The 117,336-nt window shown below is 31.2% G+C and overlaps 1 protein-coding gene across 1 annotated transcript; it reads right to left on the reverse strand.

Annotated features, from left to right (window-relative positions):
- Positions 1-1,353: 1,353 nt before the first annotated feature.
- Positions 1,354-79,189, reverse strand: LOC148284474 (extracellular serine/threonine protein CG31145-like). Its single transcript, XM_088239620.1, has 9 exons — positions 79,098-79,189; positions 75,466-75,590; positions 65,645-65,723; positions 14,876-14,968; positions 8,669-8,912; positions 6,467-6,547; positions 5,415-5,527; positions 4,628-4,768; positions 1,354-3,312 (listed from the first exon to the last, which is right to left on the reverse strand). Exons 1-9 carry the CDS (start codon positions 79,187-79,189, stop codon positions 3,123-3,125), a joined length of 1,158 nt encoding a protein of 385 aa, XP_088095746.1. The 3' UTR covers positions 1,354-3,122.
- Positions 79,190-117,336: the final 38,147 nt, after the last annotated feature.

Here is a 117,336-nt window from a genome sequence, read left to right on the forward strand (position 1 = left end):
ATAAAAAGCTCCGTACATTTCGGCCAATCTCCTTTCTGTAGAGTTTACATTAATATGTATATTAAATGATAACGCAAAAAAAATTTGGAAAGTTTAAATATACTATTTAAAATGCCATGTCTTATAAATGCCTGAACCTTCATATTCTCTTCTCAAAGAAGTTGTTCGTCTCTGTTTAAATAGCTGTCAATCTTGAAAAATTCCCTACATAGTTTAATCCAGTACTTTGTCTACAAAACCTTGGACACACTCAAAAATTCATAAAAACTAAAAAATATTTTTATAATTATAATTATTTTTATTATAAATACATTATTATGTATTTGGAATGTAATGAGCTATTGCAAAATCATAAAAAAATAAGCAAACACTTTAATATACAATATTTTAGCAATCATCACAAATTGAATAATATATCAATTATTTATTTATTACATATTAGCTGACTTTTTATTTTAGTTTTACTAATTAATCTGTATTCGATGACTAGTTTGATTATATACAAACTCAACATGTTTAATAAAATAAATGAATACAAGATAATTAATGAAATCTTTGGACACAATATATAATGTATGTAGTTATGTACAATTATTTTAAAACAAAACAAAAACAAATGAATGCCCAATTAAAAAAAAGTTTTTGAATTCATAAGATGTTTTATATTTTTATGCATTTATTTTCATTTGCTTGAAATAAATTACATGCTGCATTTTTCGTGGATCGAATGGATGAATAAAGGGTTACTAAACAAATATATTGACGAGAGTTGATGGTAACGTAGGCAGAAAATGACCAAAAAAGACTTGTTTTGATCAAAATCAAAATCTGGTGGTGTCAAAAAAAGACAATCGCTGGATATGACGCTGGGAATGTATGTCAAGATAGACGCATGAGGTGCTCCATTCTCTTTGCCCACAATTGCGTTGATAGTAGCCAAAGCATTTTTTCATTATTTTTCGCATACTATTTAAACACACGTTTTTAAAAATATTATTAAAATTTCAATAAATAACAATTTACTTAAATCCTTAGAGCAGTTTTATTAAATGATAGAATTTTATTTTTATAAAATTAATCATTCAAATGTCCAAATAGGAAAAACATCTGTAGAAAATTAACATTTCAAGATTGTTTCAGCACTGCAACAATGATATTAAAAAAAAGAAAGAAACATCATGTTTTCATACAATTTCAAAAGTAAAAAATTCATTAAAAAAGCATAAAATATTTTTAAAATTTGGAAAAAGGCACTTCTCATTTTTTTTTCAAAATATCTGCTGATAGTTTTACGAGTATTGATTTTATTTAGATGTTCATGTATTTTTTTAAATGTTTTTTTTCTGAGATTCATTTGGCTAAAGTTACATAAATAGATACTTATTCAAAAATTTTGACTACCCTTATTTACAAGAAATGCAAATGAACTAGCAATGGCATATAAAATATACGTACCTAACATAATATATAATTTCAAATCGGTGTTCTTACCTGGGATTACACCTTTTATAATCAAATTATGTTATTTAGTATCTGATGCAAAGAAATTTAAGAACCTCCTTGAACTCACTACCAGTGCGTAGCGAAATATATAAAAATAGCAAAAGCAGATCGTTCGAACATTTGCTACTTGCGTTTTAGATGGGGCATTATAAAATATTGCAAAGAAAAATATTAATAGAATAAATACTGCATGATTGACCTCGCTGAGGTCATATTCCCGAGAATCGAACCACATGCATGGTAGGCAAACCTGTTAAACACTACGCCACGAGACAAGTATTTAATAAATGTGATTTATTTTTATTGTTTATGATGCAAAAATAAAACTTCTGGGGTTTTTTTATGCTTCTACAATCAATCTAAAGCTTGGTTTGTTGAAAAATATGTCTATTCAGAATAAGAAATCCCAAGTAAAAACGCGCTCTGCTAGGTACACATAAAAAAAACGCACAAACAAAATGGCAAAACAAATTCATGACATGACATTAAGTCTAAAAATAATAGTAAACAGTAAATTATGTTCAATTTATCTTCACAATAAATGTCTAGTTTGATTAAACTTCATAATTTTTTAATGTTGTCCTTTATAACACGAACCCTAGAGTTTTTTTACACGTAATCAGATCACTTCAAGTACGGAGCGCACCTGTCAACAACGCACGTGGCTATTAAATATTTACAAACATGAACTATTTGTTTACTTTTACCGAAAAGTACCGAAAAACTTGCAGGAAAAAAACAGCATTTTGCTTTGCAATGTACGAACATATCACAATCTGTTTGTAAACATTTCTCTGTTGCATAAAAAATATCCTTGAAGGCGATCAAAATGATTCATTGTTACGGTTGATCTGCTGATGAATATCAGCCCAGATGAAAGACGCAGCTATTCTTCCTAAGAACCGAGATAAACGTTACCAGTACGCTTTGATACCATCATAACCGATGATATTCTTCTTCTGCAGCCTTATTCTCTCCACTGCTGGATAAAGGCCTCTTCCAAACGTCTCCATTCCTTCCTATCACCCGCTTTCATCATCCACGTTTTACCGGCAATTGAGGCAATGTCGTCGACCCATCTTTTCTGTGACCTTCCAACACTTCTTTTGTTTGCCCATGGTCTCCACTTTATTATTCTGGGTGTCCACCTGCCATTATTTTGCCTCGCCAAGTGCCCTGCCCACTGCCATTTCAATTTCGCTGCACGATCCATGATATCTACGACTCGGGTTTGGCGCCTATTTTCTTCACCGATGGTATTATTTTTCTGGAAATCCGAAGATTTCAAAAAAAATATGAAGTACAATATTTTGGGAGTTTTGCCAGTGCCCAGTTGTTAAAATCGTATGTACACAATAAAAAAGTAAAAAGGAAGATTCATTGATGATTTTGGTAAAAAATCAAAAAATTGGGTTTGCAAGTTAGTTGGGAAAAAAATACGAGAATAATTTTAAGACAGTAGACAAGGAATATGTAGTTTCAAATGAACTCCAAAATGCCTGTTCAAGTTTTTCGGATTATTTCAAATAACTAAAGTATAAACTATTGTTTCTGATATGATTCTATTTCTCAAGTCTCGTGCGTTATTGCCAGTGGAACTAGTACTAAATCTTCCTCCATCACACGAGTTCGTGTTCAAACTCCTCGCTCTCCTCTGCCCTAAGAAGGCACTGGCGAATACCCTCCAGGATGATCTTGACTCTTCTGTCCAAGGCCAAGAGATGAGGCTCCCACATTACTGGGCTAATGGGATCAGTAGCCATGGCGTCTCTGAGGGCCTCAGATAATTTTACTTTACCATTGTGGAATCTGAAATACAAAAGAATATCAGTTATAGGCATTTTTCTAGCAACTACACAACGAAGGGGTTGTTGAGGTCCAAAGCAATGGAAAAGAGGATACCGAGTGTTTGTTGTAAACAAATCCAAATTATTAAGACTAGAAAAAACTACAAAATCTATTTCTGGGATTCAAATTTTAGGTCAGTGGGAGTCACGGGGATTTTCAAGAGTTTTATGTGCTTCAGCTGCATTTTTTTCGAAAAAAGTAATTCCGAAAAATTCCCCGCAAACACTCTTTTTTGGCACGAAATTTAACGTGTTTAACAATTTGAAAAAACATGTTCTTTACGCTTAGGCGGAATAACATATACTGTCATTTCAAGTCTAATGGTGAGCTTTGCGATGAAGTTAGCAGTGGTATTTCCCGATGTAAAAAGGCATCACCATATGTTGGGAAACAACTAGAACTTATTCAAGTCCTTGTTACTAAATCTCCAACTGTAACTAACGAATCGCTTCGGGTTCAAACATAATATCACAAAAGGTATCTTCACTAATTCGAGTCAACATTATATTCGAAGAAACGAATAATCAACTTTGAAATATGATTCTCTTTTCCTGTTTCAATTGTCCCAGAATTTTTGGCCGTAGGCTGAGGCAGCATTTAAATGGCAAACCTTTAGAAATGGAAAATACGAGTGCATTATGAGAAAAATAATATGGATTAATATTTTTTTATTTTAAACTAACTTATTCAAGCAATTTTATACATGTAACACCCCAGGAACAACAGTGGCACAACTCAGAAAACGCATTTTTACCCACACCGGCGCTATCAGTAAACTAACATTTATTCGCAAAAACAAAGGCATAACTTAAAGTTTACTCGTGCCATCTTTATACCAATTTTGAATAACAATAGCGTATTCATCATTGTGCACCTATATTACAATAATAATTATGCGAACGGGGAATATGTTTAGGGATTTATTTATTAACGCCCAAAAGCAGTTCAAGGACATTTTTGCAAACTTAACTTAAAAACGTAAATTTTTGACTTGTACCATTATTATTGCTTAAATGCGATATATGACAACTATTTGATTAATTTTAGTTCAATTGTGAAAAAATACTTAAAAATGTTATTTATTTAACAGTAGTTTACATTAATGAAAAATAACAATCTTCTGTTGATGTGCAGCTTTTATCCTATTGATAACTATCAATTATTTGTAAAAAATAATTATCTTTTTTAATTTCGCTAAGATGCTCGAGTTTCGAAATTATTAAAAATAATATTGACTTTTTTGTAAGATAGTGAATTGTTTGATTTTTATACTGACTTCATGAGCGTAGTAAGAGTGGTTTGTCGCACGACACAACACTGCAATAACGGCGCCAAAATGGAGATCTCATCGTGGAAGGCTTTACCAAATGCTCTTCCCTGATCCAAATGGATGGGGAACGTCTCGTTACCGAACATTCTGAAAAAAAAAACAGTGAAATAAAAATGTAGAATTAAGGAAAACCCGCCTTAAAATCTACGATTACATTTTTATCTTGTACTTGTTGACCTACGACAATAATTTAAACTTAGAGTGATGTTATAAATTAAGATTACAACGATTTTTTTATATTTTTTTTAAATGGATAATGATAATGAGGGGTATGATGAATACGAATGCCGAACTTTGAAATGACTTAGTTTACTGGAAACAGATTTTTGTTTCATATGTATTTTTTCAAAGATCGAGTGTTGTGTGAAAAAGCAATTGAACTTATATTGTGTAGAGCTTATAGTGATCAAACTTATTAAGTATAGAGCTTATAGTGCTAAAATCAAACAATTTTTTAAAGATTGAACTGTTTGAAGCACAGTGGTATAAAAAACGTACCACATATTAAATGTATTTTTTATACTAGAACCGTGGTAAATATACAATTAGTAATACAATTCAGATATCATTACCGACAAAATAAGTCACTAGTCTCTGACTGATTTTAAGAGTTGTTTGCTTCCTTACTAGCATGGTGGTAGTCAAATTCATACCACCTGGAAAAGCGTTTTGAATTTTAAAATACATTTAAAATTAAATAATTAGTTTATTGCGAATTAAGAAATAAATATACCTGAAGGTTTCATAGTGATGGCGATCCATATTTCCGATTAAGAAATCGTAGATTGCCATATCCATAATATCCAGCAATCTTCTTCCCTCGTCATACGGAGGAACTTCTTTAATCTAAACAAAAAGATAATCATTTACAGTGTAAAAAATACAATGAAATGCATCCTTTAAACATTGTATGTACAGGTGTGATGAGTATTTGAATAGATACACAGATCCAATTAATTTAAGATGGTAGAAATTTGCTATTTTCTAAATAACTAGGAGTCAAACTTATTTTAATTTGCACATCAATCAAAAACGTATAAAAAACTACAGAGTTTTATGAATCTGTATGATCTATTTTGCTAATAATATTTACAAATTAAAATACACAAAACAGTGTAGCAACTTCTTCTCTAGTTTTGCAATGTACGCACAATTTTTTCACTGAAAAATTCCAAGATGTTCGTTCGTTTAATGCAAAATTTACTTCTAACGAAATATGATGAACCACAATACCTTTATAAGGGAAGGGATGCGAGCAATATAAAGTATGTACATCGATCCTTGGTAGTCGTTACACTGTGTCAATTTCCGCCTTATACCTACACGTACGAGATCCTTAAGTTATAATACGCAGTATACGTAATTGTTATAGTACGCAGTGAATTTGTTTCGTAAACTTAACTGATCAAAACAATTTTCAAAGCCACAACTTTTACAAACACTATTATAATTTCATATAATCATCGATGATCATACTAATATCTTAAAAACTGTATACTGGCGTATTTTTTTCTTTCTTTACCACAAGAAAATTTATTGTAAAAATTCCTAGGGAATGATCAAAATCTTAATTCTATTTCATTCATTGCTGTACAGTCATCAGTTCAGCTACCATCACTCACAAATAACGTAACTGGCATCATAGAAATCTTACCTTCAAATAAACTCAAACTAAGAGACAAATTCATTATCTGGTTCATCTTTGTTCTCTTTCATTGTAGGTACCTTATTTTTTGCATCATCAGCCATCACTATTTTTAAAAAATAACTGGAAACAAAACTTACCAGAGTGCAATAATCGTCTTGTGTTTCCCACTGTGCCTTCTTCCTTTTGTGGTATGATCTTCTCCACGGATGCCTCCATATCTACATAAAAAATTAATAATTTTCTTAAGGAAACATTACTATGTATAAATTTATTCATTTTTTGTACATAATGTAAATTGTATACTGGCGAGCTTGTTATTAAATGGCAGTTTTTTTTTATCCAACCAATAAAATTAAAGTTTCATTTTTAATTATATCATTTAAGTTACAGAACAAATTCAATAGAAAATAAAATAAAAAGCTAAAGATTTACAAAAATAAAAATGTCATTTTTTAAATATAAATTACGTTAAATCAATATATGCTATTACTCAGTGGGAAAAATAATAAAAAGGAAAGAGGAAAGGAGGAGAGAGTAAGGAAAAGAAAAGAGATGTTTCTTCAGATGTGATTTAAACAGAGATACTGTAGTAACATCTTTGATAGTGGATGAGAGATGATTCCACAGCAAGCCGCATAGACATTATGTGAGTTAGAGGAGAAAGAGGAATTGTGGATGGGTATTACGTACTCGTAAAGGCTTACTTAAACTTGATGTTAGCATTTCACTAAAAGAAACTGATCATTTATTTGAAAATAGCTTCTAAAAAAGCTGCATAAATTATTTATTATTTGATTTAACACTCAGTAGGCATTTATTTTTTTAGTAATCCGTTTATTTTTCCAATATTTTTCTTGAATACTATGATCTTTTGCAAAAATTGATCATATAAATTTTCAATATCGATTAAAAGAAATTACACATATGAGAATTTAAACAAAAATACTAGAGCGGAGTAATTTTTCCAACACAAATGTATTTTTTTTCAAAAAGGTTATTAAAAAACATATCACTAACAAAGGAAATTTACTAGGAACCTACAATCTAGGGGATAAATTTGCCTCTCAGAGTTACCTCTATAACGCGAAGCGTTCATACTCAATAACCTACATTATTCCTGGCTTTTAAAAAAGTAAAATAGATAACATACCCTCGAACAAAAAAGCCCCATTCACAAAGCAAACAAGACTTGGATTTCGCGTAACCTCTTTTTATATTTGAAATTAAAAATGTGTTTGCTAAGGCTCTTTTCAGAGCGAATGGTCGGTTAATAATGAAGATTTGCATGGAAAAAGTGAGAGGCACAGCATATGTTCGGCGAGTAAAATGATTGTAAGAAATTCGAAACACAAAGAATGGGTCCCTTTATTTTATGACAGGTATAGAGCATTGCGTTGCGATTGTTTTAAATATTAAAAAAAAAAAACAAATTTGCAGGAGTAACAGTTTTTGGATAGGATTGACTCGTTTATATTATATTCATGGGGGTTTTAATTTCCGTAATTGGATTGCAGTGTAATACCAGGCGGCCTCCGTGGTGAAGTGATTATGACGCTTGGATTACGTTTGGTTCCGAGCTCGATTACCGATGAGAATACACAAATGTTGTGTTGGTTTTTTTTTAATCTCCGTGTTTTTTGGTCTATTGTGTCTTTAGTATGGGTCTATGACCGTTAAAATTAAAGAAACCAGTTAAAATTAAAGAAACCAGTTCTTTTATTGCTTATCGATTACTGTAGTCTTATTATGTCATAATAGGTAAATATCACCATACTGCGATTACCGATAAAAAATATATGAAATGGATTTTTTTAAATAAATTGTATTTTCAAAATCAATATGGATATTGTGGAGAATTTTTTTTATGCATAAATTTAAAAAAGAACTTTAAAAAAATACGTCGCTAGAAAAACGCAACTTGTTTGGCCTTGACAATTATGACGACAAGATTCGTGATAATGTTCTAAACAAATTTGAATGGCAGGAACAAATAAACATAGATCGTGACGTGTTAGGGGAGTGGCAAATAGAATGACCGTTTTTGCGGGAATTAAAAAAATACAAATTTAAAAATATTATTTATGCTTCAAATATCAATAGTAAAAAAAAAATAAAAAAATATAAATAAATATATTTTTAAATTTATATATTAATTTTTTTAATTGAAAAAAATTTTTTTTAATGACATATGACACGCTTTTCTCGTACAATTAATAGTCACCATCATAGCCTTATGATGAAATTTAAAAAAAAAAATGGCGTTTTTCTCAAAAGTGGATTTTTCGAGTTTCGGCGGTTTAGGGATCGCACGGCGGAATACTTGAAATAATGTAATTTACCCTTCGTTCGGCCACGTCGCTGGGCGGCAAGTAGGCGGCGAAGCTTCCCTCCAGCTTGTCCGGGTTGCCGCAAATGGCGTGGCCGGTGTCGCAGTAGTAGGAGCACTTGCCGTGGAAGCACAGGTTGTTGGCCGGCGACACGAAGAACGTGCGCAGGATGTCGCCCTCCGCCACGTTGTAGATCTCGGTGGTCACGTTGAGCACTCGTCCCACTACGGGCATGGCGCGACGGAATCCTAGCACCCTGGGAACAAATACCAAGTTACGTTTAAATTACAGATGTTATATCGCCAAGTTCTATGTTTGATACCCCTGCAGTTTTATCACTCATTAATTTCAATGCACCGAAAAGGACAACTCGGCGAACCTATCAATACTGTGGCAACAATACTTCGACTTCATATGGTAAAAATGCAGTCATCAATAGACTTCACGCTTTAGGCAATAAGTACCAAGACGTTGGTGACTCATTGCATGTGAAGTTTAGTACAGACAGAACGGCCCTTCTCCGGTTTTTCATGGATAGGATAAGCTAGTACCTAATAGTTCTAGATAAGAATTATTTTGTTATTATTCGGTATTGTTCAAAATTGTTTAAATTTCTTTAATAAGTTTGTTTTTTTTTTTTTGGATTTTATTTATAAGTATCTACAAAATATTTATATTTATCATTTTTTTTATATCGGTAAGTATTTATGAATATTTTTAAATGAGTATGTATTTTAATGTATATTTATACAAGTTACCTAAGCAGTAGTTATAAATAATAATACACATAATTAAAAAAAATATCGTTTAGTGTTATTCAAAATTGTTTTATTTTTTTATTGATGTGTATTTATTTATTTATTTATACAAATACAAACATATTACAAAAAAAATAAAATGGATTGCTTTCTTAGTTTTTTTACAGATAGAGCAAGATCTGGTACTATCCTTGGGGGGAGGACCTTAATTTTCTTTAAATGTGACATTACTTAGATCTAAGATCCTTCCCTAAGTCAGGGAAAATAAACCTGCGCAGGGAGGGGGAGATTGCCAGACATTACCCTACCCGCAAGAGGGTCGTGAATTAAAAAAGGGTTGAAAATCACTTCTGTACGACTAGGGCTCAAATGATTATACCATACTACGTATTTGGACGTATATATCAAACCATTTCCCTATAAATTATATAGTCGCGATATTGTGATGACTGTCAAAATTTTGTAACGAAATCATATTTAACATTTACATGACACGTCATAATATGTTCGAAATACTTGATTATGAAATATTCATAAAGAGTAATAACGGAATCGCGTGAGTGATTGCTAATTTATAATTCAAATCCCTGTCTCCAGGGGTGAAGGGATCAAGCCGGGACAAGGGTAGCTACCCTCAGCCCTGTACCAGCCCGCACTCCGCCCTGAGTGTTTGCTATAAAGATACACTTTGTAATTAAATATTTACGTATTGCTAAATGTCACTTTTTGGCGTTTTGCCATCACACCAACAGGTGAGTTCGACCGCTTATTTACGCCATATGCTGATAATCTAAATGATTCGATAGAATTTATTTTCATTAAAAATATTTAACATATTTATAGACTCGCTAGCTTTTACCTGCAGATTTGCTCACGCGGTATTAGAGAGAAATTATTAATGCAATGAATTAGTTTTATCGTCCATCAATAAGAATTTTCACGATGGAATGATATATATTATCGGGATTTAAAGTAGCTTGGTCTTCCTACTATCGCTATAAAAGAAAAACTATTATCCATCAATCTATGGTGAAGTAGCATTGTTATTATGTTTACAAATCCCAAATCCTACGACAAAACCAAAACGAAAAGTAAACCACTCACAATGGATAAATTAAGTCAATTATATGGAAATTTCAATATTATTTATGTTCAAAGCATTAAATTTGTGGTCAAACACTTTAATGAATGTAAGTAAATATTTGTATTTAACCACTTACCGACTTTTATGTCTACCGGTTTCGGTTTGACGAAGAGAAGGGCACGTCTCGAAACCGGTAGACATGAAAAGTCGGTAAGTGGTTAAATATAAATATTTACTAGCATTAATTAGTTTCAAATTGACCTCCCACTTTACCGCCTTCTCGTTTTCAAATAATATTGCTCAATGTGGACAAATTTTTTTTTTTTTTTAATTTCAGTTTCAGTGCTGCAGAGCAGCGTTTATTTTATAATTAAAAAATACATATACGAATTTGTTACCAACTAAGTCTAAAGACTTTTCGGTGGGACACATTTTTTATTTTTATGACAGGTTTGTATTACATTTATTTTATTTATATTTTACAAATTTATTTATAAACATGCACTATAAAGTAACTTGAAGATATTTCTTTAGTTCTTTTTTTTTCATTTGAAGATCTTTCATGTAAATGATGGTTTGTGGGTGATCATTAAACAATCTTGGAATAACGCAATTTAATGTTCACTCTCCGAAGTAATTTGTAATTTGGGGAACAAACAGGGAGCCCTTAGTTTTTAATCAAATTTATTTTATTCAGGATTAAAATTATGTATCCTATTTTACATCTCACCTCTCCGGCTATCTCTATGCAAGAAATTATGTCAATCGATCGCCCCGCTGAGACGTGAAGGAAACTCAAATAAACAAAAAATACACTTTAGCATTTATAATAATATGAGTATGTCTATATAGATGGACATGTCTAGTTTAGCAGAAAGAATGTCAAATATTTATTTTCTTAAATGAAGACCCGTAATTTTAGTTTCTCGGATTGCATATGCATCAGAACCTAGTTTTACATGGTTTTGAAATAACACGGAACAAGAATAAAATAAAATGAAATTAATTTAATTAATCACTAAGATGGACCAGCTCTTGTCTTCGAGTAATAATTATTTTTGTTTTTTTTTCTAGTTTTAATTTTCTTTATTTGTATTGGTTTCAATTGTGCCAGTATATGTTATAAGGAAATGTGTTTGCATTAATTTAACAATGTGTAATAGAAATATATATAAATTATACTAATTGTCTTTGTACCTACCCTACCCTACATGAAGGTAAGGTGATCAGTATTATGCGATACGTACAAGTCCTGCGACAATAATATATTGTAGTTATAAATTACCTTTAAAACAACATTTTATCTGTTCAGATGCGTGAAAAATTCAGTTATGTAAAATACAAAATAAAGCAAATAAAATATTAAAGCTAATATATTTATATAGACAAAAAGATTTTGAGTATAAGTCAATTAAAATCTATAGCCTACTTCCACTATATATTAAAACAATTAGTAACGAGAAAATGTTTAAAAGGGCTATAAAAAATGGATAGCGGAGCTAGGTAGAAGTAAAACGGATTGTCTCATTCGCCCAAACCAATATTGAATTAACCGCTCCACAAGTGTACAGCTCATGTAAGGTTTTTGTTATTTTCATTGTGCGTTTTGTAATATAAATAATAAAGATGTACATATATACCTAGTTTTTAAACAGTCTAAATATTTTGTTTATTATCTCTGTTTATTAAGTTAGTCTTCTTTGTTTATTATTTTTAATTAATTTAAAAAAAGTTTATTGTTAAGTGTCCTCGGCACGGGTAACCCCAGTTAGGTCACATTATTTTTATTATTGTTTATAGTTTGTAAGAGTAAAATATGAATAAATAAATAAAAAAATATATATAAAAAATATGACTTCCCTTTTCTAACACTAACTGAAGAACTCAAAAAAAAAACTAAACGATTGAGATATCTGAATGTTAATGAACTTTTTCAACTAAAATCATAAAAAAAATATTCATAAGTTAGCCACTGATATTATTGTAGACAAATAACTAAAACTTTGAATTGATTGAAATTGGAATAAATATGGACATACTACAAGAATATCAGAACAGTACCTCATACAATATTTCAAAACGAGACAACGACAATCGAGACTAATAATAATCATAATCAGGAACTGAAATTATAAAATAAACTACCTAACTAAACTAAACAAAAGACTCAGACAAACTTTTTAAATATTATTATTAACAACAGAGTATGAATAAAAAAATAACTATTTTTTTTTGTAAAATGAACGTAATAATCCATAAAGGTTAATAAATAAATTAAAAAAAAAAAAAAACAGAACCCTGTAAGTTTTCGACTCGATTTTTCAGGATTTTTACCTGAGAAGCCATTAAGTTAAAAAAAACTCCTCCGAAGTTCTGGTGGTTTCATTTCAAAAAGAAATAAAAAATAAATATTCAAATCAACACTTTCAAAGCTCAATAGCTGTATAACAATTACACCCGCTAAGCTTTTCCTAATGTGGGTAATACTTTGAGCTCTTTTCTTCGTAAGGAATTATTTAGAAAGAGGATAATCTTAGATAATCCCCGTCTAGTACAGATTTATAAGGCGGAATATAAAGTCTTCTTAAAAAAAGAGGCACGGGAAAACAAAACACAAGAAGAATCATTAACTTAATACTAGAAAGTGAAATTAGTTCAGTTCTTTTGAGTTGTTGCCTCGATAGTGTTGTTCCATTTTGGATTAAGTCGTGATGTGAGTAGAGTTTCTAGAAGTTATCGGGGACTTTGTGTTAAGCGGCTAATCCTTTTCTAGGATTAAAACGAATAAAGAAAAATCGAACAGAAATGTGAGTGCTCAAAAGCTAAAAAGTTACATTCTATAAATACTTGCAGATTTGTATTGTTTGAAATATCTTCAAAATAGGATTCTATGTTGGCGGAAATTATATAAAGCTGTAGAGCGTAGGTACTAAACAATAACGTTAATATGTTTTTTTAAAGATTTATATATTTAGGCTTAGTAGGCTATTCCTTGTTTTAATAAGAAACTTTGAGAGTGAAGTGATGTTCCGAAAAAACTTTAAACAGACCTGGGCCCGAATTACAATGGAAATATAAAATTTATCCTCAATTTTATCTACAAACTAAAACTGAGTTTTCTGAATGAAAAATATGATATGTATACAATTTTTATTTCACACGTGTTACCGATTATTATATTTAACTTAAAATATGCATTCTCCTTCATAAATGTCGATTTTACTTTATACCGTCTCAATATGTCCTCAATAGCGTTTGTAATCACGGCCCAGATCATTTTAATAAATCCGTAGCTGAAGACAAAGTAAATTATTGTATTATAAAGCCTTATTTGGATTTCACGTCAAATGAAAATGAATACTAAGATTATCACTCTGTAAAGCGCCATTAAATTAAGAAAACGGCGCTGTATAAGTTATCCAAAATAATTTTAAAAAGCCGTAATTTGTATAATATGAAAACATATTTCGGTAGTCAGAAGGGACTATCAGTAATTTTCAAAAATGTTCAGGAGAGCTGAAATAATGCTCAATTTCAAGACTTCAATCCACAAAGTAAAATATTTTAGACTTATTTTTAAATAACAAATTACCATTCTAAATGATGCTGTTTTTATTATTTTATTTTTATGTGTATTTACCGAATTATTTACTAAAACTTTTGAAAACTAAAACACAGAAAAAAATACATATGGTCCCTTCTGCCATCTGACTACCGATTTGTATTCAAATTGTTTCAGAAAATCGAAGAAATTAAGAAATTTTATAAAATTATGATTCTTGAACAAATTTCGTGTTGTAACCAAATGGTTTGAAGGAATGTAAAAGTAACGAAAAGGTTGAACGTCGCTCAACCTCTTTCATTTTAATACAACAATACTAATTGTTTATTTTTTTATTTATATCATTCAGTGATTTGTGTAGTTACTTATCCTTAACTTTAATGATTACTTTAAGTAAAAAAACTTTTTAAAGTTTTTTAAGTTTTTTGTTATAAAACCTAACCCAATCGAGCATAACCTAACCCGGCGGCTTTTGGTTTGGCCGTTTCTAAAGGGATAGCTTTCAACCAGCCAACACGTTGAACGTTCTACTAACTTAATTCATTCAACGAGCGGTCTAACCATTATGTTGAATCCTGGTATTTATTGAACTGCCTAGCCAGTCAATTCAGTTGCTGATTTATCTTTTTTCCAGCGACATATATACTTCACTTAAAGTGATATAAATAATAAGGCTTTGCAAATTAATTATTTTGATGTGCCAAAACTTTGGTCAGCCATTTCTCAAAACGAGTAATTTCCAATAGCTTTATGGAACTAGCCATCGATACTATAAGTAAATTTATGAATAACAAATTATAAAAAAATATTTTTACCTGTCCAAGTGGAAAGCTGCAATTTCTGCGTTGTGTCTCTCATAATCTGAGAAGTAGAAATGATTTGGAAGAGTCTCCTGTTCTCGGGGGAATCTGAAAAAAAAGAAATTACAATTAATTTTAATAACAATTTGAAGCACAGACATTGAAGTTTCCGTTGTGGAATAATTTAAATGCGTAGTATAATTTTGGGTAAAATCACTAAATAATTAGTAAAATAAATACACAGTTAAACGTTTAATTATTTTGTATCTGATAATGCGGATTCTCACAGAACTAAAGAGTACACTAGAGATTTGAAAATAAACCGATTATCGAAACGCCATTTATCAGTCCGATCCAACACACTTTTCTGAACACACTGTTCCACCAAGGTGATCACTTAAAAGAGTCACAATCCGCGTAGATGCTCCGACATTCATATTTCCTTCTTGAAAAGGTTCGTTAACTCTTTTGTGGTTGTGATGTCACACTAGTCTACATACAATTCAAGACTTGATCTATCACTTTTATTTTTTTGAATGATACAGTTGTAATTTTTGGGAAATTAAAATTTGTAAAGTTTTCTGGATTTAATACGAACAATATTATTTGTCCTTGCATGAACATTACGCCACTACAGCAATAACTCTGTGTAAGAGAGAGCACGAAGATAGAACTCATTACAAGGAAGACAAAGACGCTGCTCTGTGGCCGATGCTTGTGTTAAAGAGATTCAGTCGGTTATTGACAATGATGGGGGACGCACGCATGTAAGATAACCGGCGTATTTATTATTTTTAATTTATTTTGTTATAATAAGGCTAAATCATATGTTTATTTTTATAAATTATTAAAAAGGCGTTATTAAACAGTAAATCTCCATATTTTTTTTAAATGTCTGATCTTTAGAATATTCCGTACTTTGCTTGTAGTAACACAATGTTAAATCACTGCGTGCAAAGGAATTATTTACCACAGTCTTTTAAGAGTTAAGGGATCTGTCAATGAGAAAATTCAGTGGTTTTTCAAATTGTGTATTTTTTAATAGACTATCAAACTAAGCCAAAATAAAAAAAATATGTTATTTTAATATATATCGTATTATCAACGCTACAATTATTTAAAGTTTTGAAATTACTCCGCCCGTGACGTCACAAGTTCTCGTCAGTGAGTTCTGCTGATTAGTGAGTTGGCTTCCCGGAAATTGGAAATCTATTAAAATATTATCATCTGGTGATTCGGAAGAACTTGTGGAGTAGTTCATTTTTATTAACATTTTTTCACAGCTTTTCTAGAAACTGTAAGAAAACGTTTTTATATTTAATTTCCGTTGCACTGACTTGCTCATTATATTAATAATAATATGATGCATTACTCAATACAATTTTTATTTCTAACAAAGCAGAGCGCAAAAATTGTAAGTGGACTCATCACATTCAATAAAATAATGTATATTTTATTTGTACGAACTAGACTTGGAGGATATGAATATAATTTAGACTCAATAATAATACAAACTGCAAAAGACCTAATTCATCAAAGAAAAGTTATTTTAAAATATATTTACGTCATATTGGTTGCACATATTATTTCATCAACGTTTCTAGTTTGTCCAAATGTTTGTAGACATGGACTGAATATTACCCCCAGGGAGTTTTCGAGATGTACATATTACAACAGAGATGGATAACATTTTAGAGAAGGAAATATGAAAGTCTAGGCATTTATAAGGCTTATGACCTGTCATTGCCTGGGTTAAAATTTACCATTTTGCCTTTGTTTGAACATCCATATTTATTCGATTCTTTCATTTGTTATTTTTATTAAGTTAAAGAGCTGAAAACTATATTGATGTGGGTGAAATTTTTCTGAATTAATTATTTCACCTACACACTTACTAGGCAACGCCTGAAAACATTTTTTTTAAATTACACTTTTTGGATCTGATCAGCCTATGACAGGTCATAGGTCCTGTAAATGCTTAGATTTTCACATTTGCTTCTTCAAAATGTCCTGCATGTTTGTTGTAATATGTTAAGAACATACATATAACCTTTTTTTTCGATGCCACTGGTCCAATGTTCGCTTTAAAATGTTAAAATAAAATATCGTGTCGATTTAGTTAAATTGTTGTCTAATGTTTAAATATTATTGTTTTTTAAGTATTACCCAAAAAAGTTAAATATTGTAATACTATGCTTCCATTTTTTAAATATATTTTTTAAAAGAACCTTCAGAGATCTACGTTTATTTAAACGGTGCCATGAAAATCATGAAAAAAATCTCCTGAGACTCTTAAATAAATTATGCAGACGTAATTCTGCCTTATGTCTACATAATCGGTGATAGACGACAATCGTCTCAAGAAGTACTATGCACGACTTACTGAAACGAAGCTATCAAAAGAGAAATTAATTGTTTTCAAGTTAATGGAATAAAAAATCATGCCTGCCTGCACCATTGAATAAAAAAACCGACTAAAGGGTATCCTAAAATTGTGTTGATTTTATAAATAAATAACAAATGGTTTTTTATAAGATTTTTCGCAGTCATAGTTAAATACATTATAACGTTTTAAAAAACGTTTTTAATTTGAAAGGTAACAAATTACGGGTACAGGATATAAAAATGGATGTCGATTTAAATACAACAAACTAATAATAGCATCTGACGGTAGTAAACATGATCTACATTTCTGTTCAATTAAATTTGACATAAAGGCTCTACATTTCAAGATAACTGAACAATTAAAAAATTAATACAGGGGATAAAGGGTGGATATTAGTTAAGAATTGGAAATAAAGGGAAAATTTAATATCAATAAAACCCATTTTAGATTATACAAAATAATTAAGGCTATTTACATTAAGCAGGTTCTTTATATTTGTTTGGATAGATCTTCCGGCTTTTCGTAAATCTCTTTGCTATTAACACAGTGTGGAATAAAAATGGATTGGCATGGGTAAGCTCGAAGTCTTATATGTTGATATGTGTTTACCTACTTGTTACTATTATTATAGTTATGCAATTTTATAATTTTTTGTTTTGTATTTATACATGTATTTTTTTTTTCATATTTATGTTCAATTTATGTTAAAGGCAATTTATGCCGTTTATGTAAAAATAAATAATAAATATACTTGTTAGTCTAATCGCTTCTATTTTAGCCTTTTAACATCGAGCAATACTGCAGCCAGCTTCATCGTGAAGATTTACCATTAGGCATGAAATGACGGCATAAGTTATTCCGCTGAAGTGTAAACAGCGTGTTTTTCCATAGCGTTAAACATGTTGAATTTACTGATAAAAGGGTTTGCGGGGTGGTGTTTTACGTCATGATATTATTCCCAAAAAATTAGCAGTTGATGAAAACACTATGCAGAAATTGGTTTCGACTCTTTGAAAATAGTGATTTTGATGTTTAATATAAAAAAGGTTTGGCGCACTGAAAAAAATTGAAGACGAAGAATTGATCATTACTTGATAAACCACATATGTCAGACGCAAAATGAACTTTCAGAATCATTAAGAGTTAATCACACAACAGTCAACTGCCAAACGTTTAAAATCATTTGAGATTATTAAAAAGCAAAGTAATTGGGTGCCGTACGAATTGAAGTCAATAGATGTCTCCTGCTACTTTCCATTAAAGAAAAGACTTCACGCGGACAAATCGCGGAGAAATCTCGCGGTAGGGGTAGGAAAATATGATGGAATGCTATACTCGTCTACCCTGACATGCTTTCCCAGCTTTTTCCATATTCATACATATTTGCATACATGCCCTTCGATTTCTTAAGCTTTTGACAAGAGCAGACTTGGGATTTTAGTTAACCTGATCATGCCACGTCTTTCTTGGTCATCTTCGTATTACATAAACATTCACTCTTAAACGCCATCCGTTTCTCACCAATTGATATGTATAACAGAAGTGGTTTTATAAATACATCTATATGTACAAGCTTTATCTGTCCACTAAAAACAGCAAACATGTATATTTACTTATAAGCTATAAATATAAATGGTGTCTTTTTTTCCAAATTTAAAAATTAGCACCAAAAGCAAACGACAAAATGGTAGAGAATAAATGTCATTCCAATGCAAATATTTTGCTGTACGAGACATTGTGTTTGCTTTTACAATTCCCATATTATTTTATAAAATTTCAAGCCTTCAAATGTCAAATGGACGAATGTGAGCATTGGCGACCCCTCCTTCCGTTCACTCCCAATAAAGGTCTCAAAGCTGCTCTCGATATTTGCGTAGTGTACGTTGAAGATGCTTTAAATTATTGATTTATTTGTTGAATTATTTATATTTCGTCACACGGAAGAAATAATAATGTCAATACCGTCGTAGTTTTTTCCTCATTTTATAATAACAACAATTCCAAAAAGTGAAAAACTTTATTGTTTATCTTGATACAAACATTAGCCAGTTAAATTCAATCACCCCTCCACAAGCACCTGGTGGCGCATACGACGTTGTATTGTTAGAGGAGACCGGGACGCTTAAAAAGATATCTAGATAAAAGTTCTTAAAAGTGGTTTTAGTGAGTAGCAGCGTTTCATTTCCTAAGGTGCGCTCGTTTTTTATTCAATGATTTACCCATCTGGGGGCGGGTAACCATGACAACAAATGGGGAAACTCTCCTTTCTTGATATTTTCGCGGGAGAATAATATTTTTCGATTAAAATAATCGCTACGTCAAGATATAAAGTGTTTATTTCCTGCAAATCGCAAGGTTGAGAGTATTTTTACAAGGATAATTTATTAATTTGTTTTCAAAAGAAACGGTTTAAGTTTGCTCGGATTAATTAAAATTTGGACCACTGAAGGTGAAAAGTTCCACAGGGGAAAGTGTACTCAACACTACTTAGTGGAACCCAAAAAATATACCTCGAAGAGAGTGGACGCCTTAATTACTCTTGAGTTTTTGCAATATGGTAGAACAGACAATTAATTTTTAGGAAATGAATTAAGCTCACATGAATCTGCATTTTACTTAATTATTATGAAAGAGAAAGTTCGTGCAAAACAAAAATAATGAAAACGTTTATGTCGAGTGACGTTAGCAGGCGCTACTTAGGGGTGATTTTGTGGCGTTATGAAATTAAACACTGCTTATGAAGAAGTTCAGCCCTACGTGAAATTGGATATTAAAAATGTATTTTTACGCACGGGAAAATTTAGAGCATTAAATAAAAAAAGATTTTATTGAAAATTAAATACTTTTCATGACGTCACTAGCTCTTCCAAATCAACCAATGATAATAGAGTTGTGATAGATTTTCGCTTTACGGTAAATCAACTGACCAATCAGCAAAACTCATCAAAATCAATGAGAAGAGAACCTGAGATGTCACACGCGTAATTTCAAAAATACTCAACGTATTACTTACAAACTTATAAAATCGTAGTGCTGATACATTAAAAAAATTAAAAAATAGTCTTAGTCAAATAATCTAATAACATATAAAAAAAATTGATTAATTATACCATCGAACTTCCCTATTATTTATAACTAGCGTCCGAGTGGTTCCGAAACATTCCGAACGAGAGACGTATTTCCGAGTGATTATTATAATCTCTCCGTGTGATGAATAAAACCGCTCTGTGTGAAAAAGATCGAAAATCCTCGAAAAACGTTTTTGACTCGATGGCTACTCTAAAATAAAAATCCTGAAAAATAAAATCGAGTCGAATCCGTTAAGATAATTTTCCAAATGAAAGAGAACAAGAGGACACAAAAAATACAGCAAATTACTCAATAAATTATAGCATCCTCACTGTACACTGTTCAAATATCACAACCAGCTTTGGCAGTTTTATTCCCTCGATTGAACGTTGGTGTCGAAAGTGCTCACATTCGTTTACTTAACATTCCATTTCAAAGGCTTTAATTAAAAAACGTAAAAAAATAACCGGGTTGTGGTCTCGTGGTAGTATTGTGGACTCGCGGGTCAAAGGTCCGAGGTTCAAATGCCACTCTACCACAACTCGATTTCAGTTATTTACGACTTTTCGGAAATGGTCTGAAAATTTGTTTCTCATTAAAAAAAAAGCAAAAACCACAGAATTAAGAATAGTCCAGAAATCGCATACGCACATCAAACAGAAGGCGACTAGACTACTCATAAATGAGTAGGTTTACGTTTTGACCCATTAGTTTCTTTGTAGACATCGCTCAGTACAGCAATTTCTTATTTGAATTCAACTATGCCGTGTTGTGTCCTTTTAAAGTGTAGAAATACAGCTAGTATCTTAAAGAAACAGAATGGTATCACATTTTATGTGTAATTAGAAAACTAATGTTTAAGTAGCAAAAGCATTACTTAAAAATTAAATTATTTTTCCATCTGTCAGATAGTCGAAGATACAAAATGGAAATTTAGTTAGTGTTGCCAGGGTAGTCAATTTTTTACCCTTCTTCGCTCATCTAATAAGAGAAATAATGAAAATTGGACATCGGATTAAACAACTCTATGGTGAACATTTGACTGACATTATCTTTAAAACATCAAATATTATTTAACATGATATAAAAATATCCGTTTTATGTAAAATAAAATTTGTTTTATATTTAAGTTTGAAGTTCATTATTTCAATTACTCTTATTAAATGACCCTTTACTTATCTACTCTGTTGTGCCAATCAATATTTCCGCGTGCACAATACAATTTTAGAGAAATTAACAGATTGCTTTTTTACCTTACATTTGTGTTATAATTATATTTTTTCCCATCGTGCAACATTACGCGGCGACATCACGAATGCGCGCTGTGAAAGTGTGGCATAATGTAGGAATTATTAGACACTGTCCGATGTATTCAAATATGATTCTACGCTCCTTCTGGACTATTCTTAATTCTATGGCAAAAACAATATCTAGCGAACAGAAAATTTTCTTTGGAATGACGTCTTAACAATTTTATTTCAGTTTTGGTACTCATTCTTAAATTTGGAAAGGAACGGACACAACAACTTATGTTGACATATAATATTTAAATAGAGAGTCAGAGTTAATTAAAAATAAGTAGAACCCTAAAAATGTACGTAGGTAGCTACCCAAGATGATGATGTATAGTTGTGGCGCAGAAAGTTGACCCCCACTGCAATAAAATTGTATAACTTTCCTCTCTCGACTACCCGAGATGCAAATCTTCCAGATAAACAATGCGACCATAATTTAGTCGGGTTCCAATTGTTTTTTGCCTCTGTATGTAAATCTAACCCGACCCATATTTTAAGTGCCCTCCTGGTCTACAACAAACGGCACCGCCATCTACCGGACGTGACTGAATTATCAACACGCCATTCCAACCTAACCTTTTGAAGAGGGTATTTTTTTCAAATAATAAAGTAATTGTGAATTTTTCAAGTCTTTCCTTTAGATCTAAATTTGTCACAACAGAGACAGAAAACATTTTTGAGAAAGGAATACGGATGTATAGTCATTTACTGAGCATATGACCTGTCATTGGCTGGTTTTTGCCTATGTTTAAACATCTACATTTCCTCAACTCTTCCATTTGTTGACTTTTCTCAGGTAAACGAGCTGAAACCTTTATTGGTATAGGCGAAATATATATCTGGCTGAATTATTTCGCCTATTGGGCAACGCCAACGCCCGAAAAATGTTTTTTTTAGATCTTAGTGAATTCACCCTGTCTACTAACATTTGAACACACTCAAAATATTATTGGCTTTACTTCAGTTTCCGAAAAAAGTCGTTTGTCATTCAAATTAAACAATGGAATATTACAGGAAAATATTAATATTTTATCATCATCCCCTTTCCGCACCTAATGGTCCCTCCCGAACCCGAGACCTCTCGCATGGTAGGCAAATGCGCTGACTATTACACCACGAGGCCGACATTTATATTTTATAGCTTTGTAAAAATAGTTTACTATTTTTTTAGTCGTCAACAGATGGAAGAATTAAAAAAAAATTAGATGTTCACAAATAGGCAGAATGGTGAATGTTACACAGTGGGTAAAGTAGCCACTTAAACAGCCACTTATGTCCTCGGCATGTACAACCCTAGTGAGGTCACATTATTATTATTATTATTTATCATTGTTTATTATGTGGATTAAAAAATAATAAAAAAATACAATCAAAACCAACCAATGACAAGTCATAAGCCCTGTAGATGCCTTGACTTCTATATTCTCTTCTGTAAAATGTTCATCACGTCTGTTGTAATATGTTAAATTTAACTATTGTTGTTTTTTTGGGTATTTTTACTATTTTTAATGTTTTTCCCGTATCCTGGCAGAATGAAGAATACAGTTTCGTAAAGATTTTTTAATAGAAGTACAGTGCTAAACTAAAATACCGCGTTACATAATTAATTTATTTTTAGATAGTTATACAAATAAAATTTTAACACCCAGTTGTACCTTAACATAACATTCATACCAATACACATACAAAATAATTTCAAAAGAACAATGCTATAAAATACGGATGCTTTCCGATTACAATAATAAAAGCATAAAATTTTAACAAATTATTTTTAAATATGTACGTTCTGTAATAAAGTGTTTTTATATTATAAAATATTATGAACTAACTAAAACTTTACACACTGTGTAATATTTTTCAATCTACGAAAGTTTGAACATTAAAAAAAAATTTTTTAAAATAAAGTTAAATAAAAAATAAAATAAAATAAAATAAAATAAAATAAAATAAAATAAAATAAAATAAAATAAAATAAAATAAAATAAAATAAAATAAAATAAAATAAAATAAAATAAAATAAAATAAAATAAAATAAAATAAAATAAAATAAAATAAAATAAAATAAAATAAAACAAAATAAAATGAAATAAAATGAAATAAAATGAAATAAAATGAAATAAAATGAAATAAAATGAAATAAAATGAAATAAAATGAAATAAATTGAAATAAAATGAAATAAAATGAAATAAAATGAAATAAAATGAAATAAAATGAAATAAAATGAAATAAAATGAAATAAAATGAAATAAAATGAAATAAAATGAAATAAAATGAAATAAAATGAAATAAAATGAAATAAAATGAAATAAAATGAAATAAAATGAAATAAAATAAAATAAAATAAAAATAAAATAAAACAAAACAAAATAAAATAAAATAAAACAAAATATAATAAAATAAAATAAAATGAAATGAAAAAACCTTAAACCTTTAATGGATCTTTATATTTATTATTTTATTTTATTGAAAAGCCAACAGACAATGTTCATATAGTAAGATATATAGTAAAAATTAATGTTATAAGGTCTAATTAGAGACATTTTAATTTTTGTTTATGTGAGATTTTATCGAACTGTTCAATCTTCCAAAATACAATTTAAAACAGTTTTAAATTTTACTCACTTTTATATTTCTTCTTAGACCACAGTTGGTGGATTAATAAAATTTTGAGTAATTTAAAATTTTTACTATACTGGATTCAGTTCTCTAGTAAACGATTTGGTGAAATCCTGTGCTTGTCTACAAAAAATTGATACAATTTTCATTACACCTCTTACTTCAATAGTGTTTATATAAAAATGTCTTTCTTAGAAAATAAAATTATTACAAATTTTGAAATGTGTGCTACAGAAGCCTAAAGGTTAAATCTTAGATAGATACTTTTTAGTTGTTTGTTTCCTTGGACTTTCCGTAACTATATACAGATACATATGTAGAACAAATCTTTACAAGTTTCGACAACTCTTTCAGTACAAACAAACAGAAAATTCTAGGCAGCAAAATTTGTTTCAAAGAAACAAAACAGAGATAATTACATTCATTAGAAAATGAAAAAAAAACTGATTTATATATACATCCCACGCATCATAAAAGCCAAAATCATAAAAATACAATTTCGATAAAATAAGTTTTATCTCTCTGGTATAATAATTCAGGGATAAAATACGGGAATACGTTTGTATTCAGAAAATTTAGAGTGCGTATTCCTACTTATAAACAAAATATTTCACCTACGTACTAGGAAACGCCAACGCCTGAAAACATTTTATTTTGTGTTTCTTCTTGGACCAGTTGGTTTAATTATCAACTGGTTTGATAAATTTACGGAACTTCCTTGGGGTAAAATCTAGTCCTTGTCTACAAATATTAGGACATGCTATAAATATACTAGTCCCCCGCCTACCAGACTGCAAAAAATAACAATTCTTTTTCCTTAAACTGCATACGATTCTACAAGAACGTACCTCTTGAAATTCAGTCTTTGCCTAATTTTTTTAAAGATTTTGTCAAGCACGGGTTGTTTAGAAAAAGCTATTATAGAGTCGAAGAATATTTGCAGGACAAGACAGCTTGGCATTAGATTCGTGTGGATTGATTTTATGTTTGTTGATTGAGTGTTGTTGATTTAAATTTATTCGTTTGTAAGGTTTAATTTACTAATTGTTGAATTGTATTATATAGTTATAATTTATTGAGGTTTATAAATGATCAAATTAATCCTATGTAAAGAATGTACTAAACTAAATAGTAATAATAAAGTTTTACAGTGTGAGATCTTAAATACTAGAAATATTGTTATTATTATTATAGAAATATTGTTGAAGAGGCTAGGATTGTATGCCAGGATAGACGTGTGTGGCGGTCCATTCTCTCTGCCTACCCCTACGGGGAAATGGCGTGATGGTAGTAGTAGTTGTTATTATACACGTCGGAAGCTTACTCTTATAATGAAAAGTTCAGTGCTACAGGAAATTGGATATTAAAATCATTTTTTTACACGTGGTAAAAATTGGAATATTTTATTGTACTGCTAAGTTGTAAAACTAAGTTTCTCTAAAATGAATGGAAAAAAAATGGTTTTAATAAAAACGAACTATAATACTTTAAAACGGCATAAATTCTGGTGAAAAATAACCACTCAATTAAAGCATTGTTACGGGTTGTGATAGATTTCCGGTTTCCGGATAGCCTTGTATTTCAACGTTTAGCGTGTTTTGACTGGTACGGGGTTGTCCTTTCAAATGTCTGTAAAACTCACCGAATGAAACTCGTGACATCACGATGTGTAATTTCACAATAAAAAAAAAATCGTGGAGTTAAATACGATACATAAAAATAAAATATTTTGTCTTAGTTTGAAAGTCAATTTACCAAATAAAAAAATCCAATAACCACTAAACTTCCTCATTGGAGAGTTTTCGTTGATTCGCTAATAGGAAACATCGAAGTATCGAATCACTAGCGAGAGGCTAGTGAATAATTAACTTGTCTGGAAACGTAAAAAAAACACTGCATTAAATACTAGCAATGGTGTATAATTCGTTCCAGGAAAAAAACATATAGGTCCAGACTCCGCGAAAGGAATAAAAAAGGGCGAAGTAATGATACCTTTTAACTACCTTTAAGAAAAAATAACTAAAGCTTAAAGTATAAAAAACATTGTTCACAGTGTTTTGAGTATGTTCAAATGTTTGCAGACTGGCTAGATTGCCTCCCAAGGGAGTTATTTAGATTTAACTTTGTTGCAACAGAGAGAAAAAACATTTTTTAGAAGGGAATATGGAAGTCTAAGTATTTACAAGGCTTATTACCTGTCTACCTAACACTCACCATTTTACTTTAATCTGTTGATTTTTGTGAAGTTAAAAAGCTGAAACCTTTATCATGCGAAACCTTTACCTTTTGGGAATTGTTTTCAGGCGTTGCCTAGTTGGTGAATAGGTTCAGCTGAATGAATCTCACCAAAAGAAAACACAACATCTTGAAGCGCTGAATATTTTCATTTAAATAACATATAACCTATGGCATTTTGTTTTGCTTTGGTGATAATTTTTACATTTGAAAAAAAACGCACACAACTCATAGAAGCATTATAATGCGAGCTTCTCAAAAGTTCCACCGCCAACTGATAATATTTATATCTTCATGGTATTACTGATGTTTTTTTAGTCGTTTGCTCTAGCCGGAGCAGTTACGGTCACGTTGGCAGGATGGAAGAACGTATTTAAAATCCGCCTCCATCCGCATCTGTCTTCAGCGCTTCTGGAGGCTTCCTGAAGAGAGACGCAAGTCGCTACTGTCACTAAGTCTTTCCATCTTGTAGGACTTCTTCCATGAGATCAAGCTCTCTCTTCTCGTACTTGCACCAACAGGTTTTAAGGAGATACGACAGTAATGATAATGAATAGTTTAACAATTTTTATAGGTTAGATTCTTTCGAACAACAGCGCTTTTCTTAGTTATTAAAATAGACTTATTGACATTTCTCATTTATTTGGTCAGCTCGTTTAATCACTATAATCATTCTAGGTGAGGCTAGGTTGACTAGCTTAGAAAGCTTAACTTAGCCAACCTTCACAGTTCGAGAAATAATGTTAAAAATGGGAACTTTTGTTACAACCGTCTCCAACAGGAGCGAAATAGGATGTTATTTGAAATATATTTTTTGATCACAAACAAAATCTTTCAAATTGACTTTTGAAACAGTAGTATGCATGAGATTTACATTTAATACTCGTATTACCTACAGAAATTGAGAACACTTTTTTTGATAATAATAAAAAAGTCACGGCATACAAAGGCCCCTTTAAACTACGAGTATCATTAGATAGTTCACTCACTCTGTCAATTTGAATATTCGTATATCCTTAATTCATAATCAAAAAGTAAAAAATGTTTTACTGTTCATGTAGTTTTCCAAAAATCATTAGTAACGAATCTTTTTAATGTTTTTTTCAGCGCCACAATAGGCCAGGAGACTCAATAACAGTAGTGAATTACTGAACAAAATACCCAGGTTTGAGAAAAATTACAACTAAAAAATTTGGTGTTTTAATTTTTTGTAAGGTGCCACAATAGATCTTCACATGTCACCGTAATGTCAGAAGCTTGCATAGCACCGACGCTTACCTCTAAGAATAAGCTGCTAGGATTTGACCCCATATACGAGTACTGGCATTGAATAAGTTGAATAATCTGCATTTCATTTAGACCGAGTAAAACTAGAGTTCTAGACAGCACGTATTTTGTTAAAAGTTGCTATAGTAAATACTAGTCGGGTGTTGCTAACTCTTGGCCATGCTACTACCCTCAGTTATCTTTAGCGTTACAAGAAAGATTATTGCACACACAATCTTGGACAGAATAAGAACTCCTGTACTGCAGATTCTGAGAGTCAATTATACTGGTTTTATTCCGGGTTACCTGTGTGTGGACCATATCTATAATATCTTATGTATTATTTAACAGAGATTTGACTGATTGATTCGGGGTCTCCATTGGAGTGAGGCAAGGTTGCGCTGTCGCACCTTTCTTGTTCATTATATAAATGGATTTTATCTTATGTAAATCAAACATATAAGATTAACAAATTTTATGCTCGAAGCACTAACTTTGTGGTTATTTATTATAATAAAATAAATAAAACAACCTTGTTTTCAGCCACCATTTTTTTCCACCCACCGGTTTCAAAGCTAAAGAAGCTTCTTTCTCAAGGTTTACTTAACTAATGAATTTTTTTCTATTTTATTTTATTATACAGTATGCTGCAAATGAAACAAATAAATCAAGTCTTTTTTTCTTGAAAGGGTGGTAATGTGAGATGGATACTCTTGTCTAGTTTCAAACGTATCCACCTTACATTACCAAAAAAAAAGAAAAGAAGACTTGATATATTAATTTGTTTCATTGGCAACATACTGATTAAATAAAATAGTAAAAAAAATATTATTTCAATAAACCTTGAGAAAGAAGCTTGTTTAGCTTTGAATCCTGTTCTGTGGAAAAAAAAAAAATAGTGGTTAAAAACAAAGTTGTTTTATTTATTTTATTATATTGAATATTCTGTACATTTTTTTCAAAGCGGTAATATGTTCTCCGTACATTTTTTTTAAACTCGTTCTTAATCTTAGTATTCATATTTTAAAATGAGAAGTGATTTTCTCTTTATTTAAAAAAAAATAAAATTATCCGGTCCTGTCGACCCTTGAGTGTAGGGCGGTTTGGGTTACAACCCTTGGGAATAGTTTACTACATTTTATGGCGGTATACCTCAATAAGGATTACGATTTGGGGACTTATCGGGAATATTAAATCATTTATATATATAGAAATTACGGAAGCGAGAAGTGTTACTCGTTTTGTAAGTATTCACACCTTGAGTCGTTAGTACTCAAACCTTGGACACACCTACTTAAAATAGTTCATTGAACCAACCGGTCTAAAAAGAAGGATAAACATTATGAGTTTTTTCTAAGTTTCTTAGTATGAGAAGAAATAAGGAATAATAATAATAATAATATTTGGCTGATTTACACAGCACCGTTTTTGTGAAAAATCACCTCACAATCGCTTTACAATTGTATATTTAAAAACGAATGTATGGGAAATCAATGTATGACAGGGTTACAAATGATGAAATCAGGCGAGAGTGTAAATCTGAGTCAAGTATAATTGATAAGATTAAGAAAGGGTCTCTGAAATGGTTTGGTCACGTAGAACGAATGGACGACGAAAGAATGGTAAAACAAGTATATATGGCGAAAATGAACGGCAACGTAGGACAAGGACGACCAAGGAAGACGTAGCATAATCAGATAAACCAAAATCTTAAGTCTGGTCATGTCAAAAGCAGACAGAACCGAAGGGCATGTATGACAAGATGTATGAATGTGGAAGTAGCAAGGAATGTATGCCCGGATAGACGTGTGTGGCGGTTCATTCTCTCTGCCTACCTCTACGGGGAAATGGCGTGATGGTAGTAGTAGTAGTACTTAAAGTTACATTCTAACTAAGATAAAGTGACATTTTATATTTTCTGATTAAGAATTGAGAGTATGATAATTTAAAAAAGTGGGATATTAGTTGGGGTCTGAACTGTCTAGGACTGTTGATGATTTGTAAGTTTGAAGGCAATCGGTTCCAGGCAGAGGGGCCGGCAACGGCAAAAGCACGATCTCCGAATTTAGTGTTTGGGGAGCGCCAGATTTCGATAAGTTTTCCTTTGCCTGAATCGAATGCTGATCAATGAGTAGATTTTTTTGACATGTATTTTCCCTAACACAAAGGTCCGATAGGTATCTTGGAGCCATTTTATGACGGATGTAAGGAATATAAGAATTATTAATTTTGCTTGAATAAATTTACAATACGATTTTAATTTTTCATATTCACATATTAATTTCGTGGGTGAATTTTCCGATCAGTTGATGTGAAAGCTAATTACGCCTTATTCAATATTGGAACAATAAGAAGACGGAGAGTAATGGATAATCATATAATACCCGGAGAGTCTGCGAAGTAAATGATCTGTAAGTTATTTGCCGGTTTTCGAAGTTCCCGTGTACCTACCGAGCACGAGCACCTACCCCTAGTGAAGATAAACGTTTCTTAGGGTTGGGAAGCGTATCTAGGGGGGGCGAATGTTGCTGAATTGGAGATATGGCTAATGATATGACCGGGAGAGAAAATTTTGATAATCTGGCATTTTTTAATCTGAAATTATTGAAAGGAAAATGTTCCCCTTAAAGATTGATGTATGAACTTACTAACTATACCGCTTTTGCTACTGTATTACCAGACAATTTTGATGAATAGGTATTTGAACATTGTTTTTCTGTCACTCTTTCGCAAATGCGCGATTGACTGATTATGCCTAACCAAACGATGCTTCGGCGTCCTGCATTCCGCACCCCAAAACTGAACCGATTATTTTTATTGATTTATTTATTTATTTAATCTTATTTAAAATACAAATACATAGTTAGCAAAAATGTTTATACAATAGGTACGGTACATTCAATATATTTTTACTTTTATTTATGGATATAGCCACTTCACTGGCCCACAGGCACGTTTCGGAGTGTCAGTGTATTATTTATTTTATACATAATTGTACATACTTTCACATCAATTGTGTAAAAATTCTAAAAAAACAAACCTACATCGATAAAACGAAAAAGGATTTTCAAGAAACTAAAATTATATTCTTATACATGAAACATATTACTCAGCTTCCTGTCTAGTCTTTTTGGCAATCCATTTATGGACTCTAGCTTTGAAAATATTATTAAAATATTATTAATTTGTTTTTTTCTTTGGGAGCAGAAGTATTGTCTTTTGTCTTTGTCTAGTGTCGTAAATTTGTTGTCCGTTATTATGTCTGTCAGGGTTTTGATGGAAATGTCTTAAAATTGTCTTTGCGTATATTTGTCTTATGTCTAGTACTGGAAATTCTGTAAAAAGTCTGTCTATAAAATATTGATAAGGCTTTTTGTTGGCTACTCTTAGTGAGGCTTTTTGTCCTTTTATTAATGGATCTGATGTGGTTTTACTTGTTCCTCTTCATCCTATTATTCCGTAACTGAGAGTTGATTGTGCTAGAACATAGTATACATTAATTAAAGTTGTTTTGCTTAGGATGTTTCCAATAATTAGGATGTTTATTTTTAGAAAAAGTACCAAAATGAAATTTTCCGCGGTGGTACCTTTTCCATTTTTTAAATTTATTTATCATATTTGTATTCCGTTCATCCAAAAACGGCAGATAAAACGCTTTGTGGGTTTTTGGATGATCCTAGCTCCCATAAGAAAACATTTATTGAAAAATCAAAACAATGAAGACACGCCAATTATAAATATCTAAATTGTATAAATAAATTACTTCTCTAGTGCCGTAATCTTAAGAGAAAATACGAGAATACGGTTGTATGAAGAAAAGTAAAACAGCGTTTCTTCTAAATATCTATATTATTATTAGGCGGCCTCCACCTTTTGATTCCCAAAAATAACAAAATAAATATGTGATTTTTCTTAATCCTAAGTGTTCTAGGCTGTAATTCATCAATTTAATAAGACCACCTGGCCGGTTGTGGTAAATAAGCTATTTAAAATCATAAGTATCGTATTTAACGGAAGCTCTGTTGTACTCACGTCCAAAATAAATGGTGACAAATATTCAAAAGGACCAATTTTTGCATGATTTCTTCCAGTTTATCCTTTTTTTTTATTATTGGAATCAAGGATAATAATATAAAAAAGCAAGTCGTTAAGGTCTTCTATCTAAATGTCTTAACTGGCGAGTCATTTTAAACTTCTATATACTCCATTTTTGAATTTCTGGGAGGCGTCATAAAATGTTATTGCTTTTTTATCACAATTTTAAAGGCGTTTGGCTTTTGACAAAATATAACACAGCGTTTTCGGTATATGTATATTATTCTGTTACAGGAAGGTAAGGTGATAAGTCTTACGCTTCAGGTGCCAGTCCAGGAACAATGAAACACTTCAGTGTAAAACTACATTTAAAAACAAATATTTCTTGTCAACCATTCCAGGAATCAAACGCGTCTATCACTACACTAAGGGGAACATTTATACACATTCGATTTCCTTTTTCATAACTTTTACCTGGAGACAGCATCAAATTAAAAACACTAGATGAGGATTCTGGTTCCGTTTCATAAACAAAACTGTATTCTTTATCCGCCCGGACACATACAATCTCCATCATAGTGTATAATTTATTATTTCATTTTGAAATAACATTTTCTAATTAAGATTTTACTGCGATTGTGTGGTCTTAAGTACGCGATTTCTTGTTTTCTTGATCTTTGCTGATCAGGTTTAAAGTAAAAATTTGTTGCATCAGAGAGGGAAAACATTTTTGAGAGGGGAATACGGAAGTTTTGGCAGTTACAGAGTTTATGAACTGCCATTGGCTGGTTTAAGTGGCCACTTTACAAACCGTGTAACATTTATCATTCTGCCTATATTTAAACATCCACATTTCCTCATCAACTTCATCCAAACTCTTCCAGCTGTTGACTTTTGCGAAGAAAAAAAGCTAAAAACTTTTAAATCATATCGGTGAGATTTATCCGGCTGAACCATTTCACCTCCTTCGCAACGCCTGAAAACATTTAATATATTTTTTATAGTTCTTCTTTTACCAGTTGTTAGTTTGATCAATAATGTTTTGAGTATGACCAAATGTTCAGTTTACAAACATTTGGACATACTGAAAACATTGTTGAGGTTTAAAGTCATTTATTAAAATGTGGGTGTATTTATTAATTGATTGCAATAAAAAACTAAAATGTATTGCAGTCAGAGTATTATTCCTTTTTTTACTTTCTAGAGACTTCTGTTTAGAATAGTAGTAACTTGGGTAGAATTTTTTACGGAAAACCAAAAGACTTTTAAGGGTAGTTAGTTGTTGTAGATAGTACTGTCTGGAAGGGATGTTTCGTGTTCTATCTTCAGACACCATCAAAAACCACTCGAAAAGCAGCCAGCACTGTGAATTAGCCATATGCAGACACACAACATGTTTATAGGAAAATTTCAATGAAGTACTAAGAATAACGGCAAATATTCTATAAAATTGCAATGGAATTGAAATCAACGTAGAAAAACAGATAAATTTAGACCAAATGACGTATAATTGAACATGGTAATGCAGAAAGCAGCCAGCCATAGAAAAGTGAAAATGAGATAATAGCACTTTTGTGAAAACAGTGGAAAATCAAATCTACTCAAATGTTGAAATGTTTTTGACTTTATTTTAAAAATAAAAGAAGAGTGATACTTTAATCCACATATTTGGAATATCCAGTGACCGGTTTCATCGCTTTCACGACATCTTTGAGACTGATATATTTATTCAAAAATTCAATGTGTCGAAGATGTCGCGAAGGCGATGAAACCGGTCATTGGATATTCCAAATTTGTGGATTAAAGTATCACTCGTCTTTTATTTCTATAATAAATAACAATGAACTTCCATCAATAATTTTAACGAACAAACTTAATTTTTTTACTTTTAAAAATGATAAATAATGCAAGGTTTATTTTTATAATGACATTTTTTTTAAATTACTTACAATACTAATTTTCGGAATCTGGCTGACCACACAGATGTGCATTTTGCCGTAAAGAGAAAAAGTAAAAATCTGAAGCTTTCAACAACAGGCATAATGTTAAAATCAGACAATAGTTGTGGACGTTTTCTGCTGATTATAAAAAAAATAATAATTTAATAAGTCAGTGCTTCGGCCTACCGTGCAAGCGGTCTTGGGATCGATTCCTGACATGGTTGATTTGAAATATTGATTTAAAGGGGCGTTTTTGCACTAGAATATTTTATAGTACCTGGACTGGTACCTGAAGCGTAAGACTGATCATCTTACCTTCATATTACAAAAAATATCAAGATGCGCTGCGTTTGGTGTACCAATGCAGTGCCCTTTGCACCATTTGGTGTGGAAAGGGAATGATGATAATAAATAATTTAAGATTTACTGCGGAAGTTGACTCTAGCTGCTTTCTATTGAATGTATTATTAATAACCATTTATAACGCAAGATTTTTCTAGTGCTGAGGGTGATTTCTGAAAATTGAATAATGCCGTTTTTGTGATCAACACTTATTTCAAAAGGGGATCATTACAGTTTTTTGTGCGAAACAAAACATAGAATTGACCTAAGTGCATCAGAAAACACCAATATTTCATATTTTCCAAATTGTGGACTGGTTACTTTCTGCATAACTACGTACAATTGAATAGACACGTTAGAAGCGGAACGAAAATGGCATATTAAATCGTGGCCTACATTATCTATCGAACCATTTTTGTGATAAATCGTGAAGCTACGTATCAAAATGTTGTCGTATATGGAAAGAAATAGCTTTTTATTAAAACAAAAATACTTAAAGTCAGCCATTTTAACAAACATCCAACTATTTTTCATGAAATTGAGCCTAAGAACTTCTATATCTTCACGATCTCGAATCACAGTTATCTCAACTGAAACGAAACTGAATTTTCTAACATTTAAACTTTCATTTCATTCTTTCCATTTTTTCCCATAAAAAACAAATCACATTTTAAAATTTGAGTATTTTATTATTTGTTTTAAGGAATAACCACTTCATGCATCTGTGGCAATAACCCACTCAGCGTATATTTTATATGCTTGTCAGCAGACGGAAATAAGAGAGGATTTCAAAGGAATTTATGAAAAATACACCACAACACCCAGAAAGTAAAGAAAAAACCTTTTTCAGATTTTTTTTCATGCAGCTGGCAGGAATCAAACCCGCGACGCGACGCTAGTTTTACTTGCCTGTCATTCCTTTACAATTTATTGATAAAGAAATATGTTTTAATTACGTTTTTTAATGTTTCAGTTTTAATGTAACATAATTTACATTATTTACAGTTCGACTTTGAAACAACAAGGGTTCAACTAACATTTTTTCACTTTTTGACATTTCGATGCAAAAAAAGAGAAGTCGGCCACGTAGTGTAGAGGTCCTGGGTTCGATTCTCGGAAGGATCAACATGAAACATTTTTTCATTTTGTGGTTTTTCACTAAAATATTTAATGATCCCTGAAGCGTAATACTGATCACCTTACCTTCCTGTAACAAATGATCGAGATACGGTACATGAACTTGACCAACGCAGGGCCCTATGCAAAAACAGGTGCGAACAAAGGTGTGATGATGATGGTGATACGGCTAAAATGATTTGGGGATACTCAAAATACTTCGATTGTCTATTTACCCAAACCAATATTTAATCAATTGCTCTATAAATGTATAGCTTATGTTATGTTTTTGTTCTTTCATTATGCGTTTTGTAATATAAATAGTATAAATGTACATAAATTTATTATAAACATAAATACGTAGTCTTAAAGACTGCCTAAACACTTTGTTTATTATCTCTGTTTATTAAGTCATCTTTGTTTATTCTCAAATGTAAAAATATTTTTTTAATGAATATTGTTAATTATTTTTATTTTTTTTACATTTTTTTTCGCACCACAACAGGCCAGGAGGCCGAATTACAGTAGTGAATTACATCACAGAACACCCAGGCTTGAGAAAAATCACATTTTTAAATTAATGTGTTCTCACTGGGAATCGAACCCGGAACCTGTCGTGTGTAAGTCAAGCGTCTTGACCACTACACCACGGAGGCCGCCAAGTTAAGTGTCCTCGGCACGGGTAACCCCAGTGAGGTCACATTATTTTTATTATTAATCATTGTTTATAATGGAAAAAAATATGAATAAATAAATTTAGTACGTAAGTAAAAATGTCAAGCGAGCCTCGTAATTTCAGACCTTAATCATCTTTTTTTTTATTTTCATTTGAAAATTTATTTATAAACCCTTACGGATTATTACATTTATTTTACATAAAATAATATATACATTTTTCATTCATACTCTGTTGTTTAAAATAATATTTTTTACATCTTTTGAAAAGTTTGTCTGATTCTTTTGTTTAGTTTTGTCTGGTAGTTTATTGTATAATTTCAGTCCCTGGTTCATTAGTCTTGATTGTCCTTGTCTTGTTTTAGAAAGTTGTACATGGTATTTGTCTGATATTCTCGTATTATGTCCATGTTGACTACAATTTTTTACAAGTTTTAGTTTTTCGTCTACAATTACATTAGTGGCTAATTTATAAATAAATTTTAATGATTCTAGTTGAAAGAGTTCAGTTATATTTAATTGCTTAGTTTGTTTTAAAAGTTCTCTAGTTGCATTTAAATTGGGAAGGTAATATACTAACTTTAATATTTTATTTTGTTGTCTTTGTAGTCTGTTTATGTCATTTTGATATCCTGCTCCCCATAGTAGTTGCGTATAACATATTTTAATTTTTACATAGGCTTCATACATTAGAATTTTTTCCGTTTTTGGAACAAAATTTTTGATTTTTAAAAAAAGACTCGATAATGTCTCCACATTTCTAATTAAATTGTTGATATGAATTGTCCATGTTATTTGTCTGTCTATTGTTAGTCCTAAGTATTTGACATGTTCAATTTCAGTAAGTCGTTCATTATTTATGTAGGCATTTACTTTATGACATTTTTTTCTAGATTAAAAATGGATAATATTGCTATTTGCTAATTCTAAATTGAGAGATAATAAAATTAAGAATGGGAACAACATACTGCTTTGTACTTATGTATTACTTAGAGCAATATGTTCTGCTTTACGTTTAGCCTCTAGCAAGGGAAAATACTTACTATCTATTTGCAGGTTGCATTGAGTTTCCCAGGGGTTCTACTCTAGAGTAACATCGGATCCGTTAAGCGGAATGCTTCGTAATGCTGAATCCGTTAAACGATATCTGTCGTCATTTACTATCTCCGTTCGTTGCGATAATTGGCCGTCAGGTGAAAAGCAAAGGTTCAACTTATGTCGTCAGGTTTCTGGCAGAAGTTAGTAAGTAAATTCTTGCAAAAAAAATCAACAGTGAAACATAATTAATCTTTGTGTTAAATACAAACAAATCTCATAAATAATTCCCTTTAAATGACAGTCTTTTTCGATAGAAGCCCCTACGTCTTATTTCGAAAATATGAGTCTCAGCGTGTCGCGCGAAGCAAAATTAGCCGTGAGCAATGGAATTCTGGTGCTGGCCCTTATGGCCCCTGGATGCGAAGTATGGAAATGAAAAAATAAGGATGAATGTAGACTTAATGATCTCAGGTGAATGAGTGGTAAAACTATATATGATAGGTGCCTGAATGAGTGGTAAAACTATATACGATTGCTTCATGCGTTTTGTAATGCTGAGATAAGCATTATAGACAAAATCGGACATGTAGAACGAATGGGCAGTGAAAGAACAGCTAAAAGGATTTACGAAGCGAATGTTGAACCAAATTCAACAAATACTTGAATATGAACGTGTCAAAAATTGGAATAATCGGCGTAAGTGAGTGAGATTGTGTATGGATGTAGAGAAAGCGAGATATGTATGCAAAGACAGAATGATAAAGCGTTTTACCCAAATCGCAGGCTTAAGTGAAATAAAATACTGCTCCTCGGTCATCACAGGTCTGACTGACCAATATTACGGCAATTGTTTTGGAGTAGGGTAAACAAATTTCATCAAACACCTAAAAGATCTGCCGTGTTAATCTGCGCTATATTATTTTAGTCGGCCTCGTGGTGTAATGGTCAGCGCGTTTGCCTACCATGTTAAAGGTCTCGGGTTCGATTCCCGACATGGTTGACATGAAATATTAGTTTAAAAGGGTGTTTTTACACTAGAATACTTTGTAGTCTCTGGACTGATACCCGAAGCGTAAGACTGATCATCTTACCTTCATGTGACATTATTTTCTCAAGATACGCTGCAATTGGTGTACTTATGCAGTGCCTTATGCACTTATGGGCACGCACTTTCACCGTATTTTTGCCACTGACAACACCGCGTGAGACACATTGGAACTGAACGATGTCGGCACAATCGAAGCTCGCCAGAATCTCCGTGTGCCCGGTCTGCTTCGGTTCAGTGAGCTTCTGCTCTCTCGCTCTCTTTAAAATGAACAAATACTGACATCATGTAAATACGTGACACGGTTAATTCATTCAGTGTTGTACTTAATTTAATAACATCTTTATATACCTTGTATTTATCATAATATCTATTAAATCTCAGAACAATGTAAGTAAATCTTTCATTTAATTTCACGCAACCTTGCAACGAAACTGTGGTAAGTCAAACCAACCATTTCATATTAACAAAAAAATTCACTACACACTATTAGATGCAGAAAGGGATTGATGATGATTATGATATTATTTTTTGATAATAATAAATCCCTTGATAGTATAAATGTAACCCTGACTTGAAATAAAGGTAGAATAAAACTTACGTTTTAAAAAAAATAACACCATCATTCCCTTTTCAAACCTAATGGTGCATAGGGCACAGCATTGGTGGACCAATCGAAGCTTATCTTGATCATGTTTGTTACATGAAGGTAAGATAATCAGTTTTATGAGTCAGGTGCCAGTCCAGGGACCATGAAATATTCTAGTGTGAAAACAGCATTTTAAATAAATGTGTCATATCAACCATGTTGGGAATCGAATCCGAGGGAATCGAATCTTGCATGGTAGGCAAACGCGCTGACCATTGCATCACGAGGCCGACAAAATTTAAAAAAATACGGGAACAAAATAATGTGCCGCCTGATAGATCATAGAATACCTATTTTATATATTTATAATGAAGTGTCATTTTTAATGAACAATAGGGAAATATCACTTTTTTACAATTTAAAATTAATGAGGGTCTATGAAATTTATATTTATATTACTTATTAGTAACATAAAAAAAAAAAAAAAAATATCATTTTGAATTCCCACGAAAACGGTCCATTGCATTGGCCACGCCCCTAATACGTTACGATTCGTGTACATTTTGAACTTTGTTTGTTACCGTTTAAATTCAATAGAACATCGTGACGAATCTTGACTTCACAATTATCAATTGTCGCGTTTTTGTGGGGACATATTTTTTAATAATTTTCTTTTTAAATTTATGTATGAAAAAATTTTCCGCAATATCCATATTAATTTTTTTTTTAAATAAAATAATTTTATTTTATACAGTTGACAACAAATATTTATTAAAATAAATACTAACAACAAAATTTTAAATTCTGATTAAGAAAATCACGACAGAAAACTTTGCCTCGTTCCGAACGAAAAGCATAACCAACACAATCTGATTCCAAATTGGCACTGAAGTAGGCAATAAAACTCTCCATAGTACGATTATGTTGCACTCTGCCGGTAGACTACATCCATTATACATGTATCACAAAAAGTTGATCTATGAGCTTATAACTCCACAAAACGATAAGGTGACACAACTTATTTTTTTCACATTCAAATTGAAGAGTGCCGAAAAACTGGGTAGAGCCGGTGAATTATATAATTTACCCAAGTAGATAAAAACCGTAGAACATTTTGAATGAAACAAAAAAATCAAACAAACCCTAGATTATATTACTGAAATCGGAAAAACAATTGATTGAATTTCCCTGAAACAGAGAATATACGATCTGTCAGTTGATTGCCATCTGGCGATTTTTTCCGAAAGCTATCAGCCTCCCCTCTCCTGCCCTAGCCAGGTAGCGACAAATCACCGCGCGACAATAACAAAGCGCCTACACTCACTACGAATAGCGAAGAGGTAAACAAAAGAGGAAGCGGGAAAGGCAGGTAAAGGGGGTAATTCCAATGAGATTGAGAGATGAAAAATTTGTAAAAAAAAAACCCTTTTTACATTAACAAAATTTACATTTGTTGCTCATGTACATTACACGCTTTATGTATCTATTTGAATTGTTGCGATATGATTAGGTAAACGGCTATCCCAATTTGATATAAATTAATTGAAGTTATTTAGAATTATACAGCCCTCATAAGCAAAAAGGCAGCTTTTCGACAAAATACATTAAATATAATGTAATGAACGTTCTACAAGAAATTTCGAACCATTTGATATAAAACAGTAAAAAAATACATCACTTCAAAAAACGATCTTATGTTTTAAGTTTTTGAAGCAATAACACAGTATCTAGAGATTCATAAGCAAAAACGAAATATTTGCATAAAGTCGATAATTACTCAAAAATGTCATATCTCAAAATATATTTTTTCTAAATAGCTGCCTTTTTGCTTATGAAGGCAGTATATCTGTACCTTAGAGGCAGACGGATGCAAATCCAGAATTTGATGAAATGACATTTCGACTTTCGTATCCAGATTATAAATGTTCGTTGATTTTTAAGAATTTTAAGTCTTATAATGAAAGAGTCAATGTATTAAGATACTGAAAATACAAATTAATGCTATAGATTATTAGAAATCACTTAGAGAAAGTTTGTTGAAGTTCTTTAGGCTTTTGTTGAACATTTGACGTTAGGATTTGCATCCGTCTGGCCGTGAGGTACAGATATACATAGGTTATGAGTATTTAATTATTGGCGATATTATGAACCGAGTTTACAAAAGTAAGAACATTTTTTTATAATCAAGAACTTTTGAGACGGAACGGCGCGTATTTTATTTATTTTTATTTTATTAACATTAACGGCAAATCTGCTTTTTACAAACATTTATAATATTAACATATTTGGCTTAATATATATATATTTTTAAAACATGAATTTTCTTATACCCAAGATTTATAAAAAAAAATAAACCAAAACTTATACAAGATTTTTATTTTTAAAAATAACCTAGAAATTAAACAGCATATTCAGTAGAAAATTTAAATAATAAAACATTCTACGGTAAAACAACAAGAAAATCATAAGTACTGTTTCACACAGCTGGGCAAAGTGAACAAAAACTGTATTTATAGATATATATTATGAAATGCATGAATAAATAAATATAATTACCATTCACCATCTTTGAAAAAGTTCAAAAGGTTTGTTCTATAGGAACAATACCCTACACTAAATATATCAGACACGTGGGAATAACTATTGCCGAGTTCATGAAGTCTATTTAATACGGCATTACAAGTATACACTGTCCGTGAATTGTTGCTACAAAACGGTGGCACCTGTCTAGTCATTCTTCCAGGCATCCTGAAGTTGATGAAAGACGAAAATGCTTACATTCGTTCACTTGACATTTCGTTTTGAAGGCTTGTTATCAAATAAAATAATATATTCATCATAATTCCCTTTCCGCAGCTTATGGTGCATAGGGCTTTGCATTGGTACACCAAACGCAGTGCATTTTGATAATTTTTGTTGCATGAATGTAAGATGATCAGTCTTACGCTTCAGGTACCAGTCCAGCAACTATGTAATATACGGGCGGGGGGAACAATCACCTAACCCAAAATGCCTTACTTTTCAGGAGACAGTTTTTTGTGTCACAAACTTCGCAGGAATCAAATCTAACATTGAAAGAATATCCCTTTTTCTCCATACTTATAGAAATCGGATTATTGCTAATAATCAAGAATACATAGTCATATGATAACTCTTCAATGTAACGTCATTTAAGGCATAAAGCTACAAAAGGTTCTTCGTAGAGAAAGCTTTTTTTTAGCCGATAACTAATAAATTTATTTTATTAAAATTTTCTTCCAAAAGACGTATAACCCTTACTATTTTGTTTTGTTGGTGCTTATTTTTAAATATGAAAAAAAAAACTAACACAACTTATGTTAACACCTAATATGTAGTTTTATTTGATTGGTTTTAAGATTTTTTTTTTTTACATTTTAGTAAAAAATATCGCATGTCCGATAAAATAGAGTCATAACTCGAAAAAATTGAATTTCTAGGAGATAATGAAAACTAAATAAACGCTCTTCCTTAAAACCACGTATTTTTCATTGAGTTTTTTGTTTTACTATTATCCAATCATGATGTATTACATATATTTACTTAACTTATAAAAAAAATTGAAAATGCTACGGCGCATTTTAAAGAAAATCTTAATTGTGATTGTGATAAAGAAAATAGGTAAAATCACCGTTTGATAATTGCTAAAAAACAGCTACAACTTTTTTCAACACCTAACAACTGTTTATTCATACTTGTACAGTGTTGTGCTTATTTCTCAATAGACATTTCTCCTAACCAACCAATTTAGACCATAGATAGAGCAGTCTACGCCAGTGAAGAATAAAACAATAAGGGGTAGTCTACGAAAGGGGTTGACTAGAGCTAGAAGTGGAAGAAACAGAAGAATAGGCTCCCCATCTGTCCTCATCTGTCAGCTGTCTCCTGGTGGCCGTATGCAAATCGGATTGAGACTTTTATTGCCACCACTTTATACCACACCCCCTTTGTCCTCCCCACCTACGCCCTGTAATCTACCACCCGCACGTGACTAGGGATGTTTTCACTTTTAGGATCTAGCAGCAGCGATATTATGAATTAACTAGATTGGATACCATCCCTTTTATTTTTCTTGAATAAATATTTGATTGGTGATTTACCAATATATTTCCATTTTTAGAACCATTTTCCATACAAATTTCATTTGTGTTTGTAGGCACACTAGAAAACTTATTGTTATTACGCACATAGAAATCAAATAAATATTTAAGTAAATATTTAAAAACTAAAATTTATTTACAAGTAATTCAAATAGATCAAGTCAATGAAGGAATCGTGTGTTAGAAATACTACATTGTAAAATGAGGCTAGCACAGAGACATGCATATTTTTTAGGCCCAAAAATTTTTAATTCCCTTTTTACCGATTATATTTAATTGATCCCAAACTTTCAAAATTTTCCTTCTTGTAAAAAACACGCACTATCTTGGATTCATACTAAAGATATGAACTCTTTTTTTCTATGACATAATTTGTTGCCCTTTAATGAGAAGAAATATTTTTATGTTTTTTATATTTTTTATTCCCTTTTTTAATTACTATAAAAAAGATAACTTAGAATCTTTTACAGAATATTTTTTTTCTTTTTATGTTACACAAAAATATTTAAACTGTCTATTTATTATAGGAGCAAAAATTCATAAACATTTCTTGTATACCCACGAACAGGCCATGCCTTTGTGAGATTTTTTTGTTTACTTTTTTTACTGTTAATATGTATTTCATTTCTATGTAATTATCCTTCATTTTTTTAATACTCTGTTTAACCTCTTATATACTGTAAAAAAAAACATAAAATAAAAATAAAAAATAAAGAAAGGTTATTAAATATCATATGGCACGTACTACTAGTACATCAAAATAAATTCAAGTGATCTTAAAACCAAATGTTTAATTTATTATATTTAATCGTGGTCTTCCACAAAGCTCAAGCAGATTTAATCAATGATATTAGTTGTAAAAAACTCGCTTTTAGAAAATGGTTTTCAAGATGTGTAGAATGGAGTTCCAACTTATGACCTCTGATCCGTGAGTCCACGATACTAGTCACAGGACCACAACCTGATGCAAACATTACATTTTGGTGTACAATGCGTTCGAATGTTTTATAATCCTATGTTAATGTGTGAGTGCCTATCATTGATGCGAAAGAACGGCTAAAAGAATATGCGGTGCTAATTTAAATGGATGCATAAAACGAGGAAAACCGACGAAGACATGACACAACCAAACCCAACAAATACTTATCTCAAAGGTCAGAATAATCGGCGCGGGTGCATGAGAAGATTTATCAATATAGAGGAAACGAGGTTTGTATGCAAAAACAGAGTGAGATGGCGTTCTATTCTCTCAGCAAACTGCTAAATGGTTATTTTGTTTTATGTTTCACATGAAGTGAAAGTCCCGAAAAAAAGAAGAGTGAAAGTGTGAAAACCGTATTATGAGAGAATATTCAAATGTATTGATACGTTATTAAAAAAAAACATGTTTAAGGCTACGTGCTCATTCAAAAATATTGAAGAAGAATTAGCGTTTCCCAAATACGTTCACAATGCTATTGAATCGTATTGAAAATGCGTGCGTGGTAACTTTAAATCTTTTATTGTTTAAAAAACATCCGTGTGTCAAAATTATTTTTTTACATATTCTGTATGAAAGAGGAAGTTCAGTGGTTGATTTATATTTTTTCTATAGACTCCTTAATTAAGGCAATTTAATTTTTTGTTTTCATGAATCGTATTACTAGCGGTACGATTTTTCAAATTTTCGGATTTTAAAAATTACTTCGCGTTTGACGCCTCAAGTTCTCTTCACCGTCTTCTCGTTGAGTTCTGCTGATTGGTCAGTTGACCTACCGTAAACTGGGTATCATTAAAAACTCTCTTATCATTGGAAAAACTTGTGACGTCATGCAAAGAAGTTCGTTTTTATTAAAATCTTTTTTTTTTCATACCTTATCAAGAAACAATCACATTAATGCTCTAATTTTTACCGCGCGTAAGAACACATTTTTTATATCCAATTTTCCATAGGGCTGAACATCCTCGTTGCACGACCATAGATCATCAACCGATCTTATAACTTTTCACATTTTTTTTTTTAAATAAACATTTGCGTTCTTATGATATTATTATTTTTATTTTTATTTTTATTTTTATTTTTATTTTTATTTTTATTTTTATTTTATTTGGGAAATCAACAGTTCTCCATCCATATTTATAGTAAGCAAACAGATATAATGGATTAACTCGGAACTAATAACTGATTTCCACAAAGTATACAAAGTTAGTAAAGAAAATATATTACATATTAAATAAACACATATAAGTTTATTTATATAAAAATGATATTTTCATGTACTCGTAAATATTTTTCAATAATCAAAGAATTTTTATTTATACCCAAATATTTCATATTAAGGGCCATTTTCAACGAGTTGTAAATAACTTCCTACTAGAAAATGGGAATCAAGTTGAGGTAAAGTGGAATTCGAACCACGGACCTTTGAGCCGTGAGTCCGAGACTCTAGCCACGGGACCACAACCCGTTTCAAAATATATTGAAGTTGATTTGAAGTTCAAAAATATATGCACCTTGGCGGGATTATTGCTAAAAGCAATACCTTACAGCCAACTAAAAAACAGCAAGCTTTATTAAAAAAATACAAAAATATATAATATTTTAGTATTAAATGTTAACATAAGTCATGTCCAGGTTTTTCCATACATAAAAATGAGCATCAAAAGTAAAAAAAAATGTTAATACGTCATTAGAAAAAAAAGTTTCTACTCTACTATATGCTATGTTTTTTTTTAATTACACGAATTATTTTATTTGATTACAAGTCTTTAAAGTGGAATATCGAGTAGACGAAAGTGAGCATTTTCGACACCTACTTTTGTTCGCGTTCAACCGAGGAAATAATTGATTGATACTAGTCTTCTGTGGGAAAAGGGGAATAAAAGGAGAAGACAGGGGGAGAGTTTAAGGAAGAGAAAGGAAATGTATCTTCAGAGGTGATTTAATAATTTAAGTTGCTGTAGAAACATCTTTGATAGTGGATGAGAGATGATTCCAAAGTGGGGCCGAATGAACTGTACAGCATATTACAAACAAAATCATGAAAACATTAGGTTTCTTGCTTTGCATTGTCAAAGACTTCAATTTGCTGCAAGTGGTAAATATTTTGTATGTAGCACTAGTTCGTAGTCAGTAAAAATATAATTCCACTGTGTGGTCTCCTCAGTATAAATTACACATTAGGAACGTAGAGAGAATTCAAAGAAAGTATTTGAGATTCGTAAATTTTAAATTAAATATTCCCTTAGATAACAATAATTACACGTTTCTATTAGAGACTTTAAATTTAATATTATTAGAAGACCGCAGAAAAATAAATGACCTTTTTTGTTTTAAATTTTAAATTCAGAGCTCGATTGTTGTGAACCCCTTAATCTTACCGAATCGAGTTACTAGGAGTATTGAGTTGTTTGCAACTACATACGTAGGTACTTACTATGCACGACACTCCGATTCCCTTTTTACATTCCTTAAGCAACAGATTTACTTGTGTTATAGACATTTTTAATACAACAATTCGGTTGTCAGATGGCAGAAGGGACCATTTTTATTTTTGTCTATGTTTTAGTTTTCAAAAGTTTTAATTAATATTTCAGTAAATACACGCATTAAAAAAATATAAAAAACAGCGTCATTTAGAATGGTAATTTATTATTGAAACACTAAAACATTTTAGTTTGTGGATTAAAGTCTTGAAATTGAGACGTATTTCAGCTCTCCTGAACATTTTTGAAAATTACAGATGGTCCCGTCTGCCATCTGACTACCGAATTATTCATTTTAAAATGTTCTTACATGCATGATTTAAAGCTTCAATTCAAGGCGATATAAAACTTTTTTTTCATGAAATTTTTTCTCCGTTCTTGATGTGTATTATTATTGTCCTATACTCTAAATTACTTCTTTAATTATTTTTTTTAATATTTTAGTAACACTGTTATTTAATTTGTATTGTAATATTAATTTGTTGATTTCATTGTTTGTATATAAAAAGGAAAAAGGAAAGAGGAAAGAGAGGTTATCTACAATTTGCTTTTTTTTTTTTTTATTTAAAAAGGTACCAACTGTTTTTTTTTTTTTTTTTCGAATGCATATTTTTATACCTAACTATTGATGTTACATTATACTTATTTTATCTCTTTTACTACGCAGAGTTTTTACTTTTGATTTTGTATTGCAAAATGCTTTTTTGGTTTCTAAATGCCTTAACTCTTAAAAGACTGTGGAATACGAAACGGAATATTCTAAAGCTCAGACATTTAAAAAAAAACATGGAGATAAACAGTTTAATAATTAATTTTCACTAATTTAAAATAATTAACATATAATGTAGCCCTGTTATAGCAAAAAAAAAATTCGCCACTCATAATTCACGCGTGCGTCCCCCATCACTGTCAACAACCGACTTAATTTGCATCACATAACACCGGCTACGGTGGCTACAGGAACAGCGTGTCTCTCTTCCTTGTTATGTGTTCTATCTTCGTGCTCTCTCTAATACAGATGTATTGCTGTATTTGCGGACATCATTCTTCGAGTAGCACGGATAAATACATTTTTTAGTAAAATCCAGCAAAGTGATGCAAATTTTCAAATTTAACTTTCCAAATCCGGTGTGAAAATATCCATCCAAATAAAATCTTCATCATTTTAAAAAATAAGAGAGATATATTAAGACGTATATTGTATGTCGACTAGTGTGACATCACAGCGCCCCACAAGAGTAGAAAAAAAGGGTTTTTATTAATTTTCTAAATTATTACTATGTTTGTACTTACCTGTATTATTTTTGTAAATGCCCCCTGGGCGTATTGTAAAATTATTAATGTAATAAATATAAGCTTGTAAAGAAGGAGGAATTTAGGGTGGAAATTAAAATTGTACTTGAGAGTGTGAACTAAGAGGTAAGCCATGATTTGATTAACGTTGAAATTTTTCACACAGGTAGTACGCGTTTACCCGAATATTTCAATTTTGGGGCCAATTTTTTAAGTTTTTAAAAAACATGTTATGGTAAAATAGAAGTTAAAAGTGTTAAAATAAGTTGTAATAGAGCGGGTCTGAATTTTTGATCTCCTTATGGAGTACGCGATACTAGCCACGGTATTACTACTGGTTTTCATTTAATTTAATTGGATGAAACAATTTTGTTTTTTGCATGATTTTTAAAAGCGAATAAAATAATTTAACGTTATGATAAAAAAAAATACTGGAAGTGGATTTGTGTTTTTTTTTGTAATTTACTTATGTTTAATTAAAACTTATAAATGAAAAGTTCTTCCCTGTTTGTACATAGGTAATTTAAAAACTTGTTCCAGGAGCATAACGCAAGAGTTAAAATTGATTACAAAATTATGAGTTTTTTCTTTCTCAAAAGAGTTAAATCTTTTATAACGCTCTTAAAACTTTCCGAAACGTCAGATGACCGCGGTAACGTTAATTCGTACTTATGTTATCTGCGAAAGTTTCCCTTCGCTAGCAAACAGGCGTCGGGATGAAAGAACCGGAAATTAGAGCTGTTTGAGAGGAAAAAAGAAAAGTTAAGCGTCGCGACGCCAACCGGAGGAAAGTTTACAGCAGACGTCGCACTTTGCGTCTCCTTCGCGGGTCACTGGAGAGCGGTTGTAAACAAACGGGGGTGCGTTTTATGGTCAGTAATCCATACATTTTCGCTGAAATGACCACAATGGGGTTTGTTCTCGCCGTCGAAGATAAAATCAATGCATGACTATCATTACGATGACTCGAACAGTCTCTTTTATCAGGTTCTTAGCCAAGTTCTTGTATGTAGTAAATGAGGATGTTTAATGCTACTGAAAAATGGATATAAAAAATGTTTTCTTACACGCGGTAAAAATTAAAGCATTTAATTGTACAGCAAAGTTTCTCATAAATGTAGGGATAATAAAATAATAAAAATACGTTTTGATACAAACGAATTACTTTAAAACGTCACAGGTTCTGGTCAGTAGCTGTTTAGTTTAGCAAATCAATTGTGTGTTATGATAGATTTTCGGTTTCCGGGAAGCCATGTTTAGCGTGGTTTCAAACATATGGAGTTCTCTTTTTAAATTTCAACTCAACTCACCAGCGACAGCTCGAGACGTCACGGGCGGAGTAATTTCAAAATTCAAAAACTTTCAAAAATAAAACGATCCATGAAAAAATCAAATAAAAATTTGACTTAATTTGAAAGTCTGTTAACAGCTTACCCACCACATACCGCACATTGCATCTGAGGACATAAGTCTCCTTGGCGGTCCCCACATACACGGAAAAATTGCTCGTTGCCAAAGGAGAAAAGCTACCCGAAAGAACTCTGTGTAATTTGGTTATCCTAGTATCTTTGTGGTGAAAGAAGGTAATCCAGAAGTACATAATATGCACTTCATGAAATTGAGAAAAGAGGGAAGAGATTTTTTTTCTGGCTGGGGTTAAATTAATTGGACATGATCAATTCGCCGAAATCTATCTAGTCTAATAAAAATTTAAAAAAAATATCGAGCTATTGGGTAGGGGGTGAGTACTGTCACATTCTCCAGTTAAATTAATGGACCCTGAAGATTCTTTGGTGATATCAAAAGTCACATTCATATGAAATGCTTACAGTTGTTCCATCATCTGTACGGCATAACCTTTATCTAGAAGTTTCAAAGCGATTCTAGCACGATGTTTATTCAATTTCCAGCACCCTTTGAGATTTCTAGTATAGATACAGGTTACTAACATACATAGGCAGATTAACACCTTCAAAACTTACAAAAGACGATAGCTGTTTAATTGCCCATATGCGCAGAAAAACATATCTATAGTATGTGCAGATGACGTATTCAGCTAGAAAATTTCGTCATTAATGGGTAAATTCTGACATCGTAAAGCTTCTTAAAAATGATCGGTCTTATATGGTAGTCGGCGTTGGGCGCTGGTCGGGGTTGAACACATATCCCTTATTTATATATCGTTGTGTAAATAAATCACCGGATAACAGGAGTCAGCGATTTTGAAAAACAATATGTAACGAAGCACTGTTTTCTGTTCGGTCATGGACTACATTTTACGTATTTGCCAATAATTTATTGGAAAATATTTCTGGACCTTGGATGATAAAACATGGGAGTGCATTTTTGCCGTTTTGAAGTTAAAATTACAGAAATCATCACAATAAGCTGTTGCTTTTAAATGTAAAATAAAAATCTGACGTCCACATTGTTTTAATACAAAAATTATCAGTAGTCCTAGATACACAATTTTAATATGTTGTTTCATTATTTAAAAAAAGGGGTTAAAATTATCTAATTTGGTTTTAAAGTTATGATGTTTGGGAAATAGCACAATCACTAAATCTTGCTTTGTAAACATTTTGTTTTTTTTTTTATTTTAGAAGATAAACATGAACAGAAAATATAAAAGAAAAATAATGAAACCCACTAAACCGCGAAACCGGCTTGTCAGCAGGATTCTTATAAGAAAGAATACGTTAGAGAAATTATATAAATTGAAAAAGTAATATAAATATTATTTAAAACTAAAAGTATATGTATTTTTTACACAAAATTTAATCACCAAAATTTAAATAGATGACTGTTAACATAAAATTATAATCAATATAAAGCCTTATTATATATTAGCCATTTAATATTTTTTGTCTTAAGGGTTTTGTCAGTATTTTCTTTTAAGATCTGCTTAGGAATCTTATTGAAAATTTTAGTAATTGTATAATGTAGTGTTCTTTGGCCATACTTGTTTACCAACCTCGGTACCGACAAGCCTTTACGTTGTGCTAGCCTTGTATAAAAAATCTATATCTAGTCACAAATTTGAGCCATTGAATAGCATTTTCGGACAGGCACCCTTCCTTTTTAAAAAGTTCGGGTACCTCTTCCTAAATGTGACTTCCGTGGTTTTAAGGTACAAATGTATTCGGGGACCCCTGCGGATGATTATCAACGCTAATTTTGTAAACGACGGCCTCGTGATGTAGTGGTCAGCGCGTTGCCTACCATGCAAGAGGTCTCGGGTTCGATTCCTAACATGGTTGACCTGAAATATTTTTTTAAACCGGTGTTTTTACACTAGAATATTTCACAGTCCGTGGACCGGCACCTGAAGCGTAAGACTGATCATTTTACCCTCATGTTACAAAAATGATCAAGATACGCTGCGATTGGTGTATCAATGCAGTGTCCTATGCGCCATTAGGTGAAGAAGGGAAATTACGATAAAGATAAATTTGAAAAAAGGATATTAATCCATACTTTTTGTTTTGAAATAATTGAGATGAAAATTCGAATAACGTAATTTTTTCCACACTTTTTTTAATTAAGAAAATATGTGTATATTGATGTTAAAATATTTTTTAAATTTTATTTTATTTTAAGTTATTCCAGATGTTAAAATGTTTTTTTTATTTATAATTATTATTCGATACACATTTTTACTTGAAATTTTTATCAATTCTTAAAAATGTTTTTACTCATTGATCTGGGACCTCAAGAATGGTAGACAAATGCAACAACCACCTCACAATGAGGCGGACTTATCTTCACTTGATTTCCTTATTCATGGATTTTACCTGAAAGAAGCTATTTAGTCGAAAACACTAGACCACGGTTCAGGTTCTATTTCTCACACAGAATTTTATTCGTCATCCGCCTGGACACAGATTTTGGTAAATTTTAAGAATTGTAATATTTATTAATTTTTAATACAAAAAAGTCTATGCAAACATTATGTTATTTGTCGGTTTAATGTTCTATTTGCTGTAAACTGCGTAATATTATCAACAGCTGCGCTGAATGCGAATGATCGCTGACAATTGGAGAAGATACAAATGCATTGTAATATGCACAAATAGGTGCAGATATGGAATGACGATGAATAAACTAAAAGAATCATGACGCCATTAAAAGAAAAACAAAACAATGCTTCGAATTCGACGTGTTTGAACAAATTCTTAAACATCACATAGAGAAATCCAATTCAAACACAATAAAACTTTGTTCAAGCGTCATAAAAAGTATATAATATTATTTGTTTGTCGAAACACATTTATGACTTTATGTATCACGTGTAAACGAATAATATAATATAAACACTGTAATATTACAATGAAAAGTTTAAGGGACATCACATTAGGGTACAAAAATAGTCTCTGGGGTATATTCCTACCAAATCGATTTGATTTTATGACAAGATCTGCTTTGCGTGAGTTTGGGAGTTTAACTGGTTATGAGAAAATTGTAAGAAAACAGAGACAAAGTAAATATAAACTGTTTATTATAGAATGAATTTAAATGTTTTATTTATTCAGAAAACAATATAATAATGTGTTTATTTTACAGTATGATAAAAAAATCCAACGAGTTGTGTTCTCTAGAATATGCTAATATGACAACAATCGTAAGTTTTCAAGCAGTACAAAGAGTCAAAGTTAGCTAAATTTTAATTGATAAAATAATATGTCACTGTTATATAAGCTCCTGAAGTCTCTGCAACCTGTGAAGATCTATTCTGACGGGTTTCCGTGAATAGTTCTCGCCCTCTAAGCTAAGGTCTTTAAAGCGTCTGGCTTCTGCGTGGAAGGCGAGAGTTCTTGTTTTGCTAAATCTCCCCCTCCAAGCTCAGATCCGTAAAGTATAGAGCTATTAGGCAGGGGATGAGCTCTTCAACATCCTCAGGTTTAACCTGTTTCCTTATTTTCTTTTACTGAGTTAAAATCTCGTGTTTTGGATTAGTCTGATCAATAAACTGAATGATAAAATTTAACAACAACATTTTGAGTTGGTCCAAATTTTTTAGACAAGGACTGGATTCAACTCCCCGGGTAGCTGTTTACATTAACATATTACAACACAGATGAAGAACATTTTAAAGAAGGCAATATAGAAGTCTAGGCATCTGCAGGGCTTATGACCTGTCGTTGGCTGGTTTAAGTGGCCACTTTACACACTGTGTAACATTCGCCATTCTGCCCATATATAAACATCTATATTACTTCAACTTTTTAATATGTTGATGTTTGTGAAGTTAAAGAGCTGAAACCAAATTTCTTTAGAAATTTTTAAAACTTTTTAAAGCTTAAACTTTAACTTTAAAAATTTTTAAAACTGGACAAACTCAAAATATTGTTGATAAATTCACCTGGTCCATGAAGAAGTATAGAAATTGAAAAAAAAATATTTTCAGGCGTTGCCTAGTATGTAGGTGAAATAATTCAATTAGATGAATCTCACTCTCATAAATAAAGGTTTTAGCTCTTTAACTTCATAAACATCAACAGATGAAAGAATTGAAGTAATGTAGATGTTCACATATGGGCAGAATGGTGAATGTTACACAGTGTGTAAAGTGGCCACTTAAACCAGCCAATGACAGATAAAATTTTACATTAAAAATCATTAAATTAACTGTAAATGCGTGAAATACCTGTATACTGTACAGTTGAATTGAAGAATTTATAAAATGTACGTATTAATTTTATTTAGCGTATGGCAGGAAACAAAAAACCATGAAAATGAAAAAAATTAAATATTTGTGTACATTAGAGTGGGCCGATGATGTATGAATTTTTTTATTTTTTTAGACACCAAAGTGAAAGGGTACTAAAAATTTGCGTTTTGAATCACATTGAACGTAAAAGTTATTTAAAAAAATATTTCATACTTCTTTTGGCCCTTAACCGAGGTTTGAAGTTTATCAGTGTCTGAACATTTTGTAATTTATCTATATTGATGAAATTATTTTTTTGTTAGTAAAGATATAACTTAATCTCATTACAGATTCGAACACATTTTACAACTACCGAAATGCAAAAAGTTTACACTCCGTGTAACTGATTCTGTTGAGCGCCTGGCTAATATTGACGAAAACAATGGCTCATTAAAACACTGCTACCCATTTATCGCAAAACAAAGTGCAACTCACGCCCTTAGATGCTTATTTAATAAGGTTTAATGCACATTATAAAATTTAATTGGACTGATTTTCTTACCTAAATACGAAATGACAGCCGGTTTAGCGCAAAGAATCGACTTTTTCGAAAATTTCAAGCTGCGGTTGAGGGCCAAAAGTATTATCGAATATTTTTTTTTGAATTTTTTGCATTCCAAATAATCCAAAAGGCAACTTTTTAGGCCGATTTTTCATTTCAAAATTCGGAAAAAAATAGTATCGCCCACCCTAGTGTACATGTACGAATAAAGAACACAGACTTACATTTCAGTTATTTTTAAATACATATTAATATGGTAACAATTAAAATAAGTTTTTCTCTTGTTTTTTTTAAATTCTGAAAACATCTGAATTTATTTTGACCTTCTTTATGTTTGAAATGGATTTTTTTATGTGAAATTTTATAAGTATATTTTAATATCTGTGGTAATACTAGATGTAATAAATTATTATAAAAATGAATTAGGTGTTGACATAAGCTATGTTTATTTTAATCCAAATTAATAAATGAGCACCTAAATTTTTTGAAAAAGATAAAAGTTACAAGGTTGGTTAGGTTTGGTTCAGGTCATTCGAAAGAAAATTTTCTGCCCTACAAAATTTTGTGTTTGATTTTAAGTTTCATTTATTATTTTAATCAAAATGGAATGTGAAGTAGACAATTTCGGGTTCAATCGAGAGAATAAAGCTGCCAAAGCTTATCGCGATACTGCGCAGTGTACGGTGAAGATGCTTTGAATTATTAACTAATTTGTTGTGAAATAATGAAGGAGAATACATAAATAAATAAATAGATCAATAAACAAAAAAAAATACTAGTTTGATTTTATTTTTAGTTTGAAACAGATTTTAGTCTCAAATTGACCAATTTTCAACTCATAATTGAGGTTTATGGTCTGTGTCCAGCAGGACAATTTTCCTAAGAGTAATCGTTAAAGTTGTTTGCCATCACGTCCAAATAGTTTTATGTGGGAATTATGGATCAAGGTATTTAATGGTTTGGAAAATACTGGGGGGAAACTATTTCCTATCCCGCAGTAGTATAATATATAGTATTATTATTATTGATTTGTTTACACCATTTTCAATAGAGCGTTTGTCAGATATAAAAATAATTCGACAAAAAATTTGCGGTATACGTTTATACATGTATACAGTAAACACCTAAATGCAGCACTAAGCAACCGTCTTGTGTTCTATTCAACCTAAGTTCCGGAACCTAACTTGTAGTCAGTAAACGTGAAGCAGCGTAAAAAGGCGAGACATCCAACTTAGAATTCCCAGTAAACTGCCATAGACAGTTGGTCTTTTTTACTCTACTACGCGTTTTGCACGGCAAAGTTCACGCGACAAAGCTCATTTTTTGGAACATAATTTTAAAACATCGTTCTATGAAGCATCTTCATCATTGAATTTATATAAAAATTGTATTTAGTAGTAATATTGTAAACTCGTAAATATTTGTTTATCTGAATATAAAATATAAAAAATTAGACACCGTGTAGCATTTCATTCCACCTAATGTTTGTGATTTCCACATCACAATAGTTTACAGAAGTTACATAAGAAACGGTTCACAATTTATTTGGCATACTTGTATTTTTTTAGTAGCCCTTAAAGTGTTCTACCCCCTACATTTGTTACGACCCTGTATATCTTTAAGTCCTGTAAATGCCTAGACTTCCATATTTCCTTCTTGAAAATGTTCTCCCTTTCTGTTGCAACAAATTAAGAAAAAGTTTAATTTTCAAAATAGAATTGGGTATCTGGTTTCTACGTAAATACTCTATTACTGTTGGCAACTCATGATAATTTATAATTTATCGAGTTGTTATTAATCTCGGACAAGTTTAGATAAAGTATAAATGTTACTGGGGGGGAAGAACTCCATTTTGAAATTCGGTTCCACAAAACAACCTTCCAACTCGCTTATATCACTTTCACGGCGGCCATTTTATATTGGTTTGCCATTTGTCAAAGGCAAGATGTTGCCATGTTGGCGGGTAAATAACTACTTTATTTTTATTGGTTAGTTTTTAAAGTGATTCTTTTATAATTCATTTTATCAAAACTTTATGTAAAAAGAAATCGTAATAAAATGTTGTCAGATGATGCATTTATTAGCAGAATTTGACATCAGAAAAACTTTCTAAATTTCCTGTGGCGTTTAAGGCACTGCATCGTAAAAGTACTTAATAAAATTATTCCAACAATTACACAATCTAAAGTCTTACAAAAAAAAAAAAATATGTTAAAATTAAATACAATTATTTACCTATCAGCATCTAGTGGTACATAGGGTACCACATTTGTTGGTGCTTCAATCGTAGTGTATCTTGATCATTTGTTAAATAAACAGTCGTACGCTTCATTTACTAATCTATGAACCAGAAAATATTACAGGAAACTTTTGTGGAAGAGATGCTAGTCTAAGAAATTAGAGATGTACTCCATTTTCAGATTATAAAAAAATCATAAAAATATTTTTCTTGAAAAAAATCATAAAACCTTTTTTTTTTTAATATTAGATTTTTTTAATGTTTACCGTGATGAAAGTTTCTCTAAAGTTTTGCGGTCTCGCCCTAAAACACCATGTATATCTGTTTTCCCATTCTTTCGTCATCCATTCGTTCTACATGACTAAACCATCTCAGTGACCATTGCCTTATATTATCAATTATACCTGTCTCAGATTATAAACACTTAAGCCCATAACTCTGGCGTACAATAAAAGATAACAGTAGACAAAAAAATACAGTTTTGGAGTGACAAAAGCAATGTATCCATATGTACATATAAAAAAAGACAAAATAAAAGAATTTGAAATGAATAAGTCACTCAGATACCAACATAATATTAAAATTCCTAAATTCCACACAAGTCATGGTCAAACTAGCTTTGTCTTCAAAGGTGTAAAAAAAATAATCTTCCTAATGAACTATTAAAAATAATATAACTATTAAAAATAATATATCAATAAATTAACTTAAAGTTAATCTAAAGAAATTTTTTGAACTCGTGTAAAAACAACATTTAATTTTAATTAGTATGAATGTATTATTGTTTTATGTTCTTTCTATATATATCCTATATTTTTATCTTTTTTTCATGTACTCGTATTGAAAATTACATAAACTCTTATAAATAAACAACTAAAACAGCGTAAGTCACTCTCCAAGCACAAGAGTTAGTCTCTTTTTTGGAGAGTTACAGTGATAACATTTACTAAATGTGTAAAAGTAAATATGTTTAGAATTTTACAAAAACTTGTACTTTAATGAAATTTACGAATATTTTTTATTTTTTTTAAATATGTAAATTAAACACATAGTTAATAATTACAGTTAAGAAAATAAATGTTTAAAAATAATTCCAATTTCAAAAGGGATAAATTTAAAAAAAATCTATATTTTGTTTGGTTAATTGCGATATAAACGTTACTTGAAAAAAACTGATTTGTTTGTTTTAAGTACAAGTACATAATTTTTAATAAAATTGAAATATCTTCCCCAGACAAGTCTAGGGGAAAATTCCCATACCCACACATACACATACGTTGTGTAAGGGTGAGTGAGTGTAGGTGGTGTGTGTATGTGTGTGTGTGATCAGCCACGTGGCGCCATTGCCCATAAATCGCCTAGCTCCGGTGTTTTGACGATGTTTGTGCCGAAAGGTAAATAAAATGGCCGACATCGATTGCTCAGCCCCATAAGGGATGAGAAAAAGACTCCCAAAATAAATCTCAAAGGGAGAAAGCGAACATTTTCACGAACCCGCGAAAAAATTAGTTTTTTTTCACCGAGCTTATGACCTGTCATTGGCTTGCTTAAGCAACATACCATCTTGCATATGTTTTAACATTCATATTTCCTATATCCTTGCATCGGTTGATGTTTGTGAAGTTAAATAGCACAAACTTTAACAGATGTGTATGAGATTCATTTGACTGAATTATTTCATGCATATATCAATATTTCTTGTCAAAAAACAAATAAGGTGTCTTCACAATAATAATCTCTCTAGCACCTAAATCACCTAATCAATTTAAATACTGACTTTTAAAAAAATACAGGAGTTCAAATCTTACAAACAAATAATAAAGGGTTAAAAGTAAATAATTTGGAAATATTTCACATTAGGAAAGTTTAAAAAAATAATGTTCCTTTGATCAATAATCAAACAACCTTTCAATATAGCCCGTTTTACGATGTCCTATTGTAATGGTCACCCTAAACCTATTCAACTGAAGCTCCTCCTACCATTCCTTCTCCTTTTTTTCAACTATTTCTCAAACAACATAAAATATTTTCATAATCTAATCAGTGCATGTTTGTCCTAATCAGTACATGTTTGTCCTAATCAGTGCACGTGCTTATTAAAATGCATATCGTGTTGGTTTTATATTTTTGTGTAACAACTATGGTGAAGGTGTAAAGTGGGTTTTGCATGTTGGTTTAATTGTTCTCCTAACAAAGAGACGGATACGTCTCGAAACCGGGAGACATAGAAAAGTCAGCAAGTGTTTATTTACAAATATTTAATAGCATTTAGTATTTCATAAATAAATTAAAAAATATTTTCAAGCGTTTATTGTGAAATAATTGCCTAGTGCATAGTTCGGTTAAATAATTATATCAGATGAATCTCACCCACATCAATGAAAGTTTTAGATCATTAACTTTACAAAAATCAACAGATGAAAGAATTGAAGAAATGTCGATGTTCAAACACAGAAAGAATGGCGAATGTTACACGCCATTATGCAGTGGCCATGTAAACTAGCCAATGACTGATCATAAGCTCTGTAAATGATTTGTTTTAAAAATTTTATTAGCTTTATTTTTTTCCTTTAAATTTTGGGAGCATTTTTAACAAGTTGTAAATAACTCTAGCGGGGTGCGAACGAACGCTGATCCGTGAGTCCGCGACATGCTAGCCCCGGGACCACATCCCGGTTTATGAACAATGCTTAAATTTTCTCCTTCTAACTGTTTTAACTATTGTATGAGGGTCTGATGGGATAGTCGGCTGTAGCCTTACTTCTCCTTAGAAACTTCTCCGCATTTGCTTATTGAAAAGGAAACGACAGAAAACTCATTCAGGAGAATCCAGACCATTGACAGATACTTGCCTTACGTTCCACTTAGACGATGTTCGACATTTTACATCTTTCATTTGTTTATTTATTTATTTATTATATATACGGCCTAAGCCAATTACAACAGTTACATGAAGAAACATAAATGCAAGAAACTGAACAAAAAGAACATAAAACTATTCAGCAAAGACAAACAAGGGCAAAACAATAATTAGATACAATATATTCATAAAAACGAAAGACCCAAGACTTCGAGCTAATCCATACCAATCCAACTTCATCCCACACAGAGATCTACGAAAAGCCAGAAGATCTATCCCAAAGAATTCAAAGTCGTGTGATGAATTGACTAATCTACACATTCTGGACATTGGGGCATAAAAACCAAAGTTGCTCTTAGAAGATTTTATAAATAGCAGATTTTGAGTTCTGGTGACACGGTTGGAAACATGAAAAGAAATTGATTGCAACAGAGATGGGACATCACTTATAGCATGAAAATGCATATAAGGTCCATCACAGTTCTACGTCTCTCCAATGAAGACAGATTAAGAGATTGCTCTAATTTAAAATAGGAATTATTACCCCTTTGTAATCCGAGCAACCATGCCACTTTTCTTAGAAAACGGTGTTGTACAGACTCGATATGGTCAATATGAGTCCCGTAGAATGGAGACCAAATAGGAGAAGCGTATTCTAGATGGGGTCGAACTAGTGAGCAATAAAGAGTTTCGATGGTATTAATATTTTTGAAGTCCGCCGTCACTCTATTAATAAAACCGAGAAGTTTGAGAGATTTGTTTACAATATTATCAATGTGTTCACGATAGGAGAGTTTACAACAATTGCCTCTTCTATTTTTACCATGATTCTAGACTTTCATCTTCCCCGCTCTAAAATGTTCTCCATATATTATAATAGAAAATATAACTTCTTTTCAATTTTAAATAAATAAGGGTCTATAAAATACTGTAGAATAAATAATTTTTTTTTCTTTTGTAATTTTTAATTCTCGCGAAAACAGTCCATCGCAATAGCTGCGGCCCTAAAACGTCACGATTCGGTTAAATTTTGAACATTGTTTTTGACCTTTAAATTTTAATAGTTTAACATCGTCACGAATTTTAACGTCACAATTATCAAGGCCAAACATGTCGCGTTTTTAAGAGACATAATTTTTAGTACTTCATTTTTTAAGGTTATGTATGAAAACATTTCTACACATTTTCATACTCATTCTGAAAATTCTTTTTTTTTTTATAAATCCATTTTACATATTTTGATCGGTATTCGAAGTATATTTCACTATTTTTTGTACATAATTTTAAATCATTTTATTTGATTACTTTTTGACTTTTGCAATTAAAATTCCACTTTAGGATGGGTTGAAAAGAAGCAATTGCTATATTGAATCAAACGATGAGTAAACAGTATTTAGTATGGGGGATAAAAAATCATTTTTTGTTAGTCTCGAAAAACGCGTCAAGAATTCACCTTAGTGCGCGTCACTGGCTACCAATAACAGTTTCATACTCTCTTTATAGTCTCCCTTGTGAGATTTCTGTCGTCACAGGGAAAAAGTTTTAGATTTATTGATAACGCCCCCTCAAATAATGACGAGTCTGAAATTCCTAAAAGTTATTTTTCTATTGTAAGCTGTCGACGCAATGTCAAAAATATTACCTCGTTATTATATACGCGTTCATTTCATGAGAAATTGTTGGTAATTTTTACGTAAAAGCATTTCAAAATGAATATTTTTTTATGTTTAAGCACGTTAACACTGGGGCTAAACCTACTTATTTATTTAAAATATTTTTTTACAGCAATAATATGTGATTAAAGCAGGGTTAATTTATAATACTTAAATCGTGGAGCGCATAAAATTATATGCTATTTAAGAGCTAGGCAACACAGACCATTTGTTCTTCCAGAATGCAAGAAAAATTTACCCTTAATGATTTCTATGGGGAGGATGATTGAAGCAGCCTAACGAGAGAGGTGGATCTTTTCCATGCTGGGATTACCAGTTTTAGACTCTTCTCTCTAACTATGTATCATAGTGTGTACTACTGACTGAGAACAATAAACGCACTGCTACTGGCAAAATCATCTGATTTCCTAATTTTGCGTTCGTTTTACCAATAGGCCCTTTTTTATTACCTTAAGGCCATAGCAATATGCCCACCCTTACATGTATATAAAATATAGTGTTAAAAATTGTTATATTCGCGGATTGATTATAAAGAAATATTTTTTATTTTTGTACAACTACCCTTCTGAACTTTTGTTGCGTAGAAGAAGGATAGAAGTGGAATGCGGATTCTGAAATAAAGACCTGTATTGAAATTGCAAGATCAACTTTCTATGAAATTCAGAAACTCCTGTGCAACCGAAATCTGAGACTAAGCACAAGTTGGAGAGCAATAATAGATTTTGTATTGTCAGTTTTGCTGTATGGAGTGGAAGGTTGGACCCTTAAAGTTTCGGTTGTGCAGAAGAATGCTTCGAATCTCGTGGACTGATCGTGTGTCCAATAAAGTGGTTTTAAGCTTTATGAACAAAGAGAGGTAGTTACTGACCACTGTCAAAAGAAGAAAGGCCTCATATTTTGGTCACATATTCCGCAATGAGAAGTATGCCCTTTTCCAACTTATTATGAGGGAAAGATAGAGGACATGCAGAGTATGAGAATATCAGATATCTCAGACAGTGGTTCTGTGTGCCGGATGTAGCAGCGCTGATAAGACTGGCCCAGGATCGTGATGAATTCAGAACGACGGCCGCCAACCTCTGGTAAGAGCGGCAAAAGAAGACGAAGACTATATTAAAGGTGTAAAGTAGGATTGGCGTATTAGTATAATTAATTGTAATTAATGTAATTAGCGTCCTGACCAAAATACGGGTACGTCTCGAAACCAGTAGACATAAAAAAGTCGGTAAGGGGTTATATTGAATCGGGCTATGGTCTTGTGGCTAGTGTCTCGGACTCACGGACCAAAGGTCTGTGGTTCGAATCCTACTCTACCCCAACTTGATTCCCATTTTCTAATAGTGAGTTATTTACAACTCGTTGTATATTTCTTTTTATCAAAAAAAATGCAATTATTCGCTAACATTTCATCATCATCATTCCTTTTCCGCAGCTAATGTGCATAGGGACCTGCATCGAACCTGAGACCTCTTTCATAGTAGGCAAAGTCTCTGACCATTAAACCAGGAGGGCGACGCTAACATTTACATAAATAATAATTGAATTGCATAGAAAACATGTTTAAGCAATCTTGGTGAATAAAACATAATAATTTAAGATATGTTCGCAGAATATTAAACAAGTGCCATTTTGTAAAACCAAGTTTATATTACCACGCACTATGGAAATACACGGTGATCCCAAACCGATGTGACGTCACATTCAAGGCTGAAAAAATTCATAAGTAAATTTGTAGAATATAAATCACTTACCGACTATTCTATGACTACCGGTTTCGAGACGTACCCATCTCTTTATTTATTTTTAACTTTAATTACAAAAATAGGTGCACTTTGGCGGATTTATTACGATCTTTAATTTTTACATCAGTGCTCACGTGGCATACTATAGTAGGTAGTAAAAGATTTTTTCTATGAAAAATATATTTATCATAAAAAAAACCTTGATTCAAAGATAAAAAACAAAATATAAAGTTAATACATAGAGAAACAATATAAATTAACAAAACCTGCAGCGCAATCACAAATGATTATCGACGTGCTTAAAAACATGCTAAGCATTTAAGCGATCACAATGAACAATAATGAACATGCTTAAGTTATCGCGGTCATAAGTCAACGCGTATGTAATCTTTAAGTCAACGCTCGCGTTGGTTTCTTTTTTTGTTTTCCTCGTAAATAAATACAGTTCATTGCCGAAAAGTCGGCTTTTATAATAAAAAATTATACAATATTACATTTGTGAGGAGTATCTAATACAAAAAAGTGAACATTAAATTACAAACAATTACTATGGTGACTGATATTATTGATATTTGGCTTGCCGATCGCTGCGCCGGCCAAATGTAATAAATAGCATTATAAATTGTGAACAAACAAATAAAACTTTATAAAACTAAATTATTGTACTTTACTTACAGTTTTGGAATGTTTTCCACATTTACATCGGTGAAATTCAAAAATGTGATTGCGCAGCAGGATTATGCGTCGCAAAACGTAAATATTTTGATATTCAATATTAACAATATTTTGAGTTTGTCCAATTTTTCGTAGACAAGGACTGAATTTAACTCCCTGGGCAGCTGTGAATATTAACATATAACAACAGAGATGAAGAACATTTTATAGAAGGTAATATAGTAGTCTAGGCATCTACAGGGCTTATGACCTGTCATTGGCCAACATCTATATTGAACATATATAGCAATATAGATGTTCAAATATGGGCAGAATGGTGAATGTTACATGGTGTGTAAAGTTGCCACTCAACCAGCCAATAACAGGTCATGAGCCCTGTAGATGCCTAGACTACTATATAACCTTCTCTAAAATGTTCTTCATCTCTCTTTTAATATGTTAATTTAATATAACTTGTTGCCAAGCATCAGGTTGAAGTGTGACAATATAAAAAAATATATAATAACCCTGATCTCGTGGATGTTCCATTGTGATTACGACCACGATAAACAACCATGGTGAGAAAACGTTATGACGTCGCTTATCAGCACGTCGATTGAGCTACTGGATTACTATAGTAGTCCGTGCGAGTACTCTAGTGTTAATATATAGCATATAGGATACATTATAAAGTTACGAAACGAAGGCTGACATGGGAGTTTGATGAATTTTCATCAAGCCAATATATTTTGAAGTAACTTCTGGAACAGTCTAGTGTAGTTAAAGACGTGGTAGAATTGGACCTGATGCCTTGACGTACGACATCCACAAAAAAGAGTGAAAATTCCAGGGAAATTCATTAAGTATTCATTTCATGGAATATGGAGGTTTATCTCGGGAAACGTGCTGATGGAACTAGGAGAAAATATCTCGTGGCTGAAAAATAATCTGCTTCTTTTGCAAATAAAACAAGTGAATTAATAACTAGGGATCTATCATGAGTGACATATTATTTTAAAGGTGAGTTTTTTTAAACCTTGAAATCAGAGGTGTTAAATGCACGCTTATGAAATAAAAAATTTCTTGACTGATGCTGACATGTAGGTTTCTGAGTAAAGTAATTTTTTAAAGTAATGATTGTTTACTCAGAGTCTCTTGAAAGAATTTTTTTTTTTTTATAAATTAACTTTAAGATGTCTCTAGAGATCTAATAAATTATAACAAAACTCTTAACCCCAAAATTATCCAAATGAGGAAGTTAAGCGGTTTGTGTATTTATTATTATTTGTTAATAGACATTTAAAATGAGAAAATTTTTATTTTATTATTTTTATGTACCGTTTTGTAGGCGTTATGATTTTTTAAAGTTTTGTATTTCTGAAATTATTCCGCGTGCGACGTCTCAAGTTATTTTTCCTTTCTTCTCGGTCAGTTCTGCCAATTAGTCTGTTGACTTACCGAAAACCAGAAATCTTTCTTATCATTGGTTTATTTATATGACCTAGAGACGTTGTTCAAAGTAGTTCGTTTTTATTATTTTTTTCATACTTTTTCAATAAACCTTTCCGTACAATTTAATGCTCTAATTTTCACCGCGCTTAAGAAAACATTTTTGTATCTGATTTTCCGTAGGTCTGAACTTCCCCATTGCACGATCGTAGAACATACATCGATCTAATGACTTTTTAAATTTATTGAAGTTGATTTCTTTCTATGTACCGCCTAGGTTGAGCAAAACATCTACTGCATTTTATTGTTAAAATTCTCGAACGGCAGAGCAATGTAATTCACAAATTTACATAATACAAAATACTGGCAATGAATATGAATCATGTTTGGATAAATTTCATTTATCACACTTCCAAAAACAAAGTTACTAATATATTCTTGGCAAAAAGAAGAAATCAACTTCAACAGATCGTGTTAAAAAAGTTATTTCACTGGCGACCGTTATGTATTTAACCGCTAAAAGTATAAATTATGTAGGTTTAAAGGTATTAAAATCTCATATTGTATTATTGTTTCATAAACACTCTTTAAATATGTATTGTAAATGGCAAAAAATGACGTAATAATGTAATAATCTGAATCACCGTTATGAAATAAAAAAGTTAAGGTATACTTTTATATATACTCTACTTTTAGATTTGGAGATGGAAATCGACCGTGCACTGCTAAGGGACCAGAATATAAAACAAAGGCAAGGAATATTATCATTCAAAGATTTTAAAGATGTAAGCATTATTTATCTGCCAAATCGTTTTGCATATGATAGTAAAAAATCTTTCAATAAAGAAATCAAAATCTGGAGGAAGCATATTAGCATAGAAGAAATGTAAAAATATGTTTGTCATGTAAACCTGGCTACCGTACTCTTCACAAGCTCCTGGCTATCGCACTCGTCACACATCAAACTGTTTATTCCATGTACAATCTGTTCGTACAAACTATGCCAAGAACACTCCACTTGTACGCTTCGCTTGAGAGTATAAAATAAATTAATGATTTTCTCCATTTTGAGATCATAAAAAAATGTTTTTGTTTTTATTAATGATTTTTTGGAAATAATTTTTTAAAGCTTACTATGAGGAATGTTACTCTGAAATTTCGCCGTCAGACCCTGAAAAATCATGTATATTATATTTTGTATGAACTCACAACATTTTTTAGACCTTTTTACCTCTGTTGCAAGGGAACTTTCTCAAATCAAAACGTAGCATCGCGTCCGAACAATTAAATCCTTCACAGGTTAACCCGAAAAAAAAAACTCATATAGGTTTGATCGCGTTCACGAATCCGTAGACATATTAAGTTTATTTTAACTTTAAATAAAACAACGGTTGAATGTTTAAAACACAAAAAAAATATATTAAGACTTACCTCATCGGTTTGAACAACGCCATAATTCCATTCGGATAAACGATGACCAGCTTAAGTTGGGTACCTCCTTCTTTTTGTTCTGAAAATTAATAAAATTATGACTTTAGTATGACAAGAAATATCCAAATAAAATTATTTATTACATTTTAATTAGCAATTAAGTTAACACTCAGTGTAATAATTCGCTAGAGAAGCTCTTAAACTCTATTGCATAAAAAAAGGCATTCCATATTTTTGGTTTGGTTTTAATTTGGTTTTTAGTTTAACTACAAACGTGTAACTGGCGGTTTTAGTTTTAGCTTGCAATTCTCAATCTGAGTACCTTCGGCCCATTGTATTTCTGTAAACTTTAAAAAATCATAGAACAGTTTTTGTCTGTATGGGCGACTCTATTAGCCAGTAGCGTATTATTATTATTAAGAGTTAACACAGTGTGTAAAAATATAAAACAAAATATCGAAATACGCACTCTCTAAAAAAATACAAAGGTAGCTTATTTATTTATTATCATATTATCTATATAAAATCACACATCTACACAAAGTTGCTTTGACTATCTATGTACTGTTCACACAATATGTACTGTTGTAAAAAAACATTCTTCATATACAAATTACAACAAACATCAATGTTTTGAGTATGTCCAAATGTTTGCAGACAGGGTGGATTTCCTAGGAAGTTATTTAGGTCTAAATTTATTGCAACAAAGAGGAAAAACATTTTTGAGAAGGAAATATGGAAGTCTAGGCATTTACAGGACTTATGACCTGTCATTGTTACTCCCTAGGGAGTAAATCCAGTCTGTCTGCAAACATTTTGACATACTCAAAACATTGTTGAATTTACTAACTGGTAAAAGAAGAAGTATGATAGTTGGAAACTTGTTTTCAGGCGTTGCCTAGTAGGTGATATGGTTCACCTGGATGAATCTCATCATGCTCATGATAAAGGTTTCAGCTCTTTTACTTCACAACAGTCAACAGATGGAAGAGTTGAGAAAATGTGGATATTTAAAGATAGGAAAAATAGTGAATGTTACATAGTGTGTAAAGTAGCCACTTAAACTAGCCAATGACAGGTCATAAGCCCTGTAAATGCATAGACTTATGTGTTCCTTTGTAAAAAATGTTTTCACTCTCAATTGCAACAAATTTACAAAAAACAATAAAAAACGTAAATAATGAAATTTTTTTTGTGTAAAACAACTTAAAAAACAAATATTTCATGCCGACCTTCCCTGGAATCGAACACGACACCTCGAGCATGGTAGACGAATGCGCCTACTTTACTACTTGGCCAACTTTTCTCCACCGGATTTTCTTTTTCAGAACTTTTACCTGAGAGCAGCCATCGAGTCGAAAACATTCGTCCGAAATTCTGATTCTCATTGTATTACGCACATAGAACAACATTTTTAATCCGCCCGGACACAGGCCCATCAATGCAGTAGCTATTGGCAAAAATTGTCTTATTATTCAGAAAATTGAGGACTATACTAACTAGACCACCTATATCCTTTGATTTACGGGCCCATGTATTTAAATTATATATGGGTACAACGTTTAAAAACAATATTACAAAATAATTTTAGAGTTAACTAAATTCGTATTTAAATTTTTAACAGGTTGGTCTAAAAAAGTCGATTAAGGGGAAAATTCGCTTAAAATGGTGTCAAAGTAAAGGATTACGCGTCAGTAACTATTGCTTCTAATGTTACTGACAATGGCTGAAAAACTGAAAAACTGAAAAACATATTTTTCAATGGAAAAAAAACTTTTAAATTTCAATAATCGCTAAATTACAATATGTATTACGTACAAGAAGTTAAATAAATGTTTGAAATGTGTATTTTTTATATTTGAAGCACTAACTTTGTAAAACATTAATATCCAAAATATTAAAATGAAATAACTTTTTTTTTATATGTACCACTTTATTTTTTTATAACTTAATCACCAACGGGTTTCGAAAAATTACTATACCTTCTTCAGAGTTAATTACAAACTATCATAGTACAAAATATACACCGGAGGGTAGAGTGGGTGTGTCTAAATAAGAAGAAAGGGGGAAGTAACGAGAAGTTTATGAGTGGATTTAGGGAAAGGGAACATATTGAAATTTGAATTAAATATAAAAAATAAAGTTTTTTCATTGTAATGTATTGAAAACATGCATTCCGTTGGAAGATGAATTTCCCTTCCAACTAGCTCATACTCTTCTCTCACCCTTTTCTCCCTAGCAGTGCTTCGTTATTTATTTTACTTTAAGTAGATACTCATAATAAACATAAATTTTTCAAAAGAATAATAAATGATTACCTGATTTCGGTTTTTTAAAGCATGTAATTGTCTAACTAAATTATTTATTGTACAATGTGTTTGTGAGAAACTTTGGTTTTGTTCTTACCGTCGTTTAGCTAATAACACAGCTTTATTTATGTCTTTTTTGCCGGACGACAGAAAAAAACTGCATTTTTTTTTAAAAGTTCAATGAAATTATGCTTTTCAATATATTAAAATGAAACGTTTATTCATCAACTGTCTAAAAACGGAAATATTATTTTCCTCTTTAATTCAATAAAAGAAGTTATTTTTTCGTCGCCCTATAAAAATAACAAAAATTACTTGTGCAATGTTGTTGGCTAAGCGACAAAAATTGTTCATACTTACAAGATATTATTCTCTTGTTTTTTTTAACAAAATAAAAAATAAAAAAAACGGTTTTGAAAGATAGGACGAAGCTATTACACAAAAATTCTTTTACACAAAAATTAAAAACATTTTTTTTTTTTTTATCCAGACCTTTTAAAAAATACTTTATTTAGTATTTTTTCCGCAACACACATAAACACCGTGGCGGTATTATCATACGATTAGTCAGAAGTCAGAAGTGATTAAAATGTGACGTCCGCCGCCGAGACGCCGTCGCGACGCCAACGCCGCCGCGCCGTCGCCACAGAGGTTTAGCACAGCAAAGGTTATACAGACACCTGTGGAGGTTTTAATGATCGATTAAGATCCTACGCATCGCGTAAAAAACGGTTTCAAAGAAAATATTTAAAAACTAAACAAGGAAACGTTTAAAACGCAAAAGAAATTACCATATTGAAGGTTTTTTTTTTTTAAATTTGCATGCAAATTAGATTAGACCTATTTAAAACAGTCAGGCTTTTTTTGCAAGTCCGCCTCGGAGACTGGACAAGATTTTATATTGTGTAATCTGTCATTGTAATACATGGTATAATGCACACCAGATAAAATTACAACAAAAATAAGATTTTTAGTTAAGTATACATAATAAATATTATGAATATATTTATGAAAATAAAGAGTAGCAAAACCAAAATAATGACGGTGGCCCGTAATGAGCAACGAATGAATATAGTAATGTCAGGAGGAACTCTGAAAAACGCGAAAGAGTTTGTGCACCTTGGAAGCAGGATCACCTGGAATGGGAGAACAAAAAGAAAAGTCGACTGCCGCATACACCAAGCGAGGCTTGCGTTTAACAAAAAGACAAAGATTTTTGAGTCGAATAATATCAATCTAAAACTCCGCAAGCAACTTGCCAAGACATATGTATGGAGCATATTGATGTACGGTTGTGAGACGTGGTGCCTTACCGAAAGAGATAAAAAAAGACTAGAGACCTTCGAGATGAGGTGCTACAGAAAAATATTAGGAATTTGCTAAAGAGACCACATCACTAATGTCGAGGTTCTCAACAGAATCGAAGAAGGTAGGCACCTAATCAAAACCATCTCAGAGAGGCGAGCCCGATGGATCGGCCACATTATGCGCCATGAGGGTCTCCTTCACGACATCATAGAGTGAATGGCTGAGGGGACAAATTATAGAGGGCGCCCCCGACTGGAATATTTGTAGCTAGTGTGCGAAGATTTAAACATTATTATTTCTCGAATTATTACTCTAAGATCTTCACCGTACACTGCGTAAACATAACAAGCATCTGAGATCTTAGATATAAGGCAATTATATATTTTTGGAATAATAATGTTTGTGAAAGTAAATTATTCTATTAAATCTCAAAAAGAACACTTCCACACTACCGGAAGTCAAACTTATTCAATATGTTACCCAAAAATTGCAAAACCATGACCCGGATTAAATTTAATAAATTTGTAAAAAATTGGTTACTGGGTTTAGGTCGAGAAAAATCGGAAAATTTACTCAAAATACATTCCTAAATAATAAATGATTATTGTATAACTGTATAGTAAATTAACAAGTAGGTAGTAATGTTATTGATTATTTTTTGCATAAAAATGTCTGCCTTAAAACAGGTTGTACCTAGTTAGACAGACTAGACATGATCCAGAGAAATCTATTACCTAAGTGTGTATTTTTATTTTTTTATTTTATTTTATTCAGAAAACATACAGTCATACAAAATAAGTATTAAAAACAACAAGTTTTTAACATAAAAAGACCAATTGAGTTTTCATGAATTAAAAAGATATGAACATTAAATGTGATAAAATAAAATAAAATAAAATTTAAAAAATTAAAAATAAATAAGAATTTTAAGTGAGAAAATAATAATTGTTGACATTTGCGTTTTCCATGGAGGTAATAAATTAAAATAAATAAAAATAACGAATGTATACTCCGAGCCATCCACGCACACACATGAACGCACATGAGCGCATGAACGCACATATAAAATATATAAAGTCATTGTTATTTTTGTTAATAAACTATAATTATTATTATTATCTTTGGAAGCTTTATTTCCTCGATTGATGGCGATCCAAAGGTTTCGAAAATACTCACTCTCATCCACTTGACATTCCATTTTAAAGACTAATCAAATGAAATAATATATGCAACGTAAAAGCAAATACAATATCTTACAGTAAAGAAGTTTATTTTGAATAAGTTAAACCTTTACCGTTTTGTTTTACTTTTGGTGCTAATTTTAAAATTAAGAATAATACTACTTATTTTACTACTTACATAAAATAGTGGTACAGAGATGATTATGTTTTTTTATATTTGTTGGTATTTCTGATAATTTTATGTTTATGTTTCTCTAAAGCTCCATCCCTTCTAATTATTCCGTATGACAGGAATGAATGAACAATATTTCTCAAGATGTTTACTGAGTAATAGGTTTATAAAGTTTTTAAACGGTTTTTCTTGTCTTGGCTACTATTTCATGTCTCACAAAGGTTGGACTTGGTTACAAGAGTATTTCCTCCAGTAAATTGGAAAAGTCCTGAGCTTCTCATTTGTAAGAGAAAGCCGGTTTAAATTGTTAATAGTCTAGCTTTAATTGCTACCTTTGTAAGCTTTAAAATTAATTATTTAAAATTTAAAGGATTAAAAAATGCATTTATTTAACAATATTATGATTTTGTCTAAATGTTTGAATACAATGACGGGATTTCAGCCCCTAACAGATTGCAATAAAGATGGAGACATTTTAGAGAAGGTAATGTGGAAGTTACTGTGTGACATCACAATTTCGCCTATGTTTAAACATCAATATTTCTGGTCCACGGAGAAGTATAAAAAAATTCAAATATTTTCACACGTTGCCTAGCAGGTGAAGTTATTCTAAATCTACGAAGATTTTAGCTATTTAACTTCACAAAAATCAACAGATTGGAGAATTGAAGAAATACGATCTTTTAAACATCGGCAAAGTAACACAGTGTATAAAGTGGCTTCTTAAACCAGCCAGGAGACCAACAGACCAACAGGACATAAATCCTATGAACGCCAAGACGTCTACATTTCCATAGATTTGTATCATACATGATTACAATTGTTTAAAAATAATGGATGGAAAACCTTTGAACAAAACTCTCATTGATCTTATTGTAACAAGTACTTATAGAGTGGGATTTGAACCTGGAAACTTGGGTCCGTGAGTCCACAATACTACCACGGGACCACAACCCGGTTCATACATATGTTCATGATACGCCCTTATCAACTTCGCTATGCACCACAAGGTGTTAAAAACCTATGATAATGATGATTTAAATAGAACCTTCGCATTTTTCGTAGAATTAGTCGTTAATTTGCGACGGTTTAATATCTGCCCCTAATCGGCACCCCGAGCCAGACAAACCACGGCGGTAATTGGGTCACAGCTGTTGTCACGTGACCCCCGTAAAGCCATATTGTCCAGCTCGCAAGCCAGCCCAGCAGGAGGCTCCACAAAGCCCCGCTTGTTAGTTTGTTTAATGCCGACCGGATATTGGCGAATCGGCCAACTTATATTGCTATTCTGTCGGGTGTGTTTAATTCATTACTTCATTCGTATTATGTGTGTATATTGCGTGTTTTACAGGTGTGTTTGATATCAAATTAATGTTATTTGATATTTGAGACTATTTCTTTGATGGGCGGACATGAGGAAATCATACGATTTTGCCATTTTAAAACGAATGTTTTTTTTAAATCGCGCAATAATAAAAAAACATATATTAGATAGAAACAATATTTTTTTAAGTTATTTCTGTTCGAAAATATACTAAAAAGTTCTATGTAACTAAAATATAATTAACAAATTACAACAGGGATGGAGAATACCTTAAATAAGGGAATATCGAAGTCAAGGCATTTACAGGGCTTATGACCTGTCATTGGCTGGTTTAAGAGGCCACTTTACACACTGTGTAACATTCACCATTTTGCCTATGTTTGAACATCCAAATTTCTTTAATTCTTCCATTTGTTGATTTTAGTGAAGTTAAAGGGCTGAAACCTTTATTGTTGTGAAGAGATTCATCTGACTTTGTTATTCTTAATGACCCCCGAGGGAGTGAAATCCAGTATTTTGTGTACGAACATTTGGACAATCAAATATTGTAATGAAACCAACTGGTCCAAGAAGAAGTTTAAAAAATGAAAAATTGTTTTCAGTCGTTGCCTAGTATGTAAAATAATTCAGTCAGATGAATCTCTTCACAACAATAAAGGTTTAAGCTCTTTTACTTCACTAAAATCAACAAATGTAACAAATATAAACAAAAAGTATTTTAATAAATATTTTTTTTTTATTTAAATTTTTTATTAATAATTCCTTACGGGTTACATACATTTAACAAAATATTTTTTCTTTTGAAACTCACATTCTACTGTTAATAATTTTATTTCATTTTTATTTTATTTTTGTTTTTTTGCACCACAACAGGCCAGAAGGCCCAATTACAGTGGTGAGTTTCATCACAGAACACCCAGGCTTGAGAACAATCACATTAAAACTTTTTGTGTTCTCACCGGGAATCGAACCCGGAACCTTCCGTGTGTGAGTCAAGCGTCTTGACCACTACACCACAGAGGCCGCCATAATAAATAATAATATTTTTAACATCTTTTGTTTGGTTTTGTCTGGTAGTTTATTGTATAATTTCAGTCCATGTTTTATTAGTCTCGATTGTCCTTTTCTTGTTTTAAAAGGTTGGATATAATATTTTCCTGATATTCTTGTATTGTGTTCATGTTTACTACAGTTTTTTTTCCAAGTTTTAATTCTTCGTCTACAATTACATCAGTGGCTAATTTATGAATAAAGGATTCTAATTTAAAGAGTTCAGTTACATTTAATTATTTAGTTTGTTTAAAAAGTTCTTTGGTTGCTGTTAGATAGCGTAGGTCATATATTAACATTAATATTTTATTTTGCTGTCTTTGTAGTCTGTTTATGTCATTTTGATTTCCTGTTCCCCATAGTAGTTGCATATAACATATTTTTGTTTTTACATAGGCTTCATACATTTTTTTTCCTTTATTGGAACAAAGTTTTTGATTAAAAAAAAAAGACTCGATAATGTCGCAACTAATTAAATTATTGATATGAATTATCCGTGTCAATTGTCCGTCTAAATAATAAGTTGCTTTACACAAATTTATTTATACTTTTGCATAAACCACTTTAACTGTTGAGTTATATCCGACCGGTTCTAAAGTTAATTCCCCATCAACTGTAATGTGTTTAATATATACATTTTATAATATAAATAGCGACGCGAGTAATTCTAGGTTAATTCAAATCCTTGTGCTGAGGCAGTTACCTCGAAACCGGTCGACGTATAACTCAAAAGTTAAAGTGTTTTATACAAATTTATAAATAAACTAAAGTAAAATGTCGTTCCTTAAAAGGAAAAATATTTTTGATATTTGAATAAAAAAGGGTTTAACAACTGACAACAGCGATGGAGAACGTTTTACACGAGGGAATATGGAAGGCTAGGCATTTGCAGGGCTTATGACCTGCCATTGGCTGATTTAAGTGGCCACTTTACCTTCCCTTCCCTTCTATATTATTCCCTTCTCTAAACTGTTGTAATTTGTTAATTCTCATTCTTTGACTCCCCAAGGGGTGAAATCCAGTATTTTGTCTACAAACGTTTGGACAAACTCAAAATATTGTAATTCAATTTAAATACTTGTTGCGTTTTCGTCAAATGTTTGTCAAAGTTGCATAAAAAAGTAAGATAACATGGCTCGTTTCGATAAAACAGCAATAATTAAAAATTTGACTTTTTTAGCATTTTATCGCTGGCAATTAATTGGCTCTTGATCAGTGTTTCCTCAGAGGTGGCGCACCACGCTTCAGAGATGAGACACGTCGGCATTCCACATATAAAGGGGAATACTCATCGGTCATACGAAAAAATGCCTGAGATGTACAAAATTTAAATATACGCCAAATTGTACTTAAAATATAATGAAACACGTTACAAATCACACAGAAACTGTGAAACACAGAAAACACAGAAACTGTGCAGGATGTAGGAATAATGGTATGGATTTGCGAAGAAACTAACACAAAATATCCTAATATTACTTTGCGTGTCAGAAAATTATTATTACCATTTCCCACATCTTATTTGGTGGAATGTGGCCATAAGCGATTTACTCATTAAAATACGAAATCGATTAGATATAACTAAAAGAAGTATAGAGGGGACCTTAGACTGAAATTAACTAAGTTAGATCCGGACATCAAATTTCTTTGTAGCAAGCGTAACTGAATTAAATCATGAATAAGGAAGGCGTCAAGATATTTTTTGTGTTTGTACTCAATTTCAATTGTCACTTGTGTTTTATTATTGTTTTCATTTTTATTTTATTCTACTTAATTACATTTTCAATTCATGTTTTGTAATCATTTCAGTTATAATATATGTATTAGAATAGGTTTTTTTAAATTCCATTGGGGGTTCATATGATTTGAAAATTTACCTTTTGTTTAATTGAAAAAGATGCCGGTGGGGCATCTGACTTTTGAAAAGACTACGGTGAGGCATGGCATAAAGAAGGCTGGGAAACACTGCTCTAGATAAAATTACATTTAAACGTAAAAGAAAAATTTCTTTCTACTTAATATCATTGCAAACCTCAGTTGAGGTACCCAAATGTGCTCAAAAATACATTAGAAAAAGCTAACACCGCAAATCATTACAATAAAAATTTATAAAACAAAACGATTGTCATATAAGCAATTGTCTGAATAAAATTGCATTTAATATTTCAGAACCGGAATTTAATTAATTTTCATGCACAGTTAAAAGCACTATTCCCTTTATGTACTATTACTGCGTGAAAAATGATCTGCATTCTATGCTAACTTAATTACAACGACCCCCTTTCCATTAATACACAGTCATACAACAACATTCAACAAAGTTGTTTAGGATGATTTAAGTATTCCCACCGCATCCCTTCCTTGCCCCATAAACGTAAACCCCATCAAAACATTATAAGCGAGGTAATAGCTCAACTCCCATATAGGAAATACAGTTAATAATTTTTTGTCTGCTAGATTAATATTTCAAAACTTACCAACATGGAGGATGGGCAGTTTGACCATGTCTGCCATAACCTTGTCCACCAAGTCATCCCCAGGAGGGTAGAGCTCATGCTGAGAAATTCTTAACTGGAACAGCTCCAAGTTCGATGGGTTTGCTCTAAAAAAACAAAAAAAATATTTTTTAGAATACCTACTGCAAATCCGAATATCTATACCGTGGTGTAGTCAAATCTAGATAAAATATGAGTATGTTCTTCATATAACAAGAATATTTTCCTTTTTTTATTTTTTTTTATTTATTTATTGTAAAGTAAATAAGGAAACTTTGTAAATATTTAAGTTAGTTTGATAATGTCCTAACAAGACAAAACGTGTCACATGTATTTAAAAAAAAAAAAATAGAATTATATCCAATTGAAGCGTTTTATTTTGGATACTTAAGGAATTAAAATACGTTTACCATAGAGACATATATATTTTTTTAAATTAGTTTTCTTTTACTTTTTCTTGTTTTTTTATTATTTATTTTAATATTTTTGAATTATTTCAGTTAGGCTTAGTTTTATAAGGCAATTAACAAATAAAATTTAAAAAATAAAAAAAACATTGTATTTCCTCATTGAAATTCGAGAAAGTTAAAAATAATGTTTAAAGTGTGAGCAAAATCAATAAGTTCTAGGTTTTTATAACGGTTTTAGGTATGTGCTTTAACCGTTGTTTTTTTAAAAGAAAAAGATTTGTAACCGTTATTGATTTAGGGGAGATTTATTCGGATTATTTCACCTATTAGGAAACGATTTAATTACTGTAGATGAGTCGTCTATATATAATATTATTATTAAATAACAAACAATGCCATTAGCATGATAAGTTAGACACGTCGCATACTCTGCGCCTTTCAAATATCATTCAGAGATAGTCTATAAATTACCGATCACGTGACGTGAGCAGTCATCCAGTTTGCAAACAATGCGTCCCACTATGGCTGCACATCACATAACGCAGGGTTACCATACGTTAAATAAAAAAATCCTGAAAAATAATTATTCTCATTACGCTGGATCTGCGTTTTTTATCTTTTGAAATACGTCTTAGTCAAAACCAGCGCATTGGGAGGAAGCGCAGTGGCAGAGAAATTTAATAAAAAGGTAGTTGTACTTTTTTTTGTCACTCTCTTGCAGATGCCTCCCCGATATTTTGCGAAAAAGACAAATGCACGTCGAGCCTATAATTATGCTCAACTAAAATCGTCAATTTTTTATGGGTGATCTTGTGTAAGTTGGAATTGGGTAACCGAAACGTCGGAAAGTATCCAACTTTGATGTAGTTAAGTTCATCAGAGATTTAGGTGTTGTTTTGTACTTTAAGCTGACATACAATGAGCATATAGATAATACAGTAAATAAATCACTGAAATTACTTGACTTCATTAACAGAATATCTTCTGATTCTTCTAATGTCCGTACAATCAAAACTCTTTAATGCTCAACTGTTCGCCCTCTTCTAGAATATGCCTCCGTGGTCTGGTCTCCATTATATGTCAATCGCATAAATCACATTGAATCAGTCCAGCATCGCTTGGTTCGAAAAGAAACGTGGATGCTTGGACTAGAGAGAGGTAATTATTCTTATGCTGGCATAGAGTCAATGTTGAATATTTCTAGTCTACAAAAACGTAGAACTAATATTGATTCCATATTTATGTTCGGCATACTAAATGGTATAATCGATGTTCTATCATTACTGGGACAGCAAAATTTCATATTCCGACTCGTAGGCTGAGAAACAATAAAGTACTGTTCATCGATCAGCATAGAACAAAATATATCCTCGATTCTCCAATCTTTGACCCGTCTTTGTCTTATTGTTAACTCATGACAAGATCTGGACTTTTTTGGTTAAAGTTTAAAACGATTTTAACGAGCACTAAATAAATAGTCCAGATCTTGTCTTGATGTACCTTATGTTTTTCAACGCTTCTTTTATTTTTTGAAAATGTTTTTAACTATTCTTTTATTGTTATATTTGAAACCTATAAATTGTTAAAATGGACAATGTTCGTTAACAAATAAATAAATAAATATACTTACACTGTATCACTCACAAAAGATACATATTATTATATAATTTTTATTATTTAAAAAAACCGTTAAATCTGTTAAACAGTTTTTAAATAATTTATATAATGTAAATATTAGAGAAAATACCAAAATATGTTTATGTGTGCCCTACTTCTTAGATTAGAAATAAAAATAAACAAAAAAAAGCCGTAATCATTACAATATCTGAAAGTCCGAATTTATGTGGGGCTGATGGCATTATAAGTGCAGTGCATCCACGATAATTATACATTTAGAAACTTACGGATTTTTAAAAAAAAAAATTAAATTTGATTTTATTTTATTTTATTTAACTTTTTGTACATAATATTATTTGTACATTGGCGGGCTTATTGTCAAATGGCAATTTCTTCCAACCAACCAATAAAATAATTGTTTTATATTTATAATTCAAGTTACAAAACATATTCAATAGAAAATAAAGATTTAAAAGCTAAAGATATATAAAAATATAAATAAACGTATTTCTTTTCGCTTTGTAAATTTTACTTCTGTAACACTAGTTAAAGATTTTTCGTTCAAATACATTATTCAAAACGAGAGCGAAATATAACTTTTAAAGCTATATAACTTACGAAACGAAGAAGTCAGATTTAAATACATATCAATAATGTACAACACATTTTTTATTTTTTTTAAATGTGTTTGAATTAAATGGCCCATTCATAAGTATACTCTGAATCCACGTTACACTGTTAAATCAGGGAGAATTGAGTTGTTTTTTTTAGTTCTAATCTCAGGTAAAAATTCTGCAAAAAAAACGAGTAAAGATAAATCGATCTCATAGTGTAATTACTGATTACTGCGTTTTCCCAACTACCAAATAAATAAAAATAAAAATAAACAAAAATAAATATTAATCACGACTCCGGCGAGCGCGGATTCGTTATAACGCAACATCTTTTGCAATGTAGTGGATTTAGAAAAGAAACCAAAAATAATCGAAATGATAGAAAACGACGGTAAATTTGCAGTAAGGATTTAAAATGGTCCGAGTTCACAGTGCAATCAATTATGCAACAAAAAGACAAAATGAACAATCTTTAGGATCATTTAAAATCTCAAAGTGGAGGAGAATAAGTTTTTAAAGCAAGCAAAGGTTGATTTGATTGGTTTAAAAAACCATCAAACTTGCAGTGTCTTAAAATTATTGGGGAATCGGCTAGTGCAGACATTGAATCAGTTGAAAAATATCCTATAGAGTTCCGGGAAAAATCCCCCGTTGACCGCGAAAGTTTGCTTATCGCGGCTATATCCAAAACGTATCCCCCGTGATAAGCAGGTGTTACCTGTCTGTACCATAGTAATCAATCCTTTGTAATTTTATCCCGCCGTGTGGATTTTTATAATTCGTTAAAATCGGCCTGAATGCATCGGTCTTTTTTGTAATTTATACCATACTACAGTATAATTTTATTTCATTTTCTTCATTTGTAATTTAAAGACGTGGAAGTTTTTACAGATTCAAAGTCCTGCCGGAATCCTGACAAGAGCCTGAGAATTCTAAGTTTTCAGGTCAAATCCTGGTGTTTGGTAACCCTTACATGACGGTACTTGTTCGAGTGGTGAAGATGTCTAAGTCTACTGTCACGGTCACTTGACCGCTAACGACTTGGGCTTGGCCGCTACTCGGCATTATTAATAATACTCATCGACAAAACATGTCGCAGCTTTCGACATACCTAATTGTGCTGAAAACAGACACCGTTTTATCGATAAATCTTTCATTTGTTCAACCCCTTGCGACTTTTCTTTTATTTTATTTTTTATTATAGATATAGCTGTATGGCTATTACACAACAATAAGTAGAAATATGTTAACAATTACTAGAGCCAACTTTAAAAAATCCACAGTTATAAAATAAATAAAACAACTTTGTTTTTAACCACTAATTTTTATTTTTCACCAACCGGTTTCAAAGCAAAAAAGCTTCTTCGTCAAGGTTTTTAGTTACGTAAACCTTGACGAAGAAAAAAATAGTGGTTAAAAACAAAATTGTTTTATTTATCTAATTATAATGAATAACAAAGTTAGTGCTTCAAATATAAACTTGACACTTTAAATCCACAGTTAATCAAATAATACATTATAGTTTAGGAGAGAATTTGCTTATTAGCTTGTGTGCCAGGTTTGTGTTTATGTGTGTATTTGCGAACGTGTGTGTGGGTGCGTAAGTAAAAAAATCAATGTATCAGGTTTTGTCAGTTTTATTCCAAATCAAAAATAGAGGACCAAAACTAAAACAAAATGTTAAAGGTTATACGTCATTCGAAAGAAAACTTTCTGCTCTACAAGATATTTGTGTTGGCTTTAACGTTACATTTATTATTTTGTTTTATTACAATCCTTCAAAATGAGATGTCAAGTAGACGAATGTGAGCATTTTCGACATCTCCTTCTGGCTTTTTTCCCTCCGCTGAGGGAATATTCTGTTGATGAAATATTTTTTGAGCCGGAAAATAAGAGCTGATACAGCAATTCATTTAGAAATGAGCATGTTCAGTGCCACGTGAAAGTAAATGTAAAAAATCTATTCTGACACGTGGTAAAAATTGAAGCATTTAATCGTCCACTAAGTTTCTCGAAAATGTACTAAAAAAATAATTTTATTGGTTTAAATAAATATAAACTTTATAGGTTTATGTGACCACGCGTTTGCAATAGCCAATAAATTATAGCGTTGTTATGCTGTTGAGGCAACCATTGACGATCAGGCGATTGCAACCGGCAACAGAATTTTGGACTCAGGGGTAGCCATATTGTTCGACGTTTAGCTCGTTTGGGGTTCGAATTATAATCGTACCGGGTTTAACTTTTTAATTTCAGAAATAAAAGCAAACTATTTGTCGTTCCTACAAACTCATCCGACAATATCAAACGATGTCTTAGTATTTTATTATATAAATAAAACACGAGTGATACTTTAATCCACAAATTTGGAATATCCAGTGTACTGGATATTCCAAATTTGTGGATTAAAGTATCACTCGTGTTTTATTTATATAATAAATTACAATGAACTTCCATCAAGAATTTTCACTTACAAACTTAGATGTCTTAGTATGCCTTTTAGTCAGCGGTTCTTACAATAAACGTCAGTTAAACCCATGTTTTCTTTGCTTTTTGTCAGTTTTCTTTTACCATTCGGGTAAGTGTTTTGACCACTCACTGACCAAAACTCGTGACGGTACGGTCGGTGTTATTTCGACGTTTCAGTGGGAATTTAAAAAAATAGTATTGTATACTTTAAGAAATCAAAGCTATGATAACATGATACATTAAATTAAAAATAATTTTAAAAATTGGCTTAGTTTGACTCTCAATTAACAAATTTGAAAAGGACTCAAATTCCTTATTAACTTCTTTAAATAGTTACAAAACTGTTACTACGGCTTGAGTCAAAGTGAATACATAATATCGTCGTCGGAAGTCAATTGAATGTGGCACGTATCATTAATTAAATCACAATATTAATAAAATTAGGCGTTTGGCTCTATCAATGCAACAGTTTAACAGGTAATAGGCAAATTGCCAAGAATTATTTCGACACTATGTTATCTCGCTGTGAATTCTTTAATACATACATTGGCAGACTCCCAAATAAAATATTTGTCAAAAGTAATCATAATTCATGCTATTGAAATGATTAATCTTTACATTGGATTGTATCTCTGAAATTTACAAACAAATTCTATGGCTTCACATTACACACACATTTACACACGCACATCACACCCTTTCCAATACGCACATACACACATGAACTAAAACGTCGCGTATATGGAAACTCCCTTCTATATTATTGTTCATTAAATCAACGGTTTTATTTAAAATTGTTTCTTGTATTGTTAATATATTTCTACTTATTGATGTTTAATAGATGCCATAGTAAAATAATATTTAATCAATAAAAGTTAAACCCCAGAAATCGCACGTAGAAGATCAAAAAATAATTCTTACCTTTTCGTACCTATATGACGCAACCATTTGGTTGCATAAAAAAATATTATAAAGCAAATCCTATTCCTCATTTTAACGTACACGCACCGATTATTTAGGTTTGACTTTAATTTTTTCGGTACTTCTGTATCAAAGAGACGATTGCACCACAAAAATCATGTTTAATGTTAAATAATATTATATAATGCTAGTAAATATAAGTGTCTACTGGTTTCGAGACGTATCCATTTCTTCAAAGGACACTTACACATACTAAAATCCACATTCACCTTTACCATTACCGCAGTGTATGTACATGAAATATTTATTTGAAAAGAATTTTTTACACTAGAATATTTCATAGAAGACGCGTAAGACTATCATCTTACCTTCATGTAAAAAAATGATCAAAATACACTGCGATTACACCAATGCAGTGCCTTATGCACCATTAGGTGCGGAAGCCTTCCTCCGATGATGAAATCAGGCGAGAGTGTAAATCTGAATCAAGTATAATTGATAAGATTAAGAAAGGGTCTCTAAGATGGTTTGGTCACGTAGAACGAATGGACGACGAAAGAATGGTAAAACAAATATATATGGCGAAAATGAACGACAACGTGAGACGAGGACGACCAAGGAAGACGTGGCATGTTCAGATAAACCAAAATCTTAAGTCTGGTCATGTCAAAAGCAGACAGAACCGAAGGGCATGTATGACAAGATGTATGAATGTGGAAGTAGCTAGGAATGTTTGCCAGGATAGACGTGTGTGGCGGTCCATTCTCTCTGCCTACCCCTACGGGGAAATGACGTGATAGTAGTAGTAGTAGTAGTAGTAGTAGTAGCCTTCCTCCCTAGGAAGTTATTTAGATCTTAATTTGTTGCAACATAGAGGTAAAACATTTCAAAGAACGAAATTTGGAATGTTAGGCATTTACAGGGTTTGTGACCTGTCATTTATATTTAAATAACTCCCTAGGGTGGGATCATTAAGTTTGTGATGAGATGCAGTTTTATGTAGGTTAAAAATATAGTAGCGCAGTGGTAGAGATAAAATGCTGATCCGGCAACCAACACATGGTATCCCTTCACATCCCCAGGATTTGTGGAGACATTACTTGGCAGTCTTGGAGCACCTGAACGTAGAAAGGTGTTGGCACCAGTGATCGACTTGTTTAGTATAAAATATTTTTTTTAGTAGGTCGTTTTATCGGCTTCGTGGTGTAGTGGTCAGTGCGTTTGCCTATCGGGTTCGATACCCAAAACGTAGACATAAAATATTTATTAAAAAGGTGTTTTACATTAGAATACTTCATAGTCCCTGGACTGGTACCTGAAGTGTAAGACTGATCATCTTACCTTACAAAAATGATCAAGAAACACGGCGATTGGTGTACTAATTCAGTGCCCTATGCACCATTTGGCGCGGAAAGGGAATGACGGTGATGAAAAATTTAAATGTAAGTTCTAGATTTTTGCCCTAGAGGTTTTACTATAAAAACAACCAGAAGTATACAATTATCTTCATTTTCAATTATATTTACATCCCGGTTTCGCAGCAAAACGCGCTTTTTTATCGAAGTACAATCGAGAATTAAATATTAATCTTGAAAGTAATAACTCGTTTCCCGCTTAAAGAGACGCCTTTTCGAACTATTGCATAGAAAAATATCGTTTAAATTTTTTTATTTGGTTTTTGGTTTAACGACAAACGTATAATGGAAGGTTTCGGTTTGTGCTTGCAATTTTCGACCTGAGTACCTACAACTCACTGTGTTGTTTTAGACTATAGCTAACTTCGTGATTGATAATTATATAATGGATTTTGTCCGTATGGGCGACTAATACTCTAAGTATAAATCCTATTATTTGATCGGATTTCGAATTTTAATTATAATCCAATTTTAACCCCTATCACCCTTCAATTCATACCATCACAAACACAAATACAACTTGACATAACTTGAGATAAAAATACAAGTTCTTACATGTTTTACGGTAAAAAATATGTGAATTTCTTAATCGAAAATGTGAAACATCAAAATTATTTGAATTTCAATGTAATTAAACCACCATGACGATCCATCAAATTTGACTAAATTAATCAAGATCCCTTAATGATTAACAAGAATGGAGTTTATTTTTACCAAAAAAATATCTCAAATATGTGGTTCAAAACGGCTGTTATGAAGAAGATCAGTTCTACGGGAATTGGATACAATAAATGTTTTCTAACACGCAGTTTAAATTAGAGCATTAAATTGTAAAGGGAAGTTTCTCGAAAAGGTGCGAAAAAATAATAAAAATGAACTACGTCACAAGTTCTTTCGAATAAACCAATTACAGAATGTTGCGATAGATTTCCGGTTTCTGACTCACCAATCAGCAGAACTCACCGATTAGAACTTGTGACGCAGTAATTTCAAAGTAACGATACTTAACGCTGATAATACGATACATAATTTATTTATTTTTTGGCTTAGTTTGATAATCTATTTACAAATAAAAAATATGAAGAAAAAAAAAACTTTTTAATTTCGCAATTTAAAAAAATATTATGTGAATGTTGTCAAGTATTGGAGTTTCACCCTTTTTAGATACCTTTGCGAGATTTTCTCTATAACACATGGTCCTTATACAGTGAGATAACGTTTCACATAAACCCCTAGTGGACGTGTCAGGATTCTATGGGCCATATTTTAAGTTAATAAACACTACGATGCAAATTTTACAATAAATATTCCATTCGATTGTATTTGTTATTTAATAAAAATAAAAACGCATTTGAAAATCATATTTATCATCATTCCATTTCCGCATCTAATAATGCATAGGCCACTGCATTGGTAAACCAATCGCAGAGAACCTAGTCATTATTTATTATATAAATAAAACACGAGTGATACTTTAATTCACAAATTTGGAATATCCAGTGACCGGTTTCATCGCTTTCGCGACATCTTCGAGACTGGTATCTTTATTAAAGAGTTAAATGTATTTATACAAAACAGAGGTAAGGATAGATAATTCAAAGTTATATGTAAGTAAATTAAATAAAGTTATTTTTATCTCAAGGATCATTATCAAAAAATTTTCTTCGGGTTAACTAATGAGTTGATATAATGCTATTTAATGAGTTTAAGTATTTTATTTTATTTTTACTGTCCCATTCTTCGTGAGTGTGGTTTGTAAATAATGATTTCTGAAAAACAAAGGGTAAAAAGTCTTTAGTAAAATTATATTGCATTGGGTAAAGTATATTTATAAAGTATATTTACAATGAATTATAATTTTACTAATATTTTTTTTCCCTTTGTTTTTCAGAAATCATTATTTACAAAACCAAACTCACGAAGGATGGGTCAATAAAAATAAAATAAAATACTTAAACTCATTAAAATAGCATTATATTAACTCATTGGTTAACCCAAAGAATTTTTTTTGATAATGATCCTTAAGATAAAAATAACTTTATTTAATTTACTTACATATAACTTTGAATTATCTATCCTTACTTCCGTTTTGTATAAATACATTTAACTTTTTAATAAAGATACCAGTCTCGAAGATGTCGCGAAAGCGATGAAACCGGTCACTGGATATTCCAAATTTGTGGATTAAATTATCACTCGTGTTTTATTTATATAATAAATTACAATGAACTTCCATCAAGAATTTTCACTTACAAACTTAAATGTTCTAGTCATTATTGTTACATAAAGGTAAGATGATCAGTCTTACGCTCCAAGTTCCTTTTTAAATATATATTTTATGTCAAACATGTTGGGAACCGAACCCTAGACCTCTTGCATGGTAAGCAAACGCACTGACCCCTACACCAAGAGGACGACATATTATTGATAGGCTTTGCACCCGGGGAAAATGATTTTGCGTTTTCTGAGTCTTTCTCCGCCAAAATTTTAAAATTATGTTGTGACTGTATCCTTAAGTACTTACGTATTTATGTAAATTTATATTTGTAAACAACTGCTTACCGCTTCTCTATGTCTACCAGTTTCAAGACGTGCCCATCTCTTCGTCAGGACACTAATTGAACCAACATGCAAAACCCACTATACACCTTCACCATAGTTGTTGCACAAAAATATAAAACCAACGCGACATGCATTTTCATAAGCAACCCTTACATGCACTGATAATGCACTTAATATGCCCCTTCCTTCATCTCATGTCCTTTTTTTCAACTATTTCTCATCATTCCCTTTCCGGGGGTTGGTGTGCCAATCCAGTGCCCATTCCCATAAGGCACTGGATTGGCACACCAATCGCAGCGTATCTTGATTTTTTTTTGTTAAATGGATGTAAGATGATCAGTCTCACGCTTCGGGTACCAATGCAGGGACTGTGAAATATTTTTAGTGTAAAAACACCCTTTTAAAATAATTATTTCGTATCAATGTCGGTAATCGAATCCGAGACCTCTTGTATGGTAGGCAAACGCGCTAACCATTATTACTCTTTCTCAAACAACATAAAATATGCTCATAATCTAATCAATTCATGTTTGTATTAATCATTGCATATGCTTATAAATATGAATGTCGTGTGTGTTTTTGTTTGTTCAACAACTATGGTGAAGGTGTATAATGGGTTTTGCATGTTTCGTTAATTGGTGTCCTGATGAAGAGACGGGTACGTTTTGAAACCCGTAGACATTTAAAAGTCGGTTAGTGGTTATATCCAAATATTTAATAACATTTAGTAAAATGTTTGACCACAAAGTTAATGCTTTAAATATTAATAATACTTATGTATATTCAAAATTAATTACGTTTTTACCTGAACAAATAGTGCTTTTGATCTGAAAGCAAATTAGAACATAGTACATACCATAAAAATATCTACGCACAAAAACGTGTTTTATGTAAAATTGTTGCCATAGCAAAAGAATACTAAATGCAGAGCAATTTCCACTTCGAAATTGCTAATTGAATATTTATTCAATAAATTATTGGGTAAAAATAAATAGTTGTTTTATTCGGTATTTTAATTTATCACCTTACATTTCCTGTTTTTCTATCAAGACCGTTAATCTTTTCAGACGATAAATATACTAAAGCAAAAAAACATTTCTCTCAATTTTTCATGCGCAGGTTGCATTTTCCAAAAGGTAAAAAATGACCCATTGACTGTTTTAATGTGACAGTTCAGTGTTTTTTTTTTTTTTTTTAATTAATAAAAAGACTTTTAAACTAAGCTAATTTTTTTTATTTTTTTTATTTTTATATGTCGTATTATCAGCGCTATGACTTTTCAAAGTTTTGTATTTCTGAAATAACTCCGCGTGTGACGTTAGAGGTTCTTCTCTGTCAGTTCTTCCGATTAGTTCGTTAACGGTAGGCAAACCAGATATTCTTCACAGCTCTCATATCATTGTTTGGTTCACATCAACCAGTGACGTCGTTCAAAGAAGTGCGTTTTTGTAAAAATATTTTTTTATTATTTTATTCGTACATTTTCAAGAAATTTCGCCGCATTAATGTTCTAATTTTTTCCGTGCGCAAGAAAACATTTTTGTATCCAATTTCCGTAGGGCTGAAGTTCCTCATTGATCACTTTATCCGCTGTACAATATTTTGCCTATTTGTATTATGTATAAAATTAAAAAATAAAATTTTAGCGCCATAGATCTTTTTAACGAAAAAAATATTGTTTTAAAAAATATATCAAAATTGCGATAGAGACGTCATGAGAGCAAAATTTTTAGTAACTATTTTTCCATCGTTTTACTTATTAGTGTTCATTATTGTATTATCAATTATATATGTGTATGCGAAAGTATGTGCATTAGTGTATGTGTAAACGTTTATGTGTGTATATATATATATATATGCATGTATATACATGGATGTGTGTGTGTATGTATAAATATGTATGTTGTATTTTCATTTATTTTTTCATTGTTTTATATTTACTTACTATTTTCATTCTTCTCTTTCTACCCTATTTTCCCATTCTACTTCCTTTCACCCCTAGCGAACTGTACGTTTTGTTTCTTCATATTTTTGTTTCTATATAAAACCCATAATTGGTCTTGCTATTTGTTGTTATTCTTTATGTGTTGTTTGTGACTATGACTGTGTTGGTTTAAAAAAAAAAAAAATAATAATAAATAAAATAGTAGGCATCTTTTACGTGCGAAAAAAGATTTAAGATTTTAAATCATATGGCTATGTGTAGATTCTCTTTAAAGTAATGCAGCTAAAATTCTCAAAATATGGTTATTTAAACTCACTTTCTGTGTAAATTTGAAAGCCAGGACATTTTTTTTATGAAAATGAACAAAAACAGCAGCACCCGCGAACGTTTTAAGACTCAATTGATTTAAAAAATATATCGTCATGTGCATTCCTTGTTAACTACTTTTCAAAAATTAAACATTTATTTATTGATTAAGATTTACATACATGCATACATATTTCGGTAGTCAGATGGCAGAAGGGACGATCTGTAATTTTCAAAAATATTCAGGAGAGCTGAAATACGTCTCAATTTCAAGACTTTAATCCACAAACTAAAATGTTTTATGGCTCCTTTTCAATAATAAATTACCATTATAAATGATGCTGATTTTTTTATTTTTTTGCCGCGTGTATTTACTGAAATATTAATTAAAACTTTCGAAAACTAAAACATAGGCAAAATTACAGATGGTCCCTTCTGCCATCTGACTACCGATTTACATATATTGAAGAGAAGAGAATTCGGAAGAAAAAATAAGTTCACAGTTTATGTATATAGATTTTTTTTACATTTGCAATTCACAATTTGTCGCCCAACTAGACAACAATCTGTTCTAAGAAACAAGGTTCTATGTGGATTCATATTTTTTTTGAGACATGAAAGTTTGAAATGAAGACATTTTTTTATCTTATGGTTTTTATTAATTTTGTCTTAATAAACCTAATAATAATTATTTAGTTTTTATTTGAAATTTTAATGCAGATAGAGCCGATATTTAAATATAAATAAAATAAAGTTCAATGTAAAAATCAAATTTTGTCAGATAGAACCTTGTTTCCCCAACGCGACGAAATGGTGAATTTACTAATTTTCAATGGAACATAGTAATAATAAAGGTGTACAATAAATTACATTTTTATGATTTATTTATAAATAAAAAAAATATTACAATTTTAAACATACAAGGACGTTTTTATTATCGTTTCATTGTTTATAATCTCATGTACAATATTTAATAAACTTTGCAGAAATACAAAAAGTTCTCATAAAATATTGGTGATACTCCAATATCGCATAATTTGTTTTTTACGAAAAATATTTTCTGCAATAAATTCGCTATAGGAGCTAAGATCCATTAGTTGAAAATTATTGCTTTTTTTACTATAAATAATGATAGTTTTTCTGATACCTTAGTGGTATTTTTGGTTGATTAAAATCGTAAGCAATATATTGACAGAACGCTTTTTAGATTCCCCTTCCAAAAAAATATATTGATAGTTACACTGTATTGCAGTATCACCGACGATAAGTCATTCAAACGTGAGTGTTTACACAATAAAAAATTGTACTAATGTTAGTTTAGTTCACTGACAAGCATTAACACATTGACATAGACTTACTTAACATTCTAACGTACTGTACAATCTTATAAGATCATTTATTTATAAGTATCCTCAGCTATCTGATGAACTTGGATTAGATTTTAGCAAATACAACAAAAGATTATGCCATTTTTGAGACATATTTGACGTATATATAATTATTTTAGTAGCAAGATTGACTGACTAATTTAGATTATGAAAAAATTGTTTCTCGACAGGAATAAAAACAAAGCTTTTCGTCGGCAAAAATGTACCTAGTTCGGAATAATTATTTTGTAGGAAATTTAACTTCTCAAAACATTCAACTAAAACCTATTTGTAACTACAAGTTTGCCTGTGTCTAACTGTGAATACCCTTTCCTTCCTGTCTGACAGCTTGATCTGAACTGTTTACCTGCGACCGCAGTTGCTGGCATGTCAACAACTCTCCGCAAACAAGAACTAAATGCCTTCTGCCGAACAACGCGGTCAAAGGGAGAAGCCATCAATCAGAATGTCAAAAAGAATACAGAATTGGACAATACAGATTAGTCTTAGTTCGGTATAGATTCGGGAAAAACATAGTGGAATTTATATCATTCAAGTTTGTTATTGAAAATTCTTGGTGGAAATTCATTGGATTAGTGTATGATAAAAATATAAGACGGACTTTAATAATTAATGTTAAATACTTTACTTTTTGATGAGTACATTTACTTTGGGCACAAAATCAAATTGGAAAAACTGCAGAAATACGTAGACGAATCGGGTTAAGTTGGGCTGCGTTAGGAAAACTGAAACATGTATTTAGAAATAATTAAATCCCAAATAATCTAAAGGTTAAAGTCTACATTCTTGAAACCATGTCATTTACTGCCAGAAGTGTTCACAAAATTAAATGCACTCAGCGGGCGTCTCCTTAAGAGACCGAATAAGGAATGAGGAGATAAGACGCCGTACAAAGGTTACCGATATTGCAGAAAGAGTAGGAAGACAAAAATGGCAGTGGACGGGTCATGTGGCGAGACAAGAAGTCGATAGGTGGACCCCCAGAATACTAAACTGGAGACCCTGCGAAAGTAAAAGGAAAGTAGGGAGACCACAGAGGAGATGGACTGACGACGTCGTCGAACTCGTGGGCCATGGATGGAAACAGAGTGCCCAGAACAGAAAAACATGGAAAAATTTGGAAGAGGCCTTTATCCAGCAGTGGAAAAAAACGGGCTGATAAGAAGAAGAAGAAGAAGACTATACTTTTTAGCCGTCTTAATTGTCAGTTACTAAGCCTCACCGTACCGGGAAGAGATAATCAAGAACTTGAGCCACAACAATATATAATACATATTGATGTTACAATATTTGAGTTTGTCCAAATGTTCGTAGACAAAAGACTGGATTTCACCCCCTCGGGATTCATTAAGATTAACAAATTATAACAGGGATGAAGAATTCTTTAAATAAGGGAATATGGAAGTCTAGGCATTTACAGGGCTTATGACATGTCATTGGCTGGTTTAAGTGGCCACTTTACACACTGTGTAACATTCACCATTTTAAAACATTTAAGTTTGTAAGTGAAAATTCTTGATGGAAGTTCATTGTAATTTATTATATTAATAAAACACGAGTGATACTTTAATCCACAAATTTGGAATATCGAGTGACCGGTTTCATCGCTTTTGCGACATCTTCGGAACTGGTATCTTTATTAAAAAGTTAAATGTATTTATACAGAACAGAGGTAAGGATACATAATTCAAAGTTATATGTAAGTAAATTAAATAAAGTTTTTTTTTTATCTTAAGGAAGATGTTAACCCATAGAAAAATTGTTGATAATGATCCTTAAGATAAAAATAACTTTATTTAATTTACTTACATATAACTTTGAATTATGTATCCTTACCTCTGTTCTATATAAATACATTTAACTTTTTAATAAAGATACCAGTCTCGAAGATGTCGCGAAAGCGATAAACCGGTCACTGGATATTCCAAATTTGTGGATTAAAGTATCACTCGTGTTTTATTTATATAATAAATTCACCATTTTGCCCATGTTTGAACAACCATATTTCTTCAATTCTTCCATTTGTTCATTTTAGTGAAGTTAAAGAGCTGAAACCTTAAACCAGCCAATGACAGATCACAAGCCCTGTAAATGCCTAGACTTCCATATTCCCTTATTTAAGGTATTCTCCATCCCTGTTGTAATTTTCAATTATTAAAAAAAATATGAAAGCTGTTTGATTTGAGAGTTTATTATATATAATGTTTCTTTTGCCGTTCTAATAGAATTACTGAAATGTACGATTCCACCTAAGACACCACTCAAACATTGTTTGCATCTGCAGTTGAATGTACATATGTATATTTTTTGATGTCCAAAACGAACAAGTGAATAATGGTATAATCATATTTTATTTATTTATTATCATTTTATTACATACACAATATTATAATTTATGTAAAGTTGCTTTGACTGTCTAACTAGGGATATTTACCCCGTTCTAAGACAGTCAAAAAATATAAATAACAGTAATCAATATATAGAAACAGTTATAAAGATACAGGACAAAGTGAAAAACAAAGTAAAAAATTGAAAAAACATGGTAAAATATGTAGTAAAAACATAATAAAAATGTAGTAAAAACATAATAAAAATGTAATAAAAAAAACGTAGCAAAAAAAAAAAAAACAAAGTAATAAATGTAGTGAAAACATAGTAAAAACCATCAAAATATATAAATTTGTCTATAAAAATATTTCGAAACTCAGTAAAATGCGAAATAAAAACAGAATACATAGTAAGAAACATATTTAAAGTCATTATAAAAAATATAATGAATGTTGTGTAGCAAAAAGCATATTAAAAAAAAGAAAAAAAAATATAGAAAAATACCGAGTAGAAAGAGAGAAAAAAAAACAACATATTAAAAAATAAAGTAAAAGATGTTATAAAAAAAATAAAAATACATATTGCGCCGTATATTAATTAATGTTCACGGTTTGCAATAAAATGTTACAGGGAATAATAAGAGGCGTGCAGTGGATGTCATCCGCCATCCGTCCGGATTCAGTGGGCCATTGTTCGCTTATATAAGGCAATCTTTGCTGAATTGTCATTCAGTGTCAAAATGTCGGCAGCCCGAATTCCGGTGAATGATTTGCATATCTCACGCGGCGATTATAAATATGGAAATGCAATTATTATGGATGCCGCATTACAAATAAACAATAGTATTGTTTTCATTAAATACATCCGATTCATTCATAAATCGCTTGGCATCGCATAATAAAATTATATGGAATTTGTTAAAAATACATTAACACTCTTGCATTCTACATTTTTCATATGTGTAGACCAATCTCAATTATAATAATAATTAATTATTCTTATTTTGAAATAAAGCTATCTCTTAATCTGTCTTCATTGGAGAGACGTAGAACTGAGATGGACCTTATATGCATTTTCAAAATAATTAATGCTTTAAGTGATGTCCCATCTCTGTTGCAATCAATTGCTTTCCATGTTCCCAACCGTGTCACCAGAAGTCAAAATCTGCTATTTATAAAATCTTCTAAGAACAACTTTGGTTTTTATGCCCCAATGTCCAGAATGTGTAGATTAGTCAATTCATCACACGACTTGGATTTTTTTGGGATAGTTCTTTCGGCTTTTCGTAGATCACTCCGCGACTAAATAGTGTGGGATGAAGTTGGATTGGCATAGTTTAGCTCAAAGTTTTTGGTCTTTCGTTTTTTTTAATATATTGTATACTATTATTGTTTTGCCCTTGTTTGTCTTTGCTAAATAGTTTAATGTTCTTTTTGTTCAGTTTCTTGCATTTATGTTTCTTCATGTAACTGTTGTAATTGGCTTAGGCCGTATATATAATAAATAAACAAATATCTTATTCGAAGCAATATTAAGGCATAAAATTACTCTTAATTTCAAAAATATCTTGGTTGATCAGCAACATGGTTTTTGGTGTGGCAAATCAACCACGACCAATCTCTTGTCTTTTGCCGATACCATATTCAGGGGTCTGGAGAAAAATAAACAATTTGATGTGATTTATACCGATTTTTGCAAAGCTTTTGACAAGGTCGATCACCAAATACTGTTGACCAAACTGTCTTCGTTTGGAATTCGTAATCCATTTTTATTGTTCTTTAAGTCATATCTCAGTAAAAGGGTAAATAATTCCACCTTAAACAGCTTTAATATATCTTCAAGTGTACCACAGGGTGCTCACCTTGCTTCTTTGCTATTCAATCTATTCATCAATGATCTAAAAAATGATTTTCTTAATTCATTAATTTGGCTGATTGCTGACGACACTAAGATTCTCAAACAGATTGACAACCCTTCCGATTGTTCACTATTACAATCCGATTTACCGAGTCTTGTAGCACCTGTTGCTCATCCAATATTCTACATCTCAACTTAAGTAAGTAGAAGGTTATGAGATTTGTTCGTCTGGAAAATCCAATCATATACGACTAATCACTAAACGATGAAATATTATCATCTGAGTCTAGTATACGAGATTTAGCTAGTATACTTGACACTAAACTTTTTTTTACTATTCATATTGCACATGTTATCAATAAATACTTAAAACTCCCTAAATTTATTAACAGAAGCACAACTGACTTCAAAAATATCGATACCCTTAAAACTATTTTCTGTTCCCTAGTTCGCCTGCACCTAGAGTATTCCTCTGTTATCTGGTCTCCAAAAATATTGAATCAGTTCAACATCTATTTTTAAGAAAGATAGGCTGGAGGTTGGGCTTATCCAGAGACCAATATACGTATAATGAGTTAGAAACTAGCTTAAATATATCTTCTCTTTAAGACCGTTGAAATAAATCCGAACTTCTAGTCTTACTAGCCTACTAGGAAAATTCAGACGAAACTTACTCTTTCATACCAATAACCATAGAACTAACTATGGTTTTCATTACCCTATACCCAGAATTCTTAGGTCTGCCAACAAACATACCAGTCTTGATTTCTTTGATAACAAGCTGTCTGCTTTCAAACGATCACTGAATCAAATTCAATTATAAACACCTCTCTCCCGCTTCCACTCCCACCAAGTCTACTATATACCATTGTGTCTTTCTACTTTCCTTTATAATAATTTAAGTATAAATATGTCTTTATAATGCCCATTGGGCATATATATAAATAAATAATAAACATGTTTTTGAATGTTAATACAGTTATTTTATTTTATTGCAAAAAGTGTCCCGTGTCCAAACGGAATATAAAACCAAGGAAACGCTTCTGTGCGTGAATTGAACTGAGTGTGTTTTCGACTCAATGGTAAAATTCATATCCGCCTCGTGACCAAACAGTCAGCGCGTTTGCCTACTCAATATTGTTGTCTTAAAATATTTATTTAAAAAGGTGTTCAGAATATTTAGTATCTCACCAATGTCACCCGAAGCGTAAGATTGGTTGTCTTACTTTCATGTAATACAGTGATACTTGCGGAAAAGGAATCATGGTTATGATGAAAATTTTGTTTGCCTCGTGATGTGCTGGTTATCGCGTTTGCGTACCGTGCCTGGGCTGGTATTATGAACGAAATTTCAAAGCGTTATAGCGCATATTTACAAAGTAAATACGCGCCATAACACGTTAAAACTGCGTTTATAATACCAGCCCTGGGGCGCTATTCTGAACCTTCTCTACTCCCTTGATACCTAGATAATTATTTTTATTTTTTTTTACTTATTTGTGCATGTTGTGTTCGTGATAAACAGAAACGTATATAAAATCGTTATATAAAAATATTTTTTTGCTTCTAATCCATAAAGTCAAAATAACAGTAGCGTTTCTACGTCACAAAACGTAAGTACGCGCACTAGAACAAATTAAGAACAACTACAGCACAACATCATTATGCTTACAGAGGAATATTTATTTTAAATGAAATGAACAAAGGAAATAAAGAGTGCAGTCAGGAATACAACATATTTCAGAAAGAAATGAAAAGTTATATTTATAATTCTTTTTTTATTAACATATAACAACAGACATGAAGAACATTTAAGAGAAGGTAATATAGAAGTCTAGGCATCTACAGGGCTTATGACCTGTCAATGGCTGGTTTAAGTGGCCACTTTACACAATGTGTAACATTCACCATTCTGCCTATATTTGAACATCTATATTCCTTCAATTCTTTCATCTGTTGATGTTTGTGAAGTTAAAGAGGTGAAACCTTTATTCATGCTGGTGAGATTCATCCAATTGAATTATTTCACCTACATACTAGGCAACGCCTGAAAATATTATTTTTTCAATTTCCATACTTCTCACCCGCATGAATAAAGGTTTCAGCTCTTTAACTTCACAAACATCAAAAGATGAAAGAATTGAAGGAATATAGATGTTCAAATATAGGCAGAATGGTGAATGTTACACAGTGTGTAAAGTGGCCACTTAAACCAGCCATTGACAGGTCATAAGCCCTGTAGATGCCTAGACTTCTATATTACCTTCTCTTAAATGTTCTTCATGTCTGTCTGTTGTAATATGTTAATATAAACAGCTCCCCAGGGAGTTGAATCCAGTTCTGGTCTACAAAAATTTGGACAAACTCAAAATATTGTTAATTCTTTTTTGTGTAGCACTGATTAAAAACACCATATTTTTTTGCAATTTATTTGTTATCCTAAAAATAATAATTAAAAACAAAATATTCAAATTATTGTAAGACGTCACTCCCATTATGTACACAAGAATTGTTTTTAATTTTATGTAAAGGGAAACTTTAATGTAAATATATGTAACAAATTAAAAATATTTTACCAATGTCGTTTGTATTGTTTATTATTTGTGAACCACAATAAAAAAAATAAAATATAAAATAAACAATACCTTGTTTAAAAAAAATTTGCATGATATTTGTGCCAGGAAAACTATTTACCATTATTATTTTTTAAGTATACTCTTTTAACACAGTACTGCGTAAAACTTAGGAATTTTCCGTGTAAAAAGAGGTTCCGGTGTATTTTAATATTTTGTTATTTTTTTTTTTTTTTAATATTTGCGTTCTTTTGATTTACTCAAATATTTCATCTTGAAGGCCATTTTCAACGAGATGTTACCACGGACCACGAACCACGGACCTTTGAGCCGTGAGTCCGAGACACTAGCCCAGGAAGCACAACCCGATTTATGTTTTTTTTAACTTTAATACGATAATACATAAGGCCCATTAATCATGGCGTAAGAGATGCAGGTGTGTGCTAAAAACTAATTCCTAGAATTAAAACTAGAATCTTATACGCGTGGTAGATTTTTTAAAGTTATGCCTATGGGACAAATATCCAAAAACTGCTGGGGAGAAAATCCGAATTTGAATATTTCAGTAGAGTTTTTTATTTTTTTGTTTTTCAAATACCAAACATAGACTATTTTACAATCTAGAGTTTTCAGCGAATTCCAAATATTCGCATTCCGATGCCCAAGAGAGATATTGGAAAATTTAAGATAATTTTCTTTTGAGATTCGGATCCCGATGCGGGATTTAAGTTTTCCTATTATTTTCAATGAAACATTTCACTATTTTTTTAAAATATTTTTTAATTGGATTTAATTTATGGATCAATAAATAATTTGAATGTTTTTTTAAGCTTATTTTTTACTGATTATTTTTTCACTCGTTAAAGTATCTTTGCCTATCGACAAAAATAATTATAATAACGATAAAAGAAGCAATTTAATTCATTAAATAACTCGATAGATGTATTGCATTTAATAAAAGTAATATTTAAATTATTTTCGTCTCTTTCATAACGGCTATTAACAAATTCATAATAATAATGTTTTATTAACATAACAATTTATATTATCCACCATATTTTTGTAGCAATAGATTTCAGTAGATTTTTGCAGTCTGCCTAACTAGGTATAAACTGTTTTAAGGCAGACATTTTTATATGCAGAGCAAAATAATTATGGGACATTTACTATTTACTATTTTATTTAATACCTACTATTGTATTTATTTTTTATTAAGCAAATTCATCTTAACGTTTAGCCCTTTTGGCCCGGATGTTCATTCAAATATAAACATTTTTTTTATTTTTTATTACTCTCGTACCTACCAAAATTCAAACGCAGTGAGTTTATTTTTTAATAACAAGAACCACTAAGTACGTTTTTTGTATACGTCAGTAAATAGCATTACACAGAACAGTTCGTTTTTAACTTTGAAATCGGGATTCTGGCTGGCTTGTTTTGGTGAAAATTTCTGTCGTCCCTCTTATAAATGTGTAAGGAAAGTTTTAAACATATTTCAGAAAAATTACATTGATTGAATAAATCATAAGATAATAATACATTTTGAATAAATAATGTTGCTTGATTATCAGTTTAAAACCCTTCTTTTTTATAAAAATTAACGTTGAAAAATGTCTTAAGCATAAAAGAAAAACAATCAATTTATTAATTAAAATTTTCAAAATAATCCCTTCGGGAGAAAAAAATTTAAAATTAAATTTTATTTCCACGGGAATCAATTCAGGTTTTAAAGGGTTACGTTAGATATATGTTTGAGTATTTTTTTTTTTATTACTTAAGACTTATTTTATAATTAACAAAACAACTTTATAAATTATTATTCAAATATACTAACGCAATTTAAAAAAACATATCATCATCATGATCCCTTGATATAAGGCACTGCACTAATAAATCCATCGCAAAGTTTGTATTTTTTTTTGTTACATGGAGGCAAGATGATTAGATTTACTCATCACGTGCCAGACAAAGGAAAAAAAACCTACTAACTATAATACCACAAGGCAAATACTTAATATTTTTATTTCTTTTTTTTCGGATATTATTTTCGACTGCTTCAAATGTTTTTTTTTTAATATTTTAAAAACAGATCAAAAATAATGTATAAATTTAAGCAAGTTTTCAAAAATAAACAAAATAGAAAACAAGGAAAAACAATAGCAGAAAAACGATTTATTTTGGTGTGTTACCAAAATGATCCCAGGAGAACAAAAAAGCAGTGGAAGTTTCAACTTAAATAAGCGGTCAGGAGGGAAATGGGGGGTACTTGCATCGGCCTGCGATACCAGATGGCAGACATGACACGAATGAGGGGGCATTCACGAAGCCTACTACATATTTAATTTACTGACTAATGAATATCAGAGTTAAAAAATATACAAACGATTGTATTCATTTTATTTATTATAGTTTCGTGCGTTGGTCAAGATTTCGTACTAACAAACCAGAATGTACAAATTTGCAACAAAAATTAACGCCTATTATAACATTTTATACAAAATTGCTGATAAATGTCGATAAATCTAATGTGATGGTTTTCGAAAGAAATGAAAGTATGAATAAATGTGAAATCACTGTGAATGGAGTTTTACTAAAACAAGTAGAGGAATTTGTGAATATGGGAAGAATGTTTACTAGGAATGGAATCACTGAGAAAGATATTGAAAGGAGGATGAGTGCCGGGAACAGAGTGAACGGTGCACTTAAATCAACCTTGGCAAATAAATGTTTGTCGCAAGAGGCAAAATTAGCAGTTCACAATGGAGTCCTGGTTCCGACCCTGATGTATGGACTTGGAAAAACAGGTATGAAATTAGTCTGAATGCTATCAAAAAGCGATCTCTCAGGCGAATGTGTGGCAAAACTATGTACGATAGATGCGCAAATGTTGAGATCCGTACATTACGTAAGGCTGAGACAAGCATTATCGACAAAATCAAGAAAGGAGTTGTGCGCTGGTTTGGACATGGACATAGAGCGAATGGACAGCGTTAGAACGCCTAAGAATATTTACAATTCGAATGTTGATGAGTGCAGAAATAGAGGAAGACCGAGATTGACATGGCATGACCAAATTCAACAAATATTTGAAGATGGACATGCCGAAAACGGAATAATCGGCGCGCGTGCATGAGAAGATGTATGAATGTAGAGGAAGCGAGATCTGTATGCAAAGAAAAAGTGATATTAGAAACATTTCTTCACATCATTTCAACAGAATCAAAATACCGATGATTGAACGGTTTATTCTATGCGGATAGTTAGATAAATATCTAAGATATGCAGTGATTGAATTTTTAAAAGCCCCTAATTAATAAATTCAGCAACTTGCGTAAAAAGATGCGAAAATGTCTTATCTGCCATGTTCTATACGCCTGTTACAGACGTTTTATTAAAAAACTCTGTCATGATCAAATATACAATAAATTAAAAAATTAAAAAATGCGTTTAAACCATAAAGTAATTTAATTTTCACTAGAGTCAACTTTCTCCATGGAAATTTGTATTGATACGGCCGGTGGCAGCGCGCTGAAATAGTTTTAGTAATATATTCATTTATTTAATTATTTTTTGCACCACAATAGGCCAGCAGGCCCAATTATAGTGGTGAATTACAGTAAAGGTCACCCAGGTTTAAGAAAAACCATAATTTGATCTTTGTTTTCTAAACGCGGAACATTCGCGGAACACCGGGAATCGAACGCGGAACATTCCGTGCGTGACTCTAGTGTCTTAACCCCTACACCACGGAGGTCGCCATTTATTTTTCAGTTCGAAAAAATACTTTGAGCTGGCAGTGGCGAATGGTGATTTTATTTACAGGTAAGCTATTAAAAAATATCATATATTTGTACCTACGTAGGAGGTAGATAATATAAATAATGTGAGTAATATATACTATAAATTGATATTTTTCTGTGGTTGTGTGATACAACAATTCTCATCCATGAAATCAACTCAAACGATGTAACTTCGTGGTATATTATATTATAAAGATTTATTATCCATTATTTTAATATATAATTAATTAAAAAATAAAAAATAAATACCACTATGAATTCAGTCGATATTTGGTATTCAATTGAAATGTCAACTGGCCTTATTGTTCTAGTAATTAATAGTGCTTAAAACGGCCGCGTGGAGCGCTATATGTCCTGCAATATGAAGCATGTAAGTAATTATGGTCTTATGTCAAAAATACCATCTCAAAGAAAAATATTCCTTAGGAAATAATGTTTGAAATACTGTTTTCCAAATCAAGAATCTTCAAATAATTTGTGTAATCTGCAAGTTTAATCTAAGAGAAAAAACCCGCACTGGGGTTCAACATTCAAAATATAGTATACTTATTTGTATGAAAAATAAGCTTTAATAACCGGCAAGTTTCTTGGCTCACCGCAGGCGCTAGGCGCGCTTTATTAACATTTATTTTAATATTAGGATGAAAATACAAACGGTGGAAATGATTTAAAATGAATGTTGATTATTTATTTGTTTTTCTGTAAATAAAGTTACAATAAAACATTATTATGGTTAGTCAAATATAATGGTAAGCTGCGCATAATCGCTTCTATACACGGTTCGCCCCTGTGAGCTGGACGCACCTCCACTTGAAATGTTTTTTTTTTTTTAATATAAGACGGGATGTGAGATTGTTAAGGCACATAAAATTCCCAGCCATCCGCCGCCGCGCCAGCGGACAGTTAGTTTGTGTCTTGGACCTTAAACAATTAGTATGCACGGAGGAACAGAAATGTTTATGTCATGTTATACATGAAACTAATGGCGACAAATTTACCATAGATACGAATTGAACGGTGTTTACGTTTTGCAGTGTAGTTAGAGTGTTCGTGTACGGTCTCGTCGTCCAGTCCCGTAGTCCGGAGTTCGTAACCCGTAACCCGTAGGCTCATTATTGCCCCCTGTATAAACAGTCACGTGGATAACAAACATTGCAGCCAGCGTAGCGGCTTGCATCCTAAGCGCATCTAACATAGGCATGTGAATGACCAGATGTAATAATCGAATCATTCGATCATCCTTATAATCGAATAATGAAGTTAGTTTGCGAAAATCCTTGGTGGATTTAGGGAGAAAAAATAAAATATTATTTTAATTCAATTTTGAAACATTTGCATCCTAGATTGTTTAAGCCGTTCTTTCGCTGTTCATTCGCTATACATGTCCAAACCAACACAGTACCCCTTTCTTGATTCTGTCGATAATACATGTCTCAGTCCTGCACAGTTCACGGATCTCGATATTTGTGCACCTTTCATACATCGTTTTACCCCACATTCGCCTGAAGGATCGCACCTTGACATTATTCAACCTACTTTTATAATTATTTTTCCAATTCCGTACTTCGCTCCCATACATTAGAGTTGGCACAAAAACTCCATTGTGAATTGCTAGTTTTGCCTTCTGCGATAAACATTTGTTTTCCAAAGTAGATTCACCGTTCACCCTGTTCCCAGCTCTCACCCTCCTTTCAATATCTTTTTCAGTCTTTCCATCCCTAGTAATCATACTTCTCATATACACAAATTCTTCTACCTGATTCAGAATATCTCCATTCACACTTATCTCTCATTTTTGCGAATGAAATTCACGATGCGAATGTTGATGGATGCAGAAAACGAAGAAGACCAAGAAAGTCATGCCACGATCAAGTTCATTAAATATTTGAAGATGGACATGTCAAAAGAAAATGTATGAATGTAGAAAAAGTGAACTCTGTATGCAAAGACAGAGTGATATGGCGTTCTATCCTCTCTGCCTACCCTACGGGGAAACGGCGTGATGGTTTGTGCGTTTTGTTTGTTTGTTTTAAAACTTTTAGTAAAATGCTTTTTCACTTCAACATTTCACGGTCTCTGGACATGACATTACTTTAATATTGAAATATACGACTAAGTTGTAGTTTATATTTTTAAGTATTTGTTAATTGATGTTTGACTTTTTTTGTTTATTTATTAATAACGGAAATCTATTAATTCTGTGTCCAGACAGATGGAAGAATACATATATTTGTGTGAAAAAGAATTAGAACCCAGCACAAGTGTCTTCAACTCGATGGCTACTCTTAAATCCTAAATAAGGAAATCGAATGGAGAGCCCACCTCGTTGCGTAGTGGTCGGTCCGTTCGTTTACCACTCTTGAGGCTTTGGGTTCGATTCCTGTCAGAGTGGATGTAAAATATTAATTTTAAAGGTACTTGAAACTACAATATTTCATTGTTCCTGGACTGGGATTTGAAGGGTAGGACTGATCATCTTACTTCCATGTAACAGATGCCTTTATTTCAACTTTACATTTTTTGTTATTTCCTTCTTCTCTGTTAGAATATTAACCAGTTATACCGATTAATATGATCCTGTTATGTTATACGATTATTTAATAATACAATCACATCTCTAATCTAATGTACGACGTAGCCTATATTATATGTGTTGTGAGATGTTATACTGACTATGACATGGAATCGGATGGTCGTCAGTAAGCGCTTTTGCAATAATTAATGACAAATTAGAATTTTAATTGCTTTATAAGTGCACGTGGATAAGTTTAGAATAAAATATTAGTATCCTCTCTCTCTCTCTCTCTCTCTCTCTCTCTCATAGATTAAAAAAAAAAACGTAATCTTCCTCAGTCAACACATGCATTCTAATAGTTTTGCTTTGCCAATGTCTTAGCATCTCACCAAATTTTATTAACGAGAAAACTTTTTTTTAAATAGATCGGTCATTTGACTTCGCCTGGAACGATGAGTTCGAAGAAAAATGCAACAGTCTTTGAAAAGTATAGGAATGCGGCGCTGGGTTACATACTGCAAATGCCGCCTATTGAGAACAACCCTGCTGGCCTCTTTTACCAGCCTGACTGTCCACCAACTGTATTCAGCGAATCTTCGGGAAGCTGGATATAATACCCTGTATGTGCTGTTTGTAGGAACAAAATAGAGTTTACAATATTTCAAGCACTTTTTAATTTTGTCTGCTTTTTAAGTCCGTTCATTAAAATCCTTACGTTTTCCAATTAAACAGATATAAAAATTTATTTACGTAAGGACTTAATAAAATGATAGAGTAATCATACATTTAATAATGTATTTTTTTTAAATATATTGTAATCACAATAAAAACATACTATAATATGAAATGGACTATACGAGTATATACAAAGCGGACTACATAATATTACACCGAGAGAAAAACGTTTTATCTACTGGTAGCTATTTTATTTAATATGTACATATGAGGCTTTGTTATTTAGCCTATTTTAGCGATTTCAATATGATGTTTTATTTACATTTTAAATTTTATTTAAACTATCAGTATTTTTCAGTAAACGTGCTCTTTAGCAGACTTTTTGCTTTAACCAATTATAGATTATCTTTCACCTGACTGAAAACAGAGAGATGAAAAAATTGGTCAAAATTTGTACTTAAAAAATATATGTACACATGGTGTACATATATACATTTTTTTGAATTACAGCTGTTTTTTGGCGGGAAGATAGAGCTTATACATGTGTTCTTAGTAAAAGTACTTTTGCTATACACATTATATGATAAGGAAAGAAAAGCATAGAATGTGGGATCGAGTAAATAGTTTGGAAAGAGACAGAAAGAGGATACATGGAAAAAAAAAAAAAAAGAAGAGAGGTTTTGAGTTTGTTCAAATTTTTGTAGACGAGAACTGGATTCAACTTCATAGGGAGATGTCAAGACCGTTCCAGATGCGGGGAGACTGTCCACGGACGAGCCATGCCTGGAGTCAGGCGTAAGCACCATCCTCAAACATGAGGCACGAATTTAAGAGAGAGAGGGAGTTGAATCCAGTTCTTGTCTACAAAAATTTAGATAAACTGAAACTATTGTTGATAGCCAAGAAGAAGCATATATTTTTTTTAATTTTTAGGCGTTGCCTAGTATGTGGGGGAAATAATTCAATTAGATTGATCTCACCCACATAAACGAAGATTTCAGCTCGTTAATATCACAAACATCAACAGATGGAAGGATTGAAGGAGTATAGATGTTAAAATATAGGCAGAATGGTTAATGTTACACAGTGTGTAAAATGGCCACATAAACTAGTCAATGGCAGGTCGTAAGCCCTGTAGATACCTAGACTTCTATATTCCCTTCTATAAAATTGTCTCCACCTCTGTTGTAATACGTTAATATATACTTTTACTTCCATATATAAACTTTTGTTAAGGAACATTATTATTAAAAATGTATAATCGTATTTTAGGAATTACTTGCCAGACACGAGATTATTAGTACTATTTTTTAAACTTTGCTCAATGTTTTAAATTCAAAAATAATTTAGTCAATTAATTTGTAAATATAAATTTCTAAATAGTATGAATTGTTTGACAAACGCAATAGCTCGACTCTTTACAGCAATTCTAAAAAACATTTGATAAATTTTGGTAAATAACTTTCTACTCGTATTTTCTTAAATAAAAATGAAAAATACAACTCAATCCCCAAAACTATGAAAAAATTATGGAATATATTATGGTGATGAAACTTATTACTGATGATGCTTAAAAATTTGTCAATATGTATTTTGACTATTGCTAATCGAAGCATAAAGTTATTTATTATTCTGTTTGTTAAATTACATATTCTACCATATAGACGTGTTACTATTATTATTTTATTGAATATTTTTTATTTATTTTATTATCAATTAAAAATCTAATTGAATTTTTGAATTATAAAATTACTATTCATTATTAATTACATATTGCCATGCAATATTAAATAACTTATCTGCATTCCATTTCTTGACATGTATATATTTTTTTAATGTATATTTTTTGCTATTATATTGTTTATTATTTCGATTATTTTGATTATTTTGATTATTTTGTATATTGTTTTGTATATTTATAAATGTTTTGATTTATATATAGAAGAGTCCCGATTTATCACGGAATAGTCGAAAAAGTCGGGACATAAACAATTATAATCGGGAAATATCACACACTACGAATACCGATAAAAATATATGAAATGGATTAAGAATATTTAATTGTATATTCAAAATCAATATGGATGTTTTCATGCATAAATGTAAAAGAGAAATACGTTCGTAGAAAAACGCGACGTGTTTGGCCTTGGTTGTTGTAAAGTCAAGATTCGTGAAATTGTTCTATACGAATTTCAATGGCAAGGAACAAATAAACATGAATCGTGACGTATTAGGGGCGTGGCCTACGAAATGACCATTTTTTCGAGAATTCAAAATTACAAATTTAATGGTATTTTTATGCTACTAATAATTAGCAAAAAAATATTTTTCACTGGATAGTGTTTCATAGGTTTTTATTACTTAAAAACTGATATTTCCCTATTGTGCTATGATAAAATTATGTATTGTGTGTATTAAACAAATAAAAAAAAATTAATAAATAAATTTTGTATAGTGGTAATATTATGGAAAAACCTCAAGTATTCAAATTTTTGGTGCATAAATGTTATCATAGTCAAACGGGAACAAATGCGGATTTCCCCTGGGTCAGTCCAACTAAAGGTCAATAGTTTTATCGAGAATTTAAGTAAGATAAGGGTTGCTTAGGAAGGAACAGAGTGGAATATTGCTCGGAAAGTTGGCACTTGTGTAATCGAGGGGTGGAAACTCGGGAGTCGTGTGGTCAGAATAGGACGAGGGTAAGAATATGGTTTGCTACAAAACTTGACACGCATGAGATAATAGCGACCGCGAAATTAAGATTTCACTTGAATAATGCTATTATAATATACAATCATTACGATAACAACTTTAAAGCAGAATAAATCTGTATTTTGTTTGAAAAACGAGTATATTAATTTTACCGTAATTTAAAAAAAAAAAAAAGATTTATGTGTCTACCAAAAACTTTGAATTCGGGTAAAGAAATTTCAGGTTTCTGGGTCCCAAAATATTCAATATGTTACCCGAACATTGCAAAACGATGACCCGGATTCAATTAAATAATTTTGTAAAAAATTGGTTGCTGGGTTAAGATAGAGAAAAATTTGAAAATTTACTCAAAATAATAAATGGTATAAATTAATATTGTATAACTGTATAATAAATTAACTGGTAGGTAGTAATGTTATTGTTTATTTTGCATAAAATGTCTGCCTTCAAACAAGTTGTACCTAGTTAGGCAGACTAGACATGATCCAGATAAATGTATGAAGTAGATAAAAAAAAATTTTTTTTTGTTCATAAACCATAATTATTATCGTAGTAAATTCATTTTTTGATATTATATTACTCAATTTTATTTTACTACTCGCAAAGTTTTGCTTGTTACCTACTAAAATTAAAATATTTTCGAGAGTGTTAAAAGTGTTTCTAATAAATAAAAGCTTCTATAGTATAAATGAATATTTGGAAGATGCAATTAAAAAAATAATAAAAAATTATGAAATGTAAATAACGTAATCAATATTATGTTTTTTCTCTTCGTATTTTCTTAACTTTTTATTTATTTTCTTTATTAATATATATTTTTTAATTGTTTATCTTTTATTGTATTTATTATTTGTTTTTGGTCAGACTGAAAGACATTATTTTTCTTATCTTTCCTTTCCCCGGTGGAGGTTAGAAATCATCGTAGCAATTCTCATTTTGTTCGCAGCTCCCTGAACAAGGACTGAGTGCCGCAATGGAACCAGTCACGCGAGTTTTTAGCCAAGAGATGCGCCTTCTACTTGCTCTGCGTCTTCCTTCAATCCTTCCCTTTAGAATAACTTGTAAAATGTTGTATTTTTTACCTTTCATCACATGCCCAGAATACTCGAGTTATCTTTTCTTTGTGGTCTTCAGTTCCTCTTTATCTTTTTTCATCCGTCGGAGCACGTCATCGTTTCGGACTCCGTCCACCCAAGAGATTTTTAATATCCTCCTGTAGCATCAGATTTTAAAAGCTTAGATCTTTTATATGTGTTTGGGTGAGAGTTCACGTTTGGACGCCGTAAAAAAGTACTGAGAAGACGTAACATCGAATAATGCGCATTCGAAGATCAAAATAAAGTCTCTACTGCAAAAAAGGTCACGCATCCTGAAAAAGCAGTCTCGAGCTATTTCTATTCTGATTTTAATCTCTTGTGAGTGATTCTATTTATCATTCAACCAGCATCCTAAATATTTATATTGATGGACTTGCTCAATAACCTGCGCTTTAAGTTTTAAAGTCATTGGGGAAAGTTTGTGGCTTAGTAAGATATTGCTAGTGGCAATACGTGCGCCATTTAACCGTGTATACCTCTGTTTTATTTAAGAGAAAAAAATATATAATTGTCACACTTTATATATCGTGGGTTTACTGGCAAAAAACGTTAACTCGAAAATATGCGGATTTGACTTAATGATTTAGTTTTGTAAAGTTCTTAACACTCTACAAACTGGCAAAATAAACTAAGTCATATTAAATTTCATACATCTGTAGTTTTCAAAACAAATTTAAGGTTAAGTCGTATGCCGGGTATTTTATTCAGGCTAAAAGCTTAATTAAATTAACATAATATTTACTTAATATAAAATTGAAAACATGTTCTTAAATGAGCACTTAATATCTTACTTTATTCAAATAAGATATAAAAGAGTAAAATTGGAATAAAACTTAAATGCTTGATTTCTCAAAACAGCGATTTGAGAGTTAAAACTTTTTGCCAGTATACCCACGATGGTATGGTAAACCAAGATTTTTTATTATTATTATTATTTATTATCATAGCCATCTTTTTTTAAATATAATAAACGCTAAAAATACAGAAAATAGTGTTTCGTGCTGAAATATATTATTTGAATCAAACTGGCATAGTTACCCTGGAATCGGATCTACGAGTAAATATGGTAAAGTCGTGCGAAGTATACAGACAAGAGGACTACAGAATAACGTTCGCGTTCGCCTGAATTGTGAAAAATAATTAAAAACGGTTCGTATCAAGTCGTATCAATATGAAGCCAGGTATTTCGTTATAAAACAGATTGAATCAAAAATAATTGGTAGTACTTGTTTTCAAACAGGCTTTTTTTCAAAAAATGCGCCCTGCACTACTCAAAAGTGGTTGTTAAAAATACGTTGCTGCATACAAAAAATAAACGAGAAAATAATGATTGTTTGTTATAGAGGAGACTTTCAAGTCTTCCTACATTATGTACGAGTATAGTTTGTAGGGGATTTAAAAATTTTGCACATACAATTTATTTATAAAAATAATTTATTTCTTATGATGGCTTATATATTTGTATATATAATTCCTCTGTACGTGTGATGTCACCGTACTCCTTCTAAACGGCTTAACCGATTTACGTGCGGTTTTCAGAGAAATATAGATCTTTGCGCTGTGCGTGTTCGTAGATATAAAAATCTTTAATCTAATATGTAAAAAATAAGTAAGAAGCATAAATGTCTAATTTATCGATCTACCAGGGTTACATTCGAGGAGAATGTATTTACAAAAAAATTAAAAGATGTTTTTTTTTTGTGTATAAAAAAAGTTTGTTTTGGAATGTTTAAAAACAGCATTAGTTTTTTGTGGATCTCAATCAGATTCTTTTTTTTTATATTCCTTATAATTTCTACCCATTTATTTCTTTTTATTGGATTTTTGGTAACACTAAAATAATATTAAATTCAATACATTTAAAAAAAAAACGTATTCCTACATAAGTACACCCCTTTGTTGGTGAGACGACCGGAATTTGACGTTTGTAAAAAGAATGCTATATTCGAAAAAATATTTTTTTTGTGTTTTGGAATTCAACTATAAACAAGTACTTACTTCAATAAAATATTTTTTTAATATTGCCAACTTTCAGTTTTGGAATTCAATCATTAACAAGTACCTAGGTACCTACTTATCAAGGAAGACTTATTCCAAGATAATAGCAGGCAAACCAATGTTCGGGCAGGACAACGTCTGTCGGGTCCGCTAGTATAAATATATTTTTAATTTATTTATATAAAAACACATATTACAAAAAAAATATTATTAATTAATTATTATTAAAAAAATATTAAATTAAAACGTATCACTAACTCTACGAAGCCAAGAGCCCTGCCTTGAGTAGGGATCAGTGCGAGTCGTTATTTATTTTATGGGTAATGTACAAAAAATGTTCAGTAATTTGTTCCTACATAAAAGTACATAATTTGTAAATAATATAATGATAAATTAGTATTTTTTCTAGGGTTATGTGAAAATCTACTCTAACAAAAATTATTTGTAACCACTCGATAAACGCAGCTTTGTTCTATTGTATTTTGATACAATACTTGTAAAAAAGTAGATTAAAAAATACCACAGTGATATTTAGCAAATATGGTTTAAATGTCAACACTGATCACTGGCCGATATTTTTTTAATGAATAATGCGAAAAACGGCCACTTTGAACGCCACATTTTCTATGTGATACATACTCGTAATATGTCAACGGTATCCTATCCAAGAAAATTAGTTCTTCGGAATTAATGATCGAAATACTAATTTAAAAAATGAGAATCTACAAATAATATTTGTAATCTGCTAGCTTGTTTAAGTACTAAAAAACCTGGCTGGATTAAAGATGTAAAATATAGTGTACTTTTTGTTTGGACGAATAAGCTGAGGTAACCGGCTAGCTTTATCGTTCACTGAGAACTGAAAACGGGCTGGGCGCTGGGCGCACTTAACATATATATTTTTTTGTAGGAATATATAAACGGTGGTGGTGATTAATAATAAATACCAATTACATTTTTTATTTTCCCATAAACATCAAACATTATTTAACGAATGTCAAATATAATGGTAAGCTGTACACAATCGCTTATTTAGACGATTCGCCTCTGGTAGAATTACTACAAAATAGAAAGTGAAAGCATGTATATCATTAACGAATACTACAAATAAATAATGTTACTTAAATAAAATATTTGGGCAAATTATAAGAACGCAAATATTTCTTTAAAAAAATAAATATATAAAAAACTGGCGTATTGTATATCGTCGATTTTAGTTACGAAAAATCAGTCTGACGTGCAGTTGACTTTTTTGTGAAGTATCGAGAAGGCATTTGCGAGAAAAAAAATGTTCAAATACCACCGCCTATCCTCTTTCTCTACGTTTCATGCGTCGTTTTAATTTGAAAACCAGAAATTTAGATAGGTTAGAATTTGAATAATTTATATATCAGTAATTAAATTAAAAGTAAATTTGAAGAATTTTTCCGAACCTGAGTAAAAAACACTTTTTTATTTTGATTAGTATTACAGTATTATTATTTTCTGTTATTTTGTATAATTTAGATTTTTTCTCATTCGACATTCGAAATTATATAACTTCAAATTACTCATCATCATTCCTTTTCCGCACCTGTGAATGCAGTGCCCTATGCACAATGGTGCATAGGGCACTGCATTGGCACACCAATCAAAGCGTATCTTGATCATTTTTGTTTTATGAAGGTAAGATGATCAGTCTTGCGCTTCAGGTACTAGTCCAGGGACGATGAAATATTCTCGTGTGAATACAGCCTTTTAAGTAAATATTTCAAATCAACCATGTCAGGAATTTAACCCACGACATCTTGCATGGTAGGCAAATGCGCTGACTATTACACCACGAGGCCGACTAAAAAAATATTAAACAAATAAAATAGTGTGAGTCACTCTCCAAGCACAAGAGCTGGTCTCTTTTTTAGAAAGTAACATCTTTAACATTCTTCTTCTTTTCTTAGTGCCCTGTCAGGTATCCCCAACGTTGGCAATCACTCTGGCAAAAGGCTGTCCTGTGCTGCCCGGAAAATCTGCTCCACAGATCTGAAGCCTGTCCAGTCTCGTATATTTCGCAGCCGGGATACCTGTCTTCTTCCAGCCCGTCTGTGACCCTCAATCTTGCCTTTCAAAATTAAATTAAGCAAGTGGTACTTTTTTTCACGCATTATATGCCCCATATACGAAATTTTACGAACTTTTATGGTGGTTAAGAGCTCGACCTAAGACTTCTGAGTTCGTTCTCAGGTCTGTCCAAGATATCTTAAACATTCTGCGATTCAACCACATCTCAAAAGCCTCCAGCTTGTTCATAATGTTCATCTTCAGAGTCCAAGTCTCACATCCATACAATAATACAGACCACACATAACATTTTACCAATCTTTGCCTTATTTTCATGTTTAGATTAGCATTGCAGAAGACGGATTTTATTTTATTAAAAGCGTTAAAAATATTATAAAAAGTAGATTGCGTAGTAAAAAAGCATGTTTTAAGTTTGTATTTATATTAATGAACAAAAATGATTCTCAAAAAGTCTGTTCTGATAAATCCATTTGTTTTTCGGCCAACATAATCAATGGGCGCTTTCGAAAGGGGTCGTTATTTTACTGCATGTAAGTAAAAATATACGGAGCGAAGATCTTGTACGAAGTTCGTACGCAGATAAAAGTCGGTTCGGCCATTGCAGGGATCGAGGTCGCCATATTTTACGTTTTTCATTTCCACTGCGGCCACATTTATAGGAAATCTCTCCATTACGAGATGGCGGCGCGTGAGTTGTGACATCGCCATGGTTTCCGTCGGTCATTTTAAAGTGAATTCGGGATACTAATATACATTGCGAGGATGATTGAAATCATTTCATAATCAATTTTGTGGTTATCCTTAATAACGTATTGTCACATATAATATTATATTGCACCCCGCATCGAACATTAATAAATATAATGAGTAGAACCCTTTTCTATACACGTTCGAATATAAATTATCAAGTGCCCAATGAAAACTCATCTCATATAGTAAAATTAACAGTTCATTTCAGAATTTGGAAAAAATAAAAAACAGAATAATAAAATTATTTGTATCTGTTTGAACTTTTGTAGAAAAATAACAGATTTAACCATTATATGCACTATGATTAGCTTCGAATTTATATGAGTTTGAGTTTTTTTTGTTATATTACTGGCGGCCTCCGTGGTGTAGTGGTCAAGACACTTGACTCGCGCACGAAAGGTTCCGGATTCGATTCCCAGTGAGAACACAAAAATTAAAATGTGATTTTTCTCAAGCCTGGTTATTCTGTAATGTAATTCACCACTGTAATTGGGCCTCCTGGCCTGTTAAAAAATAAAAATAGTACAGAACTACTTATTTTTGTTTTTATTTTTTATTTTATTAACATAAACGGCAAATCTGCCTTTTACAAAAATTAATCATACTAATATATTTGGCTTAATATAATATTTAAAAAAAAAAATTAAACCTAAGAATTATTCAAGATTTATAAAAAAAATCAACCTACAAATTATACAATATATTCAGTAGAAAGTTTAAACAATTCAAGAATAAATGTAAAAAACAAATTAAATAATAAAATATTTTAAAGTAATATTTTTTTTATTTTCTTTTATTTAGGAAACATACAGTACAGCTACAAAGTTTAATATTTTACACGATTAGACTTAATTCTAATGGACCAGTGAAGTTTCCATATTATAAAGCATTTATATGTTAGGTTAATTATGAAAGTATAAAAAAGAGAAGGAAAAAGAAAAACATAAATGAAAGTTGTTTAAAAATTAAAATTTAAGTGAAAAAAATATATTTTAAAGTTTGTAGTTTGTAGTGAGTATTTACAAATGGAAATAATATTAAAAATGAAGAAAATTTGTAAGTGTTATTAAAAATTAAGAATTGAAATAAAGAATGAAAAACATGCTCAGATGTAAAAATAAAATGAAATAGTGATAACTTTTTTTTTTCAAAAAGGAAAAACATAAATATACACATATTTATTTTAAGGAATTCAAAGAAACGATGAGAAGAATATTTAAGTGAAATATAGGACAATAAATTTAGGTCAATTCAAAAAACATATTCAAAATTAATGTTTTAATTTAAAAGGTCCATAATTTTTCTTCTATCTTTAAGTTTTAACAAATTTAATGTTTTTAGTAAAAAATCGTAATTTAAAAATTCATGACTGATTCCAAGTTTAAAATTTTTACTTTAAAAGTAAACAAATTAGTCAATAATGTATTCTCTTTCATTATTTTACACCAAATAGATCAATAATTCGTAGCATCTTCACCCTACACGGCGCATATATCGCGAGCAGCATAGACCGCTTTATTTCTTCAATTGAACGCGAACAGAAGAAGGATTCGAAACTGCTCACTTTCGTCTACATGACATTCTAATTTGAAGGCTTGTAATCGAATGAAACAATATATGAAACGCAAAAGCAAACACAACATCTTGTAGAGCAGAAAAAAGGGACACAACTTGCGTTAACACCTGATATATATATTTATTTCTACCATATATACAAAATTATTTTAAAATAAATTATGGCTCATTCGATCTGGCTACGATACACTCTCACTTGCTTTTTTAATGATGCACACGCTTACACATACCTCAATATTTACTTTCATACAAATACACACAAACACACCCTATTATTATTATTAATATTATTATTATTATTTATTATTATTTATTATTTACATACAAAGTTACATTTTTATTATTTTTAATTTTTTTTTTTTACAGGACTCACCAAGCCAATTAATATGGCTTGTCGGTAAAGATCATTTACATTAAATCATATGATAGCACAACATAGTTGTATAATAATAATTACTACGAACTTAAATATAAGAAACGAAAAAAAGTACACATAATTTATGCTTTCAAAAAAATATTTAGAAAAATGTAAAAAAACCCTCTTACGTATTACGCAATATACCATATTTTAATATGTATGATTAATGTTTAAAAACTTCGCTGGTCTGTCATTCAACCTTGTCTTTATGATGTAGTTAAATCATTATTGACTGTTTTTTTCTATAAAATAAATTAATCAATACTAATATGCAATAGCACAAGATTAGAAAAGACACATTCAATCATTATTTGGTCATGATCGTGGAACAACGACGCATGTGATTTTTTTTTTACTTTACGTAAGAGCTGTTAAATTATTTTTTAAAACTTTATGTCACTATTTGATAATTACAAAAGTACATCATTTGATACTTGGATAAGTTATGTATCTTTGATTTTTTTAAACCCGGAAAATAAATCTTTTTAAATTTTTTTCAAGATCAAATAAAAAAGTCAATGGCGAATTTTGCGCACATCTGTCGTCGTTCTACGATCCCGACGATTTTTGTGTCCCAACTTGCTAGACAACAGATATTTACTTAATGATAATTTTAATTTTTTTATCATTATCATTTCTTCATACAAAGATACATATTACAAGCACTAATAACGCATCCCTTATTTCAAGAGGCCGAGAGCCTTTTTAATTTACTTTTTATTTTATTAAACAAAAGAATTTCAATACACAGTGTGATGTGGAGATAAATTTGCCTATGGCACCAATTTGGTCATAAAGCATATAATTTCCATTTATCTTGATTAAAAATGCGATTATTTTAACATATGTGTTATAAAAACAATGCAGGTTCGATCGATATATCTTCTGTACCTTAGAGGATAAAACACAGTGTTCTATATTTTGCCGTTTTGAAGTGAAAAATGCAGAAATTATCACAATAAGCTATTGTATTCGTGTATAAAACACCAATGTCCACTTTCGTCGTAAAAACGATTTTTAAAGTTAAAATATAAATCTGAAATCCACTTTGTTTTAATGCGAAAAAACATTAGTAGCCTCAGATACGCTATTTAAAAACGTACTATTACTATCAAAATAATCATTATTTTACATTGATATTATCTCATTTGATTCAAAAGTTATGATATTTTGAAAATCAAACAAAATTCTGTTTCCTGAGCATTTCGTTCAATGTGACTCCCGTAATTTATTCTACTAAACTAAAGGGTACAGACATATTTATTGGCATTTTTTATGCATTTATTATCTTATGTAATACATTAATTGCAGCGTATTTAAATAATTTATTTCATAATTGTGATATTTTTTTATATGTTTTTTTTTTAATTTATTAAAATCTACAGTCATATTCAATAATAAGGTTATAATATAAAAGGTACTTAAACCTAGACTAAAAATGATCTTAAACTTATAATTATCAATATACGTAATGTGTCATAAATAAATTCATATTACACAAGAATAGAGTTTGGAAAACCATAAATAAATGTTTTTATATATTTACCATTGTAAATTTAAAATAAAATAAAAAAAATATGTATTGTATTTATTCATCACTACTCACCCACGGTGACAATGCCTGCATGCTGTCGCTGATTTTGATTTTGAATTTATTATTATTCAAGTTGAAGATATCACTCGCATTGGCACCAATAATATTATTATATAAGTTGCATATTCTATAAATGCACGAATTTTTTGCTGCATTCGTGTTTACATCGGTGCAGTAAAATAATTTGGTGTGATGATATGTTTATGATGTCATTTTTATTATATTTAACTAGACCGCGTTCGAACTCGTGACCTTATTCATGGTAGCACAAACCAACGAAATTTAATAAAAAGAGTGAAGCATAAATGATTTAAATACATTTTTGGTCCATTGGTATAAAACGCCATCTCTTAACGGAGGATGGAGGTAATCTAGTGGAATAATTAGATTACGGGTAGCAAGTAGTAACTGGTTGCTCTTGTATGACACTTGGGTATTCATCTTTTGTTTTATACCAGCCACAAGATCAATGGAAAATAAATGGATTGCTTCTAATATAGTATAACTTTCAATTACAAATATCACTTAGTAATACAATATTTTCTTATTACAATAGGGTAATATCACATACTGCGAACACTGACGAGAACACGTGAAATGGATTAAGAAAAATTAATTGTATTTTCTAAATCTATTTGGATATTGGAGAAATGTTTACATACATAATTTTAAAATACATTACTTGGCTTCATTAACAGAATATCCTCTGATTTTACTAATGTCCGTACAATCAAAACTCTTTATTGCTCAACTGTTCGCCCTCTTCTTGAATATGCCTCAGTGGTCTGGTCTCCATTCTATGTCAATCGCATAAATCACATTGAATCAGTCCAACATCGCTTGCTTCGAAAAATAGCGTGGATGCTTGGACTAGAGAGAGATAATTATTCTTATGCTGAAATAGAGTCGATGTTAAATATTTCTAGTCTACAAAAACGTAGAACTAATATTGACTCCATATATATGTTCGGCATACTAAATGGTATAATCGATGTTCCATCATTACTGGGACAAGTAAAATTCAATATTCCGACTCGTAGATTGAGAAACAATGAAGTACTGTTCATCGATCAGCATAGAACAAACTATGGCCTAAATTCTCCAATGACCCGCCTTTGTCGTATTGTTAACTCAAGACAGGATCTGGACTTTTTTGGTTTAAGTTTACAACGATTTAAACGAGCACTAAATAAATAGTCCAGATCTTGTCTCGATGTCCCTTATGTTTGTCAATGCTTCTTTCTTTTTTCTTTAAATGTTTTAAACTACTCTTTTATTGTAATATTTAAACCTTATAAATTGTAAACATGGACAATGTCCGTTAATAAATAAATAAATAAATAAATAAATAAATAAAAATAAAATTATAAAAAAATATGTCTTTACAAAAACGTGACATGTTTTGCCTTGACAACTGTTCGCGATTCGCGACAATGTTCTTTTTCAATTTAAACGGTCACAAACAAAGTTCAAAATTTAACTGAATCGTGACGTATCAGGGGCGTGGCCAATGCAATGAACCGTTTTCACAGGAATTCAAAAATATTTTATATGCCACCAATAAGTACAAAAAAATTTTTTTTTATTCCACAGTATTTAAATAGACTCGTTAATTTATAATTGTAAATAAAAACGTGATATTTCTCTATTCTTAAATGTCAATTAAATTTCACAATGATAAATTCCAAAGTCTGAAAAAATAATATAGTAGGTAGATACTATTAAACTAATCTTAATATTTTTTTATGTTACTGTGACAAATTAAGAATCATTATAAAACTAGAACCTTGTAAACATTTTTTTAAGCATGTCCGAATGTTTGTAGAAATGCTGAGTTTCCTCCCTTGGGAGTTGTTAAGATCTAAATTTGTTGCAACAGAGGGGGAAAACATTTTTGAGATGAGAATATGGAATTCTAGGTATTTACATGGCTTATGACCTATTATTGGCTAATCTAAGTAGCCATTTTGTTGACTATGTAACATTTACCATTTTGCCTATGTTAAATGCCAGCCTGTCTACACTCATTTGGACACACTCAAAAAATTGTTGATTTAACTAACTGGTATTAGGAAAAGCATAAAAATTGGGAAAGTGTTTTCAGGTGCCTAGTAGATGTAAGAGTTTCGCCAGATAAATCTCACCCACATCAATAAAAGTTTCAGCTCTTTTACTCCACAAAAGTCAACACATGTAAGAGTTGAGGAAATGTGGAAACATAGGCAAATCGTGAATGTTACCGTGTGTAAAGTGGCC

Source organism: Micrasema longulum, unplaced genomic scaffold (assembly GCF_059751315.1).
Source record: "Micrasema longulum isolate JH-2025_06_02 unplaced genomic scaffold, ASM5975131v1 h1tg000117l, whole genome shotgun sequence".
NCBI classification, from domain to species: Eukaryota; Metazoa; Arthropoda; class Insecta; order Trichoptera; family Brachycentridae; genus Micrasema; species Micrasema longulum.

Bases quoted from the DNA above. Each gene is read 5' to 3' on its own strand.
- LOC148284474 (XM_088239620.1), bottom strand. From the start codon at position 79,189: ATGCCGAGTAGCGGCCAAGCCCAAGTCGTTAGCGGTCAAGTGACCGTG. The intron at 8,913-14,875 runs GTAAAAATATTT...ATTTGTTCCCAG, and splicing joins GCAGCTTTCCACTTGGACAG to GGTGCTAGGATTCCGTCGCG. The intron at 5,528-6,466 runs GTAAGTTTTGTT...CTTTTTGTTTAG, and splicing joins AAGACGATTATTGCACTCTG to ATTAAAGAAGTTCCTCCGTA.